Below are 144,179 nucleotides of genomic sequence, written 5' to 3' on the forward strand. Positions count from 1 at the left end.
TAGAATATGGGGGTCCAAAATACTAGAAGCACCCTTGTTAGTAATTAAAAAAGGTCATCACATTGGCCTGAAGCCTAGGAATGAGGTCAGTGGATGGTGGTATGATCCACTAATGTGGATTTCAGTGTCCCCAGGGAGGGCCCTTAAATATCTCTCGTCTCTTTTCCTGGATGGCAATGTTTGAGATTCCACCATCAGAGATTCATTCCTTTAGATTAGGAGATCTTAAGATGGGGTTTGTGAATTTGAAAAAAAATTGATAATTGAATTTCTTCTTCTTTCTTGTTGTTCTTGTTCTTGTTTTTTCCTCCTTTACCTTCTGCCTTAGAACCAATACAGAAGGGTAATAAGGGCAAGGCAATGGGGGTTAACTGACTTTCCTAGGGTCATAAAGCTAGGAAGTTTGAGACCAGATTTGAACCAGGACTTCCTCTCTCCAGACCTGACTTTCAATCCACTGAGCCACCTAGGTGCCCCTGAGAAATCATTTCAATCTAAATTGTGGGGAATTCTCTGTATAACCAGATATGAGCATAGTGACTGGAAAGCTAAATATTTATCATTTTATTTTTTAAATAAAACCAGATTTTCCTAAGCTTGCAATAGATTGTCCTTCCTTCCTTCCTTCCTTCCTTCCTTCCTTCCTTCCTTCCTTCCTTCCTTCCTTCCTTCCTTCCTTCCTTCCTTCCTTCCTTCCTTCCTTCCTTCCTTCCTTCCTTCCTTCCTTCCTCTTTCTCTTCTCTCCTTTCTTCCTTTCTCCTTCCCTCCTTTGTTTATTTTCTCCATTCCTTCATTACTTTGTTCCTTTCTTCCCTCCTTCTTCTCTGTGTCTTTCTTTCTCTCCCTATTCTCCACTTTCTCCTTTTCCCCTTCCCCTCCTAGTGATTTTATTAGCATCTGGAACTCCTGGTGAGGAAATTCCCTCCCTCAGCAAATATCTTAGAGTATATAATTTTAGACAGTTGCCTTGGGCTCTGAGAGGTTACTTATACTCACATAGTCATTATATATCAAAGGAAAAATTTGAGTGCAAGTCATCTTGACTCTGAGGTCATCTCTATTCATTACACATTACTGCCTTTTGGTTCAGACCATATTAGTTGTTAAAACAAACCAAATCACCCCAGAAGCTGCCATTTCTACATTTACTGACATCCTTTTATTATTATTTTTTCACATGTTTGAATGTGATTTCTCCTTCATAGATCACTCATGTCTTACAACTGAAACAAAGTAGGCACAAATGTGCTATAAATAGTTTTCCTCCAAGAGTCATTAAATTTAAAAGTTAATTAAAAGGCTTCACATCATAATTTAAAAGTGTTCTTCTGATTATAATCAGGCAACATGAAAAAATAAGAAAATATCTAAATTGAGTTTATAAGAAGACCTTTCAAAGGACCAGGTACCATGGACAGCACCCTTTAGACATGTTGAGCATTTTTCATTTCTTATTCACTTTATTGAAGGGTTTGATCTGTGAGATCAGGAAAGTGTCATAGAGGACTGGTGCCCTTCCAAAATCATCTTCCTTGTAAGAATGTGATCCTTAGACTATTGACTATATTGAAGGGTCAACATTTCCACACATTACCCAAGCATTGACATTTTGAGCTTTTTTTTAGCTCCAACAAAACATGCAGTATGACAATAGAATAGCAAACAAATACACTTTCCATAGCTTGAATCAAATGCATGTCCTATACACACGTCACAAGCTATGTGTGTGTTTGTGTGTGTTACATGTTTGCATCTCAGTGAAACTTTATGGATGATCAGGACCTTGGACAATAATTGACTTTAATCAAATCAAACACTATGCCTGTTGGTAATAAGCCACCTCTCCACTTTTGTGCCTGTTCTTATCCTTCCAGGAGCATGATACTTTGAATCTCATGGCTTATTTCCCTATTCTGCTGGCCACATGGTTCCCTTTATTTTACATTGTGCTATTTCCTTTATCACTTTTTTTCTAATTGGTCATGATTAAAAAGTATAATTAGATTAAAAATCACATGGGAAAAGTAGAAGTAGTAACTGAATATAGTCTGGATGGTCCATTGCATTCCCTCCCTAGATCCACCTCTCCCCAAATCTCATTGGCATCTGTTTCCCCCAGTTACAGTTTCTGAAGTTGATGTGTGTGTGGATCAAGGTCCATAGGAAGTCACTGTCTGGTCATAAAGGTGTCCCAGCCATATCATGGGATGGAAGGAGATAAAGCCAAATCTCAAAATACATGCTGCATCTTGAGGTCTGGAGATTCCATTTTGCTCTTCTTCCTTAGGTTCATCTGCTGCTTCCCCTTGCTTTAACTTGGAGAATTCTTTTGCTTATATTGTTTCTTGTTTACTTGCCTGCATGACTCCAGCACTCACCTGTCTTTGGTTGACAAAGGTGATGCTTAAAGGCTCCTTAGGCCAGTGTTGCCTAAAGCACTGCAAAAAGGAGATTGACAAGGCTTCAGTCCCACCAGCTACCTCTTTTTCTTTGAAAAGCCTGCTCCAATCCCATGTTAGTTATCATTGATTCATTCTGTCATGCTCATCTATATAGGAGCTTCCTTCCCCCAAAAGAATGTTTGTGTATTGGCAAAGGGGCCAAAAGGCTATTCTCTATATTTGTTTATTTATACATACATATGTGGGTGTATTATACAGATTGAAATAGCTTATATAATTGCAAAAATATAAGCTATTTGAATCTTTTCTATTAAAGTATCTACTTTGATGGCACTCAATTTAATTCAATTCAATAAGCATTTATTACTATCTATTTTATAAGATGCTATGCTAGATAATCACAATTCCATTGTTTTTATAGAAGTGTTTTTATGATTAGTAATATACAAATTCATTGAAAAATTATGGAAATTCGAGATTTTTGTCATCTGGAATTTCTTAATACTAATAGCACAAGTCTAATTATTTAAGGAGTCAGAAAGAGCAGTTCCTATGTTTGAAAAGGTAAGGAATTAATATTCCCAGCATTAAAGTTCTTTTGTGTTTCTTTTTTTTTCTTAATTGAAACTCTTACCTTCTTAGTAGTATTAATTCTAAGACAGAAGAGTGGCAAGGGCTAGCCAGTTGGGATTAAGTGACTTGCTCAGTGTCACACAGCTTTTTGAATATCTCAGGCCAGATCTGAACCTATGTTCTCCTGACTCCAGGTTTGGAGCTCTATCCACTGAGATAAGTAGCTGCCCCAGTTCTTTAGCATTTTAATCAATCAATCAATCAATCAACAACATTTAGGAAGCATTTACTTACTGTGTGTCTGGCTGGGGGTACAAGCACAATGAATGAAACAATCCTTAGTCACTCATAATTTACATTCTAATGGGTCAGACAATATAAGGGAGTGAGGAAAGGTAGAAAAAATTTAGAGTCAGAAATGCAATCTGGAGAGGAATGAAGCCAGTTTTGGTCTGGGCCTGAGCATCCTCCTTAAAATGGTGGTTCTGGGAAGAATCATCCAATCAGAGGGGAGGCTATAGGGCAGAGAGTTCTTCCATTGTGTGAAAAGATTAATTCTATGTAGTGGAGGTGAGGATGGAATACATCCCTGACATGGGAGAGTGATCTGGGCAAACTCCCAAAGACAGAAGATGGAATGCTTTGTGTGATAACCAGAAAGAAGTCTTATCTGGGCTAGATTGAAGAGGGAGGGAAGAGGAAAGATAGTTTGGTACCAGGCTCAATCTGAAGTACTTAGAAGGTCAGCAGTTTTCCTGAGGTCATCCAGAAAGTTGGTGGCCAAGTCTGAAATAAGGTCCTGAATTCCTGCTTTCCAAGTGTTTGATTAGGTTGTCTTGAACTAACTGGTGGTTCTGGGGCTATTAATGCATGGTTGATATCCAGCCAAATTGAATTGTCTTCCCTTTAACTCAAATGGCAGGCCTTTGGACTGGGTGACACAAAGCTCAATTTACAGCTTGTTAAGTGTGGGGGCCTTCCAGGTGATAAACGGCCAGGGGTTTGTGACAAAGCAATTCTCTGCTTTCCCCCCATGCATCACCTAGAAAACATCCCCTGAATTGTTTTTCTGCCAGGAATATTGTGAAGTCTGGTCAATTATATATATATATATATATATATATATATATATATATATATATATATATATATATATATATATATATATATATATATATATATGTACTTTGCAATTTGATTCCACCAACCACTGCCATTAGAGGGGATAATACTTGAATGTTGATGAGGAGATGGGAAGACAAAGATCTTTCGCATCCTTTGAAGCCTGTAAAAGGTCCTCTCCTAGCCAAAGAGAGGTGGGGAGGAAGCTTAGGGCAAGGCTAAAACTGAGGCCTCTCATCTTTAATCCCAAGCACTTCTTCAAGGATTTTACTGGATGGATGCAATTACACCAGTTTCTAGGAGAATTTTGATTCTCAGTGAGCTTATTATTTGATAAATGGTCACTAAGTCATAGCTAAGTTTCCTCAGTCAATGTGTTTCTCTGTGCAATGTTGTCTCAGTTCTCAAAGACTTTTTGCACTTATTCTAAAATCTATAATTAATTTGTTGATTGAAACTAAAGCCTATAATTGATATTGATTAATTGCTTTCATCTGGTTAAGGTACCAAAGCATCTTGCCATTTTCTTTAAGGGTGGGGGATGATTTGACTGATTTATTCAAACTCCCTACACACACACACACATACATATACATATATATATATATATATATACTTGATTTTTTTCACAACAGAATATAAATTTTTTGAAGGCAGGGACAGTTTCATTTTTATATTTCTGTCACCAAGGTACCTTTCATATAAAAGATGCTTAATTGATGTTTACTGAAAAGAATTTAATTGAGTAGAGTTGAAACATAAAGGATTCACTGAACTTTGAACAAAGGCAAGGATTTTGAGTGTTATCCTGGAAGATGGCATTCATAGTAGTCCAGATGGGAGATCCCATTTAGGAACCCAGAATGCTTGTGCTATGGCTGGAACAGAGAATTCCAAACCAACACTAGATGGATAGGGTTGCCTATCTCAACCTACTTCTGACCAACTAATTTCTTTGAAGAAAAAGAGCCACCCTGTTATTTGAAGGTTACTAACCCTCCTCCCCACCCCTCTTTGGCTAGGGGAGGACCTTTTACAAGCTATAAAGGATGTGGATGATTTTGGACTTTCCATCTCTTCATCAACATTCTAGCATCATCCTCTGGGATAGCAGTGGTTGGTGGCCATGTCTTTATTGAGTTAAGGACAGATTGGCTGGGGATTCTCAGTTCTACAAAAAATCCCTCAAACAAGTGAAGCTTAATGATGGAGAACTTCTCACAAAAGGGAGAAAAGGACTTCTAGCAACTAGGAATTATGGGATACTCTTCTGTTCTCCTTTCCAGAGTCCCCTTTCCCCAAACCAATAGCATAGGTAAGAGACGTCCAACTCATCAGGACTACCCCTCAACAGGACATTGAAGGCATATAGTAGCTCTGGAGAAATAACTCATCAGGTTGCATTGAGTTCAGGAGTTTTGTATATATACGAAACATTTTGATGGGGTAATGGATATTAGTAACAGAGTGAAGTAAGAGGCAGTTAGATGGTACAGTGGATAGAATGGATAGACTCATTTTTCAAAGTTTAAATCCAGCCTTAGACACTAGCTGTGTGATCCTGAGCAAGTCACTAAATCCCATTTGCCTCAGTTTCCTCATCCTTATCCATCATCAAATAAGATTGAGAAGAAAATGACAAATCATTTTAATATCTTTGCCAAGAAAACCCCAAATGGGGTCACAAAAAGTTTATTGACTGAAATGACTGAACAAGAGATAAGAGAAAGTCTTATGTAGGAGGAAGTACATGAGCTGAGCCTTGAAGAGAGCAAGGAATTACAAGGGATGGGAATGAGAATATACTGGACAGGAGGGGCAGGCACGAAGGCAGGAGAGACAGAATTGTGTGTAAGGAGAACAATCAGGCCAGTTTTTACAGACTAGAGAGTGCTAGAAGGGGAGCAATGAGGAATCAGCCTGAAAAGGTAATATGAAGGAGGACTGACTCTAAATTAAAAAATTTTATTTAGAACATTTTCCCATGATTCATGATCCACCCCCATCCCCCTGTGCTCGTTCTTCCCCCTCCTGAAGCTGACAAGCAGTTCTCCTGGGTTATCCATGTATCATTATTTAAACCCTATTTCCATGTTATTCATATTTGCAGTAGAGTGATCTTTTAACATCAAAACCTCATTCATAGCCCCATTGAACCACATGATCGATCCTATGTTTTTCTTCTGTGTTTCTGCTCACATGGTTCTTTCTTTGGATGTGGATACATTCTTTCTCATAAGTCCCTCAGGGTTGTCTTGGGTCATTGCATTGCTGCTAGTAGCAAATTCAGTTACATTCAATTGTGCTACAATGTATCAGTCTCTGTGTACAATGTTCTCCTGGTTCTGCTCCTTTTACTCTGCATCAGTTTCTTGAGGTCATTCCAGTTCACATGGAGTTCCTCCAGTTCATCATTCCTTTCAGCACAGTGATATTCCATCACAATGATATTCTATCACAATAATGGTGAATCTTACAGTTATTTGTATAAAATATTTACCACTTAAAGGGAAGGCTAGTGTGGAGGTCTTCATTTAAAATCAGTAAGCCTTGGGATCAAGTCTCTCAGCAGTCACTCAATGGCCATGTGATCCTGGGCAAATCCCTTAAACCTATCAATGCCCCTAAGCTCCTTTCTTCCCTATCAATTGCAGAACAGTTGTAGAACTGTTGCAACGTGAACCAATGGAAGAAGTTTCCTTGTCCAGACTTCCCTACCCCAAGAAAATAGAATAAAATAGATATTAAAAATATATTACATATTGTTTTCTACACATACATGGGGAATTTTATTTATAATGCAGAGCACGAGTTTGGCGCTAATTACTTTAATTGTTTGAACCTCAATTTATTTTTCTATATAAGTTAAAGGTAATGTGGACACCAGCAAACTGGGGTTGTTTGCTGATGTTAGCTCACATGTAAGCAGTACTTTGTAGTAGATAAAACATTTGTGAGCTTTGTAAAAGCGATCTATTATTTTTAATGATCCCAAACTGCTCACTGTCACCAAAGCCCAGAAATACACCATTTTCAGATTCACAAACTCTCAGATTGTCATGACTGTGAGGGATCTCAGAAGCTAGCTGATTAGGCTGTCCTAACAATCTGCTGTACAAAGTATCCAGCAAGAGAAGAGCCTGGTAAGCAATGAGGAATTCACTACCTCTCAAGGTAGCCTATTCCATTTTCTTAAACCTTTACTTTCCATCTTAGAGTCAATACTGTGTATTGGTTCCAAGGCAGAAGAGGGATAAGGGCTAGGCAATGAGGGTCAAGTGACTTGTCCAGGGTCACACAGCTAGGAAGTATCTGAGGCCAGATTTGAACCTAGGACCTCCTGTCTCTAGACCTGGCTCTCAATCCAATGAGCTACCTAGCTGCCCCTCTCCCATTCCATTTTGAGACAGCTACAACTGTTAGGAAAATTGTCCTTCTGTTGAGATGAGGTCTGCCTTTTTGCAATTTTATCCTATGATGTCATATGACTTTGAAAAAGGCAATACCATGCACTCTGGAGAATTTAAATGGAAAGCAATTCAAAGGTCAATAGAAGACTGTATGGAGGACATGAGTAGTTTGTAGGATATTGTTAATGATTTACAGAAAGGAAGTGCCATAGTTTGTTTCAGGGGATCTGGGGACAAATCCCGACTCTGTTATTGACTGTCTTTGGACAAGTCACTTAATTCTCTGGGTCTCAGTTTCTTTACCTGTAACACGAGGGCATTGAATGAAACACCAAAAATCTTTTCTGAATCTTAAACTTATGTGCACTTTATCTTATAAGGATTATAAAATATGTCAAGGACCCTTGAAAAGACAATCGACCAGATATAACCAGGATGAATGAGAACAGATCATCTGAGTGCTCTGTTGGTGCTCCTGAGACCTCTTCTAAGGACTCTCCAAGTTGGATATCGCCTTTATAGGGGCTATACAGAAGGATATCGAAAAGAATAATGTGAGTTGAGAAGCCCCAGAATGGTAATGATCTGTCAGCATGAGTGGAAGGGGACCCATACTCATGAGATTACAAGTCTATTGAAACATTATTACTATGAATAATAAGAGGTTGTTTATGTTATCTTCCCGTTCTAAAAAGTCGACTGTCATAAAAGAATGTGTTCAAATCACTTGGGAATTCAGATGCTCATTAGTAAGGAGGAGTTGACACAGTAAAAGCTATAATTTCCCAATTACCATCAGCATGTGTGGCTTGAGAAAAGCCGATGGAACAAAGTGATGATTCAGCGATGGGGTTGGAGATGTGGTTTTCATATCAATACGTTCATTTAGAATAGCGTCATCAGATCATAGATTTCTATTTGGAATGGACTTGAGAGACAATTGATTCCAAACTCCCCATTTTAGGAGTGAGTATACTGAGAACCAGAAAGATGGAGTTACGCAGGTTAGAACCTGAACCCAGGTCCTTTCTCAGATTCTGATTGCAGAGTGCTTTTTGTGTACCATGCATATTTTCTCTGCAGCTCATCACTGGTGACAGAGCATACTGTATGCCCATTATATGTGTGTTAGTGGTCAGCTAGTTCGGCTCCTTCATTTTATAGATGCTGGGATTCTTCTTCACTTTTGGTTCACGCTCCACAGTCTCTGAAGTCTCTTTCAATTTGGAGATTCTGTTTCCATGAAGTTGCAGTCCTCTTGAGTATATAACAGTATATATTCCTCATGTTCAGGAACTATTTGGATCAATCTGTAGCCCTGGCAGAGCTGATCAGCTGGGGATGTCCACTGTAATCAGGGCAAAGGAGACCTAGCTGATTACCACAGACTGGCACATTTCCTCTGTTTAAACATCAATAGAGTATAACCATGCCTCAGTTTCCCCATCTTTAAAATGAGCTGGAGAAGGAAATGGCAAACCACTCCAGAATGCCAAGAAAGCCCCGAATGGGATCATGAAGAATTAGACACAACTGAACAACAACATTATAATTAAAGCCACATGGCATAGTGGATACAGCTGGCTTTGAAATCAGGATAATCTGGGTTCAAGTCCCACCTTTGACATATCCTGGCTATGTGATGTTTGGTAAATCTTTTATAGCCTCTCAGTGCCCTATGCGAATATTTAAGATTGCAAGTCACAAAGGAGGAGCTACTCTGCTTTGGTAAAGGGAGTTTCTCCATCTGGCAGGGCACTATACTATTGAAACCACAGGTGCAACCCCCTCCCTTTATCGTAACGAAGTAAATTTACTGTGAATGGGAGCAGGGCTTCTCTTCCTTGTGTTCTAAAAAGACCATTAAGAAGGATAGAGACAGGCAGAAACCCTCCTTTTGGGGAGACAAGGAAGAAAGGCAAAAGGACAAGTCCCCTATGAGCCTGGAAACTTCAAGGGCAGAGAAAGCCTCACTTGACACAGAATTGGAAGTTATTGTCTGTCATACGGTTACTGCCTAGGTCCAAGGTTGGTTGTGGTGGCATCCAGTAGCGTTGAGCCTAAAGGCAAAAAAATCAGCAGATCTGGGCTGTAGGTGCTGAGAGACAGGAGGGCTATTAGAAACTCAAGGATTGGGAAGACCTACATTCACATTCAGTTTCCAGTCTGGTTTCTTTCTCCTTGTAAAGCAGTCTTTCTCATTCTTTCATTCCATTCCTTCTCAGAAGACCCATCTTCCTTGACTGAATTGCTTGTATTCATTGTAAGCCTTCTAAGAACAGGGTCTGTGTTATAGTTTCCTTCTCTGAAGGGCCTCATACATTTCATTTTTAGTCCACATTTGGGATTTCACTGATATAGAGAAACCCTCCGGTAGAGAGCTCTTCCACTGATGCCTATTGGCCATTTGTCTGTAATCCATAATCTTCTCCATGAAATGTTTCCTTCAGCTGCCAAGATACCCCCTTCTCAAACTAGTTTGTCCTCATTATGGACATGCTATGTAAGCTTGTGGGGTCTCCAACATTCCAATTGGAGCTCTCTGAGGGCAGGAAGGGTTTTCACCTTACTTTGTATCTCTGGCGCACAGTTGGCACCATGGTTGTTGTCCTTCAGACTCAGAGAGGACCAAAATGACACCACTGTGTTGAGGTCCATGTTTTTGTGTGCCTGACTATGACTGACCAGACCAATATGATCTTGGAAAGCTCTACCACAAGTCAAGCACAAAAGCCCATTGGGGATGGAGCTGTCTCTAAATTTGTTGGCTCCTCCCACCCGGCACTCTTTCTACCATTCTAAGCTCTGGATCCCCAATGCTACACAACCTTACACTTAATAAATATTTGCTGAATTGAATTGGATTGACAGAGTGGAGAGACCATTTGTACTGGAAGTCAAAAGGACCTGGGTTCAAGTCTTAGCTTTATGCTGATTTTGTTGAGTTTATTTTAGGTCAACCTCTCTTCATCTCTAAGATAAGAGGGTAAGATTAGATGATCTCTAAGGACCTTCCTATTCCAAAATTGTATCACCCTATGAATTTAATCCCAGGTCCCAGCCCACACCTATTTGGGTTCTGATTTGAAAAGTCAAACTACTGACATGCTTCAGAGTCTCCTGATAAATCCATGGAGGGGCTGTTTCCCCTACTCAGAAAATATAATCATCCATTTGGTAAAATGCAGTCATTCAGGATGGAGACAACATTTGAAAATGGAAAAAAAATTAATTATTAACAAAAATAAATAAACAAAAAAGGAAAAAAGAGACAAAAACAGTCTAATTCCAGGTCCCTCCTCAGATGCAGTCACTCCTGAGTTGTGTGAATACCAACATGGCAAGACTAGCTGATAGTCTGTGTGGTAGAGGGAGAGAGGACTGGCTTTGGGATCAGGAGAACTCACTCAAAGCCCACCTTGGTCAAGTAATTGAACCTCTCTGGTGTTCAGTTTCCTCATCTTGGCAAAAGCCTATAGCCTTGCTTCTGACCTTTAAAGGGATCATCTCATGCATGGAACCTTGTAGATCTGGAGTTAGAAGTCCAGGGATGAGTGATTGTGCTTTCAGGGACGAAGTTCCATGGACCCTTTAAAAAAAACCCTTAACTTCTATTTTAGAATCAATACTGTGCATTGGTTCTGAGGCAAAAGAGTGGTAAGGGCTAGGCAAAAAAAAAATGACTTGCCCAGGGTCACCCAGCTAGGAAATATCTGAGGACAGATTTGAACCCAGGACCTCCTGTCTCTGTTCCTGGCTCTCTCAGTAGATTCGGAGCCACCTACTTGCTCTATGGAGTCTTCAAAGGAAAGTAACACAAACAGAGAATATGCAAAATTTCACAGGAATTTTTCATAGGGAGACCTTCTTCAAGCATGCATTTGTCCAAAGAACTTGCTATCTTTGATTATACATGGCAGGGTTCTTTGGGGCCCCCTTGCAAGAAACCTGTAGAAATGGCCCTAGATTTCTGAGAGAATGAGAATAATAATTGATTCAAGTGTGTCTTTAGACATTTCCTAGCTATGTGACCTTGGGCAAGTCACAACCCCTATTGCCTAGCCTTTACCAATGGCATCAATCCTTAGTATTGCTTCTAAGATGGAAGGTACGGGTTAAAAAATAGTGGTGTGTGTGTGTGTGTGTGTGTGTGTGTGTGTGTGTGTGTGTGTGCGCGCGCATACCTGCATTATCTTCCTTCTCACTTCTGATCACTTCTGATCTCACTTCTGAGCCGGCTTCCTTTAGTAATGCTGTTTTGGATTGAGTTCCTCTGGGCTAGGTTCACTTAAGCAGCTGGAATTAAATCCATTTTTTATTTTTATTCTGACCACCAATACTGGCTCACGCATCAGTGAAATCTCTGCTCCTGCTTTCCATACACCAGGGAGGCGATTTCCTTAGCAAATTGTCCTATTCATAGGTAGCTCTCACACTCCCTGTGAGTTCTGCAGCAAGACTTTGCATGTGCTCATCTCCTAGAGCAGGACGTGGCTGACTGTTTGGGTCACTGGATGGAGAGGACGGATCAATATCCACCATGAGCAGTCTTGGAAAGTTTAAGAAGAGTCAAAGGTTTTTCTGACTGGATGTGGGAGAGACCTCACTGGCCATCTGGTCCAAGCCCTTCATTTTACAGTTGAGGAAACTGAGGCTCAAGGAAATTAAACAAAACTTGCTTGAGGTTACATAGGTAGGAAGCAAAAGAGTTGGGATTTGAACTCACGTTCTCCTGCTTTATTGATCTTTCCAGCGCACTTCACTCTGTGATGACTCCTGTGTAAGCACACAGGTTCCTTTTCCTTTCCTGTTAACTTAATGACAAAAAGTGTATAGAGGAAGTCAGAATTTTTCCCAAGAAAGTAAATAAGAGGATATGAATTATTTAAGAGACGACATCATTCAGTGAGAATTGGTGGAAAGATTGGTGGGTTCACAGACAGGAAACAATATTAAAAGTAACTAAAACATATAGCATTTTAAGATTTGCTAAACATTTTGCATATTATCTTATTTGAATCTTACCACAACCCTGTGAGATAGGTTTTACTCTTATCTCCATAGAGATGAGGAAACTCAGGCAGACAGTTGGGAAAGGACTTGTCCAGGGTCACATGGCCAATAAGTGTCTGAGGAAGAATTTGAACTCAGTTTTTCCTGCTTCCAAGCCCAGTGTGACACTACCTTGCTTTGTATAGTTCTTTATAGTTTTCATAACAGTTTTAGATACAGATAATGTTATCCACATTTATACATGAGGAGGATCCAGGCTTAGACAGATTAAAGGAACTTGGCCAATATCCTGAGACTTATCTATCCATGGTGCTGATGGTACTAGAATCCAATACTTTTGACACAGCCCATGTCCTTCCTTCCTTCCTTCCTTCCTTCCTTCCTTCCTTCCTTCCTTCCTTCCTTCCTTCCTTCCTTCCTTCCTTCCTTCCTTCCTTCCTTCCTTCCTTCCTTCCTTCCTTCCTTCCTTCCTTCCTTCCTTCCTTCCTTCCTTCCTTCCTTCCTTCCTTCCTTCCTTCCTCCCTTCCTCCCTCCCTCCCTCCCTCCCTCCCTCCCTCCCTCCCTCCCTCCCTCCCTTCCTTCCTTCCTTCCTTCCTTCCTTCCTTCCTTCCTTCCTTCCTTCCTTCCTTCCTTCCTTCCTTCCTTCCTTTCTTCCTTCCTTCCTTCCTTCCTTCCTTCCTTCCTTCCTTCCTTCCTTCCTTCCTTCCTTCCTTCCTTCCTTCCTTCCTTCCTTCCTTCCTTCCTTCCTTCCTTCCTTTCCCCTCTCCACCTTTCTCAAAGGAAAAAGAGGAAAGAGGATTAATTTATGTTAATGGAAATCTATGACATCTTGACTACTGCATATTTAAGGAAGAAATCTCAGAAAAACTGTCCCCTCTGTTCAAAAAATTCTCAAGACCATTTTCCAGGGAGCTCTCTCCTAACATGTACAAAATCTAAAAGCTTTCCCACATTCATTGTACTGCTGTGTTTCCATCGAGTACTCTGATGTCCAATAAGGTGGAACTTGCTAGTCAGTGCTTTCCAAGAATAATTATATTCATAGGGTTGTCTCTAGGGTTAATTTTTTGATGTTGAGTAAGAGATGAAATCTGATCGTAGACTTCCCATATTAATTACACTTGTAAGCTTTTTTTCCCCTATAACACTTTACTAATGTTGAATAAGGTGCAGATTGTTTGAAAGTCTTTCTAAATACATCACATTTATAGGGCTTCTTTCCATTTTTAGTAAAACTCTCTGATTGTGAGTTAAGACATGAAACCTGATAGAATAATTTCCCACGTCTGTTATGTTCAAAAGGTTTCTTCAGTATGAATTCTCTGATGTTCGCTAAGAGATGACTTGTTAATGAAATTGTGGGTCTCCTTCTGCCAACAGGTTCTCTAATGTTTTGTTAGTTCTAAATTACTTTAGAAACCTTTTCACAGTGATTATATTCATGGTGTCTTGCTCCTATAGGGATCCTCCATGGCAAACCAGATCCCAGCTCAGGCTAAAGTTTGTTTCATATTTATTATTATGCAAACTAAAGTAAATCGACCCAGTCCCAGACCTACGATGTCCCATCTAATCATAAGCAACATTTTTTTTTTGGTGATAGAATTGCAACCACATAGATTCACTTTGGCACCAGAGCCACAATTCTAGAAAGGTCTCTATAACCAACTCTGTCTATGAAAATCATACTTGTGCTTCTAAATGAAATGAAGACATGAGCTCCTCCATAAAGCCTGTTCTGACCACCCAGCTAGATGTGATTCTTCCCCCCTCTGAATCCTTTTCTATATATTTATATTCCATATGGTATTAGCAGATATTCTTTTATAGAGTTATGTGTTTGGTATATGTTTTATTCCTGCTACTAATTTCACGATCTTGGAAAATATTAATTAATTCATTCACATTTATTAAGTGCCTACTATGTGCAAAACCTTATACCAAATGGTGAGGATACAAATGGAAAGCAACTGGAGCTCTGCTCGCTTCTGACTGGTGAAATGTTTCAGTATCTTGTCACATCCACCCCCATCATGCTGCCTGATGCTCTTCCACAATCTTCATGCCACACACAGAGTAACCTCTGTACTTTCCTCAATCCCAACCTTTTCTCTAGTTATAATAATGATATTATGATATAGAACAATATTAATATTATTTATGTATTATATCATATTATTAATTAATTTTAAAGTACCAATTAATACTTTTTATATTAAATTATATATAATTAATTACTTTATAATTAACATAGTATCTATTTATACTTTATGTTATATATTATATATAATAATATTATGACAATAATAATAGTAATAGAAGCTAACATTTATATTACACCCACTATGTGCCAGGCATTGTGCTAAGCACTTTGCAATTGCTATCTAATTCGACTCCCACACCAATGAGAGGAAGATACTATTATTATCCCCATTTTACAGATTAGGAAACTGAGGCAAACAGATTTTTTTTTAAAAACTGATTTGTCCAGGGTCACATAGCTAGCAAGTGCCTGATGCTGGGTTTGAACTCAGGTCTTCCTGATTCTAGATCCAGTGCTCCATCCACTGAGCTACCCAGCTGACTAGGAACAACAGTCAAACCAACAGTATTTTTTTCTAAAAAGGACATGTCAATCAATTTCTTATGGCTCAACTCACCATCCCTATGAATTTCCACCCCATCGTGGACACTAATATACACTCTTTTCCCTCATTAGAATGTAAGTTTATTGAGGAGAGGGACTTATGTATTTTTATTTTCAATATTTAGAATACTGCCAAGCACATAGTAAATGCTCAATAAATGCATTTTCATTCATGTATTCATTCAAAGGCAGGAATTAGGAATTATAAATCTTTCTCTCATTCCATTATATCTAGGAACATGATCTAGACCTAGATGGAACTCCAGAAACCATCTAGTCCAACTGTGTTGTTTCGTATGTGAGGAAAGGCTTAAGGAAGTTAAGTAATTTGTCCAGGGCCACACAGGTAGTAAACATCAGAAGTATGATTTGAACTCAGGACCTGTAACTTCAGTGCCAGTGCTATATACCACACTGCCCCCTGCTGGTGTTTTACATACAATGGGTACCCAATAAATGTTGGCTGGGTAACTGACTGAAGTGTTTTGAGATCTTCCTTCATACCTTCTATTCTCTGTTCCTTCCACTCAACCACTATTTTTTACTTAAGGATGCCACAGATATTGAACACTTTATGAAAGACTTCAGGGTTCGGCTACCTAACTTTCTTTGCTTTTATGAAAGACAGCAGTCAGATTTAGTCACACTATTGTCTTGCAAAGGCACTTTACCAAACCTTTCCTCTCTGGCAACCCTGGGCTAAAAAACCTCTCATCTAAGCAGTTGTTGTTGCTTAGATATGCCAATGAGCACCCCTTCTATCACGTGCACCCAAGGGGTTATCAGGGGGTCTCAAGATCCTTCATTTGGGTGGACATCAGATGTGGTTGACATTGTTCAGTCTGGACAAAATCTACTAGGGGAGTTTTTACCTTGAAGCACATTTGTGAGAATCTGTGACTGTGGCACGATATGAAATTGTTCTTGTGGCTTATGGAAAAACAAAAAAATTCTGAGAAATCCCCAAATAATTGTAGTTTGGAGAAAATGTTTTCAGCTTGCCTTGGTTCTGTCCTGTTTTGCAAAATTTCAGTGGATTTTAGTCTATGATTTATGGAGTTCGAAACAACCTTGGAGGCCATTCAACCCAAATGACCAAGAGTATTCCCCTTAGAGAATCCCTGTTGAGTGGGTATCTGAGCTCCATTGAATTTAAAGGGACGAGGATGCCAGTCCACTATGCTTTCAGATAACTTAATTATTTGGAAGCTTCCCCCTCTATCAGACTGACATATGATGCCCTGAAATGCCCAACCATTGCTTCTCATTCTGAGCCTGAGCTGAACAAGTCTAATTCTTCCAAATTATGCTCCTTCAAATAATTGAAGATGGCTATCATGTGTCTACCGAGCCTTCTGTTCTGGTTCCAAGTTTCCTCATCATCCTGGTTTCCTCAGTTTATAAGCCATAAGACACTTTATAAAAGTTAGTTATTCATTAATAATAATAATAATATAGAATAATAATATAGCAATAATAATAATAATCTAGGGGGAATAGGGAGCCCCTCAAGGCTTTTGAGCAGGGTAGAGGCATAGTCAAACTTGTTTTTTAGGAAGATCTTGGCAGCTGCATAAAGGATGGATTGGAAAGAGAAGACACCCAGGTTGAGATCATCAACTAGGAGGCCCTTGTACAATTTTCAAACTGCCTCAAAAAAGCAAAGAAAGAAAAATACAGGGATTATGTTTCTTCTGTTATGAGGGAAATGGCATGGATGCTGATAAACATAATTAGCATGAAGGCTATGATGGGGACTTAGGGAAGATCTAGGTAAAGAACTGGAGGGGAATAGAAAGGGAACATTTTCCATCTGGGGAACCCACAAAGAGACTGGAGGAAATAAAGGCCAAGTTATAGTAGGGCCATGTGGAGAGAAGAGGGTAGATACAAAGGATGCTATGGATGTAGAATCTAGAAAAGAAAGCCATGATGGCAAAGAGCCAGAATGGGTTCCTCAATTTTGGTCATTCCAGACTCACCTGATTTCTTTTCTTTTTTGAGGATTATTAAATTAGTAGATAGTGAGCCAGCATTTATGTGGCATTTCAAGTTTTACCAAGGGCTTTACATGTGTTAGTTCATTTGATCCTTGCAGCAATCCTGGGAGGTAGGTGCTATTATTATCCCCATTATTACTAGTGAGGAAACTGAGCCACAGAGATTACTGAATTACCCAGGATCACACAGCTAATCAATATCTGAGTCAGAACTCAAACTCAGTTCTTTATGATTCTAAATCTGTTGTAGAATAGTTTAGGATTTACTTAGCATAAGACAAATATCTGATGTTCTTCTTGTGAGCATTATGGGGAGAAGGTAAGATAACAGCATAATTAGGTAGCTTTGGAACTGGTTTAATGGCCAGAAGCAAAGAGTAATCATTCATGGTTTGATGACAACCTCTGAGATCTCTAGCAGGGATCTGGGCTTTGTCTTGTGCTGTGGAATGGTTTTTATCAGTGATTTGGATAAATGGCACAGAGAGCATACTTGTCAGATTGGTGGCTGGCACAAAGCTTGGAGGGAAGCTAACCCAGTGAATGAGCAGCAATCTCCAGTCAGATTCTGAGAGGCTAAAACATCATATCAAGTCTAACAAAACTAAATTGAATAGGAAAGAATGTAAAGCCATCCATGGTTTAATAAAATCAGCTTTACAGGTACAAGGCAGTGGAAGTTTGGTTGGACAGCAATCTGTTGGCCAAAGACACAGAGGTCTTGGTGGACTGAAAATTCACTATGAATAGCGTGTGATATGGCTACCAGAGACCCTAACGCAAACCTGTTTCATGTTCTTCAGAGATCTGGTGTCCAGGACTAGATCATCTCATTGAATGTTTCAATAGTCAAGCCCCAGCTGGGTTATTGTGGTCAAATCTGGGTGCTGCAAGCAGGAAAGGGAAAGCAATACGTAGGAGAGTGGTTGGATGATGGCAACCAGATGGGAAAGAGTCTCAGCATCATGCTAAATGAATATCACAAGCTCAAAGTCATGGTCAGCTCCTTCCTCTCCCTTTCTCTCATGCCCTTCAATTTCTCACTCCAAATATCTTCATTCATACATCACCTCTCAAGAGTCAGATCCTAAGCACCCTTCTTTGCCTCTGGTCTTTCTCTTTTCCACCCTCCAAATGTTTTAGGAAGACTTTGTCTGATCACATATACTGCCTGTTCAATAAATTCCAAAGATTCCATATTACTCCCAGAATCAAATATGAATTCCTTTGTTTGTCACATATAACTCTTTGTAAAACTGGCCCCTACCGACTTTTCCAGCCTTTTTACACATCATTCACCTCTTCACTGTCTGTGGCCCTCATATAGGTCCCTCATACATGGCATACCATCTTCCATCTTTTGAGTTAGTTGTCCCTAGCCTTGAATGCACTTCCTCTTTACTTTTTCCTCTTGGAAGTCCTTATTTTTCTCAAAACATAGCTTAGTTGTTACCCTTTTCAGACCTTTCTTAGTCTACACAGTTGCCAGTGCTTCCCTGTCCCTTCCTCCCATGATTACTTTCCTTCTGTTTTCTATGTACTCTATTATGTATATGTTGTCTTTCCCATTAGATCCTTTGAGTTTGGACCTATTTAGCCAGTTGATAAAACCACTTAACCATTTAATTTCCAGTTCTTATCTTTCTAACTTTCCCATAAAAACATTGTGAGAAATTTTGTCAAGTGCCTTGTTGAAATAAATGTTGATTATCAGTTTGGAATGTCATATTCTCCGACATGAACCCATCTTGGCTTGAAGTGGTCACCAGTTTCTTTCTTAAATGCCCATGATTCATTTTTTTAGCAGTATCTCTAATAATGTATCAATTTTTGGCTTAAGTCTCAAAAGCACTTTAGAAATAGGACAATGCTACATGACTTGATTCTAGAAGTACACAATACTGCACAAAAGTTAATAGCTCTGGTTTTCCATTGTGATTTTTACAGACATTGGGGTATCAAAATGTTAATTCTGGACTTTGAAAAGAACAAATCTCCATTCCTCCCAGATAAGTTCATTTCCTCTCCAACAAATCTAAGTAGTAATTATTAAACATGGATTTAATCTGGCCCTTGTTTCTAAGACTGGGAACTCTCCCTGCAGCAGTACTAACTTTATCCCCAGAGACCAAATGTTATTAAAGGAACTAGTTGCAGGATGGGATCACCTTCCCTTTGTAGCTTACTCTTTGTACTTTTTCTTCTTATTTAAACACCAGAAGCTAAAGTCTGACACGCAAAAGGTGAGCACTTAGTTACAATACTCCAAAGAACATGGATCTTTTAATTACTTCTTTGCACCTATCAGTTCCATGAGGAAGGTAAGTTCAACAGATAATGATACCTACAACTTGAAACCAGTGTTTTGGAGCTTCTCTTTAATAGCTATAAAATTCACTGACATGTTATATTGCAAATTACTTCTTAAACCATTAACCATAACCTAAGAAAGAGACATTTTGACAGAACAAAATGGGAAAAGTTATTTTTGTGTAATGAAAAAAACATTTATGAGTTGATATAAAAATACAATTTAACTGACAAATCTTTTGTCTACTTCAGCATAAAGTATATTAAGACAAGCTTCTCCATGGAAAAATTCAGCACTTTTGAATCTTATGTAGTGCCCTGTGATAGAGCAATAAATTAATTTTTAGTATAGACTTTTCTGAAAGGTTGATGTGGCTTGGAGACTAGATGATTCAAGAGTTTGGCAAGGAGTCCATAATAGAAACTCTCTCCAGTCCTCATCCTACCAAGGTCAGCAGGATTTGAACCCTGGAAACGTTTAAGGGAATTTAAAGGATGTTTTTAAAGAGAGGTTCTGTCTTAGAAAGCCTGGGTGTTTCTAAATCTCAAAATGGAACTGCCACACTTGGGTAGTGGGAATATAGGGCAAGAATGAAGGAACTCACAGAGAACCAATTTATATTTGTATTGCAGTCTTGGTTTGTAAAGTTCTATTCAGTCATCTAATCTGTCCCCAGGGTATTGGTTTTTATTATAACTGTTATTAACAGCTGGGGGAAAATATAGGGTCTATAAACCTATGAAAAGAAAGAAGTCATAAACAGGCAAGACTCAATTTTGCCCGATGTATATGCAAAATAGTTCTGAATATGGCAGTTTTGTCCTTGTGTTTCATATACTGTCCACGGCAGGAATGAACAGTCCCTGCTACATGTGCTAGAAATGGTTTATGGGCTGAAATTCCTCCCTTTTTTCCCTATATTCTTTTTTTCTCTCTCTCTTGTTCATTTCCTTCCTTCCCTACAAATTTTATGCCTTTCTCCTTTTGTTCCCTTCCCTTCCCTTCCCTTCCCTTCCCTTCCCTTCCCTTCCCTTCCCTTCCCTTCCCTTCCCTTCCCTTCCCTTCCTTCCCTTCCCTTTCCTGCTTTCCCCTTGCCTTCCCTTTCTATTTATCTTTTCTTTTCTTTTCTTTTCTTTTCTTTTCTTTTCTTTTCTTTTCTTTTCTTTTCTTTTCTTTTCTTTTCTTTTCTTTTCTTTTCTTTTCTTTTCTTTTCTCTTCTCTTCTCTTCTCTTCTCTTCTCTTCTCTTCTCTTCTCTTTTCTTTTCTTTTCTTTTCTTTTCTCTTCTCTTTTCTTTGCCTCTCATTTCCTTCTCTTGCCTTTCTTTCCTTTACTTCTTTATCCTCCCCTTTCCTTCCCATCTCCCTCATTCATATAGCTTCCATCCTTCACTCATCTTATGTTGGATATAAGGAAATTAATATTCCAAAAATGGAATGGATGACCTTGGGAGGTCACAGAATCATAAATTCAGCATGGTAAAGATCATAGCGTTAGACCTTTTGTGTGTCATAGATACCTTCTCAGAATAATGTTTTAAGTGCATAAAATCAAATGTGTACAATTGCAAAGGAACCCAACATTGAAATGCAATTATCAAAATACATTTTTTTAAAGAGGGTTGTGGACACTAGATTAGAGTCCACAAATTAGAGCCTGAAAAGTAGTTAGAACATTAAAGGTAATTTAGTGCCGTAAGGGTGCCTCAAAACTTCCTGTATGGGGAAATTGTGATCAGAGGAGGTTCAGGAAATTGTCCTGGGTCATAGAAGGAGTTAAAGACAGAGATAGGATTTAAAATACAGATCTTTTGATTCCAAATTTAGCATTATAGCCATCCCTCCTTCACCTCCCTCCCCCCCCCCCCAATCCCCTGGCCAGCTGACACTTTTTAGGCATTTTGCAGAAGAATACTTTTTAAGTGATGGGTTGGATTAGACTTTGGGATTCTGTATTTGTAACTCATCCATTAAAGTAAGCACTCATTGATATCCCACCTCTTGAGACCAGGAGAATAGAGGTTAGAACTTTGGTTTCCTACTGTCGAAAGGTTGATGACTCCAGGACTGAATGCTGTTCATTAAATTCAATTTGACAAACCCTTCAAAAGTGTCTGCTATGTTCCTTTCTATTTCAGAGGAACAGTATGTGTGTGGCAAAGAAAATAAAATGTATAGGAAGTAACATCAGTGGAGGAGAAGGGGAAATCACTGGGAAAATAAGGAAGGACATTATGGTAGATGACATTTGAGCTGCTTTGAAGGGTTTTAGAGGTCCTAAGAGGCAGAAGTGAGAATTCTAGGGGATGGAGGTAGGAAGAACAATAAGTATGGCAATCAGGCTGGTACAACAGAAGACGTGACAAGGAATTTAAACATTTTGGATAAAATAGATTGAAGCCAGATTGTGAAAAGCATCAAATGCCAAATAGATGAATTTGTGTTTTATCTTGAGGGTAGTAGGGAACCATGGAAGGTTTTGAGGAGGAGAATGCCGTGGTCCAATATATGCTTTCAGAAGATCAATTTTGATGGTTGTGTGAAGGACAGGTGATCTGTGGAGAGGGGAAAGGTGGGATTCTGGGAAGCCTATTAGCAGACTATTCCAACTGTCCATGTGAGGGGTCTTGATGTAGGATGGTAGCCTGTATGAATGGAGACAAGGAAAATAAAAGAGAATCATGGAAGATCTTTAATTAAGTTGCTTGCATATATTTCTACATTTCCCTTGAGGGAAGGAGAAAGCCACTCTTGGGGATCAGGAGCTAGGCTTGGTCTTTAAGAGGACAAGAAGGAGTTAACCAAAGTTGTCTTCCTCCTCCTCCCTCTCTCCTTCTCTGTGCCCCTGTAAGCGAACAGATGGTGCCTTAGCCAAGGAGGGTTCTCATTAACTTCTGTTAAAACAACTACAGAGAAGAAAAAAAATCAACTACAGAGGACAAATGCGGAAGATCACTTGCTTTTGATTTATTTATTTATTCTTCCAAGGGTGACTCAGTACCTTCTTGACAGAGAAAAAAATCACTTATTCATTCTCAAGATTTGTTATTCCTTGGTTTCTGTTTAGGAGCAGGGAAAGTAACAGGCATTGTTTTAAATGTGCATTTACACTGTATACCTGTAAACTTCTTTGTAGTCTTCTAATTAGTTTCTCTGTGTGTAGGAGGTTCTGGTTTTGTCAAACCTTGACTAATAATAGATATTAAAACTGAATTACAAAGCAGGGTGCTACCTTCTAAAATTTTTCAGAATGATTCCATTTCAGTACTGACATTTCGAGGTCAGAGAAAAATAATAACTTTCGTGTTAAGGGAACTTTGTGTCTCTGGTTGAAATTCATTTTCCCACCTCCACTCATGAAGGTTTAGAGGGTAAACATTCCCAGGAAACTGAGGCACACTGTAAAAAAAGCTAACAGGTATGGCAGCCAATGGGGAAGTGCCTCAGATAAAGTCAAGGGCATGGAGGGTCAAGGGAAGTGAGGATGGCAAATAGGGATGGAGAACATATGGTCTGCTTTTGCTGATGTCCCCCTATGCCATGAGTGATGAGCCAACAATGAATAGAGGTAGTTGGAGTTTCCCCATGTCATGAGTGATGAGCTAACTATGACTAGAAGCAGTTGGAGGTTCCCCACATCATGAGTGATGAGCTAACTATGACTAGGAGCAGTTAGAGGTTCCCTACATCATGAAAGGGGTGCATGGGGTGCTCAGGGAGGGGAAGTATCTCAGGTATGGTGGGCTTGTTGTGCCCTCCTAGGGCAGCAGCTCTCCAGCCTCTGACCCCCACCTGACCCCCAGCTCTCACTTGTGGCTCCCAGTAGCTGCTAGCATGCAGCAGCAGCCACACCCCGGGCAACGGCTTCGACAGGCCGGCTAAACCTTGTGAGGGTAGCCATTGGATCGTTGTTGACCCCTGGTGAACCTGGGCCTTGCTCACCCAGCATGTGAAGACTGTTTCAGCGGAACAGACGGAAGAAACCAATAAGAAGGTTCAACGGCTGAGATGGCGACACAGCAAAGCACTGTGGAGTGCTTAGAGCGTGTTGGAGCACAAAGGACAACACGGCCATCCAATGCAGCTGAGGAAGTCTCCAGGTATAACGACTTTTTGTGCCAATGGACCCAGGCTTCCAACGCCGAGAGAGTGGGACTGTCTCTGTGCATCGACTTTTCCACTTAAATCTCCTTCACACACAAGTGTCTTTGTGCACACTATGAAAATGCACAAAAATAATCGTCATCCTCGGTTACCGAGAGACTACTACTACATCATGAAAGATGAACCAACTATGACTAGAAGCAGTTGGTGGTCCGTGCCTAATACAGGAGCTCCAACATTGGTCAGAGAAGATTCTGTTCAAACTGGAGTCTCTGCCCCATTCCATGAGGGGGAGCTAGCTAGCTGGGAATTCCCAAGTCCTTCATGTAATGCCTGGCTCCTTTGGAAGCCTTTAGCTGAACGTCAGTGGTGAATGATGTTCTCTTTTCTAATGTCCTTTATCTGCTTGAAGGAGGAATGGCTTCGAGGCTAAGGAAATCTGTTCCTGGAACTCAAGTTTGGAGCATGTCTAATAAATGGTCTGGGGGTAGCCTAGGTTGAGGAGAAACTATGGATATGCAGCCAAAGAGCAGATGTTCTATTTTGTATAATTTATTTTCTATCTCAATACTGGTCAGTCAGTCAAGTAGCACTTGTAAGCACCCACTATGTGCTGAACACAGAGAACACAAAGAAAAGGAGGTAGAAAGTGGGCTTTGTTCCCCAGGTGCTCCCCAGCTAACTCTATCCAGTGTCCAAAGATGCTGGTCTGTTCTTGTGGTGGGAGTGGCTGGGGAGGTCATGAATTAGGGCTCAGTGAAATAGAATATTTAGGGAGTCCCCGAGGCACATTTTAACTGTTGGGGCTCAGAGCTGTTACGAGTATTTTGACCAATGGTTGTCCATACACATAGAGAAACTTACTTCTCTGGCATTTCCCTCTGGCCATTTGGAATATGTAACCTGACCTTGATTCTACTTGCTTAATAGGACTAGAAGGGAGGGGGTTCCACAGGTCACAGTTTTTTTTTTATTTTGCAAGATGAAGAGCCTGGAGTTTTAACAGCTTCTGAGTCAGGATTTGAACCTGGGTTTTCTGACTTGAAATTGAGGGGGCTTTAGGTTATGCTAGAGTCTGTGTCTGGATCCAACCTGAAAATGAAGTCAATCATACATGTGAATATCTTTCTGTGTATCAATCATTACAGATTCATTCAATATTCAGTACAAGTTTTTTGAGCAACTCTTTTGTGCAAAGAAATGTGTTGTGTTCTGTGAGGGAGAAGAAGATGGAAAAGATTCTGTTCCTACTTCAAAGAAGCTTATGTTCTAGTAGAGGACCTGGCCTCCTGGATGGTTCAAATTTAGTAGTTAATTCTCTTATTTTCGACCATTTTGGGGAGCCTTGGGTCAATCCATCCTGTGCTATTCACATTTTCATTCAGAAGTCCTGAATTCGTATCTTACCTTGGCCAAGTCATTTAAGTCAGGCGAGTCACAGAGGCAGCTGGCCGTTCAAGGGAGAATGTGCTAGACTTGGAGTCCAGAAGTCTTGGGTCCAAATCCAGTCTAGATATTTACTAGCTGTGTGATCTTGGGTAAATCACATAACTTTTTTTTTGCCTCAGTTTCCTCAAGTGTAATATGGGGATAACAGCACCTACCTTGCATGGTTGTTATAAGGACTGAATGAGATAATATTTGTAAAGTACAGTACCTCACATAGTAAATACTATGTAAATGCTTATTCACTTCCTCTCTCCCCATTTAACTTCTCTTGCTTCAGTATTCTTTAAAATGTGTCTAGGCGGCCTCTGAGCTCTCTTCCAGTTCTAGGTTTATACTTTTGTACTTCTGTTCACCAAAGATTTGATCTGTGGTGGAGGGTGTGGAAAGACTTAGAATAATGCCATCCAATGGGGTTCAGAAAATGAGAAGAGTGAGTCCAGAATGGAAATTCTGTATCTTTGAGGGATATGTAAAGAAAAGAAATGGAAAACACCCTACCAAAGTATATCCAATCCTGTATAATCTATATCAGATTGCTTCCTGTCTCAGGGAGTGGGGAGGGATAGAAGAAAAGGCAAGAATTTGGAGCTCAAAGAGGAAAAATCAAATATTATTTAAAAAAGGATATGCAATTGGAAAAGTTTGTTCCTTATCATCTAAGCAAACAGCCAGGCAATCTCTGCCTTGGAAATCCTTCCTTTAAAGCTTAGAAAATAAGCCTTTCTTCTTACTCTATTCCTCTGCTAAAGTCCTCATCCTGCCATGGAGATGACCCTCAGTTTCCACAGGCTTTGCCACAAAGCAAAATTCCTAGCACAGATCAGAGCACCAATGCTGATTGAAAAGGACATTAGAGGCTATCTGCTCCAACCCTTTCATTTGTTAGAATAAGAACCGGAGGTCCAAAGAAGTGAACAGACTTACCTAGCATCATCCAGATAAGTGACAGAGGAAGGAGGCGAACTCATGACCTCTGACTTCAAACCCAGGACATTTTCCCATCGTACCACACCGAAGAGCTGGCGAGGCTTCAAGTAGGGGTCTAGGGATGGATTAGCCTCATGGAAAGGCTTATTAACAGGTTGGCTGCAAGGTGAACTTTGAAGACTATTCACTAAATTGTACTAGAGTTGCTGGATGCATCTGTGGTGTAACGACTCAGACTGGCAAAACCATTGGTTTTGGAAGCCTTTTTTGGAACTCTATGAAACTGATTGAATTATGCATGCTATTCAAAGTATCCGAATTCCAAGCATGTGCATTTATTTCAGAGGAAACATATTTGTTTTATATATATGTGTATATATACTAAAAGCCTACTTGGCATTGGTTGGTCTGTTCTGTAGTCACTAGGGCAAAGTTCCTAGGATGGAGAGGAGTTTGTTCATGGAGCCACATTGGTTTTGTGGAGCTTTGACAAGTCAATTGCTAGAAAATATATTCAAAGGCCAGACTAAGGTCTGTGGTTTGATGGAAATGGTAGATAGATTTTTGCGATTGTGAGATGTGAGAGACAATTGTTGTCAAGATCTGTAATGTGAATGCCACATCCCAAAGTGGACAAGAACAAGACATCTCAGATCAGTCATATAGAATCATTCGAAAGCTGCAGATGGGCTCCAGTAATTTTTCTAGCCTGCTAAATGTATACTTATTCTTCTCCTCTTTAAGTCACTTTAGGACTTAAGTCCTTTCAGAAAGGACCAGTGACAGCATGGCTTTCTGTTTGGATGCTCCCTTGCACCGGATTTAAGGGGCAGACTTGCACAGAGTGATCAGCCTCACTCTTCCAGGGGCATTAAAATACAGTGGCAAGCCAAAAGTCTCCTTGATTGGTGATAGCTTGGGGTGCAGTGGATGGGATTGGGGGCTTCAGCGTCTGGTCAAGCTCTAAGCACTTTACAGCACTTGCTTCAATCACTTCCATGGCCATCTGAGTAAATGGTTCTCATCTGCCCATTCTGCTGGGGGAAATTATTGGAGAGCAGAAATGAATCTTGGAGATGCCAACATAGACTCTCAGTTACACAAGGCATTAAGGACTTCGTGTCACGAATCAAGCTTTTAATTTTATTTAAATTTTGTTTTCTCAGAGTATGTTTGTTTTGGTTGCCTTTTTGTGTGGCATAAATTTTTAGATTTCAAAGATGAAAGAAAAAACCCTTTAAAATAGTACATGATGTGTATGTATTTTGTGCTTAAGTAGAATTATGACTGTCCACCACACTTCAGCTCTCTGTGCTGGTAGTTACCTGAGAGAGGTGCCTCTTTCTCTGACCGCTCCTAAGAAGAGAGTAATGGTTAACTTGATGCCATCTGTTTAGCATTCTGTCACTAAATATTGGTGACACAGAAGACCATCAAGAAGAACAGATGTCAAGTAAATCTATTTATCCCAGCAAAACAGTCATTAGAGGTTGGGGAAGCTATATAGATTAGTATAGACCAAAGAAGATGCGATAGGAAAAGAGCTCTTTAGTTAGGAGTGAAGTCCTTCTCCAAAATGGGTCTTCCAATAAGCTCTCTTATGCAGGTACTTAATGTTTTCTGAGCCAAACAAGTCTTTTTCCTTTATAGCACCCATTACAGGACCATCTCACAGAAGAAAACTGCCCACTTCATCTGGGTAGGAATGTACATTAAAACAGTAATGATGCTAGCAATGATGATGATGATGATGATAACTCACATTTTTTATCTTATTTTTTAAAACCCTTACTTTCTGCCTTTGTATCAACTCCAAGACAGAAGAGTGGCAAGGGCTAGACACTAGGGTTAAGTGACTTGCCCAGGGTCACACTGCAGGAAATTTCTGAGGCCATATTTGAACCCAGGTCCACCTGACTCCAAGCCTGGCTCTCTACCTGTGTGTTACCTAGCTGCCCCACATTTGTTGTCTTTTAAAGTTCACAAAACACTTTCATTCCAACAGCCTTATCTGGTAACTAGGCATAAATATTATTTTTATATTTTTAAGTAAATTTTAAAATGAATTTTTATTCATTTTATTTTTAAAATGAATAATTTAAAAGATGAGTTTTCAAAATTGAAATTAGACTTTTAAACTGAAAAATTTAAATTAAACATTTTAAAATGAATATTTTTAAAGATGAATTTTCAAATTGAAATTAGACTTTTTAAACTGAAAAAATTTAAATTGAAAATTTAAAAATGGATACTTTAAAAATGAATAAGCTGAGGTACAGAAAAAATTCAATGATTTCATCCTGATTATATAGCAAGTAAGGAGGTGGGTTTTAGACCTTTGTTTTTATTCTGTGACCAGCCCCCTCTGTCCACTACATTAATGGAATCTGCTTTTGCTATATTTAAAGTTGGACTTAATTCACCTGTGCATACACCTCTGAGCAAACCATTTTATGGCACTTATTTCTTCTAATTGGCATCCTTTATCTGACAGGATCCAAACCCGTCATTCATACTTGAACATTTTCCAATTAGATACGTGTCACTCAGCCAATGATGGTGTCTGGATTCTGAGGGCACTTGGCAAAGGGCATGGGGCCAAAATGGAAATCTGTGAATGAGCCTTGGTGACACTGTCCAGTGAAGCCATCACTAAAAAGACAACATGAGCCTGCGTCCAGCAGGAGCCTCCTAGCAGGGACCACATGCTTAAAACCTCTGAAGTCATTCTATATTAAAAAAATCTCTCAGCATTTCCACTTCTATAAGCAAACTTCTCCTGGTTTGTTCCTCACCAGTTACAATTAAGCTTCATTTTCTATGACAGGGATTAATAATTAAGAAATAGGATGGATGCCTGCAATAAATCACCTTCTTAAGAAGAACATGGAGTAATTGCAGACAGATCAATTGCCTTAGAAATCCAGCCCTCCTCCTCTCCTCATCAGATACTAAGTGAGATTTCTGAAAGGCAAGCTATAAGATGCTTGGTAGGATGAGGAATAAGGGGAGGAAGTCAGAGAAACTGGGTGCAAATCCTACTTTTGCTTATGAGGAAATGGAGGTGCAGGGCTAGTGAGTGTCAGAGTCAGGATTTTTTTTTTTTTACAATGTAAAAACTCAAGTTTATTTTAATGTGCATATTAAAAAATAAATATGAAAATAACAAAACAACAGAATTGATGTGTACACTGGAACATTATTCAATTGTAGCATGCTGACAAACATATATATATATGGGGCATATCAAATAAGGCATTTGATAAAGAGTCAGAGATTATCACAAAACAAACAATGGTTCTGGTTATGTTACTATATTTTTGGGTGGTGAGGTGGCAAGTAGAGTACTTACTGGGCCTGGAGTCAGGCAGGGCTCAAATCTGGCTTCAGATACTTACTTAGAGTCAGGATTTTAATAGAGACCTTTTTGACTCTAAATCCATCACCCTCTTTACTAAAATAATGCTAGAGACTTTGTGGGATAGTGGATAGAATGTTGGATCAATAGTCATGAAGTCGAAATCCTACTCGAGCTGTGTGACCTTGGATGTGTCAATTAATCTCTCTGTACCTCAGTTTCCCTATGTGTGAAACAAGAGGGTTACACTCAGTAACCTTGAAGGGCTCTTTCATTTCTAAATCTATGATCATATGTTAGCACTAAGGGAGACAATAGGTCTAACAGAAATCTTTCAAGGAATCGCTAATGGAGAAAAGAGGAGAAGAAGACTATGTAATTTGGTGCATAGGAGAGTAAGATATGTGCAAAGGAGAGACTCTGACCCAGATGACATGACCCAGAAATGAGAATTTCGAGAAGGAAGATATGTAGAGAGAATTCTTGGGGAGGTACTGATTGGATCTGGAGATTTTTAAATTATTTTAACTTGGAAGAGAGAAGAGGGGAGCATCCATTGAGGAGTTGGCTTCTAAGATGGGGCTTAAAGGAAAGGAAGGACTTCAATAGACCGAGGAGATGTGTGTGTGTGTGTGTGTGTGTGTGTGTGTGTGTATGAGAGAGAGAGAGAGAGAGAGAGAGAGAGTGAGAGAGAGAGAGAGAGAGAGAGAGAGAGAGAGAGAGAGAGAGAGAGAGAAAATAGTTGCACATTACTGTGGGATAATTCTTAGCAAAGGATAAGGGACAAACAAAGGCAGAATGAGGACAATGAGGTAATTCAGTTTAATGACTGTGAGGGTCTAGTTGAAGGTAGATAGCAGAATCTGCCCACTGTGAGTGAAAATGTAATAAAATGCTAGGCAAAGTGTATAGAGGATATTGACTTCATTCATTTTATTCCCTGCCTGACTCGGGCAGGATCTTGCCTTTAAAACACAATTATAACATTGACAGTTTATAAACAGAAGTTGGGAAGCATTTGGTATTTATTGAAAAGGTAATTGCATGGTATGTCTGATAAACCTCTAAAGTTGCTTTTAGATCTGACTCCTCCATCCATCTGTAGATGCTATTACAGGAATCTCTTCCATCTTGTGTCTTGTCTGCTGATTTCATGTTTCATACTTTACCCTCTCTTTGGCATGATGGAAAATGGGCATCCTTTGGATATAATCTTCTCCCTTATCTACTAGAACCAAAATTACTGCCATGGATATCAAGATGTAGAAGAACAGTGGTTCATTTGAATTTACTTGGCCTAGTAACTAAGATTTTGAATTTGTTTTATGTTTCTATCTTTAATATTTTGATACTGTGGTATGTAAAATTAAATGGTTTCAGATAAAGCATCGATTCAGCAATCGAAGTAAATGATGGCATTGTTTCCATTACTATTTTAGATAACTTATAACTTATGGAATTACATAATTTATGGAATGGAAATGTATATGGAAACATTATTTTTGGATTTACATTACTGGATGGATGTCTGTTCGTGCCCTTAAAGGGGATAGAACATTTTGATGACAATCTTAGGTGGTTTGTTGACTGCTCTCATTTGGTTTGACATGGCATTCCAAGGGCCTATTTTAGGACCCAAATCATGCTACTGATGAGGAAAGAATCATCCCCATCACTTCCACCATCACCATCAGCGAACCCTGTGTGTTGACTTTGGTGTGTTTGCTTAGTGGAAACTAAGTCGATTTTTATAAGATAACTTCTTAAAAATGAAATAGTCTTGGCATTGACCAGTTTTGTTCATTCAGTGCCTCAGTGAAACATGGTCTCTCCAGCTCAAATTATGACCCCTCTATCCCTTTTTGTCTTGTATAATTCTTGTCACATTAAAAACCTGTGCTAGGCACCATGGATTCAAAGTCAAAACAGTCCTTGCTACAAAGAACTTCAATTCTCTTAGGAGACATACTAAAAATCCAGAGATAGTGATTTGGAGAAGAGATTACCAATGACTGGGGGTAGAGGGAAAGTCATGTTGGAAAATAACTCATCTAGGATAGGATGTAGCACCTGAGGTGTCTTGAAGGAAGCAAGGGATTCCAAGGGGATGAAGCGAGGAAGAAGTGTCTTCTAGGCATGTAGACCACTTTATAAAGGCACTGAGACAGCAAAGGAAATGTTATTTATTGGGGAACAACTAGCTGGACAGTTTCATTCCAATAGGGAAGTCCTATGATAGATAGATATATATATACATACATATATATATATATATGAGTCCTATAAAATATACCTAGAGAGGTAAATGGGAGCCAAATTGTGGAGGACTTCTCATAAATTCTTCATAAAGGTTACATTCAGTGACTGTAGTTCTTACTTTACTCATTCCCATTTTTGGTAAATACCTCTGCTGTCTTTGGCTTTTCTAGTCAATATTTTTCTAATAGATAAACTGATATTTTAGCTCAAATGGATAATTCTTTTCAGGGAATTGCTGGATTGTTTTAGCATCCTATTGACAAAGCTATGTGACGTTGGACCTCCCTGTTCCCATTCTAGCTTCCTCTGGCCACCTTGGCAGGTCTAGCAGGAATGTATTTATGGTTCAGTGGTGAAAATCAGGAAATCCTCCCAAGTTTAGGCCCCAGACACCATACAAAAGAGAAAGAAGGAGTCAAAGTTATGGGGCAACTACACGAAAGAAGTTGAGAGATATTGAGATTGAGTTGGTTTCATCTTGATAAATAAAAATAAAAATAAACAATGAATTTCTTAGCCTATAGGTTTCCTACCAAGAGGCAAAGTCTGCATGAGAATGTGACAGGAAGGAGGAGGATCAGGGCAATTTTGACTCCACAAAGGCTTAGGTTGGCAGCTGAGATGACCCAGAATCACTGAGCCTTGGAGCTGTAAGGGGGCTAAGCATTCATGTCATCTGACCTCTCATCCTGACATATTTCAAATTCTCCATATGGCAGCTGTTGGCATTGTGAAAGCTTAAAAAATCATTTTCAAAAGAAGCTTCACAAGCGAAAGCACTGACTTAGAGAAATGCCCATTTTAAATATTTCCATCATTTCAATAGTCATATCAATTAGGGTGCAATGATTTTTCCCCCTAAAGATTTATGCCATAAATTTCAATGTTCATTATAAACATTTTTATTATAGAACAGTAGGGAAATGCTTTTATGAAATGGGATTTTTTCCCCTATAATTCTTTGATTGTGGGGCAAAAGAGCATATTTAACTACTACCTGAGTAAAATAACTGAAGCAATACAGTAGGTAGAAGTGTGGAATAAGTACAAACTGACAAAAATTGAAGAATGTACTGGAACAATATTATTTATTTAAATTTTAAAACCCTTACCTTTCATTTGAGAATGAACATTATGTGTTGGTTCCAAAGTAGAAGAGTGGTAAAGGCTAGGCAGTGGGAGTTAAATGACTTGCCCAAGGTCACACAGCTAGGAGGTATTTGAAGGCAAATTTGAACCCAGGACCGTATAACTCTAGACCTGGCTCTCAATCCACTGAGCCACCTAGCTGCTCCTCAAAATACTGCTTTAAAAATCAATTTGTCCTTCCTGTTCCCTCACAGGGGAAGCTAGGTGGTGCAGTGGCTAGAGTGTTGGGTATGGAGTCAGGTTCAAATCTCATCTTAGACACTTGCTAGCAGTGTGACCCTGGGGAAATCACTTAACCCTGTTTATATAATTTTCCTCTTCTGTAAAATGATCTGGAGAAGAAAATGGCAAAACACTCCAGTATTTATGTGAAGAAAGCTCCAAATAGGGTCATGAAGAGTTGAATGGGCCTGAAGGTGACTGAGTAACAACAATATCTCTACAGTAAATTTCCAGATTGACCACGTTAGAAAAGTTTTATTTCTTTCTGCATGTTAAGTTCATTACTCTTGGGCAGGAAGTGAGTGACAGGCTTCATCTTCATTCTTTTGGGCTCATTGTTTATCCATGTGTTAGAGTCAAAACTCTTTTGAAGTTGTTTATCTCTATAATATTATTATCATTGTCTAAATTGTCCTGGTAGTTCTGTTTACTTTCTTCTGCATCACTTCATAGTTCTCAGTTTACTCTAAAATTATCTGTCTCTTCTTTTCTTATGGTCATAATATTCCACTACACTTATATATCAGGTTCTAAAAACAATTTCCCAATTGAAGGACCACCTCTTAGTTTCCAATTTTTGTCTACCCTAAAACTGCTAGAAATATTATTCCTCTTTTTGTGATCAAATGGTGGGAAACAGGGCAAAGAGTGAGAGCTAAGAGGGAGATGAGAGAAAGGAAAATTAAAAAGGAGAATGAGGATGATGATGAGGAAGAAGAAGAGGAAGAGAAAGAAGAGAAAAGGGAGGAGAAGGAGAAATAGAAGAAAGATGAGAAGGAGAAGGAAGAGAAGGAGGAGGAGAAGAAAGAGGAGAAAGATGAGAAGGAGAAGGAAGAGAAGGAGGAGGAGAAGAAAGAGGAGAAAGATGAGAAGAAAAATGAGGAGGAAGAAGAGGAGAAGAAGAAAGAAATCCTTTTCTTCATAGAGAGAAATGACTAAACTACTCAAAGTGGCCAATTTAATAAATTAATCAACACAAGAGCCTACTATGTACCAAACATTGTGCTAAGAATTAGGGATGCAAAAAAGAGACTGAAGATAGCCTCTGTCCTCAAAGAGTTTACAATCTAATAGGAGAGACAACATACAAACAAATACATGCAGAGAAGCTATGTACAGAACAATTAGGAAATAATTGACAGATGGAAGGAATTAGAGTTGAGCTGGGGAAGTCTTCCAATAAAAGATGGAATTTTAGTTGGAACTTAAAGGAAGTCAGGGACATTTCTAGTCAGAGCAGAGGACGGAGAGTGTCCTAAGGATAGGGGAAAATAGAGAACATTCCCAGAGTTGAGAGATGGAGTGTCTTGTTTGTGGAACAATCAAAAGACCAATGTCACTGGATCAAAGTATGTCTGTGTAAGAAGACTAGAAAACTATAAATGGGCTAGGTTATAAAGGGCATTAAATGCCAAAGAGAAGATTTTGCATTTGGTCCTAGAGGCAATAAGGAATCACTAGAGTTTATTGAATATAGGGGTGACATGTGGAAGGGTAAAAATAGTGAGCAGAGGACAAAAAAGAAGAAGCCAGAGCCCCAGCAACCTGCTTTGCTCGAGCCTCAGCAAAGACCCCTCCTGGTGTGGGATCAGTCCATTTATAGACAAACTCTCACTAGGACATAACAAAAGGGAACACTAGGAAGAGTAGATAAAGCTGGGGGATGAAGTCCCCAGGGTACACATTTTTAAAACACACATATAGCCCTGAGATCCATTGGGAAGACTAGTCTCCCCAATGAATCATTTTAAACATAACCAACTTATAACTCTAAAGATTTTTTAACTAAAGGTACACACAGAATTGTAGTTTCTAAGGGGGGAAATTATAATAATTTGGGGATAAGAGGGAAAGAAAGAGAAAGAGAACAAAGCCAATTAGGGGGCAGTACCCTTTGGCATAAAAGTGTACATTCAAAATAAATGCATTCAACCTCCCAAAGTTCAATTCAGCACACCCAAAAGTTGATTTAGAATCTTTTGGAGTAGTGTGTGGTCTCTGTAGGTATCTTCTTGGCACCTTCTGTAAGGAGTTCACTTTTCTGGATTCTGATAAGTAGAAAGTCTCTTATTCTAAAATTACTCTCAAAAGAAATTAAAGTTTGCCAAATAGGATAATAACACAATCCCCTCTGAGGAGGATATTGATCAATACATCACACAGGGATACATGGCTGAGGTATGAGGTATATGAATTATCGCCAAAGAAAAAAATATCAAAAACATCACAAAAATCCAAATAAAAGAGAAAAGGAATTACTTTATGAAATACAAAATATCTAAGTCTTATATGTAAAAATCCTAAGTAAGGAAAAAAATTATAACAGGTCCTTGAATCAGGGCCTGATTAAAGTCCTATAAGCCTGTAATAGCAATCATGCACTTACTCACTCAGTAGACAGGACTACAGTAAATTTCTACAGTATGAAAGACAGAAAAAGAACTTGATTTTTGAAGCAGGTGGGAAATATCATTCCCTAGTCTGATCTTTCCTTGTCTCTTAGGGATAGGGGAGCCAGAATAGCCAATATTAGGTACTCGATAGAAAGTGTGGTACTAGGAGTGTGGTACAAGGAATCCTGTGTCTAACACATGTCAACCAGCCACAACGTCCAGTCCCACACAAAGTTCAAGTCCTCTTGAATGGACTCAGAATCTTATCACTCTTACCAGGATTGGTTTATCTCTTTGACCTATGTGCTCATTTGGCACTATGCAGGTTAAGTCTGTGCTCCCTTGGCACTGTGCAGATGAAATCTGTGCTCCTTTGTGATCACTTCTCCTGGAATCAGACACATTTATCAAAGTCCCATAATATTTAAATAACCAGTGGCAGGTTTCCACAGTCTAAAGCTTTTGGGTATGCATTTACATTTAGGTCTAATGGACATTTTAAACTTATGCCAGTACATTATTAAATAATCTCTTTAATACTGGTGGCATGTACTTCAGGGTTCAAAAAAATGGGACAAAGAAAAAAAAAGAAAAACTCAAATACTATATTGCACATGTAAGGAAAATCAATAATGAAAATGTTTAAAAATAAAAAAAAGACATAGCTTATAATCAGTAACATACTGTGTCAGCCAAGGAGAGTTAGAATACAAAGGTCTCCCACCCCCAAAGTGAAACCCATTTAATTTTTAACTTAGCCATGATTCACAATGTGCATGCAAATGATTTTTACAAAGTAACAGCTTTATTAAATAGCAGTACAACAGACAATGCACTTTCAAAGAAAGAACCAAAATTCTAAAAATTCACAGAACATCAATTTATCTAAAGGTTACTAATACAAGTTTTGTCTAACTAGTTTACGGACTTTTATAAAGGTATATTCTCATGTTCAAGTATGAGACAGTACACACATGATAGGACCTACAGTTTAGGAAAACCACTGTAGTGTCTAGAGGATGAATTGGAGGATAGAATGAAGGATGGGGAGAGAGTAGAGACAGGAAGACACACCAACAGGTTATTATAATAGTACAGACAGATAATGATGAGAGTAGGGAAAAAGTGTATTCAAGAGATGTTACAAAGGTGAAATCAGTAGCAGACCCTGGCAAAAGCTTGGATATGGGTAGTAAGAGATAGTGAGAAGTTCATGATAAATCCTAAATTTTGAGTCTGAAGGACAGGGAGGTTGGTGTTGCTTTATATATATAAATTCTACTATCCACCTTGTACCTTTCCTACCACTATATATATATATATATATATATATATATATATATATATATATATATATACAACTATATATATATTTATAGTGGTAGGAAAGGTACAAGGTGGATAGTAGAATTTAGGGTGAAAGATAATTAGATGTCTTTTGGACATTTGAGTTCAAGGTATCTGTAGATATTTTCACTTGCTATATTTGAAAGGCAATATGAAATGCCAGATTGGAGGGCAGCAGAGAGTCTGGGCTAAGATATGTAGTTTGAATATCATCAGCATAGAAAGAAGATTTAAATCCATTGGAGTTGATGAGATCAACAAGTAAAGTGGTATAGAAGGAGAAGAGGGCCCAGGACAGAGACCTGATGGATATCTTTCATTATATGGAATGATCTGGAAGAGGATTTAGAAGAGAAGAAAAAAAGGATAGGTGATATAGGACAATCCAGAAGAGTGGTGACTTGAAAACCTAGACATAAGAAAGTATCAGGAAGAGAGTGATCAGCAATGTCAAATGCTGAAAAGAGGCCAAGGAAAATGAGTATTGAGAAAAAGCCATTGGATTTGGTAGCTAAAAGGTCATTAACTTTGAAAAGAACAGTATAGTTGGATTGATAAAGTCTGAAGCTTGATTGTATGGAGTTAATAAGAGAGTGAGAGGAAAGTGGAGACATCTTTTGTAGGTAACTTTTCCAAGACTTTTAGCTACAGAGAGCAGAAAAGATAGAGGACTCTAGAAAATGACTTATTTTGTCAAGAAGTATAAAAGATCAAACTATTCTTTAAAAATAAAAAGGCAATGGAGTTTTGGAAATTCACTGAAGTTCCCTTAGAAGACCACGATATTATGAAAGTTGAATATTAAGGCTTCTTCATTCCCCTCACTCCTCAAATTAATATAGGTCCCTCTAACAAATGATACTTATTACAACGTTAATTATCAAATAATTGTGAAATTCCATTAAGGAGGGTAAAGACAGCATGAATTCATTATTGCCAGAACTGGGTGTGATGTGGGATGGGGGAAGCAGGAAAGAAGAAAGTAATAGAGAAACAGAGAAGGGAAGAGAAAGAGAAAGACTCTGTCTGTCTGTCTGTCTGTCTGTCTGTCTGTCTCTCTGTGTAGAGAGATCAAGACAGAAAGACAGAGACACAGAGAGAGAGAGAGATGAAAAGGGGAAGGGAAGAGAGCTAAAAAGAAAGAAATAGGAAAGAAGAAGGGAAGAGAGATAGAAAGAAATAGGAAAGAGGCAGGGAAGAGAACTAAAAGGAGAAAGAAATAGGAAAGGAGATAACTGGGAAAGGAGAGAGGGAAGGGAAAGAAAGAAAGGAAGAAGGAAGAAAGGGGGGAATAAATGTATAAGAGGATTGGGAGAAGAAAGGGGAAAGGAGGAAGAAATCAAACCTAATCTGGCTCTTCAGACTTTCTCTCTCTCTCTCTCTCTCTCTCTCTCTCTCTCTCTCTCTCTCTCTCTCTCTCTCTCTCTCTCTCTCTCTCTCTCTCTCTCTCTTTCTCTCTCTTTCTCTCCCCCCTCTTTCTCCTTCTTATTCTCCTCTTCTTTCTCCTCTACCCCCACAAATGACAATTTCTAATTTGTCTAAATTAGAGGAAAATAGAAGAAGATTGCTGTAACTATTATAGCTAAAAAGAGACTATTTAAACAAACCAGGAATAGAAATAAACAGAAAAGCTAAGATTGGCAATTATGAATATCAATTTTGAGTTTCATAAACAAAATCAATGCAACTAGAATAAGAGAAATTGTCAAATAGGAAAAATAACTTTTCAACAAGCATAATTTGTAAGTTAAATTACAAGATAGACCAGAAACTGACACTATATATAAAAACAAGAGTCATTTCCCAATAAATAAGTGATCAAATATTTGAAAAAAGTTTAGAAAGGATTGTAAATTATCATTGACCACATGATTAATGGTTCAAATCACAAGAAGTAAGAGAAATGCAGTAAGGAAAAAAAAACAAGTCTTAGGTTTTACCTCTCATCTTGAAAACTATCAAAGAAAAAGTAGAAGGGGCAGCGACTCAGTGATAGAGAGCCAGCTCTGGAGATGGGTTCAAATTTGGCCTCGGATACTTCCTAGTTGTATGGCCCTGGGCAAGTCACTTAACCCTCATTGCTTAGCTTTTACTGCTCTTCTGTCTTAGAAGCAAAGACAGAAGACAAAGGGTTTAAAAATGAAAGATAAAGTAGAAGCCATATTGGCAGAGCTATGAGGACACATGCACAACAATGTGCTGTTATTGGTAATGCTATGTATTGTCTAGCTACTCTGGAAAACAATTTGGAATTAAGAAATGACTATGTCCTTCCAACCTTTTAATCCAGCAATGGTACTACTAGACATGTATTCTAAGGAAATAAAATTGGAAACAAAGATCCAAACTATATCAAAGTATTAATAGCAATACCTTTTAAAGGTTTTATTAGACAAAGGTTTATTTTTTATTAAAAAAGATTTTATTAAACAAAAAAAAACCTATAAACAAAATGAGTGCTCCATCAACTGGCTGAGTATGTGAATTCAATGGAATGTCATTGGTCAGTAAATCACAAGTACAAGGATTTCAGAGAGGTGTGGGAAGATTTGTATGAATGGATGCAGAATGAATGAAGCAGAACCAAAATAAATCATAATATGATTACGCCAATACAAATGGAAAGGTCACTTAAAGGAAGATAAAATCTGAATAATGAAAAAACCAGAAACAGTATTATATAGCACAAGGAGATGGGAGATTATTAGGACAGAATGTTGGCTATATTTTCTGATGTGGTCTTTGTGTAGGTTGCTTCTGATTAACCATTTAAAAAATTAATAGAGAAGGTTCCATCTTGGGTCAGAGTGGAGAGAACCTAGATCTATATCTAGAAATAGTATCTATATCTAGAAATGATTATGATATAAGAACAAAAGGAATCAAACAACTTATTTTAAAAAATCTCTCCTTATAAAAATGATCATTCCATTGTGACTGTATGTGTGAGTCCCTGAAGCCTTGGAATCACTGAAGTCATGTTAACATTTTATAATTTGGAAGCAAAGTTCTAAGTTTAAAACTGTTATTCTTAAATGGAGGAAAATTTCTCCATGCTGCATTGTTACTATTTTTCATGTCATATAAGAGCCATTAATTTATAATTCTATTAAGAAAAATGAAAGAATAGTATTGATGGTCCAACTAGGGTCAGTTTTTGAACAGAAAAAATGGATGGTTCATAATGATGTAGTGCTAAAGAATATGTTTTCTACATTTAATTTTTAAAAAGGAAGATTATTTTTTAGAACTACATGCCTTTAACTGAATAGATTTTCAGTTTGGATAACTTCATATTAAACAGATTACCTTGTTGAAATAATGTTGAAATAAGACATTGCAGCCTCATATTATTAAACATGGCAAGTAGATAAAATGAAAATAATAATAATTGCATTTATATAGAACTTTAAGATTTGCAAGGCACTTTACAAGAAAAACATTTAAATAGTGCTTACACACAGTAAGGGACTGTGCTAAGTACTTTAAAATGATTATCTTATTTGATCTTCACAACAACCCTGGGAGATAGGTGCTATTATTACCATTTTACAGATCACGAAACTGAGGGAAACAAGTTAAATGACTTGCTCAAGGTCATACAGCCAGAAAGTGTCTGAGGCTAAATTTGAACTCAAGTCTTCCTGACTAAATCCAGCACGCTATCCAATCTGCTGCCTACCTATCTTTTGCTGTTAATCAAGATACCCAGGTTGGGTCCTGACTCCACTACTATTTAGTTTTATGATTTTGGGAAAGGTTCCTAATTTCCTTATGTTTCAGTTTCAACCTCTTTAAAATGAAGAGTTTACATTTCATGATCTCTGGCTTAACACCCCCTCTTAGATTAAAATTCTTTGTTTACAGATAACTTGACAAAAGGTGGAGGTGAACAGCAACTGTGGATGCTAGGAATTCTCAAGAACTGATCAACTTGCTCTCGCAATATTTCTTCTCTTGTTGAATCTTTTCATAGGCTGTTTTCTATATGCGGAATGCGCTTCCTCTTTATCTTTGCCTTCTAGGAATCCCTGCTTCCTTCAAAACTCAGGTACAGGAGTGACGTGCTAAGGAAGACTGTCAATGAACCACTTGGTGGTTATAGTCCTCTCCGTTAACATTTCTTTGTACCTATTTTATATTTATCTGTTTACATATTGTCTGTACTTGCTGGAATGTAAGGATCTTGAGGTATGTTCCATTTTTTGGTCTTTGTATAACTAGTACCTAGGACAGTGACAACTAACACATTGGAAGCACATAATGGGAACATACTGATTGAGTGAATGATTGAATGAAATTATACAATAAATTCCTATGGTTTATTGAAAAGATAAGGAACAAGTAGTCAGGAAGACCCTGAAACTGGGCAAGTGCTCTGAAGAATTGCAAAAGTGTCCTTTGCAAAATAATCCTGGCATGCCAAGGATTTGACTGCTACTATAACCCTTTTCTCCTTCACCAGAAATTTTCTGGTCAGCCTATTGATGGATCTGCTTTATAGAAACTCACCTTCCTGTCACCTTTGCTGTTAACAGAGCTGTGTTTTCTTGAGGGAAGGATCTGTTTCCTTTAATTTCTCCCAGGATGCTACCCCTACCTTCAATTACTTTTTCTATACCTTCCTTTGCCCCCAATCACCTCAGATATTGGTAGCATCCCTCAACTTCATATGAAATAGGGGGCTGTACTGATATCTTGGGGTCACTCCCAGAGAAGCTCCTAAGCTACCATCATTCCATGAGTAAATCTGAAGCCTTGTAGCAAGAGGGTTTGTATTCTTTTATTAATTCTCAAGGTGTCCAGTCAATCAAATTCTTATCTGTAACAGAGACTGAAAAAAAGAGGTATATTATAGCTCCTGAAGAGAAATGAAATCTTAAATTCATGGAAGATTCTAGAGGAAGGACAAATTCTGATTAGTACTTCTCACCTTTCTGGTTTGGATTCAGGTTGTGGGAGAAAATGTCATATCAGGAACAAATAATAAGTCTTACGCTTTACAGAATAAGTGGACCAGTGGCGGAGTCAATTACTGATTTTCTCCAAAATGAAGGGAATAGCTTGATTCTCCCACTATATTATTCTCCAGCTTCCAATGGGTAAATATTATTTTATTTCAAATTTGAAAATCCTAAATGCTATTTACTTGCTACTCATGGCATACTGAATAGAACACTGGAACTGAAGTAAAAAAGACCTAGGTTCAAATGAAAAAAAAATAAGGTTTTTGAGGGCAGAGATTAGTTCCCCCCCTCTTATATCTCCAATGATTAACACAGTGACTGGCACATAGTAGGCTATTATTAAATACTTACTATGTACAAAGTTTTCTAAATTGTGCATAGCCTGACCTAGTGATACTACTACTAGTTCTATAACACCAAGTGTTCAAAGAAAGAAGAAAAAGGCCTATACATACAAATATATTAGAACATTTTTTTCCTTTTGTGATGGCAAGAACCTAGAAAATAAGGAGGTACCAATCAATTAGGAAATGGCTGAACAAATTATTGTATATAAAGGAATAGTAATGAATAAAGAATAGTAATGTTCTATAAAGAATTACAAAGGGAATCACTTCAGAGAGATTTTAAAGACTTGCATGAACTGATAGAGTGATGTGAGCAAAACCAAGAGAACTGTTTGTGCAAGAACAAAACACTGTAAAGATGAATAACTTTTAAACACCTGAGAACACTAATCAATGAAATGATCAGTCATCATTCTGGAAGACCCATGATGAAGAGTGTTGATTGACCCACTCTCCCATAGGGAGATGATTGATGGACCAAATATACAGAATGCAAATTTTGGGATATGAACAATATGAGGATTTATTTGGCTTTGTTATATTTATTTAAGACCTTTGCTTTCTCTTTTTTACCCCAGTTGTGCAGTAGAAAAAATGTTTTTAAAATTAAAAATAAAATTTAATAAAAAATTAATTCTTGCTGAATTTCCCTTACTAGCTGTGTGACCCTGTGTTAGCCACTCAACTCCACTGAACCTCAGTTCCTTCAGTTGTAAACTATGAATATCAGCCATTCTTTCCTCCCAGGATTGTTGTAAGGATTAAATGAGATAATGGATATAAGGGACTGTGTAAACTTTAAAGGTGAACTTTACCATGGGCTATGATTGTGATTCTAATGTAAGCGACATTGGGCAGAGTGAACTGAGCAGAGTGCAACCTTAGTTTCCAATTCTGTAAAATGAAAAGAAAAGTAGAATTGGCATGAGGTTCATAGAAGCTGCTTTAGAGTCAGAGATCAGGGTTCTAATCTCATCTATGACAGAGATACTGGATGTGTACCCTTGGACAAGGCACTTAAACTCTCATTGCCCTAGACTACTCTAAGATTTCAAATTAAAAATGAACTGCTGATCAGCATTCATGGGAGGAATAGCAATGTGTGTGTGTGTGTGTGTGTGTGTGTGTGTGTGTGTGTGTGTGTGTAGGACTGGGAGGAGGTTTGATTTGATGACCTTTGATGTGCCTTCCAGGGCTCAGTGTCTGGTCTTCTGATCCTAGACCCTTTACCTGGTTCTATGAACTTACTTGTATCCTGGTACGCTTGAATAAAAGTTCAAATTTGTCTTCAGGTTAGTATTTGGTCTTTAGCTCGCCCCCAGAGAAAAGGAATGCATCTTCCTGTGAGAGACAGACAGACTGTCTATTTTTACCTGTTTTTATATTTACTTAGAAGATGGTTGTCCATTCAGCCTGCCCTGTCTTTACCTGAGTGATTTCCATCTTTAAACCTCATGAAGAATGGAAGGGCTGACCTGCTGTATTTATTGCAGTGATGTATCTGCAAATCTCTTCAGCTGATGGGTGCAGGCAGAATGGCCCCTGTGAATTATCGTGAATGGGATTGGTGAAAAGGAATAAGTCACTCTGAAGGGCGCAAATGTTGAGCTTCCTCAGGCTTATTTTAGTTTTGGAAATGGCTTATGTTTATAACAGCAATTTCAAAGGGAATGCACACTTAACTAAGGGCAGTTTACATTAAAGACATGAGTCATTTTTCTACATTTTAGGAATTCTTGCCTCATGAAAACTCAGGCAGATATCCAAAAAAAGTCAGACTTTCACACTTTTCAGGAAGCATTCTTCGTCACCAATAATAAAATAAATGCAAATTAAAACTTTGAGTTTTCACAGCATATTCTGAAAATTGGCAAAGATGATAGATAAAGGATGGGAAATAGACAATGCTGGAGGGGCTGTGGGAAGCCAGGCACACTAATATGTGAGATGTATTTGGATCTTTAAATTGATTTAGCCTTTCTGAAAAACAATTTAGAATGCTGTAAGAGAAGAAGCTAATCCATTTATCTAGTAATCACACTATCTAGCATATATTCTCTTTTTTATTTGAAATTCTTTATTTAATTAACTAATTTAGAATTTTTTCCATGGTTCCATGATTCACATTCTTTCCCTCCCCTCCTCCCTCCCATATTCAATGGGCGATTCCACTGGGTTTTACGTGTGTCATTGATCAAGACCTATTTCCATATTATTAACATTTCTAGCATATATTCTAAGGAAGTAAAAAAAAACAGTGAGGAGGTTCCCATATATACCAAAATATCCATAGCAACAATTTTTGTGATAGCAAAGAACTTGAAACAAACTAGGGTCCATTCATTGAGGGTTGTAATGGAATATCATTTAACTGTAAGAAAGGAGTATGAAGAGTTCAGAGAGACATGGCAGATTTATAAGAACTTTAAATAATTTGTAAGTAACTATAACTTGTAAGGATAAAACAATGAGAATCAGAAAAATAACATGTGAAAGGATTAAAAACAATGTAAACAAAAAGAATACACAAAGAAAACTGAACTCAGAATAAATACAGTAGCCAGCACTGAATCCACAGGTAAGGTGCCAGTGGGGGTATTGAACATGGCAGAAATGACAAATGCTCTGCTGTACCAGGCAGTTTTGCTTGACTACTTTTCTGAGATACAAAGGAGGAATTGGGGGATGGGATGGGAAGAGTATATGGAGAAATGATTGTGATACATGGAATTTAAATACATCTATGAAAATTTAAAATGAGAAAATTCAAGGTACAAATCTTGAAAGCTAAGTATTCCATTATCATAAAAATAGGTGTCACCTTTTGACATAGAACTTCAGTTATAAGCACTATAACTTAAAGGTAAATACTAATAGCTAGCATTTTTATAGCACTTTAAAGTTTGCAAAATATTTTATAAATACTGTTTTATTTTTTTCTATCTTGGGAAGTAGGTGCTATTAAAATCAATCCCACTTTACAAATGAGGAAACTGAGGCAGATAGGGGTTAAGTGTCTTATCTAGGGTCACATAGTAAGTGTACAAGGTCAAATTTGAACTCTTCCTAACTCCAGGCTAAGGGCTTTAGGTAAATAATACGAGTAGCCTTTATATAGCACTTAACCTCATGCCAAATGCTGTTAGGCGCTTTTTGAATATTATTTCATTTGATTATACCTAGCTGCCTAAGTGTAGTTAATAGAAAAAAAATCTCTCTTTTCAATTATCTTTAGACAATGTGTTATTGTAAGTGAAAGAAACTAAGCCAGGAAGCAGTCTAAATATGCAAAGGTATAGTGGATAAATGAATTATTGTTCATTAATATCACGATCATTAATGTCATGATGTGATTAAAACTGACAAGTGTCAAGAATATAGAGAAAGGTGGCTGCAGTTGTATGAAATAATGCCAAGTAAACAAAGCAGAGGCTAAGGAATAGACTATGTCTCTTCCATAGAAGAGGGAAAGGGAAAGGGAATAAGTGTCTGGTGATTATGGAAACTTAGAGGGAGTGACTATAATTGTTATACTTTATTAACTTAATAAAATGGCAATGGTAAACTTGATTGAGAACATATAGTTGGTTGTCTTTGTATCTAATAAGTTTCTAATAAGATATTTATTAAAAATGTGAATGCCTTGGGTTTAGAAGACATCATGTTACTGACTGCCAATTTTGCTTTAGAAAACCTTCCCTTTAACGTAGGAAGAGAGTCTACAGGGTATTTACTAACAACTTTCTGAAGCATTGGAAATGGATTTTCTATTTTTTAATTAAATATCTTTTGATGAACAAAAATCCTTTTCTCTCTCCCTCCATCTCTAATGAAAAAATAATGAAAAACCCAAATAACTTGATTATGTATAGGCGAGCAAATCAAATTCTAGCAATGGCCATGTGCTATATAATATATGTGCTCATAATCTTACATATATGCACAATACTTGTATATGCATATATATGTATGCACATATAAAAGTGCAGATGGAGGTTGTGTGTGTTTGTTAGGAGCTTAACAGCATTTTTCATTATTTCTGGTCCTTTGGAATCATGAATGGTTATCAAATTGATTAAAGTCCTTAAGTCTTTCATATTTGCTCATCATTACAATATTGTCCTCATTATAGAAATTATTCTCCTGGTTCTGCTTACTTCATTTTAATCAGCTCCTGTTAAACTTTCTCAGGTTTTTCTGAAACCGCCACCATCATAATTTCTTATAGCATAATAATATTCTGTCATATTTATACCAACTTAATTGATGGGTTCCCTCCTCCTCCCAGTTTCTAATTCTATGCTACTCTCACAAAAAGAGCTGCTATAAATACTTTTTTGTACATATTTTCTCTTTCTTTGATTTCTTTGGGGCTATATATTTAGTAACAGGATTTCTGGGTCAAAGGGTAAGCACAGTTTCAAAGCTCTTTGGGCATAGTTCCATATTTCTTCTCAGAATGGCTAGACAAGTTTATAACTCCACTAGCAGTTCATTAATGTATCAATTTCCCCTGGAAATGATTTTCTTTTATCTGCTTAACTTTTTCTTCTATAATCCCACCTTGTAACCAATAGGAATATTGGGAGTTTTTTTGTATTTCTAGCTAGAAGTATTTTGTGTGATCATCTAGTTTAGCCTCATCATGTTAAATATTCATTCTTCTTTCATTAATCCAACAAACATTTATGAAGCGAGCACATACAATGGACAATACTACCAAATCCAAACCAAGCCATAATTAAAATGTGACATCTAGATCTTTCCTTCTAGGAGAGGACCAAGTCTTTTACAGAACAGTCTTCCTTGTATGGGCAATACTAAGATTAGGGGGGAAATGAAAAACAGACAAAGTAAGAATGTGGTGAAATATAAAAGCCAGACATCCTAAGCCTAATTCCTTTTACTTTCAGAAAGATTATGTCTCAAAGTCTCAAAGTCTGGTCAACAGGATGGACAATACTATCATGGTGTTAAAGGTACAAAGAAAAAAGAACCTGGGCTCTCAAGAAGGGTTATTAGTACTAGAAGATGCAATATGTATACATACGTACATACAATAAGTAAATACAAGATAATTTGAGGAGAGAAGGGCACTAATGAACATGATGAGTAAGAAGAGTTTTCCCTGGGGGAAGGGAAGATAAGGATTCTCAGAGGTAGAAGTGAAGTAGGAGTGACATCTGGCATGGAAGAGAATAGTATATGGGCATGATAACTGGGTTGATGGGAGGAGAGAATTAGCAAATTAGCTGGTTTGGTTTGAACAAAAATTTCTTGATGAAGCATTATGGGAAATGAATCTATAATGGTAGATTGCCCCCTAAAATCTTTCAAGTCACAGAATCTGGAGTTGGAGCAGGTCTATAAAGTTACCTCCTCCAATCTATTTTATGGATTAGGAAACAGAGACCCCCCAAAGCCAGGGTCTTGCCCAGGGTCACACAGCTAGTAAGTATATGAAATAGGATACGAACCCACTGACTCCAAGTCTAGCACACTCTTTGCTTCCCCTCGTACTATATTGCATCTCTTAAATAAATATTAGATATCTCTGACTTAAGAAGTTAATTTTTTTTTGAAAACAACAGCAAAAGCAATGAACCCATCTTGTATTCCTGGATTGTTTTTATCTTTTTTTTGCAAAGAGCTTTCTATCTATTTGGTCCTCAAAACAATCCATTGAACAGGTATTATACCCATTATATGGATGAAGTAGGAGACCAGAGAAGTTATAAATTACCTAAGGTTACACAGAGAACCAGGCTTTTCTACAGAGCAGTGTGATTAGTGAATAGACAGAGTTGTTTTCTAGTCCTAAGTAGATAGCCCCAAACCATCTGTGTGGGCTTTTAAATGGCTCAAGTTGAGAGGGGGAGAAGATATGATCCTGCCATATTCTGGGGAATGATGGGTTTTTATGGTATCTGAGAATGGAGTTTTGGAGCTTTTACTGAGAATTCTCTTTTCCTTTCCCTTCTTTTCTTCACAGGTAATGGTGTCCATCAGGATCAGAGTTTGGGCTAGGGACAGGGACAAGTGTTCAATTTAGAAAATAAAGGCTCCACTATCCTGCCAGGCACCCAGATCACAACTTTGAAACCTTCTCTCTCACCCTCCCTTATCCTCTCAACCCTCAGCTAATCTGTTGTCAAGTCTTAATTGGTTTTACCTCCAGAATATATTTCACATTTGTTCCCTTCTTTCCACTCCCATGGCCACTAGCCCTGAATTCATCCCTTCTGAGTCTGGGATATTCCATCTGTCAAATGAAAGGATTGGACTAGATTATCTCCCAGATCACTTCTATCTCGAAATCCCCTTGATCTCATACTTGATCTTAAAGAAATGGTGGATGAGTAGCTGATTTTTTATGAGATAACTGGTCTCATGTGGGGCTATTAAATTTTTTAAAAATCATATTCTTGGTTTTTCTTCTTCAGCTTCTAGAAAACTTGTAGTCCAGATGTTTTGATAAAATTATCTTATCACAAGAAAAGTCCTCAAGTTCTAAGCTTAACTAGTAGTCAAAATTACTATTAAATCACTCAATTTCAGTCTGAATATTCTACAACAGATGATCTATCTAAACAGTGAACTGGAAACCTGACAATGGAGGACAAACTATTCTAATATGAAAAACAATTACAGAAGGAGATTCTATATGTGTTGTCTTACCTGTGATTACTGTAAAAGCTGTAGATTTAAATATTGGCCATGAATGAGTGCCCCACTGTTTATCTATTGATTGACCCTGGCACTTAGATGAAGCAAATTTATTTTTAACATCTTTGGGAATAAGACAAACTTCAACATGGTTATAAATAGAACTCTAAGTAGAGTGGGGCCATCAGGGCTTTGTCCAGGGCACTGAATTCAAGGTGCTCTGGATAGAAAGGGCATGAGCAGGAATGGGAGTTCAGAAGGTGAGTTACTTTCCTATTGTCTCCTTCCCTAGGGTCTGCCCAATGGTAACCTGGTACCATCTTCTTCCTCTGCCCTGCTCCTCTTCATCACCCCACCTCTTCAGCATGGTCTCTGCTCCAGTTTCTACTTAGGTTGTCTTTTGTGACATTTGATACCTACTTGAGTTTGTTATGAGGCCAAGAATTCCTAGTCATAGCTGTGGTTCCGAAATTCTCTGAGGAAACCAAAAATGTTCAGGGAGGGCCAAAAATGCTGACCTTCAAAAGGAACTTTCTCCTAAGGCTCATTGAGTATTCAAGTCAGCTTCACCTTGGAAATCTCTCTCTTTAAAGACTCAGTTGATGCTTTACATGAAACCACTCAGATTTGGATAAGGAAGACAAAAAAAAAATCAACCCACCTGCTGCCACATGTCAAGGTAGGGAATCAAGGAAAAGAATTGCTTTAATTTGCTCTCCTGGTGGTAAAGTACCATTGAAATAACAAAGCCAATTGCCTGGCTGACATAAAGAATGGTTACTAATTCCCATGTTGTCCTGAGACGAGAAAATGGTAAGATTGAATTTTCCTGACAGGTTGTAGCATTTGAAAAAGTTTTCTTTCAACATCCTCTAAGTGATGGGAGGGCGGCATATATCCTTCCAATGTCATTTATAGTTTGGCTTTTCTTTGGAATCCTAGTGCAGTTGCCTGTTGTAGGCAATTTCACCTGTAGTCTCCACTGTCCAATTAGAATGTAAATTCCTGGGTGGCAAGCATTATTATTTTTTAAAATTTATGTTCCAGTCACTTAATCATTTATTAGGCACCAGCCACATGCTAGGCATTGGGGATACAAAGACCATACAGACATAGTTGCTTCCATAAAGGGGCTTAGATTCCATCAGGGGAGACATGAACAAATAGAAATACATACAACATCTGTTTAAACTAAATTCATGAATATAAGGACCTTTTGGGGGGAAGGTGATAGCAGCATCTAGTGGGAGAAGGTGAGTTTTGATGGGATCACTCAAAGAAATTAGGGACACTAAGAAATGGATGGAGTCTGTTCTAGGCAAGGAGATCAGCCAGTGCCCATTCAGAGGTTGGAGATGGATCGTTGTGTATGAAGAAGACGTTTGGACTGCAGAGTGTACAGAGCAGTTAGTTATAACACGGGAGGTGGGTGTAATCATAATACCTGGAGAATATGCCTCAAAATGGTGTCGGGGATTTCAGTTAAAATGTATATAATCCATTCTGTTAATAGTCAAGGAATATGAAAATAGCTTTTATCATGTTCTCATGAAATGGCATGGGAGAATTTTGCTACAAATGCTTTGACATGCACTTACATGAGCTTTCTAATGTATATTAAAATTATTATTATGTAATACAATGAGAAATTATATGTGAATTAGAAAATATATTATTTCTAATGTCTAGTCTTTCATTTATTATATGTTTTGGAGTGGTGACTTTGGTTTTAACTACAAGCTTTCTTCATGGAAGTATTTTCCAACATCTTGTGAAAAACTTTAGAAATATCTTCCTGAATAAATCATATGACTCGTTTTAGATTTAAAATTACATTCCTTAAGCATCCATTATATTTTCAAGTAATTGGGTGGCAGGGGGTGGTGGTGGGGATAAAAATTATATTTATATGTGTTACGTGATTTTGGAACTCTTTTATTTCTGAGGTTTAGCATGGATTTTTTTGGGGGGGGGTACAGGGAGCATAAAGAAAATGATCTAAATATGGTTCAAGCCTCTAGTAGATTTCCTATCAACAACAGCATTAAATTAAACAGCAAAACATGTATTAGAACAGAATAATAAGTAAATAAAAATGGAAATTAAAGCAATGGATTCATTCACAACTCCAACCCATGTAGACTCCCATAGAAATGGGGAAGGGAGCCTAATCCAGAAACTTCATATTCTCTGAGGATGAACAGTGGCTTTATGTTCAAGCCACTTTTCCTGGCTCCTTCTCTGGGCAATCTCTTTGCCTTGCAGCTTCTTGGTCTTCTTCTTTACAATCCTGTTCTTGTTCTCTTGGCACTCTCTCTTCTGTGGCTGCTACACCCAGCTACTTTTGTAGCTCTTGCTCCATTGTCTGTCACCCACTGACCACCACCCTGCCCGCTCACAAAGCTGCCAATCACTGCTTTCCCACTTGACTTGTGTGACCATCGGCTGGATCAGTAAGATGACTGGAGCATCAGCTGCTGGTGCTTTTTGCTGCCATTTCTTTTTGATTTTCTCCTTGGTGGGGTGAGCAATAGAGTAGCAGGTAGGGAGGAGTGTAATGAAGTTGTGGCACTTGGGGGGGCCTGTATTTATTTTATATCAAAGAATTTTTTCCTTTTCAATTTATTTCCTTTCCTTTCCTTTCCAATTGTTTCATCGACACTGTTTCTTCCCTATTGTTACTTTCTAATGACTCCTTCCTCCCCACCAAGCTAGAAGCATCCCTTATGAACAAGATGAAGAGTTAAATAGGACAATTCAAAATGTTGATCATGTATTTATTACATTAGCAGGTGCCCCATTCTCTACCTGTAGTCCACCACCTCTCTATTGTGAGATGATAGGAATAAACCTTCACCATCAGTCCTCGAAAGCTGGAATTGGTCACCGATATCAGAAGACTGAAGTCTTTTAACGTTTTTCTTTCTATTATTGTGGTCGCCATGGAAATTGTTCTTTTGGTTTTATTCAGTTTGCTCTGCATCATCTCATTTAAGTTGAGGGAATCTTATATACGACACTTTAAGAGGAAGGGTGGTCTTTACTGGATGTATGATTCTTCTATCCCAGATCTGTGCCTCTGATAGGGCAAAGAATTCAATTATTGATTTTGGAGAGGCTAATTAAGAATGATAATGATGATGACAAGAATCATAATAGTTAGCTTTTATGTTTTGTGATAAAGTATGTGGAGATACTTCCTAGCTGTGTGACCCTGGGCAAGTCACTGAACCCCCATTGCCTAGGGCTTACTGCTCTTCTGCCTTGGAATCAATACACAATATTAATTTGAAAGTGGGAGGCAAGGGTTTGAAAATTAATATAGTACAGGGCTTTGATTTTAACTTTTTCAGTAGTTTGTACTTATCCACATATCCTCAGTATTTAGCATATTTAAGGTATTTTAGTCCCTATAGAGAAGAAATATAACATGATCTCCGCTCTCAAAGAGCTTATACTCTACTGAGGGCAGAGGACAGAAGGGATATATAGAAAGTTAGTTTAAGTCTCTAGCCAAAAACTATGTGAAAATGGAAAATGAAGGGCTCGTTGGACATGCCAGCAACCTTCCCAAGGTTACAAAAGGATCCTGTCGACTTCTTAAAGTTGGCTGCATTCAGAAACTTGGTGCATTTTGCTTTTAATTACAACTTAACTTGAGGAACTATCTGCACGAAATTAAAACTTGACACCAATATTCTCATTATCTCATTTTATGCAGATGACTAGAGAATAATTCCAACAGTCTTCCTTTCTGCCCTGGGAAACTCATTAGCTTTTCTTTTTTTAAATACCCATAAATAATTTCTAAGTGTTAATAATATCCTGTGTTTTCTCATTTTCAGAAGTAATTTAAAATTAATTTAATTTATTTATTAAAAATGAAAGATGTTTCCAGTGTTGCTGAAATCCCCCTTGCCTTGATCAGGAATGACTTGATCACTGGCATATAAATCAAGGAACCCATGAAATGTCTGTGTGCTGCTTTCAAGTAAGGAATAGTTATCTTTTATATTTGGGAAATGTTTGGAAAACAAACGTGAATTATAAGAGCTGTGTATGAACAGGGCTCAAATTATTCATGTAATGTTTCAAAAATGGAAAATGCTAAATGTTCTGCCATTATGTGATAATTGCTATCCTAATATATTGTGTCTACTAAATCTTTCTGCAAGCGTGCTTAGATGGCAGTGATATACAGAAGCACATGTTTCTTGTAGGAATAAATCATTCTCCACTGAATTAAGAGCCAGGAAAGGGCTCTGAGGGAATCTTAAAGGGATAAGGACAGTCTGACGTAGGACTAGGCAATCAGAAAAAATTGTAACAATGATTGTGAAAAGGTATCAGTTCACCAAAAAATTCATTCAAGAAGAATTACTGTCAAAAACTTGTCATCGAAACTCTCTGTTCCAAAGTATGTAGCCATCTTTCAATAGAGCTGGTTCCAGTGTGGATACTATTTTAATTTCTCATCTAGATTTATTTATTTGGCATACGAGTGCAGGCTACCATTATTTTTATGTTTCTCATGACTGTAAATATTCTTTCCATGTTTCCTAGAGCTACTGAATTTTAAAATGGGAAGGAACATTAGTGACCATCTTGTCTAATCCTTCTGTGACAAAGGGTACCTTTTATGATATACCTGACCAGGTATATTCAGTCTTTGATTAAAGATTTCTAGGGAACTCCTTACTGGCCAGTGTATCCCATTACTGTTTAGGGCAGCTCTATATTTGTTAGGGAGTTTTTTCTGTTTAAGAAGGATTGGCACATGTGCAGAGTACCTTTGACTATCTCCTCACATGGAGTGCCTGGAGAGCTTGTTTTCAGGAAGGAGCCTAGATAAAAGATAATAGAAGTGCCTTGAAAAGACATCTTTTAATTGGCTTAATTGATCACCTATAGAGACATTCAAAATAGTCCAAGCTAGCCTCATACATTCTCTTCAGATGTGTTCTGGTAGTTTTTCTTTTGCTGATGGCATCTGATAGAGACAACACTATAAGGGATGAAGCCTTGGGAGCCTTCTCCCCTCTGAGGCCATGTGGCTCCATGAAATCAACCTCAGTTGTTGGCCTATCTCTTTGTTCTTTTTTATTCTAGATGAAAGTTTTGGGTTCCTTTATCTAGTGAATTTCAAAAGATCAGGAGAATGAGTGGCTAGACTTTAATGATTCCAAATAGCTTAGGATCCCGGAATTCAAAGTTTTTAGTCAGCTCAGCATTGGTACCCAGAGAGCCATAGAATTACCTCCATGGGTGATATCTGGGGTAACTCAACTCATGGGGTAGCTAAGAAGATGTCTCATTTGGTAGTCGTTCAACATTGGGATGCCAAAGTTAAGTGGGACTAGTGTTGTGTAGGAACTGAGTTAAATTTGAGCTCCCTACCCTCAGAGACTGAAATGGGATGGGGAGAAAGTGCCTCTGAAGTGTTGGGAGCAAATGTTTGTATTTGTTCTTGCTCATATCTTTGAAGTAAATATTCTGTTGTTAAAGATCATTGATGTTAAATGGAACAGCACTACAAACTGATAGCAGTGGAGGGAGCATAAGCAGTGGGGACTTGAGCAGATGGCATTTGAGAAGAGACACATTCAAGCCCTCAGAGTTCCCTTGGCAATTGAGAAGGAGATGTGCCCTCCTGGCCCTGGGAATGGGAGCATCCTTGTTACACCTGACATCAAGTCTTAAATTGCTTCATTTGAACTTCCACTAATTGCTCCAAGCTTTGCCTTACAGAGGCAAAGAAAATGTCTAATTCCTCTTTGACATGAAAGCCCTTCAAATTGGAAGATATCAATCATATCCCTTCTAAGTGTTCTCTTTTCTAGGACAAATAGGGCAAAAATGGGTAGGGAACCATGATCATACCAAAGTTGCTTACCCCAAAACTTTGCCACATTCATCAGGAAGTATTTATACACTATCTTTCCTTTATTAACTATTGTTAACATCCGGGAATTGTATTGTTTGTGGTGCTTGTGTTGATCAGGGCATGTTACAAAACAAATTTATTATTATTTCTTCTAATATTGTGCTCAAGAATTTTCACCAAAGTTGTGCTGAAATTTCTCCTTTTTATAAGAAAAAAGACCTTCGACTGCCCTTTATAGGGTGTGATTTCAGGGGTCTTCATGCTTGATCATCCTCATCTAGATGTTTTCTAGTTTACCAATGTCCTTTCTTACAATGGGATGCATAGAACCTTAGGCAGAACCTCAGGTTGACCAATGGTAACAGCTGCAGCTTATATACCTGCCCGCATTGTACATCTAACCTCCTGTTAGTGGTTGAGTGGGTCGTTATTTTAACTCTTCTAAGATCATGGTGCTTCATCATTCACAGACAAATAACAGGGCTAAGAGGACAACAGGGTCAAAAAGACAAGCTTTGCTATGGTGTGCCCACTGTTGTTAATACTGTTAGACTGGTGTTAATCAATGTACTAATCAAATACATTATCTATTTGAGTTATCATTCATTTCCCCATTTTATCTAATCTATTTTTCTTATCTATCACTTTCCCTATTTTATATATGTATGAATCTCTCATCTGTTTTTCTTTCCCTGTCTCTTATCTATTATTTTTGTATTTAATCTATCTATACATGATATTTTTATAATGCTTTAAGTGCAAAACCTTTTATATGCCAAAGAAGTCTGTGTATATATGTCTTTCTTTTATTGTTATTATTCAGACATTTTCAGTCATATCCAATTCTTTGTGACTCTGTTTGGGATTTTCTTGGCAGAGATTCTGAAGTGGTTTATCATTTTTTCTCCTGTTCATTTTACAGATGAAGAACTGAGGCAAATAGGCTGAGATGACTTAGTCAGGATCACACAACTAGTTAAGTGTTTGAGGCCAGATTTGAACTCAGGAAGATGAGTCGTTCTGACTCCAGGTCCAGCTCTCTGTCCATTGTACTACCTAATTGCTCACCTGCCTGTCAATTTATTTCAAATTATGGGCCAAGGGCTGCCCATTGAAATGATGAATGACTAGTTAGAATATAATGGTTCCTTCTGTTGTGAGAGTGTGTCTGTTGCTCCAACATGAGCATCATAAAAGTCCCATATTACAAAGTGAAGTCTCGAGAAGCAGATTTCATTAAGAAATAATTTATGACATTCTTAAGGGTAAATAAGAAACAGACAGTATAGGAGGTCAGTATGAATAAATTGACAAAAACTTCAGGCACCCTCTATTCCTTCCTTCTTCCCCATTGGCTGCCTAAGTTTCCAATGGCCCATCATTGATCTTTGGTTCTAGGTTTGTGGAAGAAGTGGTATGGACTTGTGCCAACGGAAGATCACATGATCCTGAGATTTGATGGAATTAGAGATTAACAGCAGATTTCCAAAATCTGAGATGCTGGTGGAAGCCACAGTATTTTCATTCTTTTGGAAAGAATGAGATATAGGTGGCTCTACCACTCACCTCTGTATAACCTGGGACAGTCACTTCCATCTTTCCATGTCTTAATTTTCTCATATAGAAAATGAAAGGGTTGGACTAATAAATGCTTGTTGACTTGACTTGTTGACTTGGACTACAGGAGCTTGGAGGTTTCTCCTTGCTCTAACATTCTGGGAATTGACAGTTTTTAGATTGAGATCTTCATTTCTTACAATGACACAGAGGACATTTGAGGTTCATGGCCACAGAATACTTGGCTTTTGGTTAAATTTGTGGATTTCTCTTTCCAGATATATGTCAGCCCTTTGAGGTTTTCGAAAAACAAAAACTTGGTAAAATAACATTGTTCTCTGAAAAGAAAAATGAAATTTAGTCAATTGGAACCAAACGTAACTATCAGAGCAAATAGAAATTTAAAAAATGTTATTTCTGAGGCTGCATTGTGGTTCCAGGTGGGAGTCATAATAGAGTTTATCTCATGTCTAAATTTAATTGAAGGGCAAATGAAATGAGGTGGAGGGTTTTTGTTGAGTCATCAGTTTGCAGAAATAACACAGAGGGTAAGTAATGGCATTTTAATGGAAGAGCAGAGTGAGGAGCCCAGATTCATAGACCAGGGGCAGATGAGAAAAAATAGGATGCTGAGGAGCTCATTGCAGAAAGGAGCATTAGTTCCATAGTGTGATTGAGGACAGAGATCAGAAGAAATCAATACAAATGCTTTGGTTTCTTTTTTCCACAGTTTTCATTTAAGTACTGGTCTCTAAACAATGGAGAGCAGATACAAAGCGCAGAGGAAGGAAATGAGACAAATGGTCTGCAAGGTAACAAGACATGAAAGACAGGTTGTGGGATGCTTCTTCTGAACCCACTGAAGCCTTCCTCCAAAATGCCACCCTCTAAGCCTGGGTTTGGCCAGAGACACTTTCTTTGTGGTAGTGTGGTCTAGTAGACAAAGCCTAGCTAGAGTCTAGTGGACTTGAAGTCAGAAGGGCCTGAATTCAAATCTCATCTTTAACCCTTACTGTCACCCTTTTGAAAATCATTTAACGTCTCAATGTGCCTCAAGCTACTAACCCTGGGAGTTATGGATGAGGTGATGTGCCTGATGGAAATAGGCTCTAGTATAGAGATTTTGGAATAATAATGACAATAACTAGCATTTATGTAGCCCCTTAAAGTTTGTAAAGATTCCTACATATATTTTTTTCATTTGATTCTCGCCCCCATAGCACTGAGAGATGGGGGCTATTATTATCTTTACAGATGAGGAAACTGAGACCTAGAGAGATATGCCTAGCAAAAGACAGTAAATGCCAGAGGCAGGATTTGAACTCAGGTCTTTTGGAATCCAAGTCCAGTGCTATTCCTCTCAAGTTTTTACTCGATATCCTCAAGGGGTTGGCGGCATCTTTCTTTAATTCTATTTACATGAGCCTCTATTCTGTTGTGTGTATTCCTCCTAGTTTGCTGCCAAGGATGCCAATTCCATTTAACCAATGAACATCTGTAAGCTGTCATAAAATGGATAGTTATTTCAAGTAGCAACAACATTACATAGAGATTACTATGTGGCAGGAGCTATGCTGAGTTCTTTACAATTATTATCATATTTGATTCTCACAACAACCCTGGAAGATATTATTATCCCCATTTTACAGATGAGAAAACTGAAGGTTAAATACTTTGCCCAGAATCACCCAGCTAAGGAAGTAACTGAGGCTAGATATGAACTCGAATCTTCTAGCCTTCCCCCCAGTGCTCTATCCACTGCATCACCCACTGACTTCAAAGACACAATTAGGATGGAAATATAAACATTCAATTCCTACATATTGGTGCTCTTCCCCTATTCCACTTCTTTCTGTGGGGAGAGTGGGCTCAGATTTTAGATACCATTAGCCTACTGTGACATTGATGACTGGATGACTCTTTGTCTCAGCTACCAATGGGTCCTCCTTGTAATCTTCCACTTATGTGTTACTGTGATGCTTCAAACTACTTTCCAGGTATTCATACCCCCACCCTCCCACCTCTCGAATTTTGTTGGTCTATATCTTGAATATACTTTGATCACTACCTGTTGTCTTCTGCATTAGAATATAAGTTCCAGGAGAGCAGGATTTCATGGATTGTCTTTGTACCCGCCGCATGAACCCAGAACCTGGTGTATAGTAGTTATTTCGTAAATGTTTGTTGGTAGATTGCTCCTCATGGCAAGGATGTGCCCAGAATTCTCAAGGCTCTCTCAGCAGAGCAGAAGTTCTGGCAGGACTTACACCAGGTTGGACCTGGATTCTGTAGATGCTCAGGAATGGTTTTCACCTTGCCTTTGTCTCCTTGGTCTCTGTCTGAGTGCATCCCACATCAGAGGCACTTGAAAAATCTTTGTTGAATGGATGGATGGATGGGAAAACCATGTCCAATGGAATAAACCAAGCTAAACCCACAGATTCATTACTACTCTGACTTACAATCTTTGTGACCCTATTTGGGGTTTTCTTGGCCAAGATACTGGAGTGGTTTACCATTATCCTTCTCCAGTTCATTTTACAGATGAGGAAATCAAGGCAAACAGTGATAAGTGATTTGCCCAGGGCCACATAGCTAATAAATGTCTGAGGCTGGATTTGGCCTCAAGAAGAGGAGTCTTCCTGATTCTGGACTTTGCACTATATTCACTGTGCCATGGATCTAGAAACTTGCCATCTGCATCTTGACTCCCATGGATACCTTTTTAGGTATGAAGATAATTTGGGTCAACAATGGAAACATTCTTACTAATAAAATCCCAAATACTTGACATATATAAATATTTCTTATACTAAATCCCCTTGGAAAAAGCACTTGAATAAAAACAACAAAGCCTGGCACATATTAAGTACTATGCAAATATTAGTTACTATTATTATTATTATTATTATTTATCTAGGGGCAGGGAGGGGGAGAAAAGGAAGAAGAGAAAGAACAGAAGGAGAAAAGGGGGAAGAGCTTCTGTCATCCTTACTGCAGCCATAATACATATTAAATCAGAATCTAGATGGTTTGAAAGCCCTTAGTGCCCATCTGGTCCAACTTTCAAGCCACCCCATGAATCTCCTTCATAATGTGCCCCATGAATGGCCACTTCCCTTGCCTATAGGATCAGATTTGTCCTATAGACTTGGATGGGACTAAGACTGCATGCACTGGGCAGGTGTTTTCAACTGTGGGAATTAGAGGGATGCAAAGAATGTAGAATGTAAGTTCCTAGAGGACAAAGATTGTTTTAATTTCAGTTGTGTCTCCAGAACTTAGCATGGTGCTTTGCACATGGAGTTTCTCTCTTTAAGATGCAGCTTAGTTGTCATCTTCTACATGAAACCTTTCCTGAACCCCCAATCAATTGCTCATGTCCTTCCACCCAAATTATCTTGCATTTAACTATTCTCTCCGTCTCTATCTTTGTCTCTCTGGTCTCTCCCTCTCCATCCCTCTCTCTCTCTCCATGTATGTGTATATAATATGCACACATATACACACTTATACGTGTATATGTAGAGATTATTTATTATATATTATATGCTATAATATGTAAAAAGTAAGGATTTCCCCCTTTGGACTTGAATTTCCAGTACTTAGCTCATTGTCTGGCACATAGTAGGTTCATTACAGTGGTCGACTGATTGATTGATTGATAGACATAGAAATGTTTATTGATTGCATTTTATTTAAAAGACAGGACAACACGGTCAGGCATTTATCTCTGACAAAGCTCCCATTTATGATACTAGTAGCTGGGTCCATTGGATGTTCCATGCATGAATATGGAGGGAGGAAATGGACAATTCTTCTGACTGCATAAATGAAAAGAGGGCATCCTCCTGAAGTTTTATATGATTATCCTCTCTGACTTTCAGGTCATATAAAAGGACTCATCCCTGTTGTATTTGCTAATGGAATAATGTCCTGGGCCTAGATATAATCATATGGGGCTTAGCACAAGACTGGGCACATAATTGACATTCTGTTCATAGTTACTGATCAGCCGATGTCCCCCCTCAGCCTAAGGGAGGAAACATATTGTAAAATTCATTCATGTTACATGTTCCCAGCTAAGAAGATTATTTCAGAGAGACAAACACAAATCAGCTTCCTTTTTCAATGCTTTTAATTAAGGCATTTGTTTCAGGAAGAAAATGATGACATTTAAATTTGGATACGGTCTGTCTTTTGCAATAAATGGTGATTCAAGAAAGCTCTCCCCCGAAACATGTGACTCCAGGCACATTTGTCTCATTAGTAAAACATAATTCCTCCTCATCATCTTTTTAATCAATATTTTCACCAAGAGGAGAACATTGACTAGAGGGGAAAATTGGGACTAAGGTGACACGGATGCAATCCTAAGTAAAGCACAAGTTCTTTGCTACTCAGTTTTTTATAGTGTAGCTCAGGTTTCACCCTCAAGATGGCCTCTGGAAAGGCTACCCACAAGTTCAAGATACTCTGTGAGTCAGAATACACTCAGTGTTCTTGTTTGTGAGCCCCCACTGGTGTGTTTACTTTTACTAGCAAGTAAGCTAGGCAGGTAGCTAGAGAACATGGTGCAAAACAGTTGATTAGCTAGTAAAACAGCATAGCAAATAAAATGACAAGGTCATCCCATGGATGGACAGATGCGGTTCTCCCAAGGCTGGGCCACGATATCACTAGTGGGAAGTGACACGTATGCAGAGAACAGCCATGACTAGAACACAAATGTCTAGATCTTGTGTGACTAGGGTATATAGGGAGAGGGTGCATACATCAGGATCAGGGGTCTTTTGCAGTTATATCAAACTCAAATAGAAATGGAGCCCACTAATATGTATATAAGGATCTTGGTCAGCCACACATTAGCTTAGTTTTTTTTTCCATTTTTTATTGTCATGTAAAACCCACTCCCAAATGGGTCATTATTGTAAGAGTGCACTCATACCTCATTCCCCTCCCTCAATAAAATAAAAATATACTGATGTGAAAGATGACTCCCACAGTTCTTTCTCTGGAGGGGGAGAGCATTCCTCATCATAAGTCCTTCAGGATCATCCCAGATCATTGCATCCCTGGGAGTTAGCTTAGTTATAAAATGTAATGTCATCTATGTTTCATTCCATTTTACTTAATTTGTTAAGTATTTCCCAATTACATTTTAATCTGTCTTGGGTTGTACTTTGGAGTGTGGTGGGACACGTGTTTGACACGTCTGCTCTACTGGGTGTCATTATGCATCTTTACTCATCACTGTCATGTCTCTTCTGGGTGGCTCCACTGCTTTTAAGGTTGTTCAACTGTTCTCTGCTATATCTTGGGCTTCAGTCCCTCAGGGTCATCTATTGCTCTTTTTTTCTCATATACTAAAGTGCAATGATTAGCAAGCCTCTTCCTGAAAAGGGCAGAGTGATGCTATGAGCCACCAGATTCAGGCAAGGAGTCAAGAAAAGCCATCTGAATGACTTAGGAATCGTCTCATTTGGTCTGACTTGGTGCTAATAGATACTTTCCCCTATATGACTATTGTAACTTGGAAGTTAGAAAAGTCCCTTAGCTCCCAATAAATCTTGATTATGAAGGCACTAAACCCATTTCAAGAATTTGGTCTCTTTTCAGAAAACAAACAGAAACTCAGAGAAGTTTTGTGAGATGCTGGGGTCCATTACACCCCAGATGCTTGTTGGCTGGTTTGTAAGTAAAACTAGGGACCAGTTTAGGCATCACTATTTCCCTTCTCCACATTCTTGCCTTTTTACTCAATCTTCCAGCAACAAAATTCCTGACTTAGGCATGGTTTTCTGGTCGGCAGATAGACTCCCTGGTCCTTCTACTTTTATGTGAATTTGACCAGAGGAGCTCAGCATTCTGTCTCACTCTAGCAGTGTCCTTTGTGCTTTGTGCTATTAAAAGTCTGACTGATTTCCTACAGCTGACATTGCCAGAAGTGTACGGAGATTAGCAAAAGGTTAAAGACATTTAGAGCAAGAGTGAGGGTAATGAGTAAAAGTTTTTTGCCTGAAATGCTGAATCTTTTGAGATGAATAAGCTCCACCAGGGTTATTCCATTTAGGAAACTTTCCCCACAGAAGCAATCTGGCGGGAACAATCAGACAGAAAAACAATCTGAGAACTGGGTTTATTTCACCATCACTTTGTTTTATCTACCTCTGGGCTCTGGAGTCTTAGGATTCAAGCTGGATGGAGCCTTGGGGTCCATTTAATCCCACTCCTTCATCTTACAGATAGAGAATGGAGGCTCATAGTGGGGAAGTAGTTTGCTCAAGCTCATAGAGGTAGTAAGTGAATTGACAGGATTTGAATCCCCCACTCCTCTGACTCTCAACTCAAGCAGTTCCCTTTTCATCACAGCAAGAAGTTGTAGAACCCAGATCTCAACAAAAAGCCTTTGAATGAATGTGATCTGCCTTGGAAACCATGAAAGAATGTAAATAAATTGGCTCATAGTTGTATCCATGAGTGCTAGCTACATAGTTTGTGACCCATGAGGGTTTGTTTCTATTACAAGCTCCTGTTTCACATACATTAACCAAGCTGTCATTTCTGCTGGCTAGAGATATATTATCCAAAGTATAACTCATCAGTGATGTGATTACTTCCTAGGCTCATAGTTCAGGGCATGGCTCCTTCTTGCTTGCAATAATGAGATGCAGGAGTTGTAGTGCTTGCAAATAGCAAAGTGAGTTCACCTTGACATTGATGAAATATCAGGGAAAATAAATCCTGCTCTCATTTTAAGGCAGCCTTGTTGAGTTTTTAGTAAACTAGTCTAAATTGCTGGAACCCTTTCAGGGAAGTGGGTGCCTGGATAATGCTCTAAACTAGGAAGTTTCCTCCGGATTGGAGCTAGGAACTAGTGGTCTGGATTTGGAATGGGCTTCCCAAGAACTCCTCAGCCTGCTTTCTTTTAATACCCCCAAACCATAATTGGATTTAGGGAAGGGAAGAAGCATTTATTAAGCATCTACTATATCTCCTTTACAAATATTCTTTCATTTGTTCCTCACAACAACTTCATGAAGATAGGCTCTATTATTATCATTCTTTTTACAAATGAGGAAACCAAGGCAGACAATGATTAAGTGTATTGTCCAGTAAGTGTCTGATGCTGGATTTGAACAAGGCTCTTCCCAACTCCAGGTCCAGTGCTCTATGCACTATGGCACCTGATAGATGCCTGGTTTAGCAGGTAAATTGCCAAGGAAAGGCTTATCCAACCTTTTAATTTCTGAATGGGCAGATCTATAATTTCAGCAGCAACCTTGGATGAAGTACCTGCTGCTTTATGCTCAGCTATTTATCCCTTGTGTGAGAATGATAAAACCTTCTAGTCTTTGCCTGATCTTGGGTTGCTTCAGTCAAAGAGCTTTGGCAGTGGGGGTCCAAGCTACATGTAATGATTTCATTATATCATGAATGAGGAATCAATCAATCTATAAATAGTCATTAAGGAGAGCTCCAGAAATGGAGTCAGGAAGACCCGAGTTCAACACTAGTATCAGATATTTACTAGTTGTGAGACCTGGGATAAGTCACTTCACCCTATTTGCCTCAGTCTCCTCATCTGTAAAATGAGCTGGATAAGGAAATGACAAACCACTTCAGTATCTCTGCCAAGAAAACCTCAAATGGAGTCACAAATAGTCAGACATGAATGAAATGTCTGAACTATAACAAAAATGAGCCAGGGACTATGCTAGGCACTTTACAAATATTGTCTTGTTTGACCCTTTCAACAATTGGTGAAGTGGGTATTATTATTACCCCCATTTTATAGTTGAGGAAACTGAGGCAAATGGGAGTTAAGTGCCTTGCCCAAGGTCACACCACCAGTATGTATTTGAGGTCACATTTGAACTCAAGTCTTCTTGACTGCAGGCCTGGAGCTCTTTCCATTGTGTTACCCAATGGCCACAGATTTAAAGAATTATCAGAGCTCAAATAATAATAGCCTTTTTTAAGGTTTGAAAAGCAAGGGTGGTTAGGTGACTCAGAGAGTCAGGTTTAGAGACAGGATCAAATCTGGCCTCAGATGCTTCCTAGCTGTGTGATCTTGGACAAGTCACAACTCCCCTTGCCTAGCTATAGCATTCTTCTGCCTTGGAACCAATACATAGTATTGATTCTAAACTGGAAGTTAAGGGTTTAAAAATGGTGCCTTCTCTTGTGCAGGGAGGGGAAGGCAGGCGGGAGATACTTAGACATTTCCATGTAACAAATGAACATATAAGTAAATAAATGCAAAAATATATAAAAACATTCAAGACAACCCCTTTTCTCACCAAATATCAGTTCTACAATATGAATACAATTAGTGAATAGCAAGTAAAACCCATTTATCCAAATTGGGAGCAAAATAGAAAATTGAGGGGTGTACATAGGAGATTATATGCCAGATAATAGAGTGACGGAGCTATCCCATTGGAAGTGAGGTAACTCAACTCAACCAAGAGAGATTGCTTTGGATCTCACCCAAGGGGAAGCTCCCATGAAGTCTCTAGTGTAGTAAGCTTTGAACAGGGACATTATGGTGACTGGTGGCTCTTCTCATGTCTTTCCCTTTTCATTCAGCAATCTGAAGTGGGGTTGGCCTTTTTCATCTTCTCTCAAAGATGGAAGCCAGAAGTACTCAAAGCGACTTGACTTGAAGCTCGATGCTTCCCAGAGGAGAATGGCCTTGAAGGATCTCAAAAGAAGACTGGTGAAGGTTGGAAGCTCTCTTCTCCTTGACAACTCTATTCTCCCCCTTCCCCCAGAGAAGGGTCTTTATCTCCAAAAAGAGAGAGTCTCATACCAATGTCCTTTGGGATTGGGGTTGCCTATATGTTACTTCTTTTGGTCCTTATAACAACTCAATGAAGTAGGTATTATTATTCCTATGTTACAAGTGAGGAAACTGAGGCTGGTTAATGAATTTCTGAAGGAGGATTAAAACTGAAACTTCCTGACTTTAGGTCCAGTGCTAACCTTTATACCACTTACCTCCATTCAAATAGCAATCTTACCTTCTGTCTGCTACTGACATTATCTTTTGCTGTTTGATGTTTTTATCCAATGTGTTAAGTAAAGTTATAGATGTCATACTTATCATAATGGGAGGAGATGCGAAGATCAGGAGGAAATCTCAATATTAAACACTAGAGCCAGGAACCAAGCAAGGCCTAGAAAAAACAGCCAAATTTAATAAGATGAAATTTTATAGGGATGTTAATTCCTAAACGTGGATTCAAAAAAGCAATTGCAAATATGGGAAATTGTCCAAATTTTATTTTTTGTGTGAAAAACATCTGGAGTGGATTTTAATAAATTTTAGTGGAAGATAAGATCAATATGTCATCAGTGTGGCATAGCAATCAAAACCCAAATTTGGTCTTCAGATTTATTTTGAGAATAATGTTTCAGATGGAGAATATTGCCGGTGACTCTGTGTTCTGGGCTCATTATGGAGGATTGTGTTTAGTACTATGTGCCACATATTGAGAAGGACATTGACAAAATGGAATGGCTTCAGAGAAGGCTGATGGTCAGGACCCTGGAAATTAAAACAACACAGCATTTATATAGCACTTTGATGTTTGCAAGCATATTCACTAATCAACAACAAATACCCCCAAACCATAGTCAAAACTGTTAATAAAGTATACAAATGCTCTCTGCTTTGGAAGAAGAGATGGGAGCTGTGGGGAAAGGGACAACTTCTTTGGTCAACCAAAAAAAGAATGTTTATTGATTTCCATTTTTTTCTCCTTTCTTCTAATTTGTCATGTCTTCCTTTTAGAGGGTCCATTTAGGAGACATTTTCATGTAAAGAAAAGCAATCAAAATCCTCAGGAGATTTTATACTATGGAATTACCCCAATCAGAATGCAGTACAAACAATTCTGGGCTGCTTTTCCTTCTATAGTGGAAAATAGTGTGTTGTAACAGCCAGTCTTTTCACACGCCTAGGCTTGATCTCCAATATCTTTGAGCGATTCAGTGTCAGCCCCCAATAGAGAAGATGGACCATTGCTGCTGACCTCTTACTGTAGCTCATTATGCTAATGTCATCTCTGTTCCCAAGTCACTTTCAAATGGAAGTATGTGACCTACACATCCTCTTTTCTTCACACTAAACATCCCCAGTTCCATCAACTATTTCTTATATGACATGCTCTTGGGGTGGCCCACCAACCTAGTTGTCCATCTTGGCTAATACCAAAGCACTTAAATATTGGAATGAACATATAGTTTGTTAACTGTTCATTTTAATAATGTGCAATTTTTTTAGTACATTCCAGTATATATTGCGTGGCTATACATTTATATCTATAAAAAGATAAACATCTATATCTATATATAGCTTATGCAAGCTCAGATTCATGTCTTAGTTTCTTGACTCAAGCGGTGTTCAAAGTAGATTCTTTTTTTAAACCATTGAATTGTTTGTTGATTGATATAAAAATATGCCCTAATCTTTAACTTTCAAATTTGTGTTCCCCATTCACTTAAGTGCCATGTAGGCACAGAGGCTATCTGTTCATGAGCTATTCTTTCTTCATGCAGGGAAAGAAGTTGTTATGGCAGAAAGCCATGGAAAGATTTTCTTCAGTGGTACTTTCAGAGATGTGGCAACCAGGGCAGAGATGGAGGTGGGAAGTCAAGTCAAGGCAATACCAGGGATATAAAGAATGTAAGAAAATAAAACAGTTTTTGGCCTCAAAAAGCTCACAGTCTAATGAGGGAAACAATATGACAGCAATTCTGTCTCTTCCCTTCCTTCCTTCCTTCCTTCCTTCCTTCCTTCCTTCCTTCCTTCCTTCCTTCCTTCCTTCCTTCCTTCCTTCCTTCCTTCCTTCCTTCCTTCCTTCCTTCCTTCCTTCCTTCCTTTCTTCCTTCGTTCCTTCCTTCCTTCCTTCCTTCCTTCCTTCCTTTTCCATGTTTAAATTCACATAGCTATAGACAGAATGCCACAGTGAAAATCATATGGAATTTACAATTAGAGAACTTAGATTCAAACCCTGTCTCTTCAACTCACTATCTACATGACCTTGGGCAAGTCACTTAATCTCTGGGTATCAAGTTCCTTATCTATAAATAAGGGTTTGGGGCTAGACAGGCTTTCATTTCCCTTGAATTCTTAAATTTCTAGGATACCCTGATAATCCTAGGATGTCCAGATGAAAATGAAGATCATTATTAAAAAGGGAAACTTCAAACTGGGTCTTGAATATTGGGCAGTTTCTTCTAAAACTTGGAGACTAAATCCTGACTATGAATGTCATGGCACAGTGGTATATGTGCTGAATGTAGGTTCAAGCCTTGTCTCATACTGGCTATAATATGACTATGGGCAAGTTACTTAACCCCTGAAGTTCTCAGGCAATTCTCTACATCTTATATACCAAATTATAGTTGGAATGTGATATGCATCAATGGGGGATTCCTCATGTCCTTGGGCAAATCACTTAACTTGTATGCCTCAGTTCTCTTATCTATAAAAAAGGAGATAACAATAGCTATAATGCTTAAATGCCAGGGCTGTTGTGTGGTTCAATGAGAATGTGTTCCTACAGAGCTTGGCAAACTTGCTTTTGTTGTGATAGTCCCCCCTTCTTTCCTTTTTTCTTTACCATTGAGAAGTCCAAGATTTTGTACTCACGCAACACTCAGAATCACACCAGCTCATTCCTTACATGACCCAAATCCAGCTGCTTTCTCCTCTTGATATCTGAGCTTTTCAACTATTGCCTTTGAAAATAGGCACGCAAAGGCCATTGTCCATGATTATTTAATGGGCATCAAACTCAATCATTAGGACATTTCTAAAAGAATATATTACTATTAAAAAAGAGGATATTATCTTTATCTGGGAGTAGAGTGTAGTTCCTGTAATAAGTTCTAAATTTCTTACAGAATTTAATTGAGAGGCCATCTGGTTCGGGGAGAGGGATTGTTTCCCTACCCTGAGATAATTTTATTAATTTTCCATCAGTAGTGATATCCTCCTTAGGTAAATGAGTCATCTCACAATTTCTGAAAACATTTTGATTCAGTTCTCATTCTTAATTCAAGGGACAGAATGGTGATATTGCAGAGAAATAAAAGGATTCTTACAAAAAGAAATTAAGTCCAACTCTCAGTTATGTAATTTTTACAGGTTTTTTTTTTTTTTGCTTGCCTCCAGGATGGTTCTTTGAGGTAGGGGTGAGAATGTAGCACGCGAATTCTAAATTTGTGGAGAATTATAGCCAGAATTACAGGATATACTTTTTGTAATAGTGAGGAGAAACTAAAAGGATTAATTCAGATTTTCTGTTGCTGATTGATAAGGGGAGGATTTTGGAGAGAGAAGTGATGATGAAAGATAGAGGAAGATATATTTAATTTAATAATGAATGCCTAGGAAAGCAAGATTATAATAGCAGTAGGAATAAAGGGACCAGAGACAAATTAAAGCCAGGAAAGTTTGCTAATGTAAAAGAAAAAAGACCCAGAAAAATACAGATTATAGACTAAAGGAAAAAAAGAACCAGAATGAAATGAGGAGACAGGAAACAAAGGTCACAATACTTTGGATATAGTAGGCATCTGTGGGTTTGCTGATTTAAATAAGAAAAAATAAAATTAGACAGCCTTTAGTTGAATAAAGAGTTTTAAAAATTAAATTGTCTCTATAATTATTCTGGGTATCTGGAAGAAGGAGGAGATAGAAATAAGTTACATCTGTGGCAAGAGTCCCCTACATCATCACAGTAGTTCTATTTTTTAATTTGGAACAGGTCAGATGACCTATCTGACCTGAACAAATTGGATCTCATTAGCAATTTCTTCAGTCATCCGAAAGAAGGGAAACTTATAGAGCAAATGGAAATACTCGAGTTTTTTAGCCCTGGACAGAGAAAGGGACAATTTGAAATCTTGTCTGTTGGAATGGAAAAGTTCATTCCTTGTAGGGACTTTCTCCAAACTTTTCTCATTTGGCAGAAATGGGACTGGTTTGGATAAATCAACAAATGATCAATAACATATCAGCAATATCATATTAATAAATTCAATATAGTTTGGATAAACTAAGCACAGAATTAGCATTGTCCAACATCTCAATAGAATTCTGTTAGGTGGAGTCAAATATAGTATGGTCTTACAGGTGGAGCTCACTGTGAAGCTCCCAAATATTTTTAATTGACTTTTTTTTCCCAGAATGAAGGAGGTAGTTGTCAATTTAGAAACCTACTCTAGGACTAATTTCTACTAGTTAATTAAGTTCACATTAGGGATTACTTAGAGATTAATGTGGAATGAAGCTAGTAGAACAGGGGTGGAGGAGATAGTTTTAGCCTCTGCAGCATTTGGAGACATATCAAAATGGAACTAGGCAAGAGAACTATGGACCTGACACCGAAATAATTAGAATGACCAAAGCTATAGCTATTGTGGGGAAACTATGGCTTTATCCAAGGGTGTCAAAATATAGAGAATGTTGACCTAGAAACAATGGGCTAAGCCAGAGTTAGCAGGGCGAATTCTCCTTTGGAACGTAAGCCCCACGTTGCCCAGATGTCCTCCTCCATGACTTACCATCCCTGCTCCCTGCTCCCATTAGGAGTCGAAAGCTTTTCTGAGTTGTCAGTAATGGCTTTGATGATGGTACCTTTAAAATATCCCCCATTAAACCGCACTCTAGAATTACTCAGGGAATTTGAAAGAAAGATATTATCCTCTAAACACAGTGGAGGCAATGGCCCTGCATTGGAGAAGATATTAACTCAAGTTCATTAAATCAGAAGTGGCTTTTGTTTTCTGCCTACCAGTCTATGATATGTGGGTTTCTGTCTTTTTCTTGTTTTTCTTGGGCGCTGAGCCCAGTTCCCAGAGATGCTGGGATGAAGGCATTTTGGGAGCAGCTGCTACTGGGCCCGAGTGTACCAAGTGGCCCTGCTACCCTGAGAATGAAGATAAACCACCATTTATTTTCAAAGTACAAGCCTTTTAGTTACTTAGAATGGTGGCACTCTAAATAGCTAGAATTTTCTCTTTAAGTGGTGACTTATCTTCATTCCCCGGCCATGGAATCCCATCAATATCAGTCAGCTTGGAACCAGAGAGACAGGGAGGAAGGGAGGGAGGGAGGGAGGGAGGGAGAGAGGAGAGAGTCATAGATGAATGGCAGAGGCTTCCAGGAAGGAGGTTTTCACCTGCTTGGTCCCCGGCACTCCTTCCAGGGGTTAGGAGTGGGCATTAGCCTGGTCAGTTTTCCTAAGCATGACTTCATCAGAGTCTCTGTAACTGCCTGACACACTGGTAGGTCATAAAAACTGCTTGTTTAATGATTGCTTTGGGAATCTATTAAATCTGTGATGAGTCTTACTTGAAAGGCTTTAGTGAGAACAAGATGGTTTTCTGTTTGGTTTTGGCTGGAGTGGTCAGTGCTCAGATCTAGCCCAGATGGCCAGAGGGGAATTAAAAAAAGACAGCGTTGTGCTTTCCCTTTCATCATTGGCTCATTAAAACATTTCCCCTGGGGAATTTGCTGTTTAGGTGGGAGGAAGAGATGGCATGTTGTGACTTACAAAAGGTAGAGTTGGAAAGGAGTGGTTTGACTCCATTTTGCATAGCAACATAGAGTCAGCAAAGCATGCTGGAGAGACAGACAGACAGACACAGACATGGACAGATATATGGATAGATAGAGGCAGAGAGATGTAGAGAGAGACACAGAGATATAGAGACATCAACAGAGAGACATAGAGCCAAGAGAGAGGACGAAGAGAGAGAGATAGAGATAGAGAGACATAGACAGAGACTTCTGACAAAATTGGCTGATGCTTCTGGACAAGACCCTTAGCCCCTCATGTGAACTGCAGAAAAGGTGCTGAACTACATTGGTAGAAGATGTTTTGTTACCCAAGGTTTCCAAGATCAGTGAAAGTACAGTTCCAGGCTTTTCTATCGTGCTTGGGTTTTCTTCCCAGATTCTTCTTCCTTCCCCTCACCCTCTCTATGGGCACTTTGGGACCCTCCTTTCCTCCTTGGCAATTCTTCAGCAGAACCATTTAAGGAATCCAGTCATGTTTCCTTGAGTACCTCCTTGGAACCCTCTTCCTCCTTTTCTGCCATACATTCTCTGAACAGGTTTCCTATGTTTCCACTTCCCTCTAGTTATTTTCCTCCTAAAATAGGACCTCTTTGCAGAGAGGGACTGTCTTGCTTGTTTGTGTAATAGGGGATAAGAGAAAACTCATATTAAGCTTATACTTGTATCCTCAGTGCTGAGAACAGTGACTGACTGGCCCATAAGTTTTTTTGTAAATGGTGGCCTTTCTTTCTTTCTTTCTTTCTTTCTTTCTTTCTTTCTTTCTTTCTTTCTTTCTTTCTTTCTTTCTTTCTTTCTTTCTTTCTTTCTTTCTTTCTTTCTTTCTTTCTTTCTTTCTTTCTTTCTTTCTTTCTTTCTTTCTTTCTTTCTTTCTTTCTTTCTTTCTTTCTTTCTTCCTTCCTTCCTTCCTTCCTTCCTTCCTTCCTTCCTTCCTTCCTTCCTTCCTTCCTTCCTTTCTTCCTTTCTTTCTTCCTTTCTTTCTTCCTTTCTTTCTTCCTTCCTTCCTTTCTTCCTTCTTCTTTCTTTCTTTCTTTCTTTCTTTCTTTCTTTCTTTCTTTCTTTCTTTCTTTCTTTCTTTCTTTCTTTCTTTCTTTCTTTCTTTCTTTCTTTCTTTCTTTCTTTCTTTCTTTCTTTCTTTCTTTCTTTCTTTCTTTCTTTCTTTCTTTCTTTCTTTCTTTCTTTCTCTCTCTCTCTCTCTCTCTCTCTCTCTCTCTCTCTCTCTCTCTCTCTCTCTCTCTCTTTCTTTCTTTCTTTCTTTCTTATCTGTGTCTGTCTAATGATTTACCAATTTCTCTATCTACCTACCTATTACCTACCATCTACCTACCTACCTACATATGTATCTATTATCAATCTATTGTCTACCTATTTATCTATGTATCTATTATTTACTGACTATTCTTTATCTATAGATATATTACCTATTATCTATCTTTTTAGTTATCAAATATCTTATCTATTTCTCTATCTCTATCCCATTAGATCATAGTTTAAAATCTAGATGGGAATTTATACTCTAATCTGACTCTATTTTACAAGAGAGATTAGGTGGCTTGCCCAAAGTCATACAGGGCAGAGTCAAGGCTCTTCCCACTTATACTATTTGCAAGGTAGTTGTGAAGTAGTCCATCTGCTAATTATTTTCAAATCCAAGAATCTAAGCAGGAAATTAATTCCACCCCTATCTGGAGGTATTAATCAGTCACAGTCCAAGAAAGAAATAGCTAATCGCACTTAAATGGAGAGCTGATTTTTGCCAAAATTCCCAAGTTGGCTAAGCTTGTCCTTTATTTCCTCTTCTTTCAATAGCGTTCTAGTTTGTGATGACACTTCTCAGTCTCCCAGAGATTTCTACTCTCTTCAACTCTTCTTGGATCCTTTAGCTCCTTCTCTCAACTCTCCATTCCCTGCCCACACTGCACCCTCTGGGACAGCTGTTTTCCTATCTCAGCCTACTCTCAGCTATCTGTGAAGCTGGAAAGGATCTGATAGCCTAATTCACATTAAAGTGTAAATGATTGCCAGTACTGTAATAGCTAACGATTTTAAACACAGGCATTTGTAGGATGTGATATCTCAGTCAATGAGAAGAAGATCTGAGGGTAGAATTTTAGGTTTCAGAGAGAAGATGGCCAGAGGGACACTCCATTTAAGGCCAACCCTGCCTTGCTGTTAGTATTTTTTTTTTTGGCTTATTGAAATGGAATGGGACCTTTTGAGCAGAATGATCACTAACTGTCTTTGTGGTAGCATCTCAAGAACTAATCAGATAATATTTCTCTTTAGTTTCACAGGTAAAGGACCAAAGGCTGTGATGCCCTACAGCTCAGAAGAGCTCTGGAACTGTGTAAGAGCCAGTCTGTTTGGAATCGGCCTCCCTGCCTCCCCTTGGGCACACCTTTCTGATCTTTTGCATCCATTCATTCTTGATGGTTTGGGTCTCTCCGTGGGAAGCTCCAAGGAGAATGAGTGATCAGGGAGTGGCTGCTGCAGGGCTCCTGTCAGGACAATCACTCTTCCTTGAATGCGCAGGCACGCAGGATGCCTGCTCTCTCGGGTGGCTCAGAACATCTGCTCTGCTCAGGCTAAGCCTTCTGTCTTACCAGTACTCAGGGTGCTTTCCTTTTGTGGAGGATTTAGGGCTCTTCGTGGGCTCTTGTTGATTCCAGAAATTTGCCAAACGTTTCACTGGTTCCTCAGAGCTTTGGGCTGTGTACTTCCTTGTTGTTAATTGCCGGAAACCCTATGTTTCCTAATTGTCAAAGCAACAGTGAGAAGTGAGGTTGGCAGATGTTCCTGATTGATGGTGAAGGAGGGAATACGCCTTCCACAGTAAAGAGAGTTCCTTTTGGAACCACTAAATCTTTTGTTTTCTAAATTGTGTTTAGACAGGGTTCTCTGCTGCCTAAAGAGGCCAGGTCTGTTGTATTTCCCATTTTCCCCAGGTTCTCCAGTGCCCCCAAAGGATTGTGGGGCTCTTATCTCTGTTATTGGCTAGAGTGTTTTCTAGCCACTGTATTTTTTACTTCTGGGGTCCCCAATACCCTGGTTCCATCCTATCACTGAAAAATCAGCTTTCACAAAGGGATATTTCCTTCCAAGATACAACAAAAGCAAATATGTGTATGTTTCTTTCTTTCTACCACCACTACCTCCGATAACAAAGATCCATAGGTCCTCCTTCCACACTTTTCTCCTTTCCCCATCCCTCCTGCCTTGTATCGGTTCAGTATCTGGGGAAGGGAGGGCTATTAGGAAGGGATAATCATTTAAGCTCAGTTCTACATTGCATTAGTTCTACCAAGCCCTAGCTCCAATGCAACTTGGCTTTTTAGGGTTTCCCTGCTGGGCTGGCTGCAACACCCAACCTGGGATCCTGACTCCAAGGTCCCCATGAAATGATCTCCAGATAGAGGATTAACATAGAACTGGAAAGGATAAAGTCTGCTTCAGAGTTACATGGCTTGGGGCTGGTTGTGGTGTCTTTAGACTCTTCTTCCATTTATTTTTTATTGATTCTTGCTATGAGAGAGATTAATCTCTGAACGCCATCAGAAAAAGAAAGAAACTCTTCCATCAGCTGGTTTTAAAGACCCAACCAGTTCAGTCTTTTAAACCAACAGAAAGAGGCTCATGTTTGCCACTTCTCCCATCTCTCAGAAGGAGGTCCTTGATGTCTCCTATGTAGGTCCCTCTATTTTGGGAATTCTGGGTATGCTCTGAATGCCAGTGCATATAGAGAAGTTATATTATGTGGCATACTCAGGGGCTAGCAGATAGTCAGTAGCAAGACAGCATCAGATATCCTGATTCCAAGCCCAGTATTCTAGCCTGATATTCTCAAAGTTTTTTATTATATATCCCTATCAGTAAAATAAATTGAGTATATGCCCCACATATACATATATGTGTTTATATATGTACTTATAAGTAATATGCAGGTACTACAACACTAATAATTATTTGCATTAAAACATACACACAAATTAAAATGAAAAAGGATGAGGTAAACAACATAATATCTAAGTCAACAGGGAGCCACTGGAGCTTATTGGGTAGGGAAGTTAGGTTGTCTGGTCTGTGATTTAAGAAAATCACTTTAGGAATGATGTGGATTAGAGAGTGTTGAGACTTGAGGCAGGCAGATCAATTCAGAGGCTAGTTCAATTGTTGAGGTGAGAGGTGATTAAGCCAGGATAATGGCTCTGTGAGTAGTGATAAGGGGCCAGGTACAAGACATCCAGGAAGAGAAAATGCAGAATTTGGCCACTGATTGAATATGGGAAGTGAGTCAGAGTAAGGAATCAAGATTCACATGGAGGTGGTAAACTAGTGTGATGGGGAAGGATGGTGGTTCCCTTGACAATAATTGGGAAGTAAGAGAAAGAACTCAGTTTGGGATGGGGGGGGATAGTATAAACAAGATCTCTGGGGCAAGCCATATCCCATCATTGCCTCCTTATCTTGTGCCACTCACTCTGAAATCAAATGGGGGAGACTCTTCTTCAATGGCTCTTGTCCTAAGGCCATTTGAGAGATAGATGTCTGCTATAGCCTTGAAGGGCTCTGAAGACCAGGGTACACTGGGGATGGGCATTTTCTACTGTTATCTTCCCAGTTACCAGTTGTTGTTTGTCCTTTGTTTTTGAAGAGGACCAATGACATCAGAGTGATGTCTTGATTCACTCATGAGTTGGATTTAAGTGAGGCAGAGTTGCATAAAGTCATCAACCTCACTCTTTCTTCCAGGCTTATCAATGTTCAGTGGCAAGACAAAAGTCAAGATGCCTGGTGATGTCCAGGGATACAGTGAATGACTTTGGCTTCTTCAGTGTCCAACAGAAGCTTACTTCTGTTGCTTTTGTGGATGTTGAAATAAATTGTTCTCATCCACCCCTTCCACCAGGGAGATGTCTTCTCATGCCTAGGGTAGACGTCTGAGCACGAGTGCCTCAAATGAGGTTAGGTTATAGATGCCCCAAGGGATACATGTTGGGAGAGAGGGGGAGAAGTTAGGAGGTCTCATGACCCAGGAGGGAACCAGAGTTAACCCTTAACTGTTGGGGAGATAATGAGTGAATGGGGTGGGTTTGATTGCGCTGGAGAAGAACCTCATAATTGATGATTATAGGAAGAATGGGTTGTGGCCTATCTTTCCAATTCTTTATTGACTGATTATTTACCCCTTGGAGTTATTCTGCCACCTCCCTCTAAAACTTGGGTACCACTGGGAGGGAGTCCTGGGCTTGGAACAAGGATAACCACAGATCCAATGCTCTCTTTGATACAAATCTGCTGTTTGAAACGATGATCCTTAAGTAAATAAGTAGATGCAAACTAATGCCCCTGTACTTGCTTATAGACCTCTAATGAGGGCAGAGAAACTGAGGCTCTTCCTCAGTTCACTGAATTTAAAATCTGTTGATAGCAAATGCATTTATTTAGCAACCCAAGAATTTAATAAGGTGAGTCTTGAACCCAGGTCTTCATGACTATGATGCCAATTTTCTAGATGCTCTCTTGAATCTTATGAGCAAGAATAATGAGTCAAAACAGACAATGAACATGGAGCTAAGTCCATCCTGCCCTGTCCTGTCCTGCCTTAGGGTCTTGGCCACCCCTCTCCATGGGACATTTGCCCAATAAAATTTCATTATGTATCTGTTATGTGCCACCCCATCTCCATTTTGTTCTGCTGGGATCATGCTTGGTTTGTGATCCTTTCCTCAGACACCAGAACCTCTCCCCCTTATGCCTTTGCTTATGTTATAAAAATATAGTAGTCCCTTTTGTAGATCCAGGTCTCAGTCCCTACCAGTGCAATACACTGTTTTCATGCTCCAAAAGAATTCGGTGGGAGGAACCGTAGGTTACTGACAACGCTTTGTCTCAAGTCGCTGTTCATGACTTGTCTTTTAGTGTTAAAACAAGAAGATGGTTTTTAAGATTATTGCAGCTTATAAATGACATCTAATGCCAGTAATCCTTGATTTATTTAAAGAGAGTGACTCACCTTAGCCATAAACTGAATGGTGGGACATTTTCCTGAAAGATGACTTGAATTTTGTTTGGGAAATGGCATTGCTCCTCACATGTTGACTCCTACAAGAGACTATTATCGCTTCATTGATTTGCTCACTTGCTGTCCATTAAGCTCTTTCTGTATACAATGGTTTTCATCAAAGATAGATAACTTTCTATCACTATTATCAGAGCCTATATGGCTAATTTCACAGAATAACACTGAAATGAGTCCCCAGTGAGAGAACCTGTAAGTTCACATCTGCTTTCAATAGATGTGCTAGCCTCTCTGCATGTTAAAATTCCCCACATGGCTCTCTTTACTCTTCTCACTCGTGATTGCTATTTGCTATCAGTCAGTGCATCCCTGGCCTCACCTTGGGGAATTGGCAGCAGTTGTTGCTGCTTGGGCTTTGGCTAAAACAGATGATCTTTTAAATTGAATCTCAGATTTGTTCAGGGTTGATATAGCTTTTTGTGTACTTAGAAACATGGATCCTTTAAAAGTTCATGTCGGTTGAGCAAATTTGAATAACCAAATGGTAATTCAATGCATATTTTTCTTTGTGTGTTTTTTATTTAAAAATTTCATTTCATTTCACTTATTTAACTATTTATTTTTCAGAGATGAGATAGAAAAGGGGCTTTGGAGCCTGGTTGCTCCTAGTAGTGCTTACATAGTGATGCTACTGTTAAAAACCTTCATTTTTAAGGAATAACACTGGACCCCAGAAAGCACTACTCTCATTCCTGGCCCTGAAGCCCTCTCTTAGATTTGTTGTTGGGTATTTTGAGTAGTCTTTTTTGCAGAGTGCAATACACTGTTTTCATACTCCAAAAGTAAAAAAAAAAATCAATAGCAAACAACATTTGAGACAAAAGCAATGTGAATTACAATAAAGAAAATAATCTGGCTGGAGAATAGCTCTTAGCTCCCATATACAAGAGGTATGAACCCTTTATGTGTTCCAGGGGTCTATTAATCTAGTTTATTTTTACTTCCTCCAACATATTCCTGCGTACTTATAGTAACTGCAGAAATAATGACCCAATGGCAAAAGTTTAGGGCTTAGTGCTGTTTATCTCATGGTCATCTGCCAAAGCTTCTCAACTAGGCTTGGTTTGCTCCCCGTTCCTGGGTTCAGTCATCATGATCTTTCTGCAATGCTTGCTCCCCTTCCATCTCAATGCTTCAACCACAATGTACACCTTGCTTCCCAGTCTCTACTTATCTACTCCTTTGAATTTCCAGTGTTTTAAACCACCTTCCACTTTGATATACTAACACCAACCCCCCCAACCACCAAGAGTTTTCAGAAGAATTGAAATTTTTGGAAGAAAACAAGAAGAACCCACCCCTTCCCAGTTGACTGAGATGAAACAGAATGAAAAAGGATCACAGGCTTTAGGGGTGAACTATGACTTTGTGATCTCATCCAACTGCTTCATTGTACAGATATGGAAACCAAGACTTCTAAAGAGTAAAGCAGCTCCAAAGTCAAAGCAGGAGTAAGCAGTAGATCTGAGAAATGAAACAAGCACCTTTGAATTCAGACCTGGGGCTCTTTCCATTAAATTGCTCTACCTCAATCATAGTCTTGTCTTGTTGGGGAGGGAAATTTTGGTCATTATCCCTCTGACTTCTTACATACAAAAAGGAAATTGTTGCAAAGTCCTTGGGATGTGGGCATCAGCATTTCGATCTGTCCAGGTGGATCAAGATCATTTCTCCTCATTGCCTTACCAAGACTTCTTGTGTTGAAGGAAAGGTTAGCAAGGCAGCATTTAATGATGTCTACACACATGCCTAGACCAGTTACCCATGACAAACACTGCTCCCTGACGGGCAGGAACCAATGCATGAAGGTCAGACAATTCTGTTATGAAGGCAGGTCGTACCAATAGATCCCTGCGTTGTCACTTGAAGGCACCCAACAGTCATTGGCCTCCAAATCATTCAGACAAAAGGAAAAACCACCATCTGGAAATCAACTCATCATGCGTTTGAACTGAGTTTGAGAAACTAAGGATTCAAATGAATTTGATACAATGACATCTTTGTTATGGGAAGGAATGTTTTAGCCATTTGTCTATGGTTTCCCAACAGAACTCATATGGAGAAAGGGGAAATTGTGCATAGCTTATGTCAACTGTTGAATAGTCCTGTTCCTGCCACAGCTGAATGACTGTTAAGGCTGATGTCCCTTTGAAAGGAGAAGGTGAAGGGACTCAGAGAATGCTTCTTCACACTCCAGGATTTTTGGGAGAATGATGTTTTCCTAAGGGAAACACAAAGGAAAGTTTCAGGGGAAAAAGGAAAGTAGAAAAGGGGAAAATTGGTTCTTATTAAGATACTGGTGAGTGGAAGAGAGTTACCTAGAGGAGAAAGACAACTGGACAACTGGAGGATGAAAAGAAAAAAAAAACACAGTTGGGAGGCTCTTCCAAAAAGAAGGAGCTGGATGCTTCTAGGCTAAAAGGCCCGCTTAGGGGGTAGCTAGGTGACTCAGTAGATTGAGTGCCAGCCCTGGATAGGGGAGGTCTTAAATTCAAATCTGACCCCAGACTGGGCATATTATTTAATTCCAGTTGCCTAGCTCTGGCCACTCTTCTATCTTAGACTTGATATTGAGATGGAAGATAAAGGGTTTTTTTAAAAAAAGAATGATACAGCAGATCCAGACCATGTAGTAAAAGTCAGGGAAGGAAAAGAAGAGTAGAAGCTAGGTGGCACAGTAACCGGAGCTCTAGGTTCAAAGTCAGGAAGAACTAGGTTCAGATTTGACTTCAGGCACTTGCTAGCTGTGTGACTCAGGGGAAGTCATTTAACCTCCATTTACCTCAGTTCCCCCAACTGTAAAATGAGGATAATTGTACCTACCTTACAAGGTTCTTAGGCAGGTCAAGGGAGATTATACTTATAAATATTAACTCAGAGCCTGGTGCACAATATAAGTTTAATAAATAGTTGTTTTTTGCCTGTATTCCCAGAGGCAACTATTTGTTGATCTGATAATAGCACTGAGGAACTCTGTTATCTTTTTGGAACTTTTATCCAAGATTTTACAGAAAATCTCAAAACAGATCAAATACTTCTTTCTGGTGATTTGGGTGGGCACAAAGATAGTGCCAGAAGGATCCTAAAAGTATCCTCAACAATCATGAAGTCCTGGGGAATAAACTGAGAAGCTTAAGGGCCTGAGTTCTTTTTTTTCACTTTTTCCCATTGGAGGAAAGGGATAAAAATTAATTTGGGAAGTGGACAACATGCAAGGAGGGTGGTGTCTAAGAATGGGTTTTCTAGACCATAACATAAAATATGGGATGAATGATTTCTGAACATGGTTGGAGTACTCCGAAAAGGTCTGATGATCATTTATTTATTAGATGTCTTGAATATTGGATCCAAAATCTTTAAACTAAAATGGATGGAGGAAAGGGAAGACCTCTGTCTATCCCCTAAGTTAGATGCCATGGGCCATAATGAAGAAGATCCTCTATCTTTTGGGATACCCAGAAATTCACAGCTGAGATGACTCCAAAGAAGGAGTGGAGGAGCTCAAAAGGAGTTGAGGCTGATAAGGAAAATCAAGGAAAACAAAATAGTAAAATCTATGGCCTCCGATTTGAATAAACAAATGACTGAAGTTTAAGCAATTAAAAAGGGGAGGTAGAAGTTTTCACAGAAGGAGGCAAATCTGACCTCGGGCTTTAAATGAGAGATGGTGAGATGAACTCCATCTAGATCATGGCTCTGAACAGTTATACTTTGTTCAAAAGAAACATGAGAGGAAAAAGGCAGAGTGGCTTAGTATACTAAGAAGGGACACTCATTTGAGGAAATCTAGGAAACAGAATGAGAAGCATTGGGGGGAATTTGGCATTAATAGAGAAAGTCATGGGGTGATTTTGTCTCTGGAGTACGTGCCAGGATCCCAGAGGAATTGGAAGGGGAGTTTGGGTAATAGATCACAAGGATTTCACAGTGCTTTGATAGAGGAGGGATGGGGGCTTTCAGTTATCTCCACATTTGCAGGCATTCCCTCTCTGCCAAAACACAGCAGCTTAATGTTCCTTAATGATAATTTAATCCTTCAAAAGGTGTGGGAACTAACAAGAGGAAATAATATTCTGAATCTTACTCTCACTAATGGGAAAGACCTAGTTGGCAGGAAATCTGGCGTGACCATGATGGTGGGAGCCAGAGACTGGGGATAGGACCCAGGACTCTGCAGGGAATATAAACTACTTTGAGTAAACTTAAACAGCAAAAGAAGCTCCAAGTATCCCATGGGAGAATGCATATGTGACCCTGGGTCATCCCTGGCATTGTGCCCTCTTTGTTCTGCTTCTATATAATTCTCCGTCTGACCTGGGGTTGGTGTGGGGGATCCATTTGATTTTCTCCTTCTGCCTCCCAGGATGACTTTCCTCTTGTGAGGAAATTCCCCCAAATAGCCCTAATGAAACCTATTAACACCCAAGCTGGCAGAAGCCCCTCTTTCTTCAATCTCAGTATTCTCTCAAAGGGTAGGTATGCCATCCTGCAATTGGGATAAGCAGGGCAGAACAGATCTTCCTTCCAGACCTTTCCCTCCTAGTGTTTCTGATAGAGATAAAGAGGAAATATGATCCTATGCAGACTTCTTATTCAGCGAAAGCAGACCTCAAAGTTTTCAAACAAAATATAGGTAGGATCCCATGAACTAAAATACATCAGGAAAGTCAGCCCAGGACAGATGAGAGATGCTCCAGAGTGAAAATTTTAAGACACAGAGGGAAATACTTACATTGAATTATTACAACACGATCAAATGGAAAAATAGCATCCATCTGGAGAGACCAATATCCACGCACAGGGAAGTCCCCAATGAAACTAAATGAAAAAAAAATACACAGAAAATTGAAACAAGGTCAAGTAATGGAGTAAGAATATGAGAAAATGTCTCAGTGATATAAAAAGAGTTGCAAGATTACAGAAGCTCAGAATGAGTTGAGGCTGGCAAGAGAAGTCAAGGACAACAAAGCAGGTTTTTTAAAGCTATCCTGGGAGAAAATGTTGGATTGAAGAAGGAAGAGGATATTGGGATGGGTGGGAGGATAAGAACAGAGAGACAACAGAGAGATTGACAGAGCTGTTCAATCCTTCTTTTTCAGCCAAGGGGGAATGGTATTTGCATTGGAAATGACAAGAGAAAAATATCCAACAGCCAAGATAAGGAAATGGCAAGAGAGTACATAGTTTTCTCCATGATTTTTTTTTTTTTGCTGAGCCTCTATCAGAAATATTTGCAATTTCATGGGAAATGGGAAAAAATAATGCAAGATTCAAAAAAGCCAAATACTCTTGCTGTTTTCAGAAAAGAGAAGAGACTAGTCTGCAAACTTCAGTCCAGCGAGTTTTGCTTTGATTTATGAATCTCTAGAAAGAGGAGCAATGATTATAAAGAGCCAACACATCTTCATCAAGAACAAGTCATGTCAAATGAATCTCTTTTCAGGGGCAGTGCGGTGGCTCAGAGCATTGAAAGCCAGGCCCAGAGATGTTAGTCCTGGGTTCAAATCTGGCCTCAGATATTTCCTAGCTGTGTGACTCTGGGCAAGTCACTTAACCCTCATTACCTAGCCCTTACTACTCCTCTGTCTCGGAACCAATATACAATATTTAAAAAACAAATTACTAACCTCATTTCCTTTTTTTTTTTTTAACAGGAATGACTAAAGGAATAGATTAGGGGAATTTTGTGAACATAATTGACCTAGGTTTAGGAAAACTTTCAATAAAGGGTCTTAATACTACTTTTATGGAGGAGATATGGATTGGAAATTTGGAAATTCCAACAGTTGGAAAAATATGGAAAGATAAGGATTAGCAGATAACACAATCAAATTCATTCACATTCAAAGAGTAGAGGTTAATGGTTCAATGTCAACATGGTAGGAAGCCTTTGGGAAGGCATTCCTGGGATCTGTGCTTGGTCCTCCACTGTTTAAACAATTTAGCAATGACTTGAATAAAGACTCTGATTACTCTAGCAGCACAGAATAGTCTTCTCCTGTCTAATCATACCCATCTTTCAAGGTTTGGGTTAAGTCCCACTCCTCCCCCTTGAAGCATTTCCCAAGTAGTCTAGCCATCATGGCTTTCCCCTCTCTCTGAAACTGTGAGGAGGGCGATTGATTATTTGAATATTCATTTTGGTATGTAATAATACAGAGTTTCTCACTATCATTCAAAATGACTTCCATATTCCTTGTAACCTAAGCTTCTCAGTTTGGCCCTCTTTGTACCCTACCTAGAGTAGAACACCTTGAAGGAGTTGTTTTATGGTTTGCCACTTCCTAGTCGAGAGGAGAATGGGTGTAAGGAAGGTTTTCCTGACTTAGAGCCCAAAATATCCTCTCTGAAGCTTCCAGCCCCAAGAGCCAAGTAGAACTCGTGTCATCCTCCATGTACTAGTCCTACAAAGGAAGACCCTTTTCTGTCTTATTTGGGAACTGTATTGATCTTAGACCATCATGATCAAAGAATGATTATTTTGTGATAAAGAGCTGACCTCAGTGTTAGGAAGCTCTGATTCTGATACTAACTATGTGACTTTGGACATATCACGTAATCCTTCTATGTCCTAGGCAACTCTGAAAAGCCATTATTAAAGACCAGATGCCAGTCTGTATTGGTAGGGAGAATTTATTTCCTAGAAACCCCCTAAAACAGCAAAATCACAGGACAGAACCAGTACTTAGAACAAAGTAGGTGCTTGCCACATCCTTGATCTGTGATTATTAAATGAATGAGTTAAATATCACTGTAACCGAATGTCAGTATGGTACAGAAGGCTGGCTTGTATGCCAGAAAGACTTGGGTTCAATACTTACCTTTGCATACTGGTTGTGTGACCTTAGGCAAATCAATTAACTTCTTAAGACCCTAGGAATCTAAGATTCTCTGTGACAGAGAAGACCCCAACCTCTGCTTGGAGAGGGAGTTTTCCCACCCTGGACTTCTCTTTACCAGGAATTTCAAACATTCAAGTCCATTCATGACCCACAATATTCCTGGATGTGAACCAGAACCAGATTGCAATGTAGCTGACAAATATTATACACTGTAGTACAATCGAATGTAATGGACTTCTATATTAGCAGCAATGCAGTGATCCAGAACTATTTGGAGAGACTTAGAAGAAAGATGCTTTCCACATCCAGAGGAAGAACTGTGGGAGTAGAAACACAGAAGAAAAGCAACTGCTTGATCACATGGTTCAATGGGGATATGACTGGGGATGTAGACTCTAAACAATCACCCCAGTACAAATGTCAATAATATGGAAATAGGTTTTGATCAATGACATACTAAATGTAGTGGAATTGCGCGTCAGATATGGGAGGGGGTGGAGGGAAGGGAGGGAAAGAACATGAGTCTTGTAACCATGGAAAAATATTCTAAATAATCTAATTAAATAAAATTTAAAAAATAAAATATGATGTAACATTGGTAATATTCATATGTGGCTCCTAGATCTTTAGGGATTCTTATGTGTGGTTTAGTGGTCCCTCTTTCTATTTGAATTGGACACCAATGCCCCATATCATTGAAATAACCTTTGCAAAGGAGTATCCTCACAACAGGTCTGTGAGTTTGTTATTATATCCCCATTTCAGAGATGAAGACATTGAGGCTCCAGGCATCAATTGAACAATTCACTTCCCCAGAAGAACCTTTATGATCTTGACTAACTGATATGTTCCCATTCTTTTGGAAGATGGAGGCTTTTCCAGACTTGCAGAATTTTGTATTGCCAAAGCATTGGAGGATGACTACTGTTCTATTCCAAAAGCAGAATGTTTAAGAGGTGGTTGGCTTAAATTACTCATGAATTCAGTCAAAAACTGTACAGGCTCTTCCCACATCAACATCAAATTTAGCTTCTGGTGATTGGAGCTTGTAATCAGAATTGATGAGGTTTCCTTGAGTCTCCAGTGCGGCCATTCAAAGATATGGATTACTGCTTAATAGGAACAGAGGTCATTCAGCTTATGGACAGGTTATATTGCCAGAGCCAGACCTGGCTGTTTCATGTTTCAGGCTAATCAACCAGCCCTTTTATGACTTTAAGCAGAGGGTAATTTGGAGAATAAACACCCTGGTAATTAGCCTGGAGGAGCTGGAGGCATTTGGTGTTTGTACTATTGTTATCTGGGGAGAGACCTCCCATCTACTACCCTTTACAAAACCCAGAGTAAAGTCTAATTCTATCCAGGAGATTTGATTAAAGGCATTCAGTAATTAGGATTTATTTCCTTCCTGGGATATTCATTTAAGGTAATTAATATAGCATTGGATTTTCATCTGGGGGGTAGAATTGTAGAGTTTCTAATACCCCTAAACTGGAGGGATGTGAGTTTGTGAATGGGCCGGGAGGAAAAAGTTTCCAGCTCAGAAAACAAATAGAATAAGATGGATGTATATGATTCCATTTGACTTGGGAAGGCAGCTTTGTTTAAAAGTCACCTCCTTCTATCTAATTCTAATATATCTTTCCACCTAGTTCATTCATTCATTCATTCATTCATTCCCTCACTCAAAAGACATTTATTAACTTCCTACTGTACACAGAATATACACAAAGTCTTGATTCTAAGCATAGCCAGGACAAGACATATATATGCTATGGCTAATAGTGGATAATGAGATTCTTGCACGTGTTACTGTCCACTAAAGACTTTGAACTTTCATGGTCACAGAATCAAAGACGAGTAGAATTGGAAAGGGCAAAATCTCTTCCATGGGTCACCTAGTCCAGACCATACCTTCCCTTGGCCCAAACCAATCCTGCCATAGAATACATTAGGTTCAAGGATTTAAAATTGGAGGTGACCTTAGGGCCCAAATAATCCAATCTGCTCTTTTCACACATCTATTTCACACAGAAATGACTTACACAGAGGATGACAAGTGCCATCTAGTTTTTGCTTGAAGATTTTCAAAGGATGAGCCACCAAATTCAAACAGAGGCATATTTTGTGCAGTGGACAGAGAACTGGGATGGAGAGGGTTCAGAGGAGAGTGCCCAGGACAGAGAAGGACCTTAGCTCATAACAGATGAAGGTCAATTGAATCAACTGGGAACGTTTAACCTGATGAAGGGAAGACTCAGGGAAAAAGGGTACTCTGCTTTCTACTATTTGAAGGACTGTTATGCGGAAGAAGCACTTTAGATATTCTTTGGACCCAATGGGGCAGAATTAGGAGCAATGGCTAGAGGTTACAAAGGAGCAAATGTAGGTTTGATAGAAGTGAAAAATTCCTGATAATTAGAGATAGAGACTAGACCTTTGATTTTCTGAGTAGGAAGCCCCTGATGAAAAAAATTCTCCAAAAAAGGAAAAAAAATGTTATCTACCAACATTAGTATTGTCTCTGAAACCAATCACCATGAATAATTATCTAAAGCATGGAGAGGTCAAGGGCCTTAATCAGGGTCATGCAGGTCAGATGTGTCTAAGGTAAGACTTGAACCCAATTCCTCTGATACCAAAGGCAATGGTCTTTCCATTCTGCCACATTGTCTCTTAGAGGACAATGCTGAGCCTAAAGAGGTGAGACAAATCGCTTGAGATCACTTCCTTGATCTAGAGTTAGAACTAGAACCTAGGTGTCCTGACTTTTAGTCCAATGTTCTTTCCATGACCCCAAACTACAATTGATCGAGGTGGCTATGAGAATTCCTGGTAACTCATATGGTTGTTACCCCCTACCTCTATGCCATGATGATAGTCAAAGTTGATTACATCTTACCTATTGAATTTTAGGGCTTGTGGAGTAATGCTACAGCTTTCATCAATACATTTATTTTAACAAAATATATCTCCCAACAATCTCCTAAGCAACTCCTCTATAATGTACATCCATCTCTTACTTTCCACACACTTGCTTTTTATAAATTTTCAATTTGATAGAAAATGCTATCAAAGAGCATCAGCTGTGGAAGTAGAGGACCCAGGTTCAAATCTTATCGCTAATGCTTACTGCCTTTATGACCTCTACCAAGTAATTTGACCTCTCTGACCATCAGTTTCCTTATCTGTAAATTAATAGACCTGGATTAGATGGCCTCTAAGGTCCCTTTAAGTTTTTGCTATCTGATCCCATGATGGTTCTCTTTTAGTTCTAGGTACTTTTCCTCCATTATAGACAAATTCTGCTATGTGGCAGGCAGAAGACTTGACCATTGCTTGAGAATTAAAGAAGACCTTAAAGGAGGAGGACGATGTGAATGAGTGGAAATGAGGGTTAAAAGTTGCAAAGAGGTAAGTTTAGACTCCATATCAGGAAAATTTCTGAATCTTTAGAGCAGACCAAGTCTGGAATGGATTGTTGCCTGGTGAGGTAATGGATTTTCCTTCTGTAGAAGCCTTCACGTAGATTACTAGCTGGGGAGGTCACAGTGGGAATTCCCTTTGTGTACAGTTCTTCCTAATTGGCCACTGAAACTCTTTCTTTCTTCAACATCTATTCTTTGGAGTGGGAATTCAATGAATAATTAAAAGAAGTCAAAAGAGGCTGCTTCTTAGGCTACAAGTCTGAGATGTAGTCATGCCTGATGAGCCACTCTTCAAAACTAATATGAATTGCATTAGAATACATTCCCTTCCTCACCTTCACCTTCTTACTCTCTGTAGTTGGCCAAAGACTGACTCCCTCCTCTTGGTACCTCCACACCCTTACCACTGATTTTTCCTCCTTTGGGTAAGCACTATTAGTGGTATGCAGGCATTTAAGTGTCTGCTTATAATTTGGGTACAATGGAATGGGAAAGAGGGGGACTTTGGGAGTCTTCAGGAATTCTCCATAATTTCCCCATTAAAGTGAATAGAAGTAGATTCTTTTATCATCATATCTTTTCCATATGGATTTTCATGGGAACATTTAAGCAAAACCACCACTTTCCCCTTTTACAATTTCCTAATTGCTAATAGAAAGGATGAGCGTTTTGCTTCTTTTATTAATTAATTAATTAGGTTCCATTGAAATTTTCAGGTATTTCTCTCCCATCTTCCCCTCTCTATACTAGAGAAGGCTTCATTTGACTATATCTATATATGTATATATATATCATATATGAACAATGTCCTTATTTACTGTTTTTTTCTCTGAAGGTAGACATTATAAGTTATTCTTCAACCATTAGTTTTGTAACAACATATAAAGTTCTCTTTGTTCTACTCATGTCACTTCATAATTTTTCATGTAGGTATTTCTAAGTTCTAAAAATATTTACCTGCTCATCATTTCTTATGGGTCAGTAGTATTCCATCATGATCATACACCATAACTAACTTATTTAACCATTCCCCAATGGAAGGGCATCCCCTAAGTATCCAGTTCTTTGCCACCACAAAGAGAGTTGCTATACACATTTTAGAACATATAGATTCTTTTCCTTTTCCCCTTACTATCTTAGGAAATAAACCTAACAGTGATGTTGCTGGGTCAGAAAGTATACACAGTTCTATAACTCTTTGGCCATAAGTTCAGATTGCTCTCAAAAATGGTTGAATCAGTTCACAATTCCACCAATAGTGCATTAGTGCCCCCCTCTAATAGTTGTGATTTTTGCCTTTTATCATTTTAGCCAATCTGATAAGTGGGAGATGATATCTCAGAGCTGTTTTGATTTGGATTTCTCTAATCAGTAATGATTTAGAGCATTTTTCATATACTTATATGTAACTTTAATTTCTTCATTGAAAAACTGTCTATTAATATCTTTTGACCATTCATCAATTACGGAATGGCTCATATTCTTAAAATTTGACAAAATTCTATCTATATTTGGATATGACGTGTGCTTTTATTTTGATAGTGGGATAGAGACTGGACCTTTTGTTTTCTTTTTCTTTTTTGTAGGAAGGGAAATTCCTTGTAGTCATGTAAGTGGTACCTTTCCTGCAACATTGAATCTTAGAGGACAGGCTAGTGCAGTGGTGTCAAACTCAAATAAAAAACGGAAGTCACTAATCCATAACAAGGCTTATGACAGGCCCATATTGACTTCCTTTTAAAATTTAATATTGCCTATGTTATGTTGCATTTTTATTTATTTAAAAATATTTTTTTCTGGTCTATCTGGCATGGTTTGCACTCAAGTGTTTCAGGCATGTGAAGTGGGGTCTGTGTGTTTGGTACTGCTGGCCGTAGTGCTGAAAAGTTAAGTGACTTATCTAAGGTGTCCAAGGCAGGACTTGAACCAAGTCTTCCTGCCTTTGAGGTCAACTCTTTATCCAATTATTCCACCTGTCTCTCTTTTTTGATAGTAAGGTGCCAATACTACTTGCCCAAGTTTTGTTGGATTTTTAAAAACTAATGGAATCATCATTCATGGTGGGGGTTGATCAGGAGACTTCCCTGTTTAACTTTGTGAGCCATATGAAGGTGAGCTTTTGTTTGTGACTCTGTAACTTCTTATGAAGGAGGGTATGGACATGTCCCAGGAGTCACATGGTGACTCCTGGTAGTGGAATGGCAATGGTCCTATGGTAATGGAAGATGTTTTTCATTAATGATCTCTTATGGTGTTGGCATTCATTGTTTTAAGACAGAATTCCAGGAGGTTCCATCTCTGGACAGGCCCATAAAAGGGAATCCTCATCATAGGCTCAGCCCATTTTCCCATCTTATGTAGAAATCTCAGAGCTTAGAATAGCTAAGAGAAGAGCTGGATCCGGGGAGGGAGGGCATTCCTCCATGCTTGTGAACTATTTCTGGTTGTTTAAGAGTAGAGAGAGCCCTAAGGAAAGGGGAATTACTGAGCAGAGTTGTATTCTGGACCCCAACACTGGCCAGGTAGTGGTGGTATTCTCTCAACCATTTGGCAGATGGAGAGAGTAGAAGTGTGGTCAAATGATGACAATCCCTGAAGTTCACCTCTCTAATAGTCTCAGGTGAGCTTTTATTCTGTGGTGGGGCATGGGAAGGGATGACTATTTCTAGTGGAGCAGTATTGATGAATTAAGTAAGAGATTTTAGTTCACTTTTAAATGTCACAGAATGACACTCTGTGTCTGATGGACCACATGTGTCCTGATGGGAAGTGGGCATCTAGGGAGTTTTACTTGTCTAGAAAATCCAAGTTCAGTTACTTTGCAAATTACCAGTGATACTGTGAGCCAGGAGCACTTAAGCACTTTTGGGAAAAGAATTGGACCATCACCAGAGAGGGAGAATTATGTCCACAGTTCAGGGGCTCCAGTGTATCTCTAATGTATTTTTTTTTGCATTTTTTGGGGTGTTGGAAAAAAACTCGTCTTTTAATCAATATCTATATAGTTTCCTTTAGTGTCTTATATTAGCACTGATATTGTTTATCCTTCCTTTTTGAAGAGGACCAATGACATCATGAGGTGATTTCTTAACTTGAGCATCAATTGGATTGAAATGAGACAGACTTGCACAAAGTCATCAGCTTCAGGCTTTCTTCCAGAGTCATCCAGATCAAGTGACAAAAGTCAAGACTACTCCAATGGTCATGGATCAGTGGATGATCTTGACTTCTTTGACGTCTAATTAAGCTCTAGGTGCTCTACACTCCCACTTCCACTACCTTCTTGGTTGTTGGAACAAATTGTTCTCTTCCATCCCTCCTACTAGGGAAAGTCTTCACATGGCTGGGGCAGACACCCCTCTAACTCACCTATGGGTTTGTGGTCTGCCATTGCCCTCAACCTGGTTTAGCCTGCCTGGTAAGAAAATTTAGCTGAGTGTGGCCACTGTGCATGCTACAGCTTTTTGGAGGCATAGATAAGAGCTGGGCGGCAAGTGGATACCAAAGGTGAATAAGCAGTCCTGAAAACAGCTTGGCAAATCTTCACACCAGAGGGGCTGGGTTTTCTTGAACACCTTATACACCCCATTAGCCAGTCACTAGTGCTAATATGAGATGTCACCCACATCCGTGGACTCATTGACATAAACTGTATGGTTAGAGTTCAAGGATAGGGGTATAATGAATATATTATTGTAATATATGATATATATCATATAATAGTATTATAATGGTATAATGAGCCAAAAAGAGTCCAGGCATCCCTTCCACATTGTGATTTTCTCCACTTCAGTTTTGATATATTAAGGGTCAAAATATGAAATTAAATGGGAATTTTGAATGTTTTGTAGAAGCTGCAGATAAGAAGTAAAGGCTAGCAAAGGACACAGAAAAAGTTTAGAAAGTCAGAAATGGCTAAAATATATGTATGGTATTGAATAATATATTATCTTTTAAAACCATAAATATACAACTTCTTTCTTAAAGATAAAATAAGTTTGCAAAAAGGATGCGAAAGCCAGCAGATGACACAAAGGTTAGAAATGTTAACACTAATATACATATAACCTGTGACCAAATACTTAACTTATATTTTAAAATAAGGTACTATAAACACTCCATAAAAGAAATTGAAAAAAAATACAGGCTTCTCCTCTGGTACCAGAGGAGGGCCAAATAATTAATGTGGATTTTCCAGATCATGGGGGTGCCATGCCCTAACCCCTGCAATGTGGAAAGACTGCCTGTAATGGCATAAGCTAGATGGAACCTAGTCTGTAAAAGCCCAGAGCTTGGGCCCCAAGTTCTGGCCTCTTTGTTCTTTTGGAGGTACTTTCTTCACTTCCTACAAGTCATCCCAAGTTTCTTTGCATTCTTCATATTTGGCATTTCTTTTAGCATGATCACATCCCATTACACTCATAGATTGAAGTTTGTTCAGCTATTCCCCAATGATTATGCACACACTTTGCTTCCAGCTTTTTGTTATAACAAGTAATCCTGATATGGGTATTTTTGTACTCATGGATTTTTCCAGCTGCCAATAACTTCCTTGGGAGAATAAACTCAGTGGTGGGATTCCTGGGACTAAAAAATTAGAACATTTTAGTAACTTTCCTTACAAAATTCCAAGCCATTTCCCCAGAATGATGGGGCCAGTTCACAGCTCTACTAGGAGTGAATTTTGTGTTGGGGGCATTTCACTGTGTCGTTTCTAGTCTCTAAATTGTAGTTTCTTCTCTTCAAGACATGCGAATTCATGAAAGACCATTGAAAAGTCTGAAAAGCTCATCTTTCTATTCAGATTTAGTTATTGTTTCTTTTAACAATAACAGGAAGATATTGAAAGATTTAAGCTGTACGCAGGGGACGTCGTTTTGATAGAAAGGTATGACACATACCTCCTGGTTCTGCTATGCTAGTAACCTCTGAATGTCCTTTCCTTTTTTCCCTTTTCACTCTGGCAGTTGCCATGGAACAACAACAACAACAACATGAATTGATGCAGAAAAATTTAATTTGTTTTGAAAAGTAGTAGATGTTGAGGCTACTGAAATTTACTCTGTTAGATAAATGTCATTTCTGGATGCTGAACATAATGGACCTAATCCTATTGGCAATTAGGGAGTAAACCACTCACCTTCTGGAGGTGAATTAACTCTTTCAAGCCCTTTGGGTACCATTTCATACACTGGTAGCCTTTTACGATGACTGTAACATAACCTGTACCATATTGGAATGACACCTCTTGGGTATCATTTCATAAACTGCTAATTATATTGCTGACAAAGTCCAACTTGCTCCCTCAAACAGACTGAATTAAATTACACGACATTTTGTCATGGCTAGTTGCTTTCCTAGTTCTGTTTTTTACCTATATCAGATCAAAGATGGGAACTTGCATCATTTGGTCTCAAATAGGAATCTGTGAGTCAATGCCCATCAGATGCTACATCCTGAGTTTGAATCCCACCTGAGATATTTACTTTGTGACACTGAGTGAGTCAATTTACCTTTAAGGACATTATTGTCTTTATTTATCAAATGAAGATACTGTATTTGATGAGACTAAGGCCCCTGTGACCTCTAACTCTATGATACTATGATCTTGAGTACCATTGAATCTTGATAGCACCCATGGGCAAATGGAACCTCCCAAAGTCTCCTGTTTTCTAGGGAATATGAATGTCCTTGATCCTGTGTAGGGTATATGAAAGTTATATTACAAAGAAATATGAATCAAGCCCCCCAAAACTTTAGGGACAGTTAACTGAATATCTTGGTCTTTGCAGGCAATGACACTGTAATTGCAATTCAATCTCCAACAATCAAAGTAAGCAGACATACAGAGATGAAGAGCTAACAATGAGTAACCATAGAGTGCCTGCCTCCAGATGGATGTGCAAGTGACATTCCCTTAGCTTCTATTGATGAATGGAACCTCCCTGGTAGGGGTCTTATCTCCTATACTTATTGCTTTGAGACACAGAGTGCAGTCAGTCAGGGCACAATTATTAAGCACCTCCCAAGTGTAGGTCATTATTCTAGACACTGGGAATACCCAATCCAAAAAAGGAAGTCCCTGCCCTCAGAAAGCTCACAATCTAATGATGGAAGACAACACACAAAAGAAATCTGAGAAGTGGGGCAGGGGGAGGAGAAGGTACCACATTAGGGCTATGATGCTGGGTGGGGAATGAAGAGAAGGCTAGTCTGAGAGCCTTCTCCAATGGAATCTCTGGGAGGAGTTCTTTGCTATACCTTTCAGTCCTCCAGTCTGAGGGGCAGACAGCATTATGTTGAGTTCCCTGATGAGGAGGTTCCTGGAGCCATGATGGAATCTAGTTCAAAGCAGGGAATTTGAGGAGGAAATGAAGCTGTGCAGGACATTTCTGTTTCCACAGAATCAGTACTTTCCCTGTGTGGAAACTATGGAGGAGAATCAGACATGGCTCTGCCAAGAAACATAATTAGCAATATTTATGCTGATGGCATGACTCCTCCAGGGCAGATGGCCTAAGCTAATGCACAGTCCATTGTTCAAGGCAACTATCTAACTTAAATTCTATTGTGGACCTAAAGGGGGAGGCTCAGAAATTGTTAGCAGAAAGAAGTTCTGTAAATATATATCCAGTAGAGATGCCCATTAGAGTGACAAGATTGGTGGCATGATATGCCTAGGAATGAGCAACTGGACAATACCATTGAATTTCAGCACATCTGAAATACTGGAAGCATGTCTCCTTGGCGAAAAAGATTTCTGGGATGTGCCTCTTCATGCTTGCTTCCAGTTATACATGTGCATCCTCCATATGTGTTAATTGACCATATGTATGTCTCCATAGTGGAATGGAAGGTGGAATAGCATTTGCACATAATCTTATCAATTTCTTTTCTATGTTCCTTGATTAAAAGGTATTTTATTTGAACCAATCAATAGTTGTTTCCTTAGCACCCACTATGTTACAAGCATTGGACTCAACCCCAGGAATACAAAGATGTAAGTGCATTTGTCCCTGCTCACAAGGCATTGAGGGAAACAATTCCCTATTTGGGCATATACAAAGATGGGGCATGGAGTGGAGGAGTGGAGGGAAGGTGCTCAGGAAAGACTGGAGTAGTAAGTAAAGTAGTGGTTGTAGCAGCAGGTAGTGTCTCAACTGAATTTAAAAGGGACTAGAGGATTCTAAGAGACAGAGATGAAGGGTGGTAAGCCAAGGTGTGTTCTAGGCATGGGAATTGACCTGTGTTGCTAGATATGGAAAAAGAAAGTCGAGAGTGATAAGTAAAAAGTCTAGATTGACTGGGAGGGTAGTAATGTGTAACAAGAAGGGAAATTTAGGTTGGGGTCAGGAGGCAACACCCTTTAGATACCAGAGTAGTTTGTATTTTCTCCATGAGCTGCTGGGTAGTATTGAATGGAAGAGAAATACGGCCAGACCTAAGCTTAAGAAAAGTTAGTTTTGCAGATTCTGAGAGGATGGATTGGAGTGAACTGAGATAAGACTGGGTGACAAATTAGAAGGCTAAGGAAGTGAATGCATTCTCTGGTCAGCTCCAAAGGTAGGTATGGTAGGGACTCGAGCTATGGCTTTGAGTGAGGTCTGAATTATAGCATTTCAGACCTTGAATAACCTTTTGGGATACTCTTAAGAGGTGCTGCTCCAATGGCTTCCCTTTGGCAGATGCAGCACTTTCTGTGGAAATAAAAGACTCAAGCAGACACTATTCCAGAGTTACTGTAAATTGAGGACAAATTTATACTTGGATTTCTGGGACTATGCTTCTTGAGGATTCTGGGAGAGAGATAGCAGAAGCTGAACAGAGAAGCCATTCATGCTGCCAACCACCCAACAGGAAGTTCTGGCAAAGTTGAAGGAGACACCTCATGTCTGGGTGCTAGATTCCTTTAATTTTCTTCTAAAACCAGAGAAGCAAATAGTGGCAATCAGAAGCTGGGAAGCAATCTGTGCTCTTCTTTTCCCTCCCTGCACTGAAGATTAAAGGACAGCCAAAGGGAAGTTGCATTTCACCTCATTTGGTTGCCATAACTGGGATGTTTCAAAGCTCTTCTAATTATTAAGCTGGTGGAGGGATTTCTTTTCTCTTTTGGAGAAGGCAGAACTGAAGAGAAACTACCTCTGTCCCAGCAGCCAGCAGGGCAAGCCACAGATATCTTCCTTTCCAAACAAAAGATTCTCTCCTATTGTTCATTGTTCTTTCATCACTACAATTTAACTTTTGCCTTTCTATAAAAAAAGAGTCTACTGGTCGCCAGTCCGGGTGGTTAATGCTGACTTGGGTAGAGATTTGGGGAAAGGTTCAGGTATCTGTGGAGGAAGCTCTGACAATGAAGTCACAAGGGCAATGAAGACCCATTGCCATCATAGCTCTATTAAGTTCAACTTTCTATAAACAAGGAAGTCTATAAACTGGAAGGGTGTAAATGGGCTCTTGGATTTACTATAGATAATCCCTGGAGGCTAAAAGCAATCAAACTCAGGAAAGAAGGATCCATGTTACTGCTTAGATCTCCAATGAGCTGCCTTGCTGTGGGGGAAACAAACACCATATGTGCTACATAGGGGGGGAGTGCCCTTCCTGGGTAAACACTATCCCTGGATGATATTCCCATTCAGTTTTCTACACAGGATTCTCTCCATCGCCACCCAAGGGTTATATGTGGTAAGCCCATATATAGTTCACGTAAGTTCAGTGGATTTGCTTACACATATTCATGTTCTATTGCCCCCAATAAAATATAAACTGTTGGAAAAAAGGGCAGTGAGTGACAGCTGGTGCCTAACAGAAGGGCTCAACTTTGTTCATGAAGTGCACTTTCAGGTTGTCAAATACAACAAGAGGAAACACAACCGGCAAACTGAATGTCAGTGTGGCATCATGGAAAGAATGTGGGATCTGGACTTGATGGATTTGGGTTCAAATTTTGCCTCTGATACCTTTGTAACTTTGGGAAAGTCATTTAAGTCTCCTGGGTTCTCAATTTTGCCAATCCATAAAATGAGGGTTTGGAGTTGACTTGAGGACCCTTTTAGGATGGTCCTACAAGTATATGATTTATACTCAAGATATACAGATCTATGACCTGGTTCAGAGCCAGCCATATGATCAAAAAGCAAGTCATTAGAACTTTTGGAGCTCAGTTTTCTCATCTGTAAAGAGGGGACAATATTAGGATCTCCTACCTCATGTCTCAAAGGAAGGATTTGGGAATGTGATTCTTCACAAACTTTAAAATGCTATGGAAATGACTTAATTATTTGCTTCTGCTATTTCAATTTCTTTTACCGGGTTGAATGAGCACAAGCATGTATGTGTGTGTGTGTGTGTGTGTGACTATATACATATATACACACACGTGGTCTGGAACAAGAGTGACACACAGAAAAACTTAGAGGGCATTGCCTTATTTAGGGATTCCTGAGAAGAGATCAGAAGGAGCCCCTCCTCATCCACTAACTTTTTCCTGTGCTACCACAATGCTTTCTGAGTTTCTGACAATGGAAAACTCTTGCTTATAATTCTGGTTGGGAGTAAAGTGAGGGTCTAATAATACACTGCTCCCAGCTGGATTCCATAGGAGGCTCTGGAAGACCAACAGCTTGCCAAGTTCATTTGAGTAGCTATTTGTGACTAGAATGAAGCCTGCCCTTGCCTAGGTTTCTTCCTCCCCAGCCTGGGTAGGGTTGCTTGCCTGGGAACACTGCAAGTTGAGTGTCTTGGGTAAACTGGGTATGTATTCAGAAAGTAACTTTCAATGATCTGCCCTGGCTAACTCTTGAAGGCATTTTTAGGTAGAGTAGGTGGGCTTCCCACTTCCTCCGCCGCCCCAACACAGAAATAGCTGTTCCTTCTCATTCATTCTTTGAAGCCTAGAGTTTAGGCATTGGTGATAACTGGTACTTGTTCTAGAGTTTTGGCTGGATTTGGAATTAGAGTATTTAGATTCAAATCCTAGTTTTGCTATTTGTATAACCTTGGACAAGTCATCAAATCTCTTTGGTTTTCAGTATCTTCATCTATAAAACTAGGGGATGGACTAGTTGACCTCTGAAGCCCCTTCTAGCTCTAAAACCTATGGTCTTGGGTCATTCCAACAAATGATTCCATCCTCTACTCTAGGAATCAGGACAAATATTATGCTCATTTTATAGAGAAGGCTCAGTTAACTTGCCCAAGGCCATATAGTCAGTAGGTGGCAAGAAAAGGATTTGAACTCAGATTTTAAGAATCTAGATACAAAGCTTTCTATGTTTATTGAATCACATGGTCTCACTCCATTTCTTTTCAACTCGCTTTAAAATTTAAATATCTGCAGGAGGATATTAAAATAGATAAAGAATTTGCTAAGCACTTGACTATGTTCCAGGCACTGTGCTCCTCTAGTAACACACTCCCTTCACTCCCCAAATTCTGGAGGGGAAGACAGCTCATAAAGGAATCCTGAAAAGCAGAAAAGGCACTTATACAGTAGCAAGGTAAAGAAGTCCAGGAAGTCATAGGATGGTCTAGATTTGAAGAGAATATCACTGACATGTGTAAGTTGTCAGTCAATAAGGATACTTAGGATGAACTCCTTCAACCAGTACACACAGTTGGATACATGACCATCAGTTTATAAAATTTTGACACTGTCATCAAATGGTGGGCCCAGAATGGCATAGAAAGTAGATAGCAGTCTGGATTGCTTTGGTGATATTGCACAGTGCATTTAGCAATCCCAAGATTCTTTCTAAGACAAAAGTCCATCTTTTTTACACTAACATTCTTCTGGTGGCATATGGCTCTTAGTCAAGCTGTGGTCTCTGAGGATTGAAAATGGGCATTACTCAAAGAACAAAGAAAATGTTCAGGGTTGGCATGAACAGGTGGTAGGTGCACAAGTGAAGCAGTACAAAGCATATTATTAGAGAAATATGTGACCTGCAAAGAATATGATCAAGAGAGAAGTTATGAGCAACCCTTGTACTCCATTGATTTCCATGCCATGTCAAAAGATCCAGAGGACGGCAGCTAGCCTTTTGGGGTCATTCACAGAAGGATGTATAGGAATACATGGACTAGGATGGCATTAGAAATAAACAGGATGGGAAGGCATGAATGTGCTAGGATTTCCATTGTGATGAGGTAATAGATTTATCTAAATATCTTTCATTTAAGCCTTAGCAGACCCAAACAAGTGAATTTATAACAGAATCGAACAACTCTCTGAGAGCCAAGTCAAGCCAACCAGCACTTACTGAGTGCTTATACTATGCTAAGCACAGGGCTGAGTGATGGGAATACAAATATAAGCAGAAAGAAGCTGTTTCTCTGTCCTAAAGGAGCTTATGTTCTAAGGGGAGACAACACAGAAGAGGAAACTAGAAAGCAGAGTGTATAAAGTTATCTGGCATGGAGGCACTGGGAGGAGAATTGCTTGGAAAGGAATTAAAAGATGACCAAAGGCTTCCTTAAAATGGAGGTTCTAGGAGGAAGCAGCCAATAAGGGAGAAGGACACTATGAGAAAAGGTATTTCCAGTGTGAGAAGTTCAGGGTTGTGGGGAGTTTCTAAGGCTAAGAGGTTTCTGGGATGTGATATCAGAAAAAGTCCAGGACAGTCAGGAGGGCAGCTTGGAGAATGATGCAGGATTTGGTAGGAAGGAACAGATAAAAGGAAGATAAATTGCCCTGGATGCTCGGTAGGCAGTAGTATTGGCTGTGCCCCACCCAGAAAGAGGGAGAGGAGAGCTGAAAGAATAGATGACAGCGAAATTCACCCATTTTATGGCTTTGCCAACGAATGGCCCTGTCTGGACTCCAGATGCTGCCACTTCCACACTCCTCTCACCTGCCCCATCTTTTCCCTGGCTACATGCCAGATACAAACCTGCCCAGACATGTGAGCTTTGTTGCGAACAGTGAATAATGATGCCCTGTTGCTGTTCCATGGGGATTCTGTCTGGGGTGTTTGTCATTTTTATTCACAACATGCAACAGGAGAGAAAAGAAGCCTCTTGCTGCAATCTGAGTTGTTGGGGGACTTTTTTCACCTCTTTCATTTGCTCTTGAGCTAAAAGGATATCTCCTATTTTGAGAGGATGCTTTCATCCCATTTCTGTGAATTTTACCTGAAAGATACCTGGGACCTATACAATGATGCTTTTACAGCTGACCATTCCAGGTCACTTTGGAAACAGTTTATGCAGCCGGGCTGTCAATGGAAAGCAATCCAATATAATGGGAAGAGTGCTGCTTTGGGGAGCAGAGCGCTAGGTTCAAATCCTGACTCTGTTACTTCTTACTACTGCTGTTACTTTGGGTGAGTCCTTTGGCCTCCCTGGGTCATGGGCTCCCTCTCTATCCATAACATGAAAGGTTTGGGATATATCATAGGAGATCATACAATTTTAGAGCTATGTAGAACCTTAACAGCATGGCAGAGTAGGTTTCATTGGTCGAAGTTAAGAAGACTTGATTTTGAGTTATGCTGCAGATTATTACTGGTTTTACAATATTGGCCAAGCCACATAACATTTCTCAGTTTCATCATCTATAAAATGGGAATAAAAATAGCATCGTCCTTACTGGGGCTTATTGAAGGATAAATAAATGGATGAAAAAGCTTTTACTAAGCTCTTACTATAGGTCAAGCATGGGCTAGTTTCTTGAGATATAAATAAAGATCAAGACAGATTCCACTTTCAAGTTCACATTTAGTTGGGGTAGACGGCGTGGGTGTGCACATTCTGTGCGCACGTGCGCGCGTGCACACACACACACACACACACACACACCCTGCAAGGCAGATGGAAAGACCCAGAAGTTTCAAGAGTGCAGCTGCTGAGTAGATAGCAAGGCCTACCGGTTCTTGGGTTATATATGTAAATCAGACAATGGTGCAAATGAGAATGTGTGTAATGCACCTTACAAATCTTAAAGTGCTATATAAATACCAGGCATCACCATCACCATCTTGTCATTCTTTTCTCTCAAAGTTCCCTTCCAGCTTTGATTCCAGGCCATATAAGCCAAGGGGGTACAGGGCCTAAAAAAACATACTGAAGTCCTTGTCTCTCTCTTTCTCTTTCCATCAGTATTTTTGGAATCTGGTTAAAATGAACAACAGAGGCATCTTTAAAGGAGAAAAGACCAGAAAGATATATAAAAAACCAGTAACAAAACAAACACACATCCCAGAGAAATAGTGTACAATGAAGAGAAATGTCTGTCTGTCTCAGTATTGTCCAGTTCACTAGTATTTCAGGGCTTTATCACCACCCCCACCCTCTCCTGGCATCACCTACCCCCTGTCCCCCACTGCCTGTACCCACTCCCCCATCTATCCTCCAGCCTAGTTCTCCTGCTCAGCCCAGCTCTGTAGCTCCATCAGCATAGACCAGGGCAAAGAACTAACTATATTTTCAATAATCGATGCAGGGAGATGTCCATGGTACTGCTTTCAGCAGTTACATTTGGTGATGCTTAGATCAACATTGCCCTCAAGCTGAATATTGATCCTGCTTAGTAAGGAGCTGGAGGCTGCCTAATGAGAGCAGTACTGACACTACAGATGGCAAGCAACAGAATATTTTACACTTCGACTCTTTGGTAAAGGATGCCAGGATCTTGGGGGAAGATGTGCCAGCCACTAATTACTAATACATATTTTGAGAACATCTGAAGTTGTATTACACCACAAGCAAGAACTTACTTTACTTCAGCCTATTAGAAGTCCCATATTGGGAATCTGCTTCCCAGGGAGAAGTGTGGCTCCCCGGTATCCATTTTCACAAAGAAAATCTGAAATTCCTCCTCCTCCTCCTTTATTTATTTTGTCCAGGATCAAGGCTTTTCTTTAATTTCCCTTGAAGCCAAAATTCTCTCATCCCGATTTGTCTGCCAAATGAAGCTTATCCAAGTACTGGCAGCTTACGGTTGCAATGTCTTTCTTTTTAATCAATTCAATCTGGTAGTTGGATTTCTACAGGGTTGAATTTGGAGGAAGAAACTTATGAATCTGCATGGGAGGCCAACTTGCCAAGACTAAGAATTTGTAGAACTCAGTCTCCACCATGAATTTTGGTGATCAAAGTAGCAAGAGTTATTCTTCATATTTATCACTTGAAAGACTTTTTTATTTAGTTGTTTTAGTCGTGTCCAACTCTTTGCGACTATATTTGGGTTTTTTTTTTGGTAGAGATACTAAAGTGGTTTGCCATTTTATTCTCCAGCTAATTTTTTAGATGAAAAACCTGAGATAAACAGGGTTAAGTGATTTGCCCAGGGTCCCACAATCTGGTCTGAGACCAGACTTGAACTCAGGAAGATGAATCTCCCTGACTTCAAACCTCGGGTCTTGTGGTGTTAAAAATAAAAGTTAGAAAAGCATATCATATAGAAAAGCAAATAGGTCACATTGGATATGTACAGTCCAGACTATAATTCATAAAGAATCTCCTCCACCACATGCCTGACTAGCACTCATTTGAACTAAGTCTGTACAATAAGGAGAAAACCATAATCTACCAAAGCACTCCATTCTACTTTTGGGTGGCATTAATTATTATTAAGAAGTTTCTCTCTTCCATTGAACCCAAGTTTGCCTCACTTTCCTCCACTGATCTTATTTCTGAATCCTGGAGCCATCACAATCCTTCAGATAATTAAGATAAGAAATCATATCCCTCTACCCCACTCTGATTCATCTCTTCTCCAAACCTAATATCTCTTGTTCCTTCAATAAATTCAATGTTATATTTAAAAATGTAATTTATTTTACTGCAATAGAATTTTAAGAGCTCAAGTATTTCTAGAGTTTTAAAGTTTATTCTGCTTTTAATTATTTTATAAATATTATAAATTATTATATATATAATCATTATATAGATAACATTATTATAATATTCAATAAATTAACAAACCTGGTTATCCTCTAGTCTAGACCTACAACCTTATTAAAATGCATTGTCTAGAATTGAAAACGATACATTACATTGCTCAGACTTTCCATTTAAGTACTATTTGGTTGAGGTTTTTATTCCAATGATGAACAAGTGCTGGAAGGTTTTAACACATTGGCTAGGCATTGAGTAAGAGATCTTTTCACTATTAAAAAGTGAAAAGTGAATATTGTGATAATCACTAAAGGACAAATTGCCTGGTGCTGAAATGGTCAATTACAATATCAACCTTTGCAAAATCCACGGATCTTCGGGTTGTATATGTGGGAGGTATTTTCTCTTCCTTTTTAATTGAAGAGATGGCTGCCAAGTGCCTAGAAAGAGAAGTAGTGATTACAAAGAACCTGAGTGATTTCATCATGGAATGAGTGTGCCGGACAAACTTTATTTCCACGTTTTACAGGCAAACCAAGCTAGTAGATGAGGGGAACGTTGTTGAAAATCTTCCATTATTGTGAGATGATAGAGAGAGATGGATTAGATGATGATACAGTAGAATGGATTTTGGATTGGTTGGATGGTCAGAATGGAAGAGTAGTGTGAATATGGCAGGTGAGATTAACAGAGGAGTTCCTCAGGGATCTGCATTTGATCATGTTCTCTTTTATATTTTGTCAATGATTCAGATAAAAGAATAGGTGTAATGCACGTCAGTTTTGCAGATAATAGATCTAAGGAGGATAGTTAGCACAGTCGAGCATAAAGGCAGGATCCAAAAGGAATTTGACAGGATTGAGCATTTGGCTGAACCTAATAAAACAAAAGATTCATTAGGAATCAATGTAAAATATTGTATGTGAGTGCAAAAGATCAATTTCACATATATATGGTGGGAGAAGGATGGGTCAGAAGCAGGTTGGGAAATGATCTAGAGATTTTGGTGAACTGTAAGTTCCAACTAAATGGCTGAGTGGATAGAGTTAGAGTTAGGAAGACCCGAATTCAAATCTAGCCTCACATACTCAAGAGCTGTGTGACCCTGCACAAGTCACATAACCTCTATTTGCCTTAATCCACTGCAGAAGGAAATAGTAGACTACTATGGTATCTTTGTTAAGAAAACATCACGGACAGTGTCAGTATGCTGTGATTTGTAGGATCATAAAAAAACCAGACACGACTGAATGAAATGTCATATAACTTAACAGTGTGATGTAGCAGCCAAAAAGCTCATGTAATCTTGGACTACAAGAAGAAGGGCAGAAATTCCAGGAAAAGGGAGGCTATCATTGCATTATTCTTTGCTCTCATTGGACCTCATTTAGAATATTGTCAATCAGTCACTCAACTAACATCTATTAAGTGCCTATTTTGTGTCGGTCTCTTGGCTGGTATTATGTTCAGTTCTGGGTTTAAAAAGGACTTTGAAAAACAGGAAAATTTCTAGAGAAAGGTAAGGAGGATGGAGAAGGGCTTATATTACCTGAGGATTGTGTTGAAAGAACTGGGCATGTTTAGCTAGGAGAGGAGAATACTCACAATGGACACGAGAACTATCTATAAATATTCCAAGGCTGTCAGGTGGATGAAGGATTAGATTTGTTCCATTTAGCTTCAGTGGGCAGAGGCAGGAGGAATGAGTAGAATCTGAAAGAAAGGAAATTTAGATTCAGTTTCCTACTGATTAAAACTGGCCCAAAGTGGGATGATTTGCCTCAAGAGTTGTTGGCTTCCCTTTCCCTGGGACCTTCCAGCAGAGGCTGGGCAATCATTTGATGGGTATGGATTTTAAGGTCCCTTCCAATTCTCATATTCTGTGATTCCATCTGCCATTCAGAACCAGGCCAGCCAACTTCAAAGAAACTCTTTATCATGAGATTGGTCACCAGGCAAAAAATTGTTCTTCCCCATGAAACTCATTAATCAATCATTTATTAAGAAACTACCATATTCTAGGCACTTGGGGATATGAGGACAAAATTGAGATAGTTCCTGCCCTCAGGGATCTCATACTCTATTGGGGGAAACAACATGTACATAAAATAAATATACAGAATAAGATAGATGCCATACTATGGTGGAGAGAGAGCTGGACTTATCAGGGAAACATTCAAATTATGACACCGATTTTTGGATTGTTTGGCCCTGGGCAAGTCCTTTAACCTCTCATTGTTCCAGGCAACTCTAAGACTCTTAGATGAAGAACAGGTGGATGTTGATTTGCATTGTAAGAGGAAGTTTTCTCCTTATGGATTCCCTATATGAATGAAATCACAAGTATAATTAAAAACTATAAATAAAGTATGATTTGTGCATGTGCATGTGCGTGCGTGCATGTGTGTGTGTGTATGTGTGTGTGTGTGTGTGTGTGTGTGTGTAAGCTGGGAGGAACAGAAAAATCTTTTTGAAATGAGGTAATACTTGAGCTGAGCTTTGAAGGAAACTAGAGATCCTATGTAACTGGAGAGAAGTAATACTGAGGTAGGACTGACAAAGATTTGTCACCTGAATGAATATATGGTAAGAAGGAACACGAGGAGTTAAGAGACTGAGTCAGAGACTGTAAATCTGAGTGAATGAAGGAAGAGTAGTGCAAATGACAAAACTAGGAAAGTTTGAAGCTTGGTGAGGGTGGAGAGAAACAATGAGTTCTGTTTTGGATATTTTGAATTTGAGATGCCTACAGGATATCTTGCTTCCAAAGAGACCAGGGCTAGATATACAGATCTAGCAGTTATTATAACAGAAATGATCATTGAAACCATAGCAACTGATGAGTCACTGAAAGAGGATCCAGAGAAAAGAAAAAAATGTACATTTCAGAGCTGTGAAATATACCCAACAGATGAAGAGATTAAATTATGCTCCTAGAAGGAGATCTATGGAGTGGTCAGACTGGTGGGAGAAGAAACAAGGGGAAGCAAGGTCATGAAAAAGCAAAGAGAACAAAGAGAAGAGGCTAGGAAGGAAGAGGGTGGTAAATTATAAAATTTTGTAAGGAGGTGAAAAAGTATGAGGATTGAGAAAAGACAACCAGATTTGGAGATTGTAGTCACTGATAACTTTGGAAAGAGCTTTCTCAGTTGAATACTCAGTTCAGAAACCAGATTTCAAGAGTTCAAAAAAGGAATGAGAGAAGCAAAAGTGGAGGTGAAGAGCACAGACACCTTTCTTTAAGATTTTCACTGTGAAAGGGAAGAGAGAAATAGGATGATAGACAGAGGGGATAGTAAGCTCAAGGGTCCTTTTTTGTGACTTTTGTCCCATAGATTCCTATAAACCTGTGTTGGCAAACCTATGGCACATGTGTTGAAGCATGCTGGAGGGGATTGTTCCCTTAATACTCTCTAAGTGTGCTTGAGGACATTTCTCCCATCACCCATCCCTCTGCCCAGCAGCCCAGTGGGAGTGCTTCATCCCTCCCCATTGCAGGTAAGGTGGGGGCCTTACATGAAGCATGAGAGTTGCAGTTTGGGCACTCAGTCTCTAAAAGGTTCACCATTACTGCCATAGACCATCTCACTCCCACTGAGGAGGGAGCTAATTTGATGAAGGTCTTTTTGTAGGTCTTACTCTCCAATGCTGCTTCCCCTTCCCCATTTTCTGCTTACCAATATACTATTCAGGCTAACAAAACCCTCTCTCTTTCTCCTATCTAATTTAAAAATACCAAACATTGTGTATAGTAGTCATTAAATAAACATGAGTTTGAGTAAAAGCTAATTTCTGTTCTTCTAGTTCTATGTTGAGCGCTAGGCTTTTTATTTTTGTTTTTCATATTTGAAAATGTACATTTTTTACTTCTAATACCATTTGGGTAGATAGTGCACTAGCAGAGGATCTTGGCATTGGGGCTCAAACAACAGAGAAGAAATTCCCAAGAACAGTGTCATATCCTGGAAAGAACATGGATTGAGGGTCTGAAGATGTGGATCCCAGCTCCATTCCTTGTTTGATATATGCCTTTGGACAAGTCTCTTCCACCTCCCTGGGGCTCAGCTTCCTACTCTATAAAATGAGAGAGAAGTAGAAAAGGGGAAGAAAATAAAGAGTTACTAAATTTCTACTATATAGCAGATAGTTTGTAAATTGTTGAGTCATTTCAATCATATCTGACTCTTTGCGACCCTATTTTGAGTTTTCTTGGTAAAACTCTTGGAGTGATTTTCCACTTCCTTTTCCAGATGAGAAAATTGAGGCAAATATGGATAAGTGACTTGCCTAGGGTCAGACAGCTAGTAGATATCTGAAACTGCTTTGAATGAGTCTTTTCAACTCTAGCCCCAGTGCTCTATCTATTGCACCATCTGGCTGCTCCAACTGTGTTAAAGGCTTTGCAAAAATCTTATATAATGCTCACAAAAACCACAGGAGATAGTTGCTATTATTATTCCCATTTGACAATTGAGGAAACTGAGGCCGATAGCAATTAAGTGACTTGCCTAGAGTCATACTATGAACAAATATGATACTGGATGTCAAGTTTTCCTGACTCTGGGTCCAGTGCTCTCTCCACTGAGTCTCCTAGCTCCCGAGCGTATTGAGCTAAATGATTTCTAAGGTCATTCTCTGCCAGCTGGAAATCTAATCTCAAAATCCAGTTTTCCCTAGTTGGCAATCAAGTCTTAGATTTTCTCTTAAAAGACAATTGTAAAATTCTCCTTTAATTTGTTGAGGTTTCTCTCACTGTCCATAGATCTCTGGAGTTTGTTCAATATGAAAAAAGGTAAGACAGGTCATATACTATTCTCATGGAGCTGGGCTTAGCCAAAAGCCTTAGGAGCATGCTGGGAAAAGTCAAGGTAAAAGGCGATTCCTCTATGTCTAGGAAATCTCGAGTCAGACTAGGATCTGTGGCTTCTCTATCTACAGCTCTTTGACCCCAGAGATTTTGGGGGGCAGTAATAATGGCTTTTATATCCCCCTGGATCTAAGGCTTCTGGTTGAAGTTTCCTTATTTGGGTTATAAATAACTGCCAAGTGTCTCCATGCCAAAGTATGCATCATTTATTTCTTACTGGAGCATCTTCAGTTCAATCTTGCTTCCCTCTCTTCTTGTCTCTCCCTTGAAATTTCTTTTAAAAATGCAAATATGGTATATGCATATTTAAAACGATATTTGCATGGAACAAATTACACATGATCTAATTCCCAGAGCAATGCTGCATCAGGGAAGAAATGCGAATGTCGCATTTAAATACTTTAATGGAAACAAACCATTTGAATAATAGTAACATCTTTTAAGCAGAACCTGAGGAGCACATTAATTATTCACAACTATTCAATATTCCAGAGGTAAGAGGATCTCAGACTCTTGGTGGTGGAAGAGATCTCTGATGTAGAGTCATCATAGGACTTGGGACACACTTGCACTCTCCACTGTCCCTCAGATCCCAGGTCATGGCTGACTGATGCCCTTCTCTTGACTTTGTTTTGGTTGCTACTGCCTCCTATGTTTCTTGGGCTCCCCACTACCAAACCTGAGGGAAAACAGTCCTATTTTTCCATATCTTTGTCCTATTTCCCAGAGATAGGATATGATTCTTAAGGGTAAATGGTCTTAAAAAAAGTTTTTTAAATGTGGAGTCAGAAGATCTGGGCTCCAAAGTCCATCAATTCCAATTTCTACCTTTGTGACTTAAGACAAGACCCTTCACACATATGTAAAATGTAAAATGAAGGGGAGGAACCGTCGGCATTTAACCTGACCCAGTTCTGAATCTATTACCTTATGATTACTAGTGGACATACTATAGGCAATTATAGCTTACATGGAGGAGGGAGAAAGATGTTTGGTATCTCAATGCTTCTAGCATTTCTTTCTTGACTAGCTCTGGTTGTGGACACTTGGAATCTCTAGTAGGCATTTCTCTTTGGACCTTTCTTGAGTAGATTTCTCCTTGTGTTGGATGCCATGAGTACAAAGAGTAAAATGAAATAGACTCTGCTCTCAGGGGGCTTGTGTATAGTTTTAGATAAGTTATAGTCCTGGTTAGGTCCTTTCTTTTTATTTTTATGTCTCACACATTTCTTATTCTAGACTTTCTGGCTATTGGCCAGGGAAAAGCAATGTACCTGCTCCATGTTTCCACAGAAGAGATAGATTCTTTTTGTTTGATTTTCAAACTATGTCCCCAGTGACTTCACCTCTCTTAAGCTGTTTCTATTGACTTCAGGTATCTCATCCTACTCAGGAGGCATCTGATTTCATCTTGCCTTTATTGTTTTCTCAGATTCGGAGGGGAAATGTTATTGGGGCAGCAGAGCTGGGCTTTGTCCATTTCCACATCCAATTCTTCTCCATTCAGGAAAGCCGGTGGCAAGAACCACCCCCTGGAGAGCTCAACTTTATGGTTCTTAGAATTTTTTCTATCTTAGTCTCTCTTATGCTTCATACTGCCAATAGAAAATTTCCTTATTGTGATGTGTCCTTAATAGTTATTTTGCTGTGTCCTTAGACTATGAAACTGTAAAATCCATTTCAGAGAGTGATCAGTGAGTGACCTTTTTCAATGGCTATTGAAATGGCTATTTCATGGCCTGGTCTCAGAAGATTTGGCCACTATGATGCCTTGTCTTCAGCCTAGCCCCCCTGTGTTTTTTCTGACATGAGGTTCCCATCCCAGCTGAGATTATATTCTAGTTCTGACATTATTCTCCTCTAGATCTCCCAGCTAGAGTGGGAAGAAACTGGAGATAATTTAGTGAAGCTCCTAATTTTATTTTTTAATTTTTCAATCTTTGTTTTATTCCAATAACAAATTTATATTTAAGTTTTCGAAAGTTACATGATTTGTTTTGTCACTGTCTCCTCTACTGGAGTTGATAAGCAATTCCACTGGGTTATACATCTATTATCACTCAAAATCTATTTCCCTATTATTTGTTTTTGTAAGAAATAATCTTATAAAACCAAACTCCCAAATCATACACCCAAATAAGCAAGTGATAAATCATATATTTGCATTTACATTGCTACACTAACAGTTCTTTCTCTGAAGGTGGATAGCATTTTTTTTTTCTTAAGTTCCTCAGAATTGTCCTGGATCATTGCATTGCTGTTAGCAAAGTCTATCACATTTGATTGTTCCATGATATTGCAGCTACTGTGTATAATGTTTTCCTGGTTCTGCTTATTTTACTGTGCATCGGTTCACATAGGTCTTTCCAGTTCTTTCTGAAATCATCCTGTACATTATTCCTGATAGCACAATAGTATTCCATCACCACCATATATCACAATTTGTTCAGCTATTCCCAACTGAGGGACATTCCTTTAGTTTCCAATTCTTTGCCACCACAAAAAGCACAGCTATAAATATTTTTTGTACAAACAGGTTCTTTCCCATTTTTTTTATCTCTTTAGGATACTGACCTTTTAAAGCCCTTTGGACAGCATTCTAAATTGCCTTCCAGAATGGTTGGATCATTTCACAACTCCACTAGCAATGCATTAGTGTTCCAATTTTGCCATGTCCCCTCCAACATTTATTATTTTCTTTTACTGTCATATTGGCCAATTTTCTAGATGTAAGGTGGTACCTCATAGTAGTTTTAATTTGTGTTTCTCTAATCAAGAGGGATTTAGAACATTTTTCATATGATTATTGATAGTTTTGATTTTTTTTCATCTGAAAATTGCCTATTCATATCCTTTGACCATATATCAATTGGGGAATGCTTGGTTTCTTATAAATTTGACTTAGTTCTTTATGTATTTGAGAAATTAGACCTTTATCAGAGAAATTTGTTATAAAAATTTCCCCCACACTTATTGCTTCCCTTCTAATTTTGCTTGCATTGGTTTTGTTTGTACAAACCCTTTTTAATTTAATGTAATAAAAATGATTCATTTTACATCTTTTAATGTCCTTGATCTCTTGTTTGGTCTTAAATTTTGACTTCTCCATTGATCTGACAGGTAAACTATTCTACATTCACCTAATTTACTTATACTATCTCTATGTTTAAGTCATATACCCATTTTGCCCTTATCTTAGTATAGGGCTTGAGATATTGATCTAAACCTAATTCTTGCCATACTGTTTTCCGATTTTCCCAATAGTTTTTGTCAAATAGTGAGTTCTTGTCACAAAAGCTGGGATCTTTGGGTTTATGAAACACTGGCTTGCTGAGGTCATTTACTGCAAGTCTATTCCATTGATCCACCCTTCTCTCTCTCTCTCAGCCAGTACCATATTGTTTTGATGACCACTGCTTTACAATACAATTTAAGATCTGGTACTGCTAGGCCACCATCCATCATATTTTTTTCATTAGTTTCCCTAATATTCTTGACCTTTTGTTCTTCTAGATGAATTTTGTTATTATAGTTTATATCTCCTCATTTTAGAAATTAAAAAGTTGAAGCTCAGAGAGTGCCTTGGATTTTGCCAAGTATCTTGCCTAAGGCAATTATTAGACATGGTTTTTGAACTCAAGACCATTGACTTTGGAATTATTTTTTTCCTGTGTGACTTTACATCTTATTCCATCCTCCTGCCCATTAGAAGAGGCAACGATCATACAATTTCAGAATGAGACCATGACATCATCTCAGAGACCATCTAGTCCAAACCCATTATTTTATAGGAAAGGAAATAGAGGTCTATGGAAACAGACTTTCTCTAAGTTTAACAAACACTATACTTGTTGCTATTTTCATCTACTTCCAGCACTTTCCCTGTTTAGGGTATCATACATGATCTGTCTTCATTCTATGCTCTTGCTGGAGATACTTAAGCATTTAAGTATATAGTGAAAAAGGAAAAAAAAGCCTTTTTTTCAATAGAAAAATATGTCAACAGAACATTTCCCTTTGCCATACTCTCTCCTCCTCACTTTTATCCCTAGATATGAACACAACACATGTCATTCAGTACAATCTACCAGGAATGCCCTTTATAGCACAAGTGATAAGTTGTCTGGAAAATTTCATGATTTCAGCTATTTATAAATTTGGAGAATCTTCTTGTTTTCAATACATTTAATATGAATTTAAAATATCACTGTTTGAAGCTGAGGATAATCAGGGCTGGCAGTGTCCTTGGAACAAAATGTAACTCTCCTGAGAGAACTATATTTTAAAATCTCTGTATCCGCAAATGATACGAAGGGAAGGGCTTCACTCTGGAATGTCACATTTAAACACAAAATATCAAATTATGGAGTCATTGGATTGAAAGAGGCCAAAAGTAGGGCTTAAGTCCGTGTCTTCTTGACTCTAAGACTATGCCTCTCTCCAATGTGCATTTTAGAAATAATTCCATTAATTCCTTGTATCTGAAAGTATTCCCCACCCCCCAATATAACAATGTGGCTCAAGGAAAAATGGAATGCTGGCTCTGGAGTCAGAAAGAAGTGAGTTCAAATCCTGGCTCAGACACTAGATCAGAGATATCATATAACCTTTCTCAAGCTCATTTATAAAATGAGGGGAATACACAGCTAGTGCACAGCAAATCTGGGACTCAGCCTTTGGCATTCCATATCTGAGTCTTAGGCTCTTTTCACTAGACCATGAAATGTAGATCCAGTTCCTCCTTATGCCCTCTTGATCTGCCTTAGTCTTTCCCTGCATCCTTCAAATATGAAGGCAAATTGTGAAGGGGGGGCACCTTTCTAGCTCCTTTTCTTCTGCCTTAAATCTTTCATGAAGCCATTAATACAGTTCTTGCCACCAGTGTCTCTGAGTGGAGAATTGGAGGTGTGAATTGACAAAACCCAGTCCTGCTGCCCCAATAACATTTCTCTCCCCAAGTCTGAGGATACAATAAGGACAGTATGAAATCAGATGCCAGCTCCTGATTATCAGCCCAAGTTCTTCATTAGGGCTTTATTTATCTTGTGTATATCACGGCTTCCTTGGGCAGGGGCTGAGCTATTGTTTCAGGATTGTCAACACTTATACATGGGGAAAAAAGGTATATCCTTGGATGTCATCTTTTGATCTCATCCTCTTTGGTGCCCCTCTACCCCCCACTCCAGTCCCTGTTCATGAATGGATAAGTATAAGGTAATGATGGCATTATTAAAAAGGACTGAACACAAAACACATGGGAAGGTCTTGATAAAATTCATTTTCTCTTCCTGATGTGGACTAGAGAAGACACTGAAGTTTTAAAACACATCTTGGCAATGACTAGATTAATTTTGGACCACGTTTACACAGCTGCTCCCCTAGAAAAGCATCCCTTTATTGTAACTCTTGCTCTGGGAAGCCTTGCCTTTATTTAATTAAAAATGATCGGCACTGTAGGCTTTTTATAAACCAAGGTCCACGATAAAACTGCTAGGCGGGAGTGCCATTGCATTAGCTCCTTGACATTCTCCTTTATTAGCTGTCAGTTTATAATTAAAGGTTTGAGTGGCAGAACTCTGTGTACCAAGCAAAATGGTTTTGAGGATCTTAATTATTTCTAACTATCACCCTAGCAAATGGATGAGAACAGAAATGAAGCCACCAAGAGGGAGTCACTTGGCTCTGCTCACAGCTCCCCTCTTGAAGAATGCAGATGTGCTCAAGGATTTGGTGTATTTGGGAAAGAAATTTGTGTTTTGAAATGACACTGAAATATGTTTGGAGCAATAAACATTAGCAGTAAGACAAAGGACTCCTAGTGTCTTAGCAAGCAAAGGCGATGGTCCTTTATGAGTTCATTAGAAAAACAAAGGCGGTGTTCATTCTTTGTTGGGTAGAATATTGCATATGTCATGATTTTGGTCTCATAGGGAAAAACTTTTCCCTCTCTGATGAGTTTCCCTTCATTATTGCTGAAATAAATATCCATTTCTGCAACTCATGAAAAGTGGGGATTTTCTATTGAGTTATGAAGTCACGGGCTAATTGATTTCCTTTGACTCAGAGGATCTTTAAATGGATGTCACTCGTTGTGTGCAGCACTGACCCAGTTAGGAATGATTTGAATTCACCTACTACAAGGACAGGGTCTATGAGTAAATAATAATTATAAAGTGGCTCTCCCAATCTAAGCCTCATTTTAATATGAGATGGTTGGAGCAAATGTATATCCAGGTCCTATCTACTGTTGGTCCTGTTTCCATTGATGGCACTGCCATGTTCCCAGTTATCCAGGTCAGAAACCTAAAACTCTTCTTGTCTCTTTCCTTCCTCACATCCACTCAGTTAAGTCCTGTCGATGCTGCCACTGTAATACTTTTTCTCAGCCCTTTTGCCCTTCCCTCCACTCCCAACTGCTTATATTAGTGTAATAGCTTCCCGATTGTTCTTCCTGCCTGCAGCCTCTCCCTTGTTAGTGCATCTATTATAGGGCCACTCTCTTTCTCAAAACCCTTCATTATGTCTCTATTGCATCTAAGATAAAATACAAACTCCTCAGCTTTTAATAACCTGGACCTCATTCTTTTTCTTAGCTACATGTCATGTGATTCCCTTTTATGTATTGGATCCAGTTGCATTCCATCCAATTGACCAACTTGCTATTCCTCCAACCCAGTAAATCACACCCCACTACTTTGCATATCTATCTCCCATGCCTGGAATGCACTCCCTCCTTGGGCAGTCAGCTAGTCTGTTTTCCTTTAAACCTCCCCTCTGGTACCATCTTCTCAGCTATGAACATCTTGTTCCTTCTCAGATATGTTTGCAAAGTTATATCTTAAATCTATCCAGCTCCCCTTTCCTTCATTCCCCCATATTGTAAAAATATTGATATATGTGCTATTTCCCTAGTAAAATATTAGCTCCTTGAAGGCAAGGATTGGTATGTTCTGGTTTTTGTATTCTTAGCACTCAGCATAATGCTTTGGACATAGTAGGTATTTAATAAATTTCTATTGAATTGAGTGACTCACTATGATCCTATGAGTTCCAACACAGGACTTCTATTTCCTGATGAAAAATAGATTTTAAGTTCTCTTTTTTAAAAGGGTATATCATTTTCCATTTCAGGCACATATTTTCATATTTTGGCTCAAGATATCACATATGAAAGGGGGAAATAGCAGGAGCATTTACATTTTCTAATGGAACTCCTAGTACCATTGTGTCAAACACCTAATTATGTGACACTGGGGGGCTCACTGAAACTGTTTGCCTCAGTTTCCTTAGCTATAAAACTGATATAACAATGAGACCCATCTCCCGGGGTCTTTGTGAGGGTCCAGCACTTAGCACAGTGCCTGGCATACAGTAGTTACTTCATAAATCCCTTCCTTCCTCTTCCTCATTGCCCATTCAGGGCTTACCATGTGCTTGTCTCTGTTCTGGGAGTGCCAGGATAGGCAAAACAACCCCCCCCCAGGGCATCCCTTCTCTCAAGGAGCTCACATTCTAATGGGCAAGACAACATGCAAATATCCATGTTCATATAGGGGAAATCTCTCTCTCTCTCTCTCTCTCTCTCTCTCTCTCTCTCTCTCTCTCTCTCTCTCTCTCTCTCTCTCTCTCTCTCAACACTTTCCCCTACTTCCAGCCCCCACCTGCGACAAGATGTAAGGATCATCTTGATATATGACTTTCGTTGGGTTATTTAAAAATAAATATATGGAAGGATGTCCAGAGAAAGAATGACACGATCTTCTATTTTCCTCCTTCTTAATGATTATGATCATGTAATCTGGATATCACTGATAGACCAAGAAAACATTTTAAATTGAACTGATTTCCATGAACAACAAAATACAGCTGTTTCACAGCTGTTGGGTGAGTTCAATCTGGATAGGTAAGCTGCAGCTTTAAATGATCACATTTGGGGTGCTTTGAGATCCCTGGGATTGTCAGCAAGCAGTTCTACACTAATTAGCTCCCAAGAGGTAAGGGTTTTTTCTTTGTTCTGAGTTCAGCTTTGAACAAAGGAACCAACAATGTTGCCCTCCTATTGGCATTCAGGGAAGGTATCATTTCAGATCCAAAGACAGAGCTGGTGGCCACAAAAGAAGAAAACGTTACATGGAAGGTAGAATATGTGTGCTATGGAGAATTGACTTTTGTTTTTCTTTCCCAAAGAGCTAGATTAAACTAATGACACATTGTTTATTAATTCTTCTGCTGGGTAAAGGCTTTAGTATCATGAAGCTATAATTTCCTGTTCCTTAATAAAAATCTGCAGTGACATTTGAAAAATGGAATTTGAGACTAGTCTCAATGCTATTACGTTTCATTCTGCACTCTGTGCATTCATTCTTTGTACAGTTATTGCTGGAGAGAGATTTTTGGAGACAAAAAGCCCTGCAAGTTGGAGAAAACGGCATTCTGATGGCTGAAGAGACTATTAAACACATTGATGGAGAATTTACTACCCTGCTGTTCCAGAGTAATGTCATACACAAAAAGTCCTTCTCCAAATTTGGTCCTGCACTTGCCAACTCTGCTAAATCCCTCTCATTAGGTTAATTAGTAGTGTTAGGAAAATAAAAGGCTATTGAAGAAATGATTTCTCTTCTGTAGTGGGTGTAAAGGACCAGATTTGGCTTAAATGTTCTTGGCTCACAGTGGTTTTATGCTGGAGAGTTCCCCTTTGGTCTGAAACATGACATGCTTTTAAGTCTGTACTCTTCATCTCAAATGCAGTTATGAGCTAAATCTTTTTTAATAAGCATAGATAAAGCATGCAATACCTTCCCTTTGAAGTCACCAGTCCTCCCATGATCAGTATGAAATGACACATAAAGGGTGCTCATTAAAGTTCTCTACTTTCATGGAGGACACCCAGTGTAGATTGTAAATGAACAACAGAGTTCCCTGGATGTATGTGCACAAATCTCTCAGGGGCTCCAGCTAGAGGGTAGGTAACATTTTTCTCCTTGCATCAAGCCCATAGAATATTCGAGTGTATTTTCAATAAGGTTCCCAAACCACTAAAAAGAGATTGACTTAATCATCTATGGAGAAAAAGTCAAATGGATGACCAATGTCTTTCTTGGACGATGGCCATTGAATGGGCAGTTCATTGAATTACTATAGTTCATTGGTTGTATATATCTGAGATAGGCATAGCAGATGATGATGAGCTCTACCCATTGTTCCTTTTAATTCTGCACTGGATTTTACTTCAAAAATGACATGGTGCTTAAAATGATGCCAAGTTTCTCTCTGACACAAAAGCCAACCTTTTATTTTTTTTGATGATAATTTTATATATTTCTCTTTTAGAATATTTTCCCCTGTTTACATGATTCATTTTCTTTCCCTCTTCTCTTCCCTCCTCACTCCCAGAGCCAACAAGCAATTCCACTGGGTTTCACAAATGTTGTCACTTGATATCTATTTCTACATTAGTCATTTTTGCTATTGTAAACCTCAAAATTTCTTATGATTTCCTTGTCACACTATAGAGCAATTTTTTAAAGCCTAAACTCCAAATCACATTCCCATATATACATGCGATAAGTGATGTAATATGTTTTGCTTTTGCATTTCTACTCCCAGAGTTCTTTCTCTCAATGTGATTAGCATTCTTTCCCTTCATGAGTGTCCTGGCTTGTCGTATTGCTACTGGTAGCAAGATCTGTTACATTGCATTGTTCCACAATGTTTTACTTTCTGTGTACAAGGTTCTTTTGGTTCTGCTCATTTCACTCCGCATCAGTTCATTGAGGTTCATCCAGTTAATATGGAAAGCCTCCAGGTCATTAGTCCTTACATTACAATAGAATTCCATCACCATCATTTACCATAATTTGTTCAGCCATTCCCCAATCAATGGATATCCCCATATTTTCCAATTTTTTGCCATCACAAAGAGTGCAAAAGCTAACCTTTTAAAAAGCACCCATCTTTCTGGATTCAAAATAGAATTATCTAAAGTGTGAAGAACCAAAATCATAGACTCCACTAGAGGTGATATAGAGTTATGTGGTGGGTTTTGGTTGGGTAAAACACATTAGCAGGAATGATCTATATTCAAGAATTGGCATGAGGGATATCCAAATAGGTATGATCAGAAATGGGCCTATGTTGGTCAGTTAGTGAGAGAAAGAGAGGACACCTGGATTACTCAAGTGCTACATTGGTATGTCCAGAATACTGAAAGGTTTAGAGCAGCCCTGGCAATCCTTTTAGAGAGCACATGCCCAAACTGCACCTTTAAGCTGCCTTAAATTTTGCACCCCCACATTACCCTAGACAACAGAAGAAGAAAGAGTTTGCATTGGGATGCTGGACAGAAGGGAAGGGAATGTGAGAATTGTCCCTAGGCATGGTCAAGAGGGGGAATGGAGTAGCTCCCTCTGGCATGGCAGAGCATGTGTGACATACCTTCACCAACACTGGTCTAGAGAGAGAGAGAGAGGATTTCTAGCATATTTGGTAAATCCTCAAAGGAAGATTTATGGGTAAGAACTGAGGAGATGAAAAGTTACCAATGACTTGTAATCAGTACCACTGAAAGAAGAACCCATGTTCATGCCCTCAAAATCCCCTGAAGTATTAAAGTCTGGACACATTGCTGAGTGTTTCCATTCTTTATGTGAATTTTGCATATGGCACCTAACTGTTCTCTAGGTTTTTCACCTCTTGTTTTATCCATGTAGATTTCTTATGGTAGCTTCTTCCTTGAACAAAGCAACAGTTTTAGTACATTCAAGTTGTGCTTCAAAGTGCTTTCCCAAGTTGCCCTGGCCACCTCATTGGCTTCATGAGGATTATAGATTTAGGTCTAGAAGGAACCTTAGAGGTCATCTAGTACAATCCTCCGTTTTAGAGATGAGAAAACTCAGAAGGAGAGATAACATATCCAAGATCTCAGAGGTAAGAAGTATCAGAGCTGGGATGGGAACCCAAGTTCTGTGACTAAATCTATCATTTATTCTACTCCCTTGCTATGCTTCTTGGATAAATTTCTGTGTTCAGTGTTGCCCAAGTTGGTCATCAGGCAATTAAGTATGCAGGTTTGTTTCATCTCAGGGTTCCACATTTAGGCCTGGAAGGGACCTTTGAGATGATCTAGTACAAGCCCTTCATTTTATGGAGGAAGAAATTAAGGTCCAGAGAAATGGAGCCAGATCTATTGGAGGGATAGAAGGAGGAATGAAGAAAGGAAGCAGCTGTTTAATAAGCAACTACTCTGTGCCAGCTAGTTCAATATTCCCCCATTTTACAGATAAAGAAATTGGGGTCCAGAGAAGTTCAGAGACTTCCCTTAGTGCACACCAGTCACCACATTTGGGATCTGAGCTAGGTTCCTGTGACTCCAAATTCAGGAGTTTTTCTATTGTGCTAGATGGTAGTGATAATGCAAAGATCTGAACCCCAATGCTTCAATTCTAAACCAATTCTTTCCTCACTGGCTTATTACTCTCCCTTTGTCTTAATCAGCTTTCCCCAACCCCTTCCCACTGTTTCTGAACCATTTGAAGTTTATGCTTCTGAAAGCATGGCATTCATTCATTTTCTCAAGCCATTCTCCATCCCCTCCCCATCAAAAGCAATTATTATGCCCCTATTGTTGGAAGAACAGCATGCTGGTCTTTGAGGAGGAATATATCAAGTTTAGATGAGACATGGACTTTGCCTTTATGGACTACTCTTCAGTCCTTTGACTAATGACAATAGAAGCTTGAGAAACAGAATTTAAGGATCAACTTAAGGGAGGAGGAGTTCTGCTTATGATGGGATGCTTATTAGACCTAGAGGCAATGGTGGGGCTGGATCTCAGAATCAAATGAAAAAACAAAACAAAACCCCAGAACTATGATTTTAAAAGAAAACTGGCCACCCAGGGATGTTGGAGTGAAGACTTGTGGAATCTCTATATTCATGTAGACTTAAATTTAAGAACTCATGTTCTGGGGATCTTGTCTTTATCTCCTTGTTTTGAGATTTTACTACAACAGAATTTCTTTTTACTTCTGATCTGAAGGCAGTAAGGCACCAGAACTGTCATGATTTCTGACTTGGATTCTAATTGATAACATGGCCAAGTTAATTTAATGAATAAAAAGCATAGAGGAACACCAGAAACAAATTCTGAGGTGGGGAGGGGATAACCTTAACTTGTGAGCCTAAATTGGGATGTGAGAAATGAATTAGGAAAAAATCTTATTATTTCCCTCTACCTCTTAGTCCCAGTGGTATATGTTCCAGAGGTAGTAGAACTTAAAAATAAAGTAAGGAGCTCATTAGAAGAATAATAAGAAGAGATTATAAAAATGAACATGAAATATTATTTTATAAATTATTTTACTGATTCCACTTACTTTGCTGTGTATCAGTTCATATACATCTTCTTAGAGGAAGAGAATATAAATGTTTATTAATTAAAAAATGAATGTATATGTACACATGGAAATTAATGTAGAATGAAGACATTTTAAAAATTGATTCATACAGAAAGAAAAAAATTTGAAAGGTATCTTACTGATAAAATTTTGCCCCAAACTGGGGTCAGAGCTTCCAAAGATAGCTAGTAAGATTTCAAGTAAATAATTTGAGATTCTAAAAATATAATTAGGATCTTTCTAAGATTTTCACAGAAATGAAAATAAGACTTTCCCAACTCAATTGGAGGGAACCCAGATTTGTGCTTTCTATTTTTCAGTAATGGGTTCTGAGAGTCAACTATACACTAGGGAGTGTCCAATCACACATTTTGTTGTTCTGAGAAAGTAATAAATGCAACCATTACCTCCTAGTCTCTACTGGCTGTTGCTGCCCATTTTCCAATGATTAAATATTTTATCTCTACATTTTCCAAGGCTGATCTACCTCTCTGTACATAGGGAGATGTGAAACCCTTTAGTATTTCAGGATATAAGCTGATTGCCAGAAGAAGGAAATCTTTCTCTCCATATACAGCTTAACACAGTGGGTCCTGTGGCATGCTGGGGTTTTCTTGTCTTCCTTTGAAATATTTTGCTTTTGATACCATAGGAAGGGGGCACTAAAGTGGATAAAATAGTTCTCAAGAGGCATGTGGCCTTTGTTCCAATCTCACAAAACTGTAGTTAAACTGAAAAGTTAGGAACAAGAATCAAATACTGAAATTCAGAAATCCATGTACTCTGTCTTTAATGGTCTGTTACTGTCTCAATAATGAAATCGTTCATCTTCCTAATTATCTTCAAATAGTTGCTTTAAAAAACACATACACACATAACAAGAAGCAGGCTCCCTCTTACCCAACTCCCTTCTAGTTGAATGTACTTATTTTTCCCCAAAGGAAAGATTAGAGCAAGACTTGAGGGCATTTTACCTCCATCTCTCTTTCCCCACCAGGGCTGAATTTTCACAGAAAGGTCATTGAAGATTTCAGAGGTTTTATAGTCTGAAGTTTGGCAAATGATTTTAAAAAAGAACACACTATGATGTCCCCTGAAGTCATGTCGTGCCCACGACCCAATGTGACTCTTTTCATCTCTACGTTACTGGGATTCATGTTATGTGTGTGACTGAAATATTACAGATTAGTTTAAGAAAATCTTATTCGAAAACTCTTTGATTAGTGATGATTTTCTTCAAGATAGTGGATAAAACTCCATTGCTGTACATTTTCTCACTGACTTTGAAATACCTGTTTATTTAATACCCACATCAGAAATTGGATACCCACCATCTGATGGTCACCATTTCTGTAAGATTCTGGCAGCCATATTTTCAATTGCTTTTCCTGGTCCTTTTTGAAATTCATGTCATAGCTATTAGGGTGAATGTGAAATGCAGGTCTATATTACACATCAACAATTTTGTGATCAGTGGCTAAACATTTGTGACAAAGTGGAAAGAGGCCAAGCCTGAGAGCATGTAGACTTGGGTTTTAGTTCCAGGTCAATCGCTATTTAACTTTCTTTGTAACGAGGCAAGTTGTTTCACTTCTTGGCCCCAGTGACTTAACTCTCTAAAATGGAGGTGTTGAACTCAATGGACTCCATGGTCCCTTCAGCTATAACCAAGTAAAGCTTTTAGATTGGATAAGGTTGATTCTGTTCTAGTTTCCAGACTAGTTGGACATTGGAAGTAAAAATATATATATATCCAAGGAAGCAAAGAGCAGTGAAGATTTAGGTCAAATTGGGTCTCTTGGCCTCCCTTCTTAAATTTGAGATGGCTTTTTATTCATAAAGAGTAGTGATCCTTATCATAGATTGTAAATTGGGAGATAGCTTGAGTCATTCAGTACAAACCTCTCATTTCACATACAAAGAAACTGAGGCTGGAAGAGATGAAATAACTTACCCAAGGCCACAGATTCTAGGACTAAAGAACAAGAATCCATAAATCCATTCACCAATCATTACTTTTGTATTGTTATTGAGCATTCAAAGGAAATCAAGTCTGATATAAATTAAACAAAATCAAATCTCATTGGGCAGACAAGTAGAAATCCAATCAAAGGTTCAAAAAGTAACTGATAGAGTGCTGGACTGAGAGTCAGAAAGATCTGGATTCAATTTCTGCCTCAGATATTTAGTAGCTCTGGGAAAGTCATTAAACCTTTCTTATTCTCTGGCTCCTCCTTTGCAGTATGGAGATAATCATATTCATGCCACCTACTTCTAAGAGTCTTTTTGGCATTGTATGAGATCATCTATATGAAGGGCTTTGCAGACCTCAAAGCACTAGATAAAAGATGTAAGCCATTCTTGGGTCAATATGGTACTGACCAGGCAATATAAAGTGGTTCAGACAATAATAGTGAAGGTTAGAGATCATAAAAACATAGAATGTTAGGGTTAGAAGGAACCTCTGAAACCATCTAGTCCAACACAACACTTTCACTAGAGAAGTCATATTTATTGATATTTTTTGTCTTTATAGCAGCCATTTCTGCCTCTCTCAGATGGAATCCTTTGTGACAGAGTCAAATAATCAGACCCAATGATCACACCCAACAATGGAGAAAACTTGCTACCTCCAGAGTCCCTGCTTCTTTGCCAGGAGAGAGGTTTGCTTCCTCATCTGCTTTCTGGGATATTCACCCAATTTTCAGTCACTCAGAGTTCAGCTTTTCCCACTTAGATCCTTGTGCTGAGATTTGATGCCTGGTTTAAACTTAATTTCCCTAAATCCATGATGTATTCAAAGTATCACACATCCAGAGAACATGGAACAAGTTGGTGAGCAGCTGGGGCTTGGATATTGCCCTGGGAACAATTTATTTCTAACTCACCACAGTCCACTTGTTTGCCAACCCTTGTACGGTATCTCTTCCCATCAGAGAATTCTGAGTAAATATTATACGAAGCTGTGCACAATTAAAATGAACCTGGAGTGCAATACTAGCTGCAACATACTGGTCTAAAGGGATGCTAGCATTTCCCCAAGATAAGGAGTCATCAAGTTTTTCTTGAAACTTCTTTCACACTTTCTCTCATGTGTGAAAGTCACATAGAAATGCAAAGAGAATGAACACCAGCATATAAATAGAGGTGAGCTTTAGACCAATTCACCTATCTGCTATTCCCATCTCTTGCCTTTGCCCAGGCTATGCCCCATGCCTGGAACATCCCCCAAACCCCCATCATACCTTTTCCTCTTAGAAACTTTAATTTCCTTCATAGCTCACTTCATCTGCCACCTCCTATAGGAAGCTCTTCCTGTTCCCCCTAGTTGTCATGGTTGTCAGCATTCTCAGCCCCCTAAAATGATCTGATCTTATTCTTTCTGGGCCTCAGTTTCCTCCCCTGTAAAATGACAGGATTGGGTTTATTGACCTCTCAGGCCCTTTTCAACTCTAAATTTACAATTTTTTGGTCTTGGTAATATCATATTCCCTTCCTCCAAGTGATGCTAAGAACACATTCCCCATCCCACACGGATGCTAAGAACAGCTGTTTTCTGATTTATCTTTGTATCTCAGGCACAGGACCTGGGCTCTCCAGTACCCTTAAGAGAGTTTAGGGGTGGGAGAAGCCCAAGAAGATCGGGGGCTTCCTGCACCCCAGAATGGGAAACTTCTGGGTAGTTAGGAAGTCAGGGGCTTTCCATTCAGCAAGGCTGTGGAAATAAGCCCAGTGTACTCCAGGATGGAAAGCCCTTGACTTCCTAAATACATGGAAGTTTGATGTTCCAGGGTGCATTGGGCATGGAAGCCCCTGGTCTTCTTGTGCTGCTCCCACGTTTAGGGATACCTGTCTCCTTGGCATTGGATCAAGCCCCTACTCATTGTGCTCTCCCAATTTTAGGGGTTCCTTATGCCCCCCAGTTCCAATTAACTATATAACAGTCAAATTAGATTTTACAAATGAATATTTACTTCAAATGTATAACATGAATAAATATACAAGTATCCACATACCACATGGGAGCATTTCTCCTTTCCCCATGTCTTGTACCACCTCAGTCTCTGGGGAGAGGAGGAGGGTTAGGTCCATAGCTTAGCTCAGAACATAAGACTATAGGTTACAATATATGTCTCTCCCCCACCCCATCTCTGTCTCTCTCTCTGTCTGTCTCTGTCTCTATGTGTCTCTCTGTGTCCCTCTGTCTCTCTCTGTGTCTGTCTTTCTCTTTGTCTCTCTGTCTCTGTCTCTCCCTCTCTCTGTCTCTCTCCATCTCCTCAATCTCACTAAGTTCCAAGTCTAAAGCCCTTCTGAGCTTGCACCCGGGCACTCTAGCTCCTAAGACTTCCCTCCTGGGCCAGCGGCAACATCCAGCCTAACTTCTTCCCTTCCAGATCACCATGGTTTGAGTTTTCCAAGCCCTTGCACTCTCTTGCCTCCATTTTCAAATGAGGACAAAATACATCAAGACCATAAGCCTGTTTTGCGGAGGTATAGAGTTTAAGGGTGGGGCTTTAGCCTTTCTCCATACCCAGCTTAGTCATGTCTCTCATGTGGTCCAAGTGAATAGAACCTTCACCTCTTGGATGCTGATAGACAGAGAGAGCCAGAGTCAGAGACAGACAGACAGACAGACAGATAGACAGAGGCAGAAAGAGAGGGGGGAGAGACAAAGAGAGAGAGGGGGGGGAGAGACAGATAGATAGACAGACACACACACAGACAGCGGGAGAGAGAGGGGGGGGAGAGACAGGAAAAGAGAGAGAGAGAGAGACAGAGAGAGAGACAGAGAGAGAGAGACAGAGAGAGAGAGACAGAGAGAGAGAGACAGAGAGAGAGAGAGAGAGAGAGAGAGAAGAATGTCTGGTGGTTTTAAAGATACAGCCTGTTCTGGCTACATGGCCAATGGAAAGAAGCTGCTTCTACCCACATGGTAGGAGAACACAGAGTGTCTTCTCCCACCAGTTGCTCCCTCCTGTCTCTCATCACATGGAAACATTAAGAAGCATCGTTCTAGAGGGTGGTGGAACTCTATGTGGGAGAGAGGGAGTGGGGTGGGATAGGTAGGGATTGGGAGGCTCCTGGCATAGAGCTAAGACTGATAATCTTTTTCCCCATCATCTGTCTTCCTTTTAAGAAGACAAAGTCTAAGAGGCAGATGGTAGAATTTAGAATTGACGATGGTTCCCGAATCCACCTCGTGGAGGTGAAAGGAGGAGGTCCAGCCTTTATCTTGGTGCCCGGCTTGCACTGAAGGAACCTGATGCACATCTCTCTGAGCACTCTCCTGTGCCCTGACTGAAGCGTGACCATTTGCCTTTGAGACATTGCATGGCATGATGGATAGATCTCTGGATTCGGGGTCAGTGGAAATGGGGTTCTAATTGAGGCTAAATACTACGCCAGATCCTCACTAGTTGTACAACTCTGGACAAGGCACACGCTATGAATGAACCTTTGCAGGCATCTTCCTCTTATGTAAAATGGGTGTAATGAGAGCTTACCGTGGAGCACTGCGGGGGATATTAAGTGAGTAACTTATGTAAAGCACTTAACAGAATTTATACACGCTACTTCTTACTATTTCTCCCTTCAAACATGTCCCACTTCGCCTGCAACTTCCTACTGACACTTATTCATTTACCCGTCTTTGTAAGAAGCAAAACAAACAACCTCGCTACCAAAAAAGGCAACATCTCATGAAATCCATGATAACAATAGCTAACATTTATATATTGCTTTAATGTTTACAAAGGAGACGACACATATTACTGCGTTTATCCCAATAGGTACCAGTGTGATCCTTATTAAACAGATGAAGAAACTGAGGTAAATAGGCTCAGTGACATACTCATAGAGTTAGGGAAAAAGTCAAATTTGGTCTTCTTTGCTCTAAGCCCTGCACTCTGTTTATTGTACCCACTTACTACTCCAAACACTCTGAGAAGACTGGACTCGGGAGTCGGTGTGATATTTCATATCCACTCTTGTTGCTGTATTATCTTCTTGAATATCTATTTAAAATTTATTTAGAATATGTTTCCACGGCTCCATGATTCATGTTCTCTTCCTCCCCTCTTTCCTCTCCCCCTCCTGGACCAGACAAACAATTCCACTGGGTTATACGTGGATCATTGTCTTGAACATCTTTCTAAAAACTACTTAAGCCTAGTTGGCTCTGATTCTCAACTGGTAACCTTGGAGGAAAGAACACCAGTGGGGGCTCGAGCTGATGGCATTAAAGCATCATCTCTGATTCATCAGGGATTATCCATTGAATCATTAAGGGGAGATGTAAGCAAACTGACTCTAGGGACCGGGAACCCCTCTGAGAGAAAAAGAATTGAGACAAGGATCCTCAGAGCACACATAAACTGCATCTAAAACATTTTATAGTGTAGAATTACTCCATTTTTCCTCTCTTTTTCTGCAAAAATTTCCAAGTTGGAGATTATTTTATTAGTTTTTGCCTAAATTTCTACTCTCTTCCAGCCATCTGTGTTTTTTTTTCCTCTTCTAACTTCCAAGTTGTTAACTGCATTACTCAATTTAGCTTCATCTGTGAATTTAATTAACATGAAGTTTCCAGATCATTAATGAATGTTAAATAAAACTAGACCTAATATTAATCTCAATTAATCTTTGCTGACAAAGGGGCACTTGGACAATGTTATCTCTACTTTGAGTTCTGGCATAATCCTCTGTAATCTGAGATTTACATTTGTCCTTGACATTGATATTATGTCAGCTGTATAAATTAAGGAGGTTGTCTGTGTCTTCCACCTTGGAATTTAGTCATAACGGTCTGCCTTTTTGGCCCCAGAAATTCGAGACTCTCAAAGGCCATCACTGGAGTGACATTAATCGTGGATAAGCTTTTGTGTTAGCATACAAAGAAGGGGTGGGTTTTCTGTTCAGGTCTCCTTATTTCCTTAGTAATTGTTCACATACTGCCACATTCTCTGCTAATCATGTTTTCTCAGGTGGTTGTCACTTCTGAAATTGCTAATTGCACTCCCTTTTCTTTTCTAAAGACCATTTTATGAGCTTGTTCCACTTTTATTTCAAAAGCAGAAATCCTCATTCAATGTTATCCTTCTATTACTCTTTTTAAAAGAAGTCTGTCCATAGGATTTAGAGCTGGGAGGGACCTTTAGAGGCTATTCATTTTGTACATACTGAGGCTGAGGTCCCGTGTTATTTGTCCATCATTTTGGAAGAGGACCAATGACATCATGGAGTGATATCTTGACTTGCACATGATTTGTATTTAAATGAGGCACAGTTGCACCCAGAAAATCATACAAGGAGGTCTCATGGGTAAAAAAGCATCAGAGGCAGGATTTGAAATCGAATCCCATAGCCATTTTTATTATGTCACACTGTCCTCACTAAGTACTGTATAACAGAAATTATTTTTCCATGATGCCCTTTGTTGGTACATTCCTGTATCTCCTTTCCTTTCAATTAAAAAAGCCTTTTTGTGTCTTTTGATGACATTTTCCTTCCATGGATGGGAACTACAAGCAAGATGTTGTTTCTTCAACAGAAAATTTCTAAATCCTTCTGGTTATACTCAGGATCTGTGATGGAAGACACAAGACACAAAGACTACCAAAGTGAGACTGGAGTCATAAGCGTCCAGGTAGGGTTGCCAACCAGCCCATATTTAATCCCTGTGGTTGGCATTTTTTTTTAAAAAACAGAATTATTATCCTCGTTGAAGTAATGGGGAACTGATTGAAGAGAGTCCTATTTTTTGAGCTTGAGCAATGTGTTTCCTGCTGTATGCCCACGTGGATTTGCTGAGTCTAACATGTGCATTGTCGGTGGAAGGAGAATTGGTGGTCCCCAGGCAGTCTCCTCCTGACACTGACTTTGGTGGCTGGTCCTCAGTAACTTCTAGTCTTACTCCTTGAGGAAGCCCTGGGTGTAGCTTCTGTTGTTGTTTGCTCTCTGAGTGATCTCAGGCAAGTTAGACAAGTCATTTTACTTCCCCAGACAACAGCTTCCTGAACTATATGAGATTGGGTTTGGATGGCTTCAGAGATCCCTATTGGCTGATGTCCTATGAAATCCTAGTCAGCAGCTTGTGTTTACCTTTCTCCTCTCTAATGATCCACTGAATGGAGTTTATGACTTGGTTTATTGACTCTTCTTCGTATTTAGGACACAGAAAGTAATGGGCTAATCTCCAAATTCCAAAGAGCAATTTTAGGGACCTGAAAAGATCTACATATACTGTGTATATGCTTGCAAGAAAATGATATCCTGCTCATGTGGTGTTTGTGAAACTAGGTGACGAAGCAGATCAAGTGCCTGGACTGGAGTCAGGAAGACTTATCTTCCTGAGTTCAAATCTGAAGTCGGATACTTTCTAGTTGTGTGACCCTAGGCAAGTCACTTCACCCTGTTAGCTTCAGTTTCCTCATCTATAAAATGAGCTAGAGAAGGAAATGGCCAACCACTCCAGTATCTTTGCCAGGAAAATCCCACATGGGGTCACAAAGAGTCCTACATGAATGAAATGACTGAACTACAATAACAATAAATATGATACATGGAAGGTATGTATTACATGGGTCAAACACTGGGCTGGCAGCCGGAGGATGCAGGTTCAAGTCTTGGCTCTGCCATTTACTGTCCAGGTAACCTTGGATTACATGGTCCATTCCTCTCTGGCTATTAGCTTCTCATTTGTAGAATGAGGGCATTGGTTAGATGGCTGGGTCTCTATTTTTTCTGTGACTCTTTGAGAAGCTCTCAGTTTAGGGGGCTGCATAAAACAACTGGGCATGTTGGGTGATCCCTGTGATACTGATGGGTGACAAAGGCTATGGTCAAATAAATGGACTGCCCATAGGGAAAGGTACTTAAAGGACTCTAGTCAAGTACTTTTGTCAGGTGGGCACCCTCCCAGCAAGACCAATGCCCTCTCTGCCTTGGATGTTCCTTGGGAGCAGAGTCCAAGTTGGTCCCTAGCTCACTTGTGGCTAGAGATAGAGACAGTATCAGAGAGTTTGGTCTTCAACTCCAAGAGTCACCCATGCCAATGATTATTAACTGAACTGATTCTCCAGGCTACCACAGAGGCTACTTATATCAATGTTCACTGCTATAATCACCACTGCTATTATTATTGTTTTTGTTAGAGAAGCGACATGGTTCTGGTAGATAGAGAGCTGCGTCTACAGTCAGAAAGACCTGGATTCAAATTTCCCCTCTGACCAATACTGGCTGTGTGGTCTTGGGTGGTCTCTTCATGCTCTTCACAACTTTCTAAGAAAAGGGGCTGACTTGCATCGATAGAGAACATTTCTTTACCTGGGAGTCCCTGGGCCAATGACATCCCAGGTCTGGTATTGATGGCATGATTATTGTCAATATAATTATTAATGGGCATGTGGGCATAATGAGGTATATCGAGGCAGTTTTGCAAAGGGAAAGAGTTCGATTTAGAATCAGATACTCTGGGTTTGAACCCCAGCTCTGTCAATGACTCTTTTGTCACTCTTGACCTCAATTTATTTGTCTACAAAAATCCGACTATGTCGCTCCCAGAGGAATAGGGAATTTCTTGCTGTCAAGGCAGTAAGCAAGAAGAATCACATATTCATTTTCCTTGGAAGGAATCCGCATACAGGTGCCAGAGCTCTCTGAAGAGCGTCAGTGGCAGGGTGTCCTCCATCCCTGTCTCTCTCAGTTCTAGATTTTGTTCCCAATATATAGGACTCATCAAACCATCCAAATAGCTCCCTGGCCAGGGCTTCAGGTACTGTTCCATGGCTTTCTGCCACTCAGGCCATGATGGAGGGGCTGAGTTGCTTAACAGCTGTGGCTCCTGGCTTGGCCATGGCATTATTGCCTCTGGGACTAGTTGGCCACCAGAAACCTCCACGCTAAGAGCTGTTCTGGCTGTGGTTGCTTGCCAGCTCCTAAATGGGTCACTCACAAATGTTCCTATTGCAGAAGAGAAAGTGAGTCCCATATGGGATGGGGGGAATAAAGCTAACCAGGTGCCCCTGCCATATCGAAGGTGACACATGCTTTTCAGATTAATAGGGGGTTCAGTGGCTCGCCTTGGCTTCTCTGTAGCAATGGATTCGCTGCAGAGCCCAGCACATAGTAGGCACCTGATACTTATTAATTGATTGATTTTGGTTCATCAGAGTTCAATTAAATACATATTAAGTGCTTGGAAGTACTAGGCTCTGAGGATACCAACACAAAAATGAAACAGTCCTCACCCTCAGGGAGCTTCCATTCCACTGGGAGTCATGGACACAAGAGTACATACAGAAACGAATATGAAGTAATTCCTTTTTTTTTAAACCTTTGCTTTCTGTCTTAGAATTGATGCTAAGTATTGGTTGCAAAGCAGTTGGAGTTAAGTGACTTGCTCAGGGTCACACTGTTAGGAGGTATCTGAGGCCATATTGAACCCAGGACTTCCCATCTCCAAGTCTGGCTCTATCCACTGAGCCACTTCGTTACTGCAAATGTGAAACGATTTCAAGAGAGAGAAGTGATCCTGGCTGTGTGTGGGAAGGATAAGGAAAAGTCCTCTTGATGCCTGAGGTCCATCTGACCTAACTCTGAAGGAAGCCAGAGAGGCTACCTGGTGGAGGGGAGCAATGAGCTCCCTCAGTGGGCTTGGAGGGTCCATTAGCTACCTACGCTAAATGCGTTTTACCAAGAGGGGCAAATGGCATCCGTGTAATGAACTCCCAAACCTGACAACTCTATTTTTGTCCTTCATTTTGATTCAAAATCACTTACCAGCAAATGCGAGGGACGATGGAAACATCCCATTTCCACCCAATTCATCTCCGACTTCAGGGGTATTGCAGACATCTGCACGTGGGACGTTTGTTTTGTTTTGCTGAAGGTCCTCCAACAGATATACTCTAAAACCAAAACTGAATGGGGGGGGGATGCTCATCTGAAAACTATGAAACTAGGCTTTTATGCTGCAGCATCAACTGTTGGCCTTGCATAGCCAAATGGTTGAGAAAACCGGAGTGGAGGGCACGATGAGAATTAAATTAAACACAGAAGGTTTGCTGGGAGCTCACTTCTGCCACTGTCAGTCACAATGGGCTATGAGGCTTCTATTATGAAATGTTCTGAATGGAAGAGCTGATATGGCTTCTCTTTCAGGAAAAAAAAAATAACCATGGCCAGATCGCTGAAACTTTCATTAAAAAAAAAAAACAACACCAACATCCTTGTTGCACTTCAAAAACCAAGCTAGATACCCCTAGACTTGATCTAGAATTGAAACAGTTGAGGGGAGAGGTGTAGGAACATCTCCTGTTAGGAGGGAAAGACTCTTAGAAGGTTTCAAAATGGGATAAAAACTCTCTTATCAATAGATGGATTAGACATAAATGCCCCTCAACAACTCTGCAACTCAGTAGCAGTAGGAGTAAAATACTCCTAAAATCTAAGGGGAATTAGCCCAAGTAATGAAGATGGGTTCCATCCCATTATGCTTTCTATTCCCCTTAGCTGATCTGAACCTATTGCTCAAAAAATCGAAATCTCTTTTCTTGGAAAGAACATGTCAAGAGTAAATCAGTACTTGGTCATTTTCATCTGAATTTCTGTACATGGTTCTGGGTCCATCTTTATTTACAGTAGGCAGTCTTCCCTTAGCTGTCTAGGCTTTGGGAAGAAGGCTTTCTGATTTTTTAAGCCTGAAAACTGAAGGAAAAAAGAAAAACTTTGTTTACCTAGTAGAATACTTAAAAAAATAAGTTTTTATTGATATTGTTTCTGGTTTCACCGTAACATCCCCTGAATTCCTTATTTTCCCTTTCTTAGAGTGCCATTCCTTATGGAAAACTATGTTTTTTTTTTTTAGAAAAAAGAAAATGGTCAATAATACTGATGGATCCATTGAAAAAGTTAAAAAAAAATCATGTGTAATGTGTAACATCTGTGAGCAAGTTGCAGGCATCTTCCCATGTTTCTTCATTGCAGTACAGTTTCACCTTTATAATTTTGTTACTTTTACTTTTTGATATTTTTGGTATTCCTTGCATTTACATTGATGTAGTTGCTGTGTAAATTGTTTTCTTGGCACACATGTCATTTCTTACAACAAAGTAATATTGCATTATTCATGTATCACAATTTGTTTAGCCACTCTCCAGTTGATGAACATCCATTCTGTTTTCAATTCTTAGCTATCACCAAAAGTACTGCTATAAATATTCTAGAGTAAATGGGGACTTTTTTCTTATAAATGGTTTCCTTGGAAAATAAGTATAGTAATGGAGTTTCTGGTTCAAAGGATATGGACACTTTTGTCACTTTATTTGTAGAATTCCAAATTACTTTCAAAATTGTTGTACCGTTTCACAGCTTCACCCACCATGTATTAGTGTGCCTATCACTCCACACTCCCTCCAAAACTGTTGTCATTTTTTAATAACACTCAAGGTTGTTTTGATTTGCATTTCCCTTATTATTTGTGATTTGGAACATTTTTATGTGGTCGTAGATATTTCAAAGTTCTTTTGATAACTTTATTCATATAATTTGACCATCTATTAATTGGGGAAAGGATGGCTATTCATTTCTCTCTCTCTCTCTCTCTCTCTCTCTGTATATATATGCACACACACACATATATATTTATTAGCTAATAGAATCTTGAAATAAGGGGGAACATGTTTTCAATCATGGTAAATTCTCTTCTATGAAACATTCATTCATTCATTCATTTATTCATTCATTCATTCATTTATTTGACAAGAACTTATTAAGCACTTATTCTCTGCCAGGAACCCTTCCAGGTTTTGGGAATAGAAAACAAAATAAACCTTGCCCTCAAGTTGTTTACATGCTAGTGGAGGAGGTAGAAAGGAGGAGGATTGGCGTTGGAATCAAAGCTTTGGGCTCTACATACAGATTTTCCCTAAACAGTGGTGAGCCTTACTCTTTAACCTGAAGCTTCGCTATCCAGGGAATGTGACATGTGGGAAAGGTGGGATGTTGATGTTAATGTTTGGTCAGAGGATCTGAGCTTTTTTGAAATGCTATTGATTATTGGGAGGCTATTCAGGGGTGGGCTGTCAAGATGGTAAGGGACTTGAGTCTATGTCAGAATAAGGGTTTGTAAAAGAAATGGGATATATTTAGCCTAGAAAGGAAAAGGCTCAAGGGATTCATGATACCTCTCTTTAGGTATTTGAAAGGATGTCATGGGGAAAAAGGATTAGACTTGTTCCGTGTAGCCCCTAGGAGAGAACTAGGAATGAGGAATGGAACTTGGAAAGAGATAGATTTTGTTTTGATGTCAGGAAAAATATTTTTAATAATTAGGATTGCTTAAACTTGAAATGGGCAGCTAAGTGGCACAGTGGATAGAATCCTGAGCCTGAAGTAAAAAATACATCTTCCTGAGTTCAAATCTGAATGCAGGGGCACAGCTGGGTGGTTCAGTGGATTGAAAGTCAGGTCCAGAGATGGGAGGTCCTGGGTTCAGACCTGGTCTAAGACACTTCCTAGATGTGTGACCCTGGGCAAGTCACTTCACCCTTACCACTCTTCTGCCTTAGAACCAATACACAGTATTGATTCTAAGATGGAAGGTAAGGGTTTTTTTTTTAATCAGGACTCATTCATTGACTAGCTTGGTAACTCTGAAAAAGTCCCTTAACCCTATTTGCCTCACTTTTCTCATTTGGAAAATGAGCTAAAGAAGGAGATGGCAAACTAGTATCTCTGCCAAGAAAACCCCAAATGGAGTTATAAAGGGTCCATCATGGCTGAAATGACTGAACAAAGCCAACAGAACTTGGAATAGCCTATTTTGGGAAGTAAATAATGTTTTCTAGGAGGTTTCATCTTTTTCTGTACATATTTGAGAAAAAACTAGATCACCCCCACCTGGAGAAGTTGTAGTGGGAGTCTTTTTTGGAGTATGAGTTGGATTGGTTGGCTTCTGAAATTATCTTCTGACACTGAAATTCTGTATACTGGATTATGTTAGACAAGACTTTTCTTGGCACAATTTGAATCCTGAGAGGGAAAATTTGATCCTTAACAGCAACCCTAGCAGGAAGAAAGGTTATGAGCATGGCCAACAGTCAAGCGCCATATTGATAGTCATCACCAGTCTAGTTGGCTAGGGGGCTCATGGGAGGGCATTATATGATGATCTCAGTATGAAATTTCTATGAGATACTTTATTGGGACTTCTGGGCCCATGTGATATTTGTATATTCCATATATTGGCCCTGTCAGCACTTAGACACATTAGATAGACGATTATCAATTAACAAGTTTTCTCCTTCTCCCTCTTCCTTCTTGAGCTCCTTTTTTTCTAGGAATATCTGTCAATCATTATTTCTTACTCAATGGTTTTGTCTCCACCCCCCACTTCCTCCTATTCCAATTTTGTTTTAGTCATTGAAATCTTGGTGGTCATGGTTAAAAAATAGCTTACTAGCTTAGTAAAATAATGGTAAAGTCAATAAAGCATTATCCACTTGGAACTTGCAAAGTGGCATTCTCATCCCTTTTAGCTCTAATCCTCTCAAATTAGAAAAACTCTTTTCAGGTCAGTCCTATCTTCTCAGACGCTAAAGAGAGTGACCAGCATGTGTGGGTTAATTTGGAGCTGAAGTTGGAGTCAGAAAGACCAGAATTCAGATCTCGCTTTAGACACTTTCTGGCTCATTTCCCTCATATGTAAAATGAGGTTGGGTTTGATGACAATAATATGCCAGCTCCTGACTTGTGATTGATTTATCCTTCTATAACTTAAGAAGTCAGCATCTAATCATGAATTTGTTGGATCCCAGATGTAGTACAGGATATATATCAACTCAAGCTTAAAATAGTTGACCACATAAAATATGGGGCTAGTGGATAAACACCACACCAGTAACTAACATTTATGTAGTGCATAAATGTGCCAGTCATGTTTTTTACATTTATTGTCTCATTTGATCCTCACAACAACCCTGAGAGGGTAGCTGCTATTATTACCTCTATTTTCAGCAAAGAAAACTGAGGCAAACAGAAGTTGTGATTTTCCCAGGACATATAACTAGTACCTGGGGAGGTTATAGTCAAACTCAGGTCTTCATGACTCCAGACTCAGGGCTCTCTCCTCTGTGCCACTGATATGACTGTCCTGATAAATGTAATCATCCTACCAGATCCAGGACTCTGGAAACAAGTACCTGGATGAATAGGAAATCAGGATCACCTCCCCACCCCAGATCTGCTGTTTATTGATCCAATTCTATACCAATCTGCCCTTAAAACCCCACCTCATTGGGAAATGTCAAGTTTTAAAGCAGAGGGGTCAAACATGGCCCCACTCCCTAACATAGCCAGAACCAAGTTAAAATGTAATTGGGAACTAGTTAATCAAATAAATAAAAACACAACAGAACACAGATAATGGTATTCTTAGTAAAAAAAAAAATGGCGATCCTGATGGGCAGAGATCCTTATATATGGTTTAGTGGTTGTTTCAATTTGAGCTTGCTGTAGACTCCAATGATCAGTGATACCAGGAATTCTGCTGCTATCAAAAGATGATCAGTGGTGGGAGAGGGTGAAGTTACCACATGCTCTTAGGAGAAAATGGTATAAAGTTACCTGAAGTCCTTTTTCTAAGATTTAAGTAGAAAAAGTATGTTTCCGTGAGTATATCATGGTTGCCCTGGCATGTGCATCGATGATTAATGGGGCTAAGTTAGGAGAGGAACAAGAAATTAGATCTAGGGTCCTTCTAATAGCTCAGTATGAGTTGGGGGTGTGCCATGTGTGTACTCACCATGAAAGGCCAAAGCTTTGGGAGATAGACAGAGTCTCACAAACATTTGACTCCCCTACGTTTACTGCATTTGGCTTCCTGATCCAATAGATTGTCACCATCCTAGCATTCATCCTTACTTTTCCAACTGCTTTCCTATTTCTCTCTAAATGCTTTGGACTTCGGAAACTCAGAAGAACCCCTGGTCTTGAGCTGACCAGACTCACTCGAAGCCTCTAGACTCTTTTCCTCATCTCGAGGAGCAATCTGCCTTAGGGACAGTAGTTGCTTGAATCATAGGCTTATGTCTAGAGGTTGTTGCTGTTCCACTCCCTAAATAGACCGTGGCTCATAGTGGCAGAGCTATTTTCTGTTTTCAAAGGCTCCTTCGAGCAGACACCAGAGATGAAGGAGTCAACACAGACTTTTGAGGAACTGGCTTTACTGGGAGTAAAAAGCACTACTTGGAGACAACCAGACTTTTGACTCAGGTGATGGCTAGAATTATCAGGACTGGCACTTAGTCCACGATACAGATTATTAATGATGAATTGAATTCAGGGATTCATCAATTTGGATGGGAAAAACATCTTTATTTCATTATAATGTTTCCTTTGAAATATTATCTATTTTAGGCAATAAAAATAAATGTTCTGAGGAGGGTCCAAAGACTTTTTCAGGCTGCCAGAGTGATCCACTATACAAGAAAGTTTAAGAACTCTTTTCCAGAAAGTAGCTGGAATCCTTTAGGATATTTCAATCTACAGAATGAGTCCTAGCATTCCTGGTCCAGAGAAAATTCCTTATGAATGTCCTTGCCAGGGATTTCCCATGGATTGGGGTAAGATGACTTTTTGGTATCCCGCCAAGAAGGTATCTTCTTATCTCACAGAAACCATCCCTTAATGGGCAATGCAGGGATTCCTTCAGAGCTCAAGCAGACTTCTCATGTCCACACTTAGTGCTGAGGTTACTGAACCTATTTGTGAGTTCTACAAATCCAGCTTCCAAGTGAAGAGGTTGTCATGGGAGATTCCTTCTGTCCTTTGAAGCAGGGCTTGTCTTGGAATATCCTTGAGTTGATGAATCAGTTTTCAGAGAGTTTGGCCATGCCTATCTGCTGAATCAGTCTATGTGGATGTGGCTAATGACTTGCTAATTTTTATCAGGCAAAATGTGGCCATCAGGTTCTACCTTTGGTTACAGGTAAAATTGGTGTGTACTTTCAGTCTCTACTGGTCACTAGTCTGTCACATAAAAGAATGAAAGTGATATAACTTGAGGTTAGGGAGCTACTCTGGACCACCCTTGATGTCTGGGTGCAGAGTTGGCAACTTCCCATTGGCTAGTTTGCCGGCCACTATGGGAAAATATTGTCTCCACCATAACAACAAAACCTTTCTATTTTTCTTTTTTTCCCCAAATAAAAAAAAACATTTAGTTTCCTTCCTTACCACTTTCCCCACCCTACTGAAAAAAAGAAAAAAGAAGAAAAGATCTTTGTAACAAATATGTATAGTAAAGCAACACAAATTACTGAATTGACTATATCCAAAAATGCATATTTCATTCTGAAACTTGAGCTCATCACTTCTCAGTCAGGAAAAAGGTAACATGGTGGAGGTAACCTTGTTCCTATGGAACAATGGTTGGTCATTGAATTGCTCATATGTCTTGCAAAGTTTTTGACTTTCCAATATAGATCTTGCTGCCTAATTTGTCCTCCTGCTTCTACTCACTTTACTCTTATCAGTTCATGAAACTCTTCCTCAGTTTCTGAGAAACTCTCCCTTTCATAATTGCTTAATGAACTATAATATTCCATCACATTCATATGCTACAATTTGATGTAACCCTTTAGTTTTAAAACTTTCATCACTATAAAAGAAATTATGTGTATGTGCATGCACTGAACAACAAAAACTTTTTAGTAGACTGGCTACTCCTTACATTCCACTCCACAGTTCACCAGTTCCTGATCTTTAAGCTAGACCTGTGCACACCTAGCAGATTGGCTAACATGATAGCAAAGGAAAGTAATGAATGCTGGAGGGGATGTGGCAAAGTAGGGACACTAATTCATTGCCCGTGGAGTTGTGAATTGATCCAGCCATTCTGGAGGGCAATTTGGAACTATGCCCAAAGGGCGATAAAAGACTGTCTGCCCTTTGATCCAGCCAAAGCACTGCTGGGTCTGTACCCCAAAGAGATAATAAGGGAAAAGACTTGTACAAGAATATTCATAGCTGCACTCTTTGTGGTGGCAAAAAACTGGAAACTGAGGGGATTCCCTTCAATTGGGGAATGGCTGAACAAATTGTGGTATATGTTGCTGATAGAATACTATTGTGCTAAAAGGAATAATGAACTGGAGGAATTCCATGGAGACTGGAACAACCTCCAAGAAGTGATGCAGAGTGAGAGGAGCAGAACCAGGAGAACATTGTACACAGAGACTGATAAACTGTGGCACAATCGAAGGTGATGGACTTCTCCATTAGTGTCAATGCAGTGTCCCTGAACAATCTGCAGGGATCTATGAGAAAAAAACCCTATCCACAAGCAGAGGACAAACTGTGGGAGTAAAAACACCAATGAAAAGCAACTACTTGACTACAGGGGTGGAGGGGATATGATTGAGGAGGGACTCTAAATGAGCACCCTAATGCAAATACCAACAACAAGGAAATGGGTTCAGATCAAGGACATATGTGATATCCAGTGGAATCGCGGGAGGGGGGTGAGGAAAAGAAAATGATCTCTGTTTCCAATGAATAACGTATGAAAATGACCAAATAAAATAATGTTTAAAAAACAAACAAACAAAAAAAGATAGACCTGTGGACCCTCCTGGCTCCTTAACATTCTGGATTCCAGTTATGATGAACTCAGTTTTGACTCAGTGTGAGTAGCTAAAATAATCCAGTGGTAGTTAAAATGATCTGAAGGGTGCTTGCTTCATTGTAGGTCAATGACTCATCTGACTAAAAATCTTTGGGCGAGAGTGGGGAAAATACTGCTAAATATTGCATCTAAAAATAGACTTTCCCTTATTCTCAGGAATTTGGAGATGATCAGATTGGGTCATTGCCTGGGACTCAGGGGTCCGAGTCACTTTCTGGTCCTAGTACTGGTGAATGTTTTTGCAAAAATAGGTGTAAATTCCTCCTACCTTTTGCCCCCAGCTGTGCCTTGAGCTAGAGTTCCTTCATTTGTATCAAGACTCTTAAGGTATATTTCTTGCAACAAGGGAAAAAGAATTGTCTCCACACAAGCCATTTGATTGTGTCATCAATCTACAGTTATAATAGTAAAAATAATGATCATAGTAATGATAAAGTAATAAGGCAACAGCTCACTATTACTATTCATTATGAACTACCATGGCAAATCTCAATAATACAAATACAATCCACCAAATATATTAGAGAATTCACAAAAATGGACTATTGAAAACAGAGCATTATCACAATAAAACTCTTACCTATATTCATGTAACCATTAAATTTATCCATAAAATTTAGGAATGTTTAAAATAGATGGAGCCATGCTTGCCTTTTCTACTTTCCAAATTTCATGACATGAAAACTTCCAAAATATAGAGAAAGTGAAATAAATCCGTATGGGAAGAAAATGGAGTACACATCATTCCCATCATTCTTTCTGCTACACGTTGTCTCAAAGAAGCTTACAGAAGATAAACTTACACATCTCTATTCTCACCAAGATGTAAAAGATAGTTATTTTCTCTCCCAGCATAAGAATTTAGAGAACATTAAATATGAAAGACCAATAGGACAACAACTGGTCCTTCAAATGATTTTTATCTGAATTGCATCCAAAACAATAAGAAGAATGAGATGATGATAATGGCCCTGAATACTTTTTTTTTGTCTGGGACTAATGCCAGCTACTCTAAATACCTGACCTGATGGACCACTTGTCAAGAATGGTGATATTCACCTAATCAGATATCCAGGTTCAAATATCAACTGGAAAAAATAGGAGCTTGCCCTTAGAGACTCGCTTTGTCCTCTAGGGATATTATGTGTAGTTGGGATTATGTCACACCTTTGTGATCTTTTTAGATTTTGTGGATTTGCTATTTCATGAAGTGCTGGAACTGGGATGGAATGGTAGTTTATCTTGATGATAACCTTATCTTTCATAGGGATTCAGGACTCTAAGCCTACTCAAATTAAACTTAGGTCCTAATGAAAAGAATGGCCTGAGACTAGCAGAGGTCACTGTCAGAATACAATAAGGAAAACGTCTCTTCCTGTTTATGTACATGAATGAATCAATCGCAAAGCATTTATGAAGTGCTATCTAGGTGCCAAACATTGTACGAAGTGCTGAGAATACAAATGGAAAAGCAAAATATTCTCTACTCTCTGGGAACTCACATCTTAATTAAAAGAGACAGCATATACACTAGGATCCAACTGCAGAATACATGGATAGGTCCAATGATCCTTAGAAATAGTAGGCTAGATTAAAAAAAACCCAACAAATCAGTGCTATTTCTTTTGATATTGAAATATTGGACACTGACGAGAGCTTTGGTGGCATTATTGTTGCTCAGTCATTTTTAGTTATGTCTGACTCTTTGCTGGTTTCCCATTTCTTTCTCCAGCTTATTTGACAAACAAGAAAATGGAGGCAAACAGGGTGAAGTGACTTGCCCAGGGTCACACAACTATTAATTGTCATTTGAAATGAGTCTGGAGGGGGTACTGAGAAAGCATGAGCTTCAGAGTTGATGTGATTTTTGGAGGATCATAAGTTCTTGGAGACCATGCTGAAGTTCAGGAGGGCCCACTAGGTCAGAAATTAATGACATCCAAGAAGTCTTCGTTAAATGCCTACAATGTGCCAGTCATGATGCCACAAAGTGCTGGAAATGCTAAATTGAAAATCGAATAGTGCCTGACTCCAGGGAGTTTGAATTCTGGGGTGAGGGGAGGAGTGGTGGAGAGGGGTTGGATGGAATGATTTCTTAGGTCCTTCAAGGCTCCCATGGTCAATAAGACTTGACTACATACTGGCTTGATTTTTGTCCTCCTCTCCCTCCAACAATTTAAGAAGGTGTGGTGATGTCAGTAGCCTTTTGGTGAAGGGAATACTTATTAGGATTAAATCCAGGGCTTTGGGGAAGCTCCTTCACCTCTTTCCTCTGTTGGAGTCCATATTGTCTCCATGAGATGGCTCCTGACATCATTTTGTGCAACTGGAGACAGTGAAATGGCTGGGCAAATTCCATTTTTAGGTATTCTTTAGTCATTGTGAAGTACTGCAGGCTGTTTCCATAAATCATTAACCTTTTTGCAAACTTACCCCCAAAGTCTCAGCTGTTGTTCTAAAAACTTAATTTGCTAGAACTGCTTTCTTCCTGCCTTTAATTATTTATGTATTTATAGACCGTACCCACCTGCACACTCAATATCCACCAGTGGAACCATATTTCTCCCGTGTCAGTTGTTCAGGGCTCTTCCTTTACATCCTATTTTGCTCCCAGCTCTAAATGTAAATATCTGGACTCTGTTCAGCTCCTGAGAATGGAAAACATCCCTCCCCACTTGCTTGGAAAGCTGTGAATTAGCTTTTTGAGCATTTTATCTGAGTTGTAATTTTACCTAAGCACCCAAACCCCATAAATAAATCTATGTATTTATATGTCTGAAGTGCATTATAAAAGAAGTAATAAATCCCATTTTCTACATAAAAGGAATTAGATTTTCTAGTTTACCTCCGTGCTGGGATTCATAAACCGTATAACGGATGGAGTGAGCCACCAGAAGTTTCCCCAGCCCTCCTGGGGAGCGGGCTCCAGTAGCCTTTCCCTTTTCCCAAGGATGCCAGTTCCTTCGGCCCCCCCCCCACCCACCCATTCTATACTGTTCCTTGATGACTGTTTTAAAACGAGCTGCGAGCCCGCTCCCTGCACGTTTCTGCATGGCCACTAAGGCAGGAGCCAATTCCTCTGGAAAGCGAGGTTTCCTCTCCTTTCCATCACTCTCCATCCCCAAATTACAGACAATTCATTCCTGAGCTGGAGAGGCGCCAGAACTTTCTCATCTAGCTGTCTGTGGGTTGCTGCCTCCCCCCCCCCCCCCCTTCCTCTTTGAGGCTTTCTGATGCCTTAGAGTAAGCTCAACTCAGAAGGATTTTCAGCCTCACACTGGCCACATATTCCCCGACACTCACAGCAGCGGGCTCTGCGAGATTACGGAATCCCGGCGGCACAGGCAGCAGACCCCCAGCCTCCTTTCCCCTGCAGGGGCTCCAGAAACTTCAAGATGCGGCTGGTAATGTATTTAATTGTCTAAATGAGCTCCTTGCTTGTTCGCGACGTAGGGCTAGCTGGCTGCTGGCTTTGGGGTCCGGGTTTTGCCTGCCTGCCTGTCTTTGGGCTAAAGTGAATTTTAAGAGATCGAGCGGAGCCAGGGCGCGCGCACACACTCACACACACACTCACACGCTCACTCACACTCTCTCACACACACAGTATGCTGTTGGGTGCCAGCCCAGGGGTTTGTGTCTGTGCATTTCTGTCTCTGCAGACGTCTGTGTGCATGTAGATGGCACCGCTATCTATGAAAACGTGTGGAAAGGCAGATCATACCGAGGAGGCAGCGTTCCTGGGCAGAGGACTTTTATGGAGAGAGACAGGATTGGCGAGGGGGCATCTCCTAAAGCAAGCGAGGGGCAAAAGCATCCTTTCTAATGCTCGAGACCCCTAGTAAACACGCCAGCAGCCTCTTCTGTCCTCCCTGGGGGCGGAGGGGGACGAGGGGGTTGCTTAAAATTGGGGCCGAAGAGTTCAGCTTTTTGCTAGCGGAGAATTTCCACCCAGCCTTATCCGCTTTTTTTTTTTTTTTAACTGGGCAATCCCGGAGGGGGGGGGGGGGGGAGGCGGGGAGAAATGTGGTCTTGCTCCCAGTCAGCCCACAGGGATGGGGAGCTGCAGCGTTCAGCAGCCAGGAGGGCTATTCTAAATGGGAGCCTTGAATAATGGGAAGTCCACCGGGCTAGATCGCCTGGAGCCGCGTACCCCCGACAGGGCTAGATCGCCTGGGGCCGCGTCCCTCGACATTTCCTGACATGTAGCCATCACGCCAAACTCTGTGCGTCGATGGCGTGCATGTGTTTGTGGGACTCCGGGGAAAAGGGGGGCTATTTCCCCGGCTGTTCCCAGGGTCGCAAATGAAGAGAGCGCCCAGCAATTACAAAGGAGACCCAGCATCCTTTTTCTCTTTGGGAGAGATTTACATGGTGGGGACTTGGCTGGCTGGCTGTAGAGAGAGCATGGTTTAGTGGTCCAGCGTCTATTTCAGAGGATTCCTCTGCCGGAGAGATGCTCTGTGGGTCTGCTCCACTCTGTTGAAAAGACTTCTTGGACAGATTAAAACACATTCAGACCTGGCGTGGGGGAGTGAGCTGTGTGCTCCCGGGGGAAAAAGATCCCCCACAGCAGCTTTCTCTGGATTTTTTATGGTTTCTCTTCTTTTTTATAATGGAAATACTCGATCTCCCTTTACATTCTCTTCATTTCTTATTAATAGCAAATGATATCTCTTTAATATAATGTCCCACTAGTTCCCTGAGAGATGGATGGTCACTAATTATTATGAACATGGTGAAGTGTGATAGAACGCTAACAGCCGAAAGTAGTGTGAACTCATTGGGGAGGCGCTTGGGAGACGCTGAAAATGGGAGATTTGAGATGGAATTCACCCACCAGTGTGTTTGTGTGTGTGCTCATACTTGTGCAAATGGCTGATTCTCACAAGAGAGTGCCTAGCACAGTCTGCTGGGGGAGACAGTATGGAATTAACAAACACCTACTCATTCACTGATAGCATCAAGTATTAACTTTTAAAATCATGCTGATAATATAAATGCTAGATACTTTAGCAGCAACAGTGGTTTCTTAATATAAATAAAAACATTAAAAATTTAAAAAAACATTTTAACAGGAATAAAAAACACTAAAATAAATAAATAACAATAAAAATAAAATGGCATGAAGACTTTCAGGGACATCCTATACTTAAGAAAGTGGTATTAATACAGCCAGAATGTTTTATCAGGTATAAAGGAACGATATTGGCTTTGAATAAACGATGAGAAAACAATCCATTAGTTTCTCATTTCTTCTTATCGAAGGAAAGAAGCAAACATAAATATGAATATCACTAGTGAAAATTCATTCTTTGGGATCCAGGCTGTACAAAATATTTAGATTCATTTTCAGAGTATAAAGTTCTAATATTTGTTCTTTCAACAGCCATCTGATTAAAAAATAAGTGATTTTCAAGGCTTAAAATGTCACAGAACTTTGTTTTGTCACCTAGCTAACTTCTAATTTTTTAAAAAAGCAGGTTTTTCAAATTTAGAACTGTCCAAAGGTAAAGATATTTCAAATGCTGAGAAGCTTCCTTCTTTGGAACAGCATGCTCCATTAGGAGCCATTAAAATCTGGCGCAGGATACTAACATGGCATTCATAGATTTCTCTGTGTGGAACATCTTCATTTTACATATCACTCTTTTCTGATATTATAAAACACATGCCTTGGTGGTGAGGGAGAACAGATTTGCTCAAAGGAGGGTTTATTCTGTTGTCGAAAGAGGAACTTTTGAATACTTAATGACACATTTGACAATATTAATATATAGTGAAGGGATCAAATGGGGCAGGACTTTTAAGCAGCAGCAGTCTAGTTTGCCAGTTTTTTATGACTTCATAAGTTGCTTGTTTTGTGTGATGCCAGCAACATAGACCCTCCCCTCCCCATTTCTTTTTTTCCCTAAGCTCATGCCTGACTGGTTAAAGGAGAAAAAAATCTGGTGCCATTTTATAGGGAATTTTGTAAGGATTCTCTAGTTAGGGGAAAGGGTGATCCATTTGCCATATGTCTTCAATGGAGGTTTTTCTGCCAGCTTAAAAATGTAATAGAAACTTTTATTATGCAAAATGCCTGAAAATAGTGTAATCACCTTCTCTTGGCCCTTATGAGAGTTTCCTTGTGATATGACTGATGCTGGGACAGATCAGATCTGATACTTTTTCTTGTGCCTGAGGATGTCTTTCCAAATATTTCATTTTTTAAATCTCATAGGCTGAAGTAAAGAAATATGGCATGCAGACTGAACATAGATCAGCGTTACGAAGCCGTTTATCCAATAAGCATTTACTGAGCATCCAGTGGGGCCAAACATGACATGAGAGGGTTAGGGAAGG

At 39.2% G+C, this 144,179-nt stretch overlaps 1 non-coding gene across 2 annotated transcripts; it reads left to right on the top strand.

The window, feature by feature from the left end:
* The first annotated feature begins 5,275 nt into the window (after window positions 1-5,275).
* On the top strand, window positions 5,276-78,324 carry LOC103104803 (uncharacterized). Of its 2 annotated transcripts, XR_008914235.1 has the most exons (5): window positions 5,282-5,412; window positions 48,956-49,342; window positions 64,697-64,832; window positions 66,671-66,797; window positions 72,987-78,324. It is a non-coding gene; the product is annotated as an uncharacterized LOC103104803 (transcript). The 2 variants fall into 2 exon arrangements; XR_008914236.1 differs by lacking the exon at window positions 48,956-49,342 and having other exon boundaries at window positions 5,276-5,412.
* The last annotated feature ends 65,855 nt before the right edge of the window (window positions 78,325-144,179 follow it).

Source organism: Monodelphis domestica, chromosome 8, assembly GCF_027887165.1.
Source record: "Monodelphis domestica isolate mMonDom1 chromosome 8, mMonDom1.pri, whole genome shotgun sequence".
Taxonomy (NCBI): domain Eukaryota; kingdom Metazoa; phylum Chordata; class Mammalia; order Didelphimorphia; family Didelphidae; genus Monodelphis; species Monodelphis domestica.